The 144,179-nt window shown below is 49.8% G+C and overlaps 1 protein-coding gene across 1 annotated transcript; it reads right to left on the bottom strand.

Annotated features, from left to right (window-relative positions):
* Positions 1–29,779: 29,779 nt before the first annotated feature.
* Positions 29,780–91,644, bottom strand: LOC147114369 (arylsulfatase I-like). Its single transcript, XM_085996025.1, has 2 exons — positions 90,937–91,644; positions 29,780–33,320 (listed from the first exon to the last, which is right to left on the bottom strand). Exons 1-2 carry the CDS (start codon positions 91,242–91,244, stop codon positions 31,925–31,927), a joined length of 1,704 nt encoding a protein of 567 aa, XP_085852151.1. The 5' UTR covers positions 91,245–91,644; the 3' UTR covers positions 29,780–31,924.
* Between the last annotated feature and the right edge of the window lie 52,535 nt (positions 91,645–144,179).

Below are 144,179 nucleotides of genomic sequence, written 5' to 3'. Positions count from 1 at the left end.
TGGCTGTTCACCCTCCCCCTCCAGAATGCCCTGCAGCCGCTCAGTGACATCCTTGACCCTGGCACCAGGGAGGCAACAAACCATTCTGGATTCACGTCTACGGCCACAGAAACGCCTATCTGTTCCCCTTACTATAGAATCCCCTACCACTATTGCTCTCCCACTCTTTTTCCCCCCTTCCTGGGCAGCAGGAGCACCCCCAGTGCCAGGAAGTTGGCTGCTGCTGCCTTCCCCTGGTGAGTCATCCCCCTCAACAGTATCCAAAGCGGTATACTTGTTTGAAAGGGGGATGTCCGCAGGGGTTCCCTGCACTACCTGCCTGCCTTTGTTGCTCCGCCTGATGGTCACCCCCTGTGCTGCCCTACCCTGAGGCGTGAACAACTCGCTAAACGTGCTATCCACGAGCATCTCAGCATCGCGCATGCTCCAGTTATCCCTGGTGTCCTAGCCAATATTTATCCCTCAATCAATATAACAAAAAAAGGCCAGACCTTCTGGTCATTATCACATTGCTGTCTGTGGGAGCTTGCCGTGTGCAAATTGGCTGCCGCATTTCCTACATCACAACAGTGACTACACTTCAAGAAGTACTTCATTGGCTGAAAAGCGCGTTGAGACGTCCTGAGGTCGTGAAAGGCGCTATAGAAATACAAGTCTATCTTTTATCTCTTAACGGCAGAGCCTCATTTGCATCTTGTAGGGCCGCATCCCGCCTGGCGGCTGGCCAATCGGGAAGGCTAGGGGGGTGGAGGCCTGAGATCGGGAAGGCTGGTGGGTGGGGGGGGGGGGGGGGGGTGAGATTGGGGTGGGGGAGGGAAGGCTGTGGGAGGTCGAAGGGGTTAATATCGATGCCACAGAATGAGCAGTATAACTCTGATTTCGAGTCGTAAAACTGAGTGGAATCTGTGTCTTATCCAGTTGGGTGAGGTGGTACACCTGCAGAGCCATGTGCTAAAAAGATATTCCGCTGGCGCATCAATGGTATTGCGTAGAACCATTTAGGCACAGGCGCTCCACATTCTCAGAATATGGAGCAGGGTGGAGCCAGCAGTATCTTGTATTGCTTTGCAGCAGGTGCTGCTGTTAGATTCGGTGCAGTATAAAAGCACCGTTGGAGGTGCACACTGAGAATGCATACAGCCATTCAACAGATTACCCATACAAAGTCCTTGGTAACCAATCTGTCCCACACTGTGTTATGTAAACCTCCTCCCCAAATGCAAATCTGGAACATCCTCACGTGGAATGGGAGGTGTCACGCATCTTTACATGTATTGTACCCAAACGGCCGTTTGAAATTCACTCTCTCTCTCTCTCTCTCTGACTCAGCCGACATCATGACTAAAATGAATAGATATTTCGTCCGGAGGAGTGACTTTACCTGTACTGTATTTCTCAAACCCAAAGTGCTCTCTTTTGTAAACCGCGAACAAAAGGATGATTTGGTTGTGCTCGGAGACAGAACGAGGGATTAAAATTGATTTTTTGGTTTTTTTGTACTTTTCCGCAGCCTGTTACGTTGTTCTCAGCACCCCCCCCCCCCCCGTATCCTGAAAGATGCGATTGTGGGATATGAGAGTCCAACCATGACATTTTTCTCGGAATGTGGGTGACATTGGCAAGGCTGGCGCACTGAGGCAGGCGGTGGTGGGCCTTCTTCGTGAGTCACTGCAGTCCTTGAAAGTGGGACAGCAAAAAGAGCGAGAGAGAGAGAGAGAGAGAAAGGAAGGAAGGAGGGAGGGAAAGAAGGAAGTTATGTTTGTGTCGTTCTCTTCACACCCTCAGAACAGCCGAAAGTGCTTCACAGACAATGGCTTTCTTTGGCAAGAAGGAAGAAACATGAATTTCTCCAGCGCCTTTCACGACCTCAGGGCGTCCCAAAGCGCTTTACACCCAATGAAGTACTTTTTCAGGTGTAGTCACGGTTGTAAATGTGGGAAACGTGGCAGCCAATTTGCGCAGAGCAAGGTCCCACAAACAGCAATGAGATAATGACCAGATAATCTGTTTTTAGTGGAGGGAGTGAATGTTTAAGGTGGTTGGTTGGGGGGCCGATCAAGTGTCATAGAAACATAGAAGATAGGAGCAGGAGTAGGCCATTCGGCCCCTCGAGCCTGCTCCGCCATTCAATGCGATCATGGCTGATCATCCAAATTCAGTACCCTGTCCCTGCTTTCTCCCCATATCCCTTGATCCCTTTAGCCTTAAGAAATATATCCAACTCCTTCTTGAATATACTTAATGAATTGGCCTCTACTGCCTTCTGTGGTAGAGAATTCCACAGGTTCACCACTCTCTGGGTGAAGAAATTCCTCCTCATTTCTGTCCTAAATGGCCTACCCCTTATCCTTAGACTGTGACCCCTGGTTCTGGACTCCCCGACCACCGGGAACATCCTTCCTGCATCTAGTCTGTCCAGTCCTGTCAGAATTTTATAAGTTTCAATGAGATCCCCTCTCATTCTTCTAAACTCCAGCGAGTACAAGCCCAATCGATCCAATCTCTCCTCATACGTCATTCCTGCCATCCCAGGTATCAGTCTGGTGAATCTTCGCTGCACTCCTTCCATGGCAAGAACATCCTTCCTCAGATAAGGCGACCAAAACTGCACATAATACCCAAGATGTGGTCTCACCATGGCCCTGTACAACTGCAGCAAGACATCCTTGTTCCTGTACTCAAACCCTCTCGCTACGAAGGCCAACATACCATTTGCCTTCTTAACCGCCTGCTGCACCTGCATGCTTACCTTCAGCGACTGGTGCACAAGGACACCCAGGTCTCGTTGCACTTCCCCTTCTCCCAATCTATTGCCATTCAGATAATAATCTGTCTTCCTGTTTTTGCCACCAAAGTGGATAACCTCACATTTATCCATGTTATATTGCATCTGCCATGCTTCTGCCCAATCACCCAACCTGTCCAAATCATCCTGTAGTTTCTCGGCATCCTCCTCACAGCACACACACCCACCCAGCTTTGTGTAGTCTGCAAACTTGGAGATATTACATCTAGTTCCCTTGTCTAGTTCATTGATATATATTGTGAATAGCTGGGGCCCAAGGACCGATCCCTGCGGTTCCCCACTAGTCACTGCCTGCCACTCAGAAAAAGACCCATTTATTCCAACTCTTTGCTTTCTGTCTGCCAACCAGTGTCAAGCTTCTTGCGTGTTGTTGGAGCTGCACTCATCCAGGCAAGTGGAGAGTGTTCCATCACACTCCTGACTGGTGCCTTGTAGATGGCGGAAAGGCTTTGGGGAGTCGGGAGGTGAGTCACTATGGAAAGTAAATTCAGCAAGCATGGTACACACAGCAAGATCCGAAACGCCAATATTACCAATGACTGATGTTGACTGAGGGAGCAATGTTGGGCAGAGAAGCAGCATAATCCTGGTTCAAATAGCACAATTAAACAATATTAAGCACCTGAAATACCAGCTCCCGCTGTAGGGATTGACTGTGCAGTATTAATGTAGAGTGAATCCTACCAAAAGGGACTGAGTTCACTGTTCATATTATTAAATAGTTTATGGCCTACACCTGCTTCATACCAATCCTTCCGAATCAGCTATTGTTTAACCCTTCGCACGCTGCAGTGGAATCTCGTTGTCTGGGGCAGCGCTGTTCTGTGGGTCATCAATGAGTATAGCCATTCATAAGAATTCTTCCACCGACAGTTTAGCAAGCCGATCCAATGAATCACACACCATTCCCGGCTTGGAAATATATCGGCCGTTCCTCCCTCGGCGCTGAGTCAAAATCCTGGAACTCCCTCCCCAACCGCACTGTGGGAGTACCTTCACCACACGGACTGCAGTGGTTCAAGAAGGCGGCTCACCACCACCTTCTCAAGGGCAATTAGGGATGGGCAATAAATGCAAAGTGAGTATTGACACCACTGTGTCAGTCAGTGAGTTGGAGGCGGGGCATGGGCAGGACTTACGGTGAGACTCACGTCAAACAGTCTATTTGACGGCCAACAGTCTATTTACTCAGAAAACAGCAAAAAGAGTCTATTTAAGAAGGGTCTGTATAAACTAATCTAATGTAAACTAATGCAAATTTAACCCCGCTATTCAAGAAAGGAGGAAGAGAGCAAATAGGGAACTATAGACCAGTTAGCCTGACATAGGGATAATGCTTGAATCTATTTTTAGGGATGTGGTAATAGGGCATGTAGAAACTCATAATATGACTAGGCAGAGTCGACATGGATTTATGAAAGGTAAAAATCATGTTTGACAAATCTGTTAGCGTTTTTTGAGGGTGTAACTAGCAGGGTAGATAAGGGGGAACCAGTGGATGTAATGTATTTAGATTTTCAGAAAGCATTCGATAAGGTGCCACACCAGAGGTTATTACACAAAATTAGGGCTCATTAGATTGGGGGTAATATATTAGCATGGATTGAGGATTGGTTAACGGACAGAAAACAGAGAGTAGAGATAAAAGGATAATTTTCAGGTTAGAAGTCTATAACTAGTGAGAAGTCTAGAACTAGGGGTCACAGTCTCAGAATAAGGGGTCGGTCAATTAGGACTGAGATTTTTTATTTGTTCCTGGGACGTGGGCATCGCTGGCAAAGCCAGATTTTATTGCCCATCCCTAATTGCCCTCGAGAAGGTGGTGGTGAGCTGCCTTCTTGAACCGCTGCAGTCCGTGTGGTGAAGGTACTCCCACAGTGCTGTTAGGGAGGGAGTTCCAGGATTTTGACCCAGTGACGATGAAGGATCGGCGATATATTTCTAAGTCAGGATGGTGTGTGACTTGGAGGGGAACTTGGAGGTGGTGGTGTTCCCATGCGCCTGCTGCCCTTGTCCTTCCAGGTGGTAGAAGTCACAAGTTTGGGAGGTGCTGCCGAAGAAGCCTTGGTGAGTTGCTGCAGTGCACCTTGTAGATGGTGCACACTGCGGCCACGGTGCACCAGTGGTGGAGGGAGTGAATGTTGAAGGTGGTGGATGGGGTGCCAGTCAAGCAGGCTGCTTTGTCCTGGATGGTGTCGAGCTTCTTGCGTGTTGCTGGAGCTGCACTCATCCAGGCAAGTGGAGAGTATTCCATCACACTCCTGACTTGTGCCTTGTAGATGGTGGAAAGGCTTTGGGGAGTCAGGAGGTGAGGCACTGGCCGCAGAATACCCAGCCTCTGACCTGCTCTTGTAGCCACAGTATTTACAAACTACAGCAAACTGAACTCATGACCGAAACTATAGCAAAGTCTCCCGATAAAAGCAGGATTATTTCACCATCCAACTCCAGTGAGTGGAGGGTAGTTACAGAATACAAAATGGATTATTTCACCACCAAACCGCAGTGCGGTCTCCAGGCACGATTGATGGGGGGAATTACCCAACCTGCTCCCTTCTCGCTGGGTATAGCGGTGTCACCAAATGCAGCCCAATGAATGCCAGCGACGCCCATGTCCCAAGATCAAATGAGAAGAAATAAAAAAATAAACCGGAGAGGCCAACAAGTTTATTCCCTGCCCGGTCTGAAGGAGCTGAGCCTGGCACAGCACAGCTCGCACAGCGCTAGAGGGTATTACAACTAGCCTGGGTGCTCCTGGGCCAGCAGCAAGCTCATTGCCCAGAATTCCTGTTCTTGACTATTGACATCAGGGAGGACAGGATCAGGAATAGATGTGGCTGTGATGTGGTAGGGAATCAGATTGTTACTTAAAAATACAAAGCAAATGTGTATAGACCCAAAGATCGTCAAGTGGAACAGTTACAGTCACATATTCATATATTTACAATGGATATCCTTCTACCTTATTCTTTGAGTGTACAAAATAATAAAAAGATAATGTTTTCTAAATAACTTTTAGACAATAGAATGTTTGTTTTCCGCGAATTTCTTATCACTGTGAGAGTTCAGTTAATCTGTCAGACGTGTCTCGGTGGAGAGCACTCTCACCTCTCAGTCAGAGGGTTGTGGATTTTTTTAAAATTTGTTTATGGGATGTGGGCGTCGCTGGCAAGGCCGGCCTTTATTGCCCATCCCTAGTTGCCCTTGAGAAGGTGGTGGTGAGCCGCTTTCTTGAACCGCTGCAGTCCGTGTGGTGAAGGTGCTCCCACAGTGCTGTCAGGGAGGGAGTTCCAGGATTTTGACCCAGCGACGATGAAGGAACGGCCGATATATTTCCAAGTCAGGATGGTGTGTGACTTGGAGGGGAACTTGGAGGTGGTGGTGTTCCCATGCGCCTGCTTCCCTTGTCCTTCTAGGTGGAAGAGGTCGCGGGTTTGGGAGGTGCTGCCGAAGCAGCCTTGGCGAGTTGCTGCAGTGCATCTTGTAGATGGTACACACTGCAGCCACGGTGCGCCGGTGGTGGAGGGAGTGAATGTTTAAGGTGGTGGATGGGGTGCCAATCAAGCGGGCTGCTTTGTCCTGGATGGTGCCGAGCTTCTTGAGTGTTGTTGGAGCTGCACTCATCCAGGCAAGTGGAGAGTATTCCATCACACTCCTGACTTGTGCCTTGTAGATGGTGGATAGGCCTTGGGGAGTCAGGAGGTGAGACACTCACCGCAGAATACCTAGCCTCTGACCTGTTCTTGTTGCCACAGTATTTATGTGGCTGGACAAATTAAATCAAACACAACTCCAGGGACTTGAGGACATAAATCTAGGCTGACACTCCAGTGCAGTGCTGAAGGAGCGCCTGCACTGTCGGAGGTGCCGCCGTTCAGATGAGACATTGAACTGAGCCTCTGTCTACCCACTCAGGTGGATGTAAAAGATCCTATGGCACCATTTGATAGGAGAGCAGGGGAGTTCTCCGCGGTGTCCTGGCCAATAATTATCCCTCAACCAACATCACAAAAACAGATTATCTGGCCAATATTGCTGTTTGTGGGAGCTTGCTGTGCACAAATTAGCTGCAGCACTTCCTACATTACAACAGTGATCAGACTTCAAAAACAACTTCATTGGCTGAAAAGTGCTTTGGGACGTCCTGAGGTTGTGAAACGTGTTATATCTCCGCCCCTGCCTCATCTTATCTGCTGCTGAATCCCTCATCCAGGCCGTTGTTATCTCCAGTCTCGACTATTCTAATGCTCTCCTGGCCAACCTCCCATCTCCCACCCTCTGCAAACTTGAGACCATCACTGCTGGCCGTGTCCTAACTCGCACCCAGTCCCGTTCACCCCTCACCCCCTGTGCTCACTGCCCCGTGTCCTAAATCACACCCAGTCCCATTCACCCATCACCCCCTGTGCTCACTGCCCCGTGTCCTAACTCACACCCAGTCCCGTTCACCCATCACCCCCTGTGCTCACTGCCCCGTGTCCTAACTCGCACCCAGTCCGTTCACCCATCACCCCCTGTGCTCGTTGCCCCGTGTCCTAACTCGCACCCAGTCCCGTTCACCCATCACCCCCTGTGCTCACTGCCCCGTGTCCTAACTCGCACCGAGTCCCGTTCACCCATCGCCCCCTGTGCTCACTGCCCCGTGTCCTAACTCGCACCCAGTCCCGTTCACCCATCGCCCCCTGTGCTCACTGCCCCTTGTCCTAACTCACACCCAGTCCCGTTCACCCATCACCCCCTGTGCTCACTGCCCCGTGTCCTAACTCGCACCGAGTCCCGTTCACCCATCACCCCCTGTGCTCACTGCCCCGTGTCCTAACTCACACCAAGTCCCGTTCACCCATCACCCCCTGTGCTCACTGCCCCGTGTCCTAACTCGCACCCAGTCCCGTTCACCCATCACCCCCTGTGCTCACTGCCCCGTGTCCTAACTCGCACCGAGTCCCGTTCACCCATCGCCCCCTGTGCTCACTGCCCCGTGTCCTAACTCGCACCGAGTCCCGTTCACCCATCACCCCCTGTGCTCACTGCCCCGTGTCCTAACTCACACCCAGTCCCGTTCACCCATCACCCCCTGTGCTCGCTGCCACGTGTCCTAACTCACACCCAGTCCCGTTCACCCATCACCCCCTGTGCTCACTGCCCCGTGTCCTAACTCACACCCAGTCCCGTTCACCCATCACCCCCTGTGCTCACTGCCCCGTGTCCTAACTCGCACCCAGTCCCGTTCACCCATCACCCCCTGTGCTCACTGCCCCGTGTCCTAACTCGCACCCAGTCCCGTTCACCCATCACCCCCTGTGCTCACTGCCCCGTGTCCTAACTCACACCCAGTCCCGTTCACCCATCACCCACTGTGCTCACTGCCACGTGTCCTAACTCACACCCAGTCCTGTTCACCCATCACCCCCTGTGCTCACTGCCCCGTGTCCTAACTCACACCAAGTCCCGTTCACCCATCACCCCCTGTGCTCACTGCCCCGTGTCCTAACTCGCACCCAGTCCCGTTCACCCATCACCCCCTGTGCTCACTGCCCCGTGTCCAACTCACACCCAGTCCCGTTCACCCATCACCCCCTGTGCTCGCTGCCCCGTGTCCTAACTCACACCCAGTCCCGTTCACCCATCACCCCCTGTGCTCACTGCCCCGTGTCCTAACTCACACCCTGTCCCGTTCACCCATCACCCCCTGTGCTCACTGCCCCGTGTCCTAACTCGCACCCAGACACGTTCACCCATCACCCCCTGTGCTCACTGCCCCGTGTCCTAACTCACACCCAGTCCCGTTCACCCATCACCCCCTGTGCTCACTGCCCCGTGTCCTAACTCACACCCAGTCCCGTTCACCCATCACCCCCTGTGCTCACTGCCCCGTGTCCTAACTCACACCCAGTCCTGTTCACCCATCACCCCCTGTGCTCACTGCCCCGTGTCCTAACTCGCACCCAGTCCCGTTCACCCATCACCCCCTGTGCTCACTGCCCCGTGTCCAACTCACACCCAGTCCCGTTCACCCATCACCCCCTGTGCTCGCTGCCCCGTGTCCTAACTCACACCCAGTCCCGTTCACCCATCACCCCCTGTGCTCACTGCCCCGTGTCCTAACTCGCACCGAGTCCCGTTCACCCATTACCTCTGTGCTCGCTGACCTACATTGGTCCCGGTCCAGCAATGCCTCAATTTTAAAATTCTCATCCTCGTTTTCAAATCCTGCAATGGGCTCCTCATCCCCTCCCTATCTCTGTAATCTCCTCCAGCCCGACAACCCTCCGAGATCTCTGCGCTCCTCCAATTCTGGCCTCTTGAGCATCCCCCGATTATCATCGCTCCACCATTGGCGGCCGTGCCTTCAGCTGCCCGGGGCCCTAAAGCTCTGGAATTCCCTCCCCAAACCTCTCTGCCTCTCTACCACTCTCCCCTCCTTTAAGATGCTCCTGAAAACATAGCGCTTCGACCATGCTTTTGGCCATCTGCCCTAATTTCTCCGTAGGTTGCTCGATAGAAACATAGAAAATAGTAGCAGGAGTAGGCCATTCGGCCCCTCGAGCCTGTTCCATCATTCAATGAGATCATGGCTGATCATCCAAATTCAGTACCCTGTCACTGCTTTCTCCCCATATCCCTTGATCCCCTTAGCCTTAAGAAATATATCCAACTCCTTCTTGAATATATTTAATGAATTGGCCTCTACTGCCTTCTGTGGTAGAGAATTCCACAGGTTCACCACTCTCTGGGTGAAGAAATTCCTCCTCATCTCTGTCCTAAATGGCTTACCCCTTATCCTTAGACTGTGACCCCTGGTTCTGGACTCCCCGACCATCGGGAACAGCCTTCCAGCATCTAGTCTGTCTAGTCCTGTTAGAATTTTATAAGTTTCAATGAGATCCCCTCTCATTCTTCTAAATTCCAGCGAGTATAAGCCCAATCGACCCAATCTCTCCTCATACGTCATTCTTGCCATCCCAGGCATCGCCTGGTGAACCTTCGCTGAACTCCTTCCATGTCAAATTTTGTTTGATAATCACTCCTGTGAAGCGCCTTGGGACGTTTTACTATGTTCACGGTGATATATAAAGTCAAGTTGTTGTTATAATGAAGGAATGTGTATCTGTTTGAATTGCGGACCTGTTTGAAGAGACATTTAAAAAAATAAAAGCGGAACAGTTTCAAATGCCTGAAAGAAAGAAAGAAATCATTTTGTATTAGCGAGAACCAGCATAGAATGTGACCGTGCGTCTGGGCGGTAACCTCCAGTCTGGTGTGAGAAACTAATTGAGCTTCGCAATGGTGAATGAGTATCATTCCAAGTCACTTTAAACCAAATGTTGTCAGAGGGACGGAAAAGCAAACAAGCCTTGTCAGACAGACCCGCAGTTCCTTGTCCGCCTTGAATTCACTGCGATCTCATGGCAAGTTAAAGACAAAAATATGCCATTCAGGTCCGTGCCGGCGGAGATAGAGAACAATAAGGGAGACGGACAAAGCACAGCGCTTTCCCGGGAGCGGCACTGTGTAAAAGGTTGGGTATGATTTACTGTTGGGTTACGGGAGTTCAGCGGACAGTCAGGATGTGGAATTGTGCTCTGTTTTTAATGGTTACAATTACTGTTCGTAAAACTAGCGACACAAGCTGGAGCCTGATGTGAATGCGGGAGTGACGTCTGGGATTTCAGTGGATAAGTAGAAACAAAGAACATACTTGCATTTCTATAGCGCCTTTCACAACCTCAGGACATCCCAAAGCGCCTCACAGCCAATGAAGTACTTTTTGACGTGTAGTCACTGTTGCAATGTAAGGAAAAGCGGCAGCCAATTTGCGCACAGCAAGCTCCCACAAACAGCAACGTGATAAATGACCAGGTAATCTGTATTTCAGTGATTTAAGTTGAGGGATAAATATTGGCCCCAGGACACCTGGGGGAACTCCCCTGTTCTTCTTCGAAATAGTGGCCATGTGATCATTTATGTCCAACTGAGAGGGCAGACGGGGCCTCGGCTTAACGTCTCATCCGAAAGACGGCCCCTCTGACAGTGCGGCACTCCCTCAGTACTGCCCCTCCGACAGTGCGGCGCTCCCTCACTACTGCCCCTCTGACAATGCAGCGCTCCCTCAGTACTGCCACTCCGACAGTGCGGCGCTCCCTCACTACTGCCCCTCTGACAATGCAGCGCTCCCTCAGCACTGCCCCTCCGACGGTGCCGCACTCCCTCAGTACTGCCCCTCCGACAGTGCAGCGCTCCCTCAGTACTGCCCCTCCGACAGTGCAGCGCTCCCTCAGTACTGCCCCTCCGACAGTGCAGCGCTCCCTCAGTACTGCCCCTCCAACAGTGCAGCGCTCCCTCAGCACTGCCCCTCCGACAGTGCAGCGCTCCCTCAGTACTGCCTCTCCGACAGTGCAGCACTCCCTCAGTACTGCCCCTCCGACAGTGCAGCGCTCCCTCAGTACTGCCCCTCCGACAGTGCAGCGCTCCCTCAGTACTGCCCCTCCGACAGTGCGGTGCTCCCTCAGCCCTGCCCCTCCCACAGTGCAGCACTCCCTCAGTACTGCCCCTCTGACAGTGCGGCGCTCCCTCAGTACTGCCCCTCCAACAGTGCGGCGTTCCCTTAGCACTGCCCCTCCCACAGTGCAGCGCTCCCTCAGTACTGCCCCTCCGACAGTGCGGCATTCCCTCAGTACTGACCCTCTCACAGTGCGACGCTCCCTCAGTACTGCCCCTCCGACAGTGCGGCGCTCCCTCACTACTGCCCCTCTGACAATGCAGCGCTCCCTCAGCACTGCCCCTCCGACAGTGCGGCACTCCCTCAGTACTGCCCCTCCGACAGTGCAGCGCTCCCTCAGTACTGCCCCTCCGACAGTGCAGCGCTCCCTCAGTACTGCCCCTCCGACAGTGCAGCGCTCCCTCAGTACTGCCCCTCCGACAGTGCGGCACTCCCTCAGTACTGCCCCTCTGACAATGCAGCGCTCCCTCAGTACTGCCACTCCGACAGTGCGGCGCTCCCTCACTACTGCCCCTCTGACAATGCAGCGCTCCCTCAGCACTGCCCCTCCGACGGTGCCGCACTCCCTCAGTACTGCCCCTCCGACAGTGCAGCGCTCCCTCAGTACTGCCCCTCCGACAGTGCAGTGCTCCCTCAGTACTGCCCCTCCAACAGTGCAGCGCTCCCTCAGTACTGCCCCTCCGACAGTGCAGCGCTCCCTCAGTACTGCCCCTCCGACAGTGCAGCGCTCCCTCAGTACTGCCCCTCCAACAGTGCGGTGCTTCCTCAGCCCTGCCCCTCCCACAGTGCAGCACTCCCTCAGTACTGCCCCTCTGACAGTGCGGCGCTCCCTCAGTACTGCCCCTCCAACAGTGCGGCGTTCCCTTAGCACTGCCCCTCCCACAGTGCAGCGCTCCCTCAGTACTGCCCCTCCGACAGTGCGGCATTCCCTCAGTACTGACCCTCTCACAGTGCGACGCTCCCTCAGTACTGCCCCTCCGACAGTGCGGCGCTCCCTCACTACTGCCCCTCTGACAATGCAGCGCTCCCTCAGCACTGCCCCTCCGACAGTGCGGCACTCCCTCAGTACTGCCCCTCCGACAGTGCAGCGCTCCCTCAGTACTGCCCCTCCGACAGTGCAGCGCTCCCTCAGTACTGCCCCTCCGGCAGTGCAGCGCTCCCTCAGTACTGCCCCTCCGACAGTGCGGCACTCCCTCAGTACTGACCCTCTCACAGTGCGGCGCTCCCTCAGTACTGCCCCTCCGACAGTGCGGCGTTCCCTCAGCACTGCCCCTCCCACAGTGCAGCACTCCCTCAGTACTGCCCCTCCGACAGTGTGGCGCTCCCTCAGTACTGCCCCTCCGACAGTGCGGCGCTCCCTCAGTACTGCCCCTCCGACAGTGCAGCGCTCCCTCAGTACTGCCCCTCCGACAGTGCAGCGCTCCCTCAGCACTGCCCCTCCGACAGTGCGGCGCTCCCTCAGTACTGCCCCTCCGACAGTGTGGCGCTCCCTCAGTACTGCCCCTCCGACAGTGTGGCGCTCCCTCAGCACTGCCCCTCCCACAGTGCAGCGCTCCCTCAGTACTGCCCTGGAGTATCAGTCTGGACTTTATGCTCAAGTCTCTGGAGTGGGGCTCGAACCCACAACTTTCTGACCCAGAAGCAAAAGCAGGTTCCTGATCCTAAAGGAACAAGACATCTTGGTTATACAGCAATGCGAAAGAAGAATAATTTGTTCACATAAAGATGTGTTTATGCAGCTGGAGTCGGCAATGAAAGCACAAATTATTTTTATGGGGCTATTTTATCCAGATTGAATTTATTTTCCCTCAGTAGAAATGTTGAAAAATGTCTTTCCACAGGCTATAACAATATTTACTACTTGATTTCTCGAACTGATTTGAAAACGGATGGAAGAATTTTTGAAACAGTTTCACTATTCAGAGAGCAGCGAGAATGTGGAACTCGCTGCCACAGGGAGTGGTTGAGGCGAATAACACAGATACATTTAAGGGGAAGCTGGATAAACACATGAGGGAGAAAGGAATAGAAGGATATGGTGATAAGGTTCGATGAAGAGGGGTGGGAGGAGGCTCGAATGCAGCATAAACACCGATATTTGTGCTGTAAATTCGATGTAATTCTGTGTAATTATCAAGTGCTTGTTTTTTTAACTCGGAGTGAGAGAAAAACAGAAGGGAATGCAGCACCTGTGCTTTACATTGTTCATACTTAAAATTCAAAATGGAGAATTGTTCACATAAGCATTTATTTATGCTGCTGTATATGGATAATAAAGAAAGCACGAACAGTTTCTCAGGAACCAATCAAAAAAAAAGTTGTTTCACTGTCGCTGGGCAGAAATCTGAGAAACTCTAACTAAATTGGATGTGTCTCCCTCACCTCATGCCACATCACTGTAGCTCCCTGTCCTAAAGAAACCTCGAACGAGTGAGTTCGTTTATATAAACCGTGGCTCTGTGGGTAGTACACTCTCTCTCACCTCTGTGTCAGAAGGTTGTGGGTTCGAGTCCCGCTCCAGAGACTAGAAGCACAAAAATCTAGGCTGACTCTCCCAGTGCAGTACTGAGGGAGCGCCGCACTGTCGGAGGGGCAGTACTGAGGGAGCGCCGCACTGTCGGAGGGGCAGTACTGAGGGAGCGCCGCACTGTTGGAGGGGCAGTACTGAGGGAGCGCTGCACTGTCGGAGGGGCAGTACTGAGGGAGAGCCGCACCGTTGGAGGGGCAGTGCTGAGGGAGTGCTGCACTGTCGGAGGGGCAGTACTGAGGGAGCGCCGCACTGTCGGAGGGGCAGTACTGAGGGAGAGCCGCACTGTCGGAGGGGCAGTACTGAGGGAGAGCTGCACCGTCGGAGGGGCAGGACTGAGGGAGCGCCGCACTGTCGGAGGGGCAGTACTGAGGGAATGCCGCACTGTCGGAGGGGCAGTACTGAGGGAGCGCCGCACTGTCGGAGGGGCAGTATTGAGGGAACGCCGCACTGTCGGAGGGGCAGTACTGAGGGAACGCCGCACTGTCGGAGGGGCAGTACTGAGGGAGCGCTGCACTGTCGGAGGGGCAGTACTGAGGGAGCGCCGCACTGTCGGAGGGGCAGTACTGAGGGAACGCTGCACTGTCGGAGGGGCAGTACCGAGGGAGCGCCGCACTGTCGGAGGGGCGGTACTGAGGGAGAGCCGCACTGTCGGAGCGGCAGTACTGAGGGAGTGCTGCACTGTCGGAGGGGCGGTACTGAGGGAGCGCCGCACTGTCGGAGGGGCAGTACTGAGGGAGCGCCGCACTGTCGGAGGGGCAGTACTGAGGGAGCGCCGCACTGTCGGAGGGGCAGTACTGAGGGAGCGACGCACTGTCGGAGGGGCAGTACTGAGGGAGCGCCGCACTGTCGGAGGTGTCATCTTTCAGATGAGACTTTAAACTGATGGACCTGTCTGTTTTCTCAGGTTGACCTATAAATGATCCTATAGCCACTATTTCGAAGAAGAGCAGGGGAGTTATCCCTGGTGTCCTGGCCAATATTTATCCCTCAACCAACATCACTAAAAGGGATGATCTGCTCACTATCACAGTGCTGTCTGTGGGAGCTTGCTGTGCACAAATGGGCTGCCGCAGTTCCTACATTACAACAGTGACTACACTTTAAAAATACTTAATTGCCTGTAAAGCGCTTTAGGAAGTCCTGAAAGGTCTTTCTTTTCAAATGATTTAAGGTGATTGGCAAAAATCCAAGAGGGGAGATGAGGAGAATGTTTTTACACAGCAAGTTGTTGTGATCTGGAATGCACTGCCTGAAAGGGCAGTGGAAGCAGATTCAATAGTAACTTTCAAAAGGGAATTGCGTAAATACTTGAAAATGAAATATTTGCAGGAGTATGGGGAAACAGCAGGGGGGAGTGAAACTAATTGGAGAGCTCGTTCAAAGAGCTGGCACAGGCACGATGGGCCGAATGGCCTCTTTCTGTGCTGTAAGAGTCTATGATTCCATGAATTTGAAATGGTGGGGGGTAATTTTCACTGGCTGGCACGTAACCTGGGGAAGTGGATTGGCCACACTTTGTAGAACCCATGCAATGTTTGTCACATCGAAATCAATAGGACAGAAACCGGGCAGGTTCTGCAACAGACAGGCGATCCACACCGATCTCTTCCACGCCCCCCCCCCCCCGATTTCCATCGCTCCACCATTGGCGGCCGTGCCGTCTGTTGCCTGGGCCCTGAGCTCTGGAATTCCCTCCCTAAACCTCTCCGCCTCGCTACCTCTCTTTCCTCCTTTAAGACGCTCCTTAAAACCCACCTCCATGACCAAGCTTTGACCTGCCCTAATATCTCGTGGCTCGGTGTCAAATTTTGTCTGATAATCGCTCCTGTGAAGCACCTTGGGGCGTTTTACTACATTAAAGGCGCTCTATAAATGCAAGTTGTTGTTGTTGTCAAGTTACGCCCAGGTGGCGATGTGGAAATTGATCTCCCCCTCCCCACACCGTGACCAACGTCACAGAGGTGTGACAAAAAATCTGAGTCTGTCGTTAAAGGTTAATTTTTCCTTCCTATTAAACGGAAAATGCCGGCAACACTCAGCAGGTCGGGCAGCACCTGTGGAGAGAGAGGCAGAGTTAACGCTTCAGGTCGACGACCCTTCGTCAGAAAGATTTCACAGTGCAGGGGCAGGGAAAGCGGGGAGGGGAGGAAAGAACCAAAGGGAAAGTCTGCGGCCGGGCGGACGGCAACCTTCCCAATGAGCCTCCTGAGCCCCCGGCTTTTCAACGGCAGATTTTGCTGCACAAAACTTTGAACGAGCCGCGCAACCTGTTAACGGGACCGCGCGCCCCCCCCAACAAATGAGGAGGAACATTGGTGGGAGGCAGGAGCCATTAAAGATGTTCCCGATGGCGGGGGAGTCCAGAACCAGGGCTCACAGTCTAAGGATAAGGGGTAAGCCATTTAGGACAGAGATGAGGAATTTCTTCACCCAGAGAGTGGTGAACCTGTGGAATTCTCTACCACAGAAGGCAGTCGAGGCCAATTCATTAAATATATTCAAGAAGGAGTTAGATATATTTCTTAAGGCTAAAGGGATCAAGGGGTATGGGGAGAAGGCAGGGACAGGGTACTGAATTTGGATGATCAGCCATGATCGCATTAAATGGCGGAGCAGGCTCGAGGGGCCGAATGGCCTACTCCTGCTCCTATCTTCTATGTTTCTAAATGACAAGGGGATGATGGTGCGAGGCAAGAGGGGGTGGTAATGGGACAAGTGAACGAAAGATGGGTCCAGAGGAGGTGTAACTGGCAACAACAGAATCATTACCAACAGTTTACCATTTATCTAGACCCATCTTTTGTTTCTTAACTTGTCCCATTGCCATCTCATCCCTTCTCTCTCTTAATCTCTCCTGCCCTCCATCCTATCACAGACCTTCCCTTTTGTTCTTTCCTCCCCTCCCCCCTCTCCCTGCCCCCACACTTGCTTAAAAACCTGTTCCATCTCCAACTTTTTCCAGTTCTGACGAAGGGTCATCGACCTGAAACGTTAACTCTGTTTGTCTCTCTCCACGGACACTGCCTGACCCGCTGAGTGTTTCCAGCATTGTCTGTTTTTATTTCAGATTTCCAGCATCCGCAGTATTTGGCTTTTGCCTGACCAACAACTGCTGCCCAAGACAATGGGAGCGGTGGGTCTGATCTCAAGTTGTTGAACTCAGTGTTCGTACCGCAAGGCTTTCAATTCCCTGATCTAAAGATGATGTCCGGAGGTCAACCCTTCCTATCTCATTGAAACTTATAAAATTCTGACAGGACTGGACAGACTTGATGCAGGAAGGATGTTCCCGATGGCCGGGGAGTCCAGAGCCAGGGGTCACAGTCTAAGGATAAGGGGTAAGCCATTTAGGACTGAGATGAGGAGGAATTTCTTCACCCAGAGAGTGGTGAACCTGTGGAATTCTCTACCACAGAAGGCAGTTGAGGCCAATTCATTAAATATATTCAAGAAGGAGTTGGATATATTTCTTGAGGCTAAAGGCATCAAGGGATATGGGGAGAAGGCAGGGACAGGGTACTGAATTTAGATGATCAGCCATGATCTCATTGAATGGCGGAGCAGGCTCGAGGGGCTGAATGGCCTATTCCCGCTCCTATCTTCTATGTTTCTATGTTTCTTTTCTGTGCGAGATTGCTGAGGTTAAAGTGAGTTCTCTGAAGAAAGAATACGAGAGAGAGAATCCGGGAGAGGTGCAATCATTGAGGCGGTAAGTGCCTCTCACGCCTCCGAACGACCTCCATCAGCTCCGCTGTGACAAAGTGTTCTCGATATGCTAACTTTTCACTTACAAAAAATTTGCCAAGGTGAGTAGTTCACCAGAACCTTTTGTTAACGATTAGCACAGTTATTGAACGCTAAAGCTGCTTAGTCTGACACCCTGTTTTGGTTAGTTTGTATTAACTGCATGCCCTGTGCCATCTCATTATCGGAAGGTTTGGAGGCAAGGTTCTGCGAGACCCATTAAGCCTCTTAACCTTGCTGTGATTGATAGGGCTATTTCATCGTGAAAGACACCATTTGAAGTCTTTTTTTCCCCTCTGGAGGGAGGGGTTTGATTGACAGCCCGATGCGCCCTCGGAGGAATGTATAATTGGTAGGTTTTTTTTGACAGTCCAACAGATCTTCCTGTCGAGATATGTGTGCACTGAGGTTCCATGAGGGATCTGACCTCACGTAACACAGCTTCCAATCCAAGTTCAGCTTTATTAGGAGAGTTAGCGAAGTGTCGAGTCTCTTCTTAATTTAGTAACATAGTCACGTTAGGAACAGGAGGGGGCTATTCAGCCCCCTCGAGCCTGTTCCGCCATTCAACTGGTTGATCTGCTCTGCAACCCTATTTTTTCCGCCTTTGCTCCATATCCATTGATACCCTTTACCCCAACAAAAATATCAATCTTCAAAGCTCCAATTGACCCGCAGGGTCTAAAGCCTTTGGGGGGAGAGAGGAGGCGGGGTGGGGGGGAAGATAGTCCCAGGTTTTTACTACCCAAGGAGGTATACATTTAAAATGTTGTAATCTAGTGGAATCTGCTACTACTTAGGTTTTAATCTGTCCATCAGATTTAGTAAAACTTAATACAAAAAGAAAATACTGCAGATGCTGGAAATCTGAAATAAAAACAGAAAATGCTGGAGGTACTCAGCAGGTCAGGCAGCATCTGTGGAGAGAGAAACAGAGTTAACATTTCAGGTCGATGACCTTTCGTCAGAACTGGAAAAAAGCAGGAAATGGAACAGATTTTTAAGCAAGTGTAGGGGCTGGGAAAGGGGGGAGGGGAGGAAAGAACAAAAGGGGAGGTCTGTGATAGGATGGAAGGCAGGAGAGATTAAGAGACATTGAGAGATATTCAAGGCGAGAGGGGATGGTAATGGGACAGGTTAAGAAACAAAGGATGGCTCGAGATGAAGTGTGAATTGCGCTGGCAGAGTGAAAGACAGCTGCCCTGTGGGGGAGAAGAAAAAAAGACATTTTAATAAAACTTAAGGTAGCCAGTCCAATCGAGTGTTTATTTCTCCGTTATATGAAGACATACGAGGATACGAGGGGGATTCTGGCATTTCCAATCAGTAAACAATGGGGCACCCAGAATAAGGGGTCGCCCATTTAAATCGGAAATGAGGAGGAGTTTCTTCTCTCAGAGGGTCGTGAATCTTTGGAATTCTCTTCCCCGGAGAGCTGTGGAGGCGGAGTCATTGAATATATTTAAGGTGGAGATAGACAGATTTTTGAACGATAAGGGAGTCGAGGGTTATGGGGAGCGGGCAGGGAAGTGGAGTTGAGGCCAAGATCAGATCAGCCATGATCTTATTGAATGGCGGCGCAGGCTCGAGGGGCCGAATGGCCGACTCCTGCTCCTACATCTTATGTTCTTATGCACCGAGGGTGGTTTATTTGACCCCGAGCATTGCTCCATTACCAGAAGTCAAGGTTCGAAGGGCACACTTCAGTACATTGGAACTGAGAGAGATCCTTGACATGGAGCACAAAAGTAGTACCTGCAGCAACCCAAAAATGTATAATATTCTTTAAAAATTAATTCTCGGGTTGTGGGCATCGCTGGCAAGGCTGGCATTTACTGTTGATCCCCTAGTTGCCCAGGGAAGGTGGTGGTGGCTTTCTTCTTGAACTACAAGTGGTTTGGTGCCACTCGGTATCAGGCTTGCTCGGCCACTCTAGAGTCAACCATGTTGCTGTGGACCTTCTTGAACCATGGGTTGATGGAGCTCCCATGATGGTATTAGGCAACTACCTCCAGGATTCTGACCCAGCGATGATGAGGGAATGGCCGAGATATGTCCAAGTCGGGATGGTGTGTGTAACCTTGAGGGGAACTTGGAGGTGATGGTGTTCTCATGCGTCTGCTGCCCTTGTCTTTTCACTGGTAGAACATAGGAAGGAGGCCATTTAGCCCCTCGAGCCTGTTCTGCCATTCAGTGAGATCTTGGCTGATCTGTGACCTAACTCTATATACTCACCTTTGCCCATATCCCTTAATACCTTTGGTTAACAAAAAGCTATCAATCTCAGATTTAAAATTAACAATTGATCTAGCATCAGTTGTCATTTGCGGAAGAGAGTTCCAGACTTCTACCATCCTTTGTGTGTAGAAGTGTTTCCTACTTTCACTCCTGAAAGGTCTGGCTCTAATTTTTAGACTATGCCTCCTAGTCCTAGAATCCCCAACCAGCGGAAATAGTTTCTCTCTATCTACCCTATCTGTTCCCCTTAATATCCTGAAAACTTCAATCAAATCACCCCTTAAACTTTCTAAATTCCAGGGAATACAACCCTAGTTTGTGTAATCTCTCCTTGTAATTTGTAATTCCTAGCACAAAGGAAGATGGTTGTGGTGGTTGAAGGTCAATCATCACAGCCCCAGGACATCGCTGCAGGAGTTCCTCAAGGCAGTGTCCTAGGCCCAACCATCTTCAATTACTTCATCAATGACCTTCCCTCCAACATAAGGTCAGAAATGGGGATGTTCGCTGATGACGGCAGTGTTCAGCGCCATTCACAACTCCTCAGATAATGAAGCAGCCCATGCCCGCATGCAACAAGACCTGGACGACGTTCAGGCTTGGGCTGATAAGTGGCAGGTAACATTTGCGCCACAGAAGGGCCAGGCAATGACTATCTCCAACAAGCGAGAGTCTAACCACTGCCCCTTGACATTCAATGGCATTACCATCGCCGATTCCCCACCATTGACCAGAAACTTAACTGGACCAGCCACATAAATACTGTGGCAACAAGAGCAGGTCTGAGGCTAGGTATTCTGCGATGAGTGTCCCACCTCCTGACTCCCCAAAGCCTTTCTACCATCTACAAGGCACAAGTAAGGAGTGTGATGGAATACTCTCCACTTGCCTGGATGAGTGCAGCTCCAACAACACTCAAGAAGCTCAACACCATACAGGACAAAGCAGCCCGCTTGATTGGCACCCCATCTACCATCTTAAATATTCACTCCCTCCACCACCGGTGCACCGTGGCTGCAATGTGTACCATCTACAAGATGCACTGCAGCAACTCGCAAAGGCTTCTTCGGCAGCACCTCCCAAACCTGCAAACTCTTCCACCTAGAAGGACAAGGGCAGCAGACGCATGGGAACACCACCACCTCCAAGTTCCCCTCCAAGTCACACATTATCCTGACTTAGAAGTATATCGCTGATCCTTCATCGTTGCTGGGTCAAAATCCTGGAACTCCCTCCCTAACAGCTCTATGGGAGTACCTTCACCACACGGACTGCAGCGGTTCAAGAAGGTGGCTCACCACCACCTTCTCAAGGGCAATTAGGGATGGGCACTAAATGCTGGCCTTGCCAGCGACACCCACATTCCATAAACGAATTAAAAATAACCCTTGGAGTCTGGGTATCATTCTGGTAAACCTACGCTGCACTCCCTCCAAGGCCAATATACCCTTCCTAAGGTGTGGTGCCCAGAACTGCTCCTAGTGCTCCAGGTGTGGTCTAACCAGGGTTTTGTACAGCTGCAGCATAACTTCTACCCCCTTGTATTCTAGTCCTCGAGATATAAAGGCCAGCATTCCATTAGCCTTTTAGATTATTTTCTGTACCTGTCCACGACATTTTAATGATCTGTGTACCTGGACCCCTAAGTCTTTTTGTATCTCCACAGTTTCTAGCTTTTCACCATTTAGAGAGTACCCTGTTCCATCTGTTTTAGGTCCAAAGTGGATAACCTCACATTTGCCTACATTGAAATTCATTTGCACGGTTTTGCCCATTCGCTTAATCTGTTACTATCTCTTTGTAATTTTATGCTTTCATCTACACTGCTTACATTGGTAAACTTGGATATGAGGCTCTTTATCACATCATCTAAGTCGTTAACAATTATGGTGAATAGTTGAGGCCCCGACACAGATCCCTGTGGGACACCACTAGTCACGAGGTTGAGAGGTGCTATCGAAGAAGCCTTGGCAAGTTGTTGCCGTGCATCCTGTCGATAGTGCACACTGCAACCATGGTGCGCCGGTCGGTGGAGGGAGGGAGCGGAGGTCGAGTCGAGTAGCGGGAGCGCTGATCAAGCGGGCTGCTCTGTCCTGGATGGCGTCGAGCTTCTTGAGTGTTGTTGTAGCTGCAACTCCTTCAGGAGGGGCAGGCGGAAAGTATGGCGATAAACCAACTTGGCAGAAAGGATTAGGATCACGCATCCCAGTCTTCTTACTGGTTCAGTTTATTTTACAGTCAAACCAAGTGGATGAGAACAGGCAACAAACATAAAAAAAATACGATAGCAAAATACTGCGGATGCTGGAAATCCAAAATAACAACAGAAGACACTGGAAAAACTCAGCAGGACAGGCAACATCCGTGGAGAGAGAAACAGAGTTAACGTTAACTTTATTTCTCTCTCCACGGATGTTGCCTGGCCTGCTGAGTTTTTCCAGCGTCTTCTGTTGTTATATTAAAAAAAACTTGTCTTAAAAAATAACTGGCTAACTCTTCATTGATTTCCCAGAAATTACTTAGCATCAAAAAAAAAATACAACTGTAACACGCTGATGAACTTTGGGATTTACTTTGATGCCTCAACCTTTGCAATAATTAAACTGAATGTGGGAGCACTGACCCGTTGAACCCAATCACTTTGGCCGTGTTGTCTCCTATAAAAGGTACATATCTGGATGAATGGCTTTTTCACTGCTCACCACTTCCCAGATTAAGACAAGTCTCTCGGTGTTTTTTTATTCTATTTGTTCTCAGGTTGTGGGCGTCGCTGGCAAGGCCGGAATTTATTGCCCATTCGGGAAGGTGGTGGCTGCAGTTTGAGACAACAGAGTGGCTCTCGAGGCCACTTTAAAAAAAAGATTCATTCATGGGATGGGCTGCGGACGTGGATTTATTGCCCATCCACTAATTGCCCTCGTGGCTTGCTCGGCCATTTCAGAGGGCAGTTAAGAGTCAACCTGTGGGTCTGGAGTCACATATAGTCCAGACCAGGTAAGGACGGCAAATTTCCTTCCACTAAAAGGACATTTGGGAACCAGATGAGTTTTTATGACAATTCAGTAACTTCATAGTCACCATTACTGATACTAACTTTTTATCCCTCATTTATTTAACTGAATTTGAATTCCCCCAGCTACTAGTCATGGGATTTAAATTCACATCTATCCAGATCTCAGGATTACAAGTCCAGTAACATAACCACTCTGCTACCGTACCTGGCACTTCAGAGGGCAGTTCAGAGTCAACCATGTTGGTGTGGGACTAGAGTCACATATAAGGCCAGACCGGGTAAGGACAGTAGATTTCCTTCCCTGAAGGGACATGAGTGAACCAGTTGGGTTTTGGTCACTTTTACTGATGCTGACTTTTTATTTCTAGATAGGGAAATAAAGGGACCACTGGCGGTCGGTCAAAACACAAAGATGATTTTAACTTTTATTTTTTATTGGGTCAAGGAGGAACAGAACCCCCTTCCTCCCGCACACCCCCTTTCATGGGATATCGCCTCCCCCACTCGCCAACTGCCCATTGGGCACCTGAAATTAAAATTGGCCCCAATGAGTTGCTGCATGGAGTACAGGACACGTTGGCGCGTGATTTGCTGTCAGCGGCCAACCAACGGCGCTGACCGCGGAGATCTCGCGATCTCTTTTAGAAGATAGGAGCAGGAGTAGGCCATTCGGCCCCTCGAGCCTGCTCCGCCATTCAATGAGATCATGGCTGATCATCCAAATTCAGTACCCTGTCCCTGCCTTCTCCCCATATCCCTTGATCCCTTTAGCCTCAAGAAATATATCCAACTCCTTCTTGAATATATTTAATGAATTGGCCTCTACTGCCCTGTGTGGTAGAGAATTCCACAGGTTCACCACTCTCTGGGTGAAGAAATTCCTCCTCATTTCTGTCCTAAAAGGCTTACCCCTTATCCTTAGACTGTGACCCCTGGTTCTGGACTCCCCCGCCATCGGGAACATCCTTCCTGCATCTAGTCTGTCTAGTCCTATCAGAATTTTATAAGTTTCAATGAGATCCCCTCTCATTCTTCTAAACTCCAGCGAGTACAAGCCCAATCGACCCAATCTCTCCTCATACGTCATTCCTGCCATCCCAGGTATCTGCCTGGTGAATCTTCGCTGAACTCCCTCCATGGCAAGAACATCCTTCCTCAGATAAGGTGACCAAAACTGCACACAATACTCAAGATGTGGTCTCACCATGGCCCTGTATAATTGCAGCAAGACATCCTTGTTCCTGTACTCACACCCTCTCACGACGAAGGCCAACATACCATTTGCCATCTTAACCGCCTGCTGCACCTGCATGCTTACCTTCAGCGACTGGTGCACAAGGACACCCAAGTCTCGTTGCACTTCCCCTTCTCCCAATCTATTGCCATTCAGATAATAATCTACCTTCCTGTTTTTGCCACCAAAGTGGATAACCTCACATTTATCCATGTTATATTGCATCTGCCATGCTTCTGCCCAATCACCCAGCCTGTCCAAATCATCCTGGAGTTTCTTGGCATCCTCCTCACAGCACACACGCCCACCGAGCTTTGTGTCATCTGCAAATTTGGAGATATTACATCTAGTTCCCTTGTCTAGATCATTAATATATATTGTGAATTATATATTTTAATGAGAAGTTTGCCTTTCTCGATGCGCAATTGATTGCAGCGCTCGGTAATGGTAAACCCCACCCCCATCCCAGCGAAGTGCTGCAGTGACGTCAACAAGCCGAATAAGCGGCCGATCACATTGAAGAATTCTCACAGTCAGCAAACCAGGAAGTTAAAAGCAGCTTTCATCCGGAATTTTTAAAAAATGACAGAGAGCGAAATAATGATTGGGGCCTAGAAATTGGATATAGCCACGAAATGGGCAGCGTTACGGCCAAACGATGTTAAGCTGCACCACCTGAAAATGGTCTCAGTAGCACGCAAAATTCATCCTCACTCTTCCTTAACTTGATTATAGTCATGATTTCATTGCTAAAACTGATGCTCATTGGCTTAACGCTCAACAGATGGACCAATATCGGGGTCAGTCTAATTCACGGTCCTGCGTGACACGGGTTTTTTCCATCTACTTAAAGGGGAGGTGCATTGATGCTACAGCACCTCATCGTCAGGGCACAATAGCAAAACACTGCGGATGCTGGAATCTGAAACAAAAACAGAAAATGCTGGAAACACTCAGCAGGTCAGGCAGCATCCGTGGAGAGAGAAACAGAGTCAATGGGCTCGAATTTCATTGGGCCGTTGAGGCGGGATTGGAGGCGTGTGGGGGTGGGGTTAAAATCGCGAAATCGGGGGGCACGAACCCATCCCGCCCCAACCCGCCTCCATGCCCGTTTCCCAGGAGGCGGGTACCCGACCTGCGCTGGGAGCCGCCTCCCCAAGGCAGGAAGGGGATTAGTGCCAATTAACTGCCTGTTAACAGGTAGTTAACAGGCAGTTTTTAGCCTAATCCCTATTTTCATTGTTGAAATGTGGGCTTCCCGACGGCTCCAAACCACGCCAAGTTAGCGAGGCGGGCCGTCGGGATGAAGGGCTTGGAGGGGTCGAGATGTCCGGTGTTCAGGTGAGTGATGGGTGCATAAGTGCAGAGGTAAGTGTGTTTGGTGTGTGTAAAGTGTTTAAAGAAGTTTTACTTACATGTACTTACCTTTACAGGCTTCCTTCCTTCAGGTCTCAGGAGTCCCTCATCTCACCGGCACAGAAAGCGGAATGGCCGTGAGCTGTCAAAATCTGCAGCATTCTGCTTTCTGTTCTGGAGAGATCTCTAAAGCAGCCTGAGAGGAAGGAATGAACTTAGAGTGCAGATTGTCAGTGTTTGACAGCTTCAAAGAGCTGTCAAACGCTGATATTTCATCTGTCAAAAGCTCTTGACAGATGAAATGTCAATCTGTGACGTCACCTGTTGCCGGGTGGCCCTTAATTGGCCTGCTGAGCCCACTGGGCGGGCTCAACAAGGTCAATCAAGTGAAAATCGAGTGGGTTGGCCAGAAATTGATGGAGGCGAGACTACAACCCCAAAAGTTGTAGTCCCGCCTCCTACACGCCTCCATTGATAAAATGCAGCCCTATGTTTCAGGTCGAAGACCCTTCGTCAGAACTGGAAAAAGTTAGAGGTGTAACAGATTTTAACCAGGGGCAGGGAAAGGTGGGGGGAGGGGGGAAAGAACAAAAAGGGACAGTTTGTGATAGGGTGGAAGGCAGGAGAGATTAAATGTTGTAAATGGGGATGGCAGAATCATCAACAACTGCCGCCTGAAAAAATGTGGTAGCCAGCACTGTGATGCCACATGGTCCAGTGCAGGAAGATGTTTAATGAGCTCACACGGGTGGTCAAGGTGAGTGAAGGCTTCAGCAAATGCCATACCCCACCATCTGCACCACAAGCCTCACACACTGCTCAAAGCACCACATCCCCATCACTCACTTACCAACAACCTCCACCTTTCACCACTCACACCTCACAATCATAGCTTCACGTTCACCCTCACAACCTTACCACCGCTGCAACACTCACACCTTGCACACACTGACAGCTATTCAGCTATGGCAGGCGCATCACCTAAACACATTGCAACACACTCACTCGCACACGTCTCTTTCTCTTGCAGGCCAAGCTGACACATCACCGCCAGAAGGAGCAGCAGCAGACAGGCAGAGGCCAGGCAGACACGCAGGGCTTCAGCCAGCTGGAGGAGCGAGTACTCCAGATAATTGGGCGGCACCTGGTAGAGGCCGTGGCAACCAGCGAGGTACAACCCCTTGGGGACAACAACGGTATTCCATTCCTAATCCTTCTTCTCACATTCCACTTTGCCATAGAGGGAGTGCAGCGAAGGTTCACCAGACCGATTCCTGGGATGGCAGGACTGTCGTACGAGGAGAGATTGGGTCGGCTAGGCCTGTATTCACTAGAGTTTAGAAGAATGAGAGGGGATCTCACTGAAACGTATAAAATTCTGACAGGGCTAGACAGACTGGATGCAGGGAGGATGTTTCCCCTGGCTGGGGGGGTCTAGAACGAGGGGTCACAGTATCAGGATACGGGGTAGGACATTTAGGACTGAGATGAGGAGAAATTTCTTCACTCAGAGGGTGGTGAACCTGTGGAATTCTCTACCACAGAAAGCTGTGGAGGCCAAGTCACTGAATATATTTAAGAAGGAGATAGGTAGATTTCTAGACACAAAAGGCATCAAGGGGCATGGGGAGAGAGCGGGAATATGGTATTGAGATAGAGGATCAGCCATGATCATATTGAATGACGGAGCAGGCTCGAAGGGCCGAATGGCCGACTCCTGCTCCTATTTTTCTATGTTTCTATGTTTCCCCCTCAACCCACAATCTTTTTCCCACTTTCATGCTAATCGTGCTGTATGCATGCATTTCTGGCTAGTAGAGGCTAGTGTAGAAGTGGGATCTGCACAGGGTGAGGCACCGGGCATGAGTGGGCTGCAAGCAAGGCCAGGGGGAGAGGGTAGCTCGGGGGCAATGTCAAGGAGCATGGACGAGTCCGCCTCCAACATTGCACAGGGCTCTGCGTAGGGCATGGAGCCCAGGATTTCCAGCCTGGAAATGATGGTAGGCTCCCAGAGAGACCGTGGCAGCCCAGACATGATGAGCGATGTTGCAGCTTCCATTGCAGCACAGGCGGAAGCGACGCAATGTCTTAGTGCTGCAGCGGAAGCTCAGACTGCTCTCATGCAGTCTCAGCTTGAAGCCATCCAAGCTCTGACCGCTGCCAGCGTGACTGGGGCTACCAGTGTCGACTGGGGCTTTCACGGTGTCACAGCAGGCCAGCAATCTGTGCTCCAACAGATTGCTAGGGATGCTGAGGTGCTGCCCCGGGGGAGTGGCAGTGGGTCAGTTGAGCAGGAACCTGCTGTCCTCTCTCAGGATGACAGCATTCCTGCTCCCACCACTGACAATCCGCCATTGCCCTTGTCGCTGCCCGTCAGCTAGCCAGCCCAGTCTGCTGCCGCCCAGCCTGAGGTGGTGCAGTCTATAACCGGGCTTTCTAGGGCTACAGCTGCTCGAGGGTGTCCTGCAAGGCCATCCGAAGTCTCCCACACGGACACACAGCAGCCTTCCACCAGCCCTGCTTCAGCCACTGGGGGAGCACTGCGTAGGAGCACTAAAGTAGGCAAAGCCATATGAAAGACAGCACCAAGGGATTGTACAAGGGGGATTGGTTAATATTTTTCATGTAAATATGTGTGAATTGATTTATGATAAATTTATTAATTTTGTTTGGAATCTTTTGTGGTGTCTCTCATTTCAGCATTGTGCCCAGGATGACGCTGTGATATTCTGTGAGAGCGGGATGATATGATGGGGATGTGGTGAGCAATGGGGATCTGGGGTTTCACCCATTGGACTTGGAGTCTGATGAGCCGTTCACAGAGAGCATGTCAGTTGGCTGCCTGCCTCCTCCCTCCCTCCCTCCCTCCTGCTCCTCATCCTCCTCCTGAGGTGGTGTCACCATCCCTGCTGGCAAGGGCTGGGCCCTCATGATGGCCAACGTTGTGGAGCAAAAATCAGACACCCGCTCCGCTGAGTTCTGGAGGGCTCCTCCCGGGCGGTCAAGGCAGTGGAACCGTTGCTTCAGTAGCCCGACGGTCTACTCGACGATGTTCCTGGTGGAAGCATGGCTCTCATGATATGAATGCTGGGCAGGAGTGTTGGGGTTGCGGAGAGGAGTCATGAGCCAGGTGGAGAGTGGATAGCGTTCCTCCAATTCTGGCCTCTTGTTCATGCCCCACTCCCTTCACCCCGTGGTCGACAACCGTACCATCAGCCATCTTGAACTAAGCTCTGGAATTCCCTCCCTAAACCTCTCCTCCTCTCTGTCTTCCTTTGAGACGCTTCTTAAAACCGACCTCTTTGACAAAGACTTTGCTCAGCTGTACTAATGTCTCCTTCGTTTGCTCGGTGTCAATTTTATTGTCTGAATACCCTCCTGTGAAGCACCTTGGGACATTTTACTACATTAAAGTTGCTCTATAAAGGCATGTGGTTGTTGTTGTTGTTACAGTGCTACGTCAAGCTGGTGTACATTAAACCCAATCCCTTAATGAATCTGGTTGTTTATTGAACTAATGCCTTTCTAGCAGTTTTACATTTTCACCACAGTTAAAATTCAAGGGTTTTTGAAGTTCACCAGATTTTGACGCAAAATGACCAACAAACACAGCTCTGGGAGGCTCGTGCTACCACTGAGGAGAACGGGAGAAACCTCATTCACACAGAGCAGGGATCTGACCAAGCCAAACCAAGCCAAGCCAAACCCAACCAAGCCAAGCCAAACCCAACCAAACTAAACCAAGCCAAGCCAAACCCAAACCAAGCCAAGCCAAACCCAACCAAACAAAGCCAAGCCAAGTCCAATCAAACTAAGCCAAGCTAAGCCAAACCAAGCCCAGGCAAACCAAACCAAGCCAAACTAAGCCAAGCCAAACCAAACCCAGCCAAACTAAACCAAGCCAAACCCAAACCAAACCCAGCCAAGCCAAGGCAAATAAAGCCAAGCCAAACCAAACCCAGGCAAACCAAACCAAGCCAAACCCACCCAAACCAAGCCAAGCTCAGCCGAACCCAGGCAAGCCAAACCAAGTCAAACTAGACCTACAGAATCTCGTCATGTCTCTACACTGTTGCAGATCCAAATTATATAGAATTTCATAGAATGTACAGCACAGAAACAGGCCATTCGGCCCAACTGGTCCGTGCCGGTGTTTCTGCTCCACACCAGCCTCCTCCCACCCCTCTTCATCTCACCCCATCAGCAGATCCTTCTATTCCTTTCTCCCTCATGTGTTTATCTAGTGTTCCCTTAGACTAATTAAGGGGAATATATTTTAATAAAATGTAATTTTGTGAAAAATGTGCTATTCAGAAAATCGGATGAGGTTAGATTGCTGTTTTGATGTCAAGTATTGATAATATTGATAAAAGTATTTTATTTACCCTGTATGCCACAGGAGTCTTTTAACATTCTTTTGTGTTCATCAAGGTGAAAAATGTTAGAGCTGTGTCAACGTCAAATATTCCCAAACGGTAAAGTGTAGATACAGAGTAAAGCTCCCTCTACACTGTCCCATCAAACATTCCCAGGGCAGGTACAGCACAGGTTAGATACAGAGTAAAGCTCCCTCTACACTGTCCCATCAAACACTCCCAGGGCAGGTACAGCACGGGTTAGATACAGAGTAAAGCTCCCTCTATACTGTCCCATCAAACACTCCCAGGGCAGGTACAGCACGGGCTAGGTACAGAGTAAAGCTCCCTCTACACTGTCCCATCAAACACTCCCAGAGCAGGTACAGCACAAGTTAGATACAGAGTAAAGCTCCCTTTACACTGTCCCATCAAACACTCCCAGGGCAGGTACAGGGTTTGATACAGAGTAAAGCTCCCTCTACACTGTCCCAGCAAACACTCCCAGGGCAGACCACAGCACGGATTAGAAATAGTAAATCTCCCTGTACACTGTCCCATCAAGCACTCCCAGGGCAGGTACAGCACGGGTTAGATACAGAGTAAAGCTCCCTCTGCACTGTCCCATGAAACACTCCCAGGGCAGATACAGGGTTAGATAGAGAGTATTCTCAAGCATGATACAGCCTCTCTAAGTTAGATTACCAAGTAGAGGGCTGTGATAGGCTGTGGGACATTCCACCAGGAACTGACTGAGACAGCACTGACCCATGTCACATGTCTGAGATTACTGGGTTTCCAGAGTGAAGATGCTACATCCTGCTCGTCATGGAGGTATCTTGGCATGGAATATTCTGGATAGACTAGAGGGGAAAGGTCACTGTCTAACCCAGTGCACCACCTGGTTTCTCCTGATTGACCCAGGGGAGATGGGGAGCTAGAGAAAGAGTAAGAGGATATTCCCTGACAGAGGGGAACGTAGGAAGAGGAGGAGGCCATTCAGCCCCTCGAGCCTGTTCCGCCATTCAATTAGATTGTAGCTGATCTGTATCTTAACCCACTTTGGTTCTATATCCTTTAATAGCCTTGCCCAACAGAATTCTATCAGTCTCAGTTTTGAAATTGGCCCCCAGCCTCAGAAGCTTTTTGGGGGGAGAGAGTTCCAGATTTCCACGCCCCTTTGTGTGAAGAAGTGCTTCCTGACATCACCCCTGAACGGCCTGGCTCTAATTTTAACGTTACGCCCCCTTGTTCTGGACTCCCCCCACCAGAGGAAATATTTGCTCTCTCTATATACCCTATCAACTCCTTTAATCATCTTAAACACCTCAATTTGATCACCCCAGGCTGATACCTGGGATGGCAGGAATGACGTATGAGGAGAGGTTGGGTCGATTGGGCTTATACTCGCTAGAGTTTAGAAGAATGAGAGGGGATCTCATTGAAACTTATAAAATTCTAACAGGACTAGAGAGACTAGATGCAGGAAGGATGTTCCCGATGGTCGGGGAGTCCAGAACCAGGGGTCACAGTCTAAGGATAAGGGGTAAGCCATTTAGGACTGAGATGAGGAGGAATTTCTTCACCCAGAGAGTGGTGAACCTGTGGAATTCTCTACCACAGAAGGCAGTAGAGGCTAATTCATTAAATATATTCAAGAAGGAGTTAGATATATTTCTTAAGGCTAAAGGGATCAAGGGATATGGGGAGAAGGCAGGGACAGGGTACTGAATTTGGATGATCAGCCATGATCTCATTGAATGGCGGAGCAGGCTCGAGGGGCCGAATGGCCTACTCCTGCTCCTATCTTCTATGTATCTATGTACTCCCTTAACCTTATAAACTCAAGGGAATACAAGCCTAGTCTATGGAACCTGTCCTCATAATTTAACCCTTTTAGCCCTGGTATTAGTGCCTGGGAAAGGGGAGTAGCAGCATACAGCATAGCATGAACAGGAGTAGGGATGTACATACCCCAGAGAGTCACATCAGCAACACCAGTGAATCACATAAAACCAACCCTCTACTTACAGCCCCCAAAAACAGAGTTAAATGTCTATCTTACACACCATTATACACAGTAGGTAACTCATGCAGTTGAGTCAATGAATAACCCGTTTGCTGTTGTTTCTCCACAGTCCTCATTCACTAGATCCTATTGGACATTATCCTTGTGTTTAGTTTCTTAAAGAACGATTTCAGCTTGCAGATCTTGCAAGACTTTTTCTTGCTCTTATTTTTCACCACCCCCCTCACCCCCTGGTCCTCGTCGTCCTCACTCGCCCAGGGCCCCCAGGCCCCTCCGTTGAGTTCCGGGTTAGCCCGGGGGTCCTCGGCTGGGTACCGCACCGGGATGGAGGTGCCGTCGTAGTAGGCCAACCTGGCCAGCAGCCTCTTGACTACGCCGGGGTGCTTGTCGGAGATCTCGTGACGCTCGTAAGGGTCCGCCGTGATGTTGAACAGCCACACCGACTTCTGGTGGCCCGCCCGCTGCCTCTCCAGGTTCCACCAGCTGCCCGGGAAGTTGGGCAGCTTCTGCGGCGGGATCCAGTCGCTGTACCCCGGGTCGCCGGTCAACAGTTTCCAATGCCCCACCCGGATGGCAGCTTGGATGGCGGTGTTCCAGAGGCGGTGCCCTTCCTCCCAGGACCCGAACTTGGCGTGGTTGTACAAGGGGTCAATGTTGTGCAGGATCTCGGTCCGCGGGGACTTCCTGCCCTCGCTGATGGTCGACCACAGGTTGTACCCATCAAGCGGGGGGGTCTCCGTGACGTTGCCTCGCGCCAGTGACACCAGAGTGGGGTACCAATCGGTGATGTGCACCAGTGATTTGCTCACCCTCCTCTTCTTCTTAATCAAGGGGCTGTGGACAAACCCAATGCCCCTGATGCCACCTTCCCAATATGTGCCCTTGCGGCCTCGAAGGGGCCAGTTGCTCCCGCCCGAGAAAGGTTGGCCCCCGTTGTCGGTGGAGAAGATTAGGATGCTGTTGTTGTAATAGCCATATTTCTTGAGGGCGAGCGTGATGTTCTTGATGGCTTCATCCATGCAGGTCACCATGGCTGCGTACTTCCTCCGAGCCACGTTCCCGAAGGACCGGTACTGATAAATGTATTCCTTCGGGGATTGCAGCGGCGTGTGCACAGCCTGGAAGGCTACGTAGATGAAGATGGGATCCTTGGGGCTGTGGGAGGCCAAGACCTTGGTCACCTTCTGGGCGTAGAGCGAGGTGGAATATTTCCCGCTGTACTCCCAGGCCACATTCTCCCCGTCGTGGAGGTCAAAGCCACAGACCCCCGGACCGTCGCAGTTGTCATAGGTGTAGTAGTCCGTGCTGCCCGTCAGCGAGCCAAAGAACGTGTCGAAGCCTCGCCTGGTGGGCAGGCACTCCTTCTTGTAGAAGCCCAAGTGCCATTTTCCAATCATGTGCGTGGAGTACCCGGCTTCCTGCAACTTCTGGGGCAGGGTCACTTGATCGAGCGGCAAGCAGTTGGGCTGCCTCGGCCGAATGATGGAATGCTGGAGGCCCGTGTGTATCTGGTACCTGGCGGAAAGTCAAAAAACAATCCATTAATGAACTGAGGGACAGTGAAGAAGAAAGGACTGGTTTCGTACAGTACAGAATCACAGAAATCACAGAAACCCCACAGTGCAGATAGAGGCCATTTCGGCCCATCGAGCCTGCACCGACACATATCCCACCCGATCACCGTAACCCCTACACCAACACATATCCCACCCTATCCCCGTAACCCCACGTATTTAATCCCCCTAACACTAAGGGTCAATTTATCATAGCCAATCAACCTAACCCGCACATCTTTGGACTGTGGGAGGAAACCGGAGCACCCGGAGGAAACCCACGCAAACCCTTGTCACAACATAGAACATGCAACAAATCGCTTGGAAATCATAGAATGATACAGTGCAGAAGGGGGCCACTTGGCCCATCATAACTATGCCGGCTCTTTGGTAGAGCTCTCCAATTCGTCCCGCTCCCCCGTTCTTTCCCCATAGCCCTGCAAAATTGTCCCCTTCAATTATTTATCCAATTCTCTTTTGAAAGTTATAAGAACATAAGAAATAGGAGCAGAAGTTGGTCATTCGGCCCTTCGAGCCTGCTCCACCATTCAATAAGATCATGGTTGATCTTCTACCTCATCTCCACTTTCTCGCCCGATCCCCAAATCCTTTGGTTCCCTTAGTATCCAAAAATCTATCGATCTCAGCCTTGAATATACTCGACGACTGAGCCTCCACAGCCCTCTGGGACAGAGAATTCCAAAGATTCACCACCCTCTGAGTGAAGAAATTCCTCCTCATCTCAGTCCTAAATGGCCGACCCCTTAATACTATTGAATCTGCTTCCACCGCCCTTTCAGGCAGCGCATTCCAGATCACAACAGCTCGCTGCGTAAAACAAAGTTTTTCCTCAGGTCCCCTCTGGTCCTTTTGCCAATCCCCTTAAATCTGGGCCCTCTGGTTACCGACCTTTCTGCCACTGGAAACAGTTTCTCTAGCAACAGTTGTTATGGAGGCATTTTGGACAACTCGACACCATCCAGGACAAAGCAGTTTGCCCGATTGGCACCCCATCCACCAACTTAAATATCCGCTCCCTTCACCACCGGCGTACCGTGGCTGGACATTATTCTTTCATTCGTTCACAGGATGTGGGCATCGCTATCTAGGATTTATTGCTCATTCCTAATTGCCTTTGAGTGTCTTGCCATTTCAGAGGGCAGTTAAGAGTCAACCATGGGTCTGGAGTCATGTACAGGGCAAGGATGGCAGATTTCCTTCCTTAAAAATACATCAGTGAACCAGATGGTTTTTTAGGAAAATCCGGTAGTTTAATGGTCTCCATTATTGTTATTGCTCACTTTTTATTCCAGTTTTATTTAATTAACTGAATTTAAATTCCCCAGCGGCTGTGGTGGGATTTGAACTCACGTCTCATGGATCATTAGTCCAGGCCTACTGGATGACTAGCCCAGATAATATTACCACTATGCTACCGTTCCCGTACATACTCATCTTTATTTTCAAACCCTCCAAAGCCTCATTCCACCCTACCTCTTCCATCTCCTCCAGACTTCATAGAAACTCACAGCACAGAAGGAGGCCATTCGGCCCGTCGGGCCTGGGCCTGCTCTTTGAAAGAGCCGCCATGCTCAGTCCCCCATCCCCCGCGTTGTGTCCGTAACCCCATGAGTTCCTCATCCTCAAAGACCCGTCCGACTCCCTTTTAAAATCATTGATGGAATCAGCTCCCGCCACCTTTCCAGGTCGAGCGTTCCAGATTCCCACAACTCTCGGAGTGAAATCATCTCTCCTCATCTCCCCTCTCGGTCTCCTGCCAATGATCTTGAATCGTTGGCCTCTGTTTATTGACCCACTCGCCCGAGGCAATAGTTTTTCTCGACCAACTCTGTCAAAACCTCCTATCATCTTGAAAACCTCAATTCTCCCTCCTGCACCCTTCCGACTTTAACCTCCTGAACATCTTGTCCTTCAACCACCCAACCTTTGGTGGCTGCGCTTTTAGCCACCTGAATCCTTATGAAGACCCTTGTCTTATGAAGAAAGGTTGAGCAGGTTGGGCCAATACTCATTGGAGTTTAGAAGAATGAGAGGGGATCTTATTGAAACATATAAGATTCTGAGGGGGATTGACAGGGTGGATGCTGAGAGGATGTTTCCCCTCGTGGGGGAATCTAGAACTAGGGGGCATAGTTTCAGAATAAGGGGGCACCCATTTAAGACGGAGATGAGGAGGAATTTCTTCTCAGAGGATCGTGAATCTTTGGAATTCTCTACCCCAGAGAGCCGTGGAGGCGGAGTCAGTGAATATATTCAAGGCGGAGATTGACAGATATTTGAGCTACAGGGGAGTCGAGGGTTCTGGGGAGCGGGCAGGGAAGTGGAGTTGAGGCCAAGATCAGATCAGCCATGATCTTATTGAATGGCGGAGCAGGCTCGAGGGGCCGAATGGCCAACTCCTGCTCCTGTTTCTTATGTTCTGACGACCCTGCTCGGTGGAATTCTCACCTTTTTCCCCATTCTTAGGATGTGGGCGTTGCTGGCAAGGCCGGTATTTATTGCACATCCTTAACTGCCCTGCAAAGATGGAGGGCTTTCTTGAACCGCTGGGAGCGGGTTTGATACAAACTGAGTGTCTCGCTCGGCCAGTTCAGAGGGCAGTTCAGAGTCAACCACGATGGTGTGGGACTGGAGTCACCTATAGGCCCAGACCGTGTAAGGACGGCAGGTTTCCTTCCCTAAAGGAACATCAGTGAACCCGTTGGGTTTTTATGACAATCTGACAGATTCATGGTCACTTTTACTGAGACCAGATTTTATAAAAATACTGTAATCAAATTATCAAACTGCCGCGGTGATATTTGAACTCACGCTCTCTGGATTACTAGCCCAGTAACATAGACCGTTACACTACTGTACCCTTGCATGCTAAAGCTGGGCTGTAAAGAGGTGCTTTCCACTCCCGCTGCATCCATCTGTAATACAATGGCCCAGAAACTCGGGTCTCCACGGGTGAGTCCGCACGGGGTACTCACCCGTAAGCCCAATGGAAGTGCTTGTTTCGTGCATGCACTGCGCATGTGCGGGAAACCGGCACTTCCGTTCCCCTGAAAGAAGGGGTTCAGAGGTGGAACGCGTGCGCCGGAGAGGCAGCGCGTACGCATCGAAACCAGGTTTCTCCGGGAGGGTAAGTCTCCAGCAGTTACACATATAAAAAGCAGGCGCAAGGCCTGTTTTTAACAAGGTAAGTGGTGAATTAATTAAAATTAAAACATTTTTTCCACAGGTTTATTATTTTTAAATACTTTAAAGAAAGGTAAGTTTATTTTTAGCCCCGTTAGAAAATGTAATTAATTTTTTCAAAAATTTAAATTATTGTTTAAAATAATTATTTTATATAATTTATAGTTATTTTAAAAATGTGATGATTTTTTAAAAATGTATTTGAAGATTTAGTGATGTTTTGGGGCTTATAGTATTTATAGGTTTGACAGCTCTTCCTGTCAAATTTATGAATGAAGCATTCCCTGCTACCATTGGCTCTCCATGGCCCACGTGATCCCAGGGGACGCTTCGAACTAACTGCGCCCCTGGGATACGCAAGCACTGCGCGCCGGCAGTTGGAGCAGGCCCAGGATCGGAATCCCACGCGGGCCCACAGCTCAACGGCCGGCGCGCTAGGTAAGTGCAGGTCGGGGACTTGCACCCGCGGGAAGCCCCCGACCCGAATTTCTGGGCCATTATCTTGAGATCGAAGCAAGGGTACAGCCCTTTAGTCACAGGACGGGCGATTGTTAAGAGGATATCACAGCTAGTGACTAATCAGCAGGAAGGACATCACCTGCGGGAAATACGACGGATTCCAGCTAAGTCAGAGAGCGGAGATTAAAAGCTCCTCTGTTCCGTGGCTAATTACTGAGGTCCCTCAGGTCAGTTCCCAGCAGACGCGAGTCAGGAACAGAGTGGTTTAATCAACATTCACAACCCATACATCCATGCACCAAAAATTGTCAGTGATTAAGTTGGTAAAGCACAGGATTATTTTTCAGTAAAATTTCCCACTGCTCTTATATGCTTGAAAAGGAAAAATTTGCAGGGCTGTGGGGAAAGAGCAGGGGGGAGTGGGACTAATTGGAGAGCTCTTTCAAAGAGCTGGCACAGGCACGATGGGCCGAATGGCCTCCTTCTGTGCTGTCAGATTATTATGGGAGAATCACACACGGTTTTCCAATAAAGCCTGGGTTTTGCAACACTCCCTCGAGCAGAGTTTTGGGCCATCCCGAGGTTGTGGAAGGCGCTCTATAAATGCAAGTCTTTCCTTTTACTTTTTTGTCAGCCGTGCCTCGGTGGGCAGCACTCTCGCCTCGGAGTCAGAGGGTCGTGGGCTCATAGTCCCACTCCAGGGACTTGAGCACAAAAATCCAGGCTAACACTCCCAGTGCGGTGCTGAGGCAGCGCTGCACTGTCGGAGGGGCAGTACGGAGGGTGCGCTGCACTGTCGGAGGGGCAGTACGGAGGGTGCGCTGCACTGTCGGAGGGGCAGTACTGAGGGAGCGTTGCACTGTCGGAGGGGCAGTATTGAGGGAGCGCCGCACTGTCGGAGGGTCAGTACTAAGGGCGCGCCGCACTGTCGGAGGGTCAGTACTGAGGGAGCGCTGCACTGTCGGAGGGGCAGTACTGAGGGAGCGCTGCACTGTCGGAGGGGCAGTACTGAGGGAGTGCTGCACTGTCGGAGGGGCGGTACTGAGGGAGTGCCGCACTGTCGGAGGGTCGGTACTGAGGGAGCGCCGCACTGTCAGAGGGGCAGTACTGAGGGAGCGCCGCACGGTCAAAGGGACAGTACTGAGGGAGCGCCGCACTGTCGGAGGAGCAGTACTGAGGGAGCGTTGCACTGTCGGAGGGGCAGTACTGAGGGAGCGCCGCACTGTCGGAGGGCCAGTACTGAGGGAGCGCCGCACTGTCGAAGGGGCAGTACTGAGGGAGCGCCGCACTGTCGGAGGGGCAGTACTGAGGGAGCGCCGCACTGTCGGAGGGGCAGTACTGAGGGAGCGCCGCACTGTCGGAGGGGCAGTACTGAGGGAGCGCCGCACTGTCGGAGGGGCAGTACTGAGGGAGCGCCGCACTGTCGGAGGGGCAGTACTGAGGGAGCGCCGCACTGTCGGAGGGGCAGTACTGAGGGAGCGCCGCACTGTCGGAGGGGCAGTACTGAGGGAGCGCCGCACTGTCGGAGGGGCAGTACTGAGGGAGCGCCGCACTGTCGGAGGAGGAGTACTGAGGGAGCGCAGCACTGTCGGAGGAGCAGTACTGAGGGAGCGCAGCACTGTTGGAGGGGCAGTACTGAGGGATGCTGCACTGTCGGAGGGGCAGTACTGACGGAGTGCCGCACTGTCGGAGGGGCAGTACTGACGGAGCGCCGCACTGTCGGAGGGGCATTACTGAGGGAGTGCCGCACTGTCGGGGGGGCAGTACTGAGGGAGTGCTGCACTGTCAGAGGGGCAATACTGAGGGAGCGCCGCACTGTCGGAGGGGCAGTACTGAGGAAGAGCTGCACTGTCGGAGGGACAGTACCGAGGCACTGTCGGAGTGGCAGTACTGAGGGAGTCCTGCACTGTCGGAGGTGCCGACTTTCGGAAGGGACGTTAAACCAAGGCCCCTTCTACCCTCTCAGGTGGACGTATAAAATCCTACGGGACTATTTCGAAGAAGAGCAGGGGGAGTTCTCCCCGGTGTCCTGGGGCCAATATTTATCCCTCAACCAACATCACTGAAACAGATTATCTGGTCATTATCACATTGCTGTTTGTGGGAGCTTGCTGTGCACAAATTAGCTGCCGCTTTTTCTATATTACAACGTTGAAGGCGCTGTGTAAATACAAGTTATTGTTGCTGTTATAGCTCTTTTTTTGGCCAGCACAGGCACGCTGGGCCAAATGGCCTCCTTTTGTGTCATAGATTTCTATGATTTCTTGGCTGTAAAGTGCTTTGGGGCGTCCTGAGGTGGTGAAAGGCGCTACAGAAATGCAAGTCCTTTCTTTTCTTTCAGAGTCTCGCTCAATGGGAGCTGGGGTCGGAGTCAGGACGACAGTTTTATAGCTCGGCCTCAAGCTCGCCCTCCCACGTAGAGAGACTCCCCGACAGCAGCAGAAAGACATCGCGATCAGCTCAAACTGCCATTTTCAAGATTGTAAGTCAATAAGCTGAAGGAATGCTAGCTTTTATCACAAGGGGGAATAGAATATAAAGAGGTTGGAGCCTATTTAAAATCTTAACCAGACCTCGGCTGGAGTGCTGTGTGCAGAATTGGGCGCCACACTATACGAAGGACATTGAGGCTTCAGAGAGGGTACAACATGTCCACAGGTCCCTGAAGGTAGCAGGCCAGGTAGATAAGGTGGTTAAGAAGGCATACGGAATGCTTGCCTTTATTAGCCGTGGCATAGAATACAAGAGCAGGGGGGGTTATGCTTCAACTGTATAAAACACTAGTTAGGCCTCAGCTAGAGTACTGCGTGCCGTTCTGGTCATCACATTACAGGAAAGATGTGATTGCACTAGAGAGGGTACAGAGGAGATTTACAAGGATGTTGCTGGGAGTAGAGAATCTTAGCTATGAGGAAAGACTGGATAGGCTGGGTCTGTTTTCCTTGGAACAGAGGAGGCTGAGGGGAGACCTTATTGAGGTGTATAAAATTATGAGGGGCCTAGAAAAAGTGGATAGAAAGGGCCTATTTCCCTTAGCAGAGGGTTCAAAAACCAAGGGGCACCGATTTAAAGTAATTGGTGAAAGGTTTAGAGGGGATTTGAGGGGAAATGTCTTCACCCAGAGGGTTGTGGGGGTCTGGAACTCACTGCCTGAAAGGGTGGTAGAGGCAGGAACCCTAACCACATTTAAAAAGTACTTGGATGTGCACTTGGGATGTGGTAACCTGCAGGGCTACGGACCAAGAGCTGGGAAGTGGGATTAGGCTGGATAGCTCTTTGTTGGCCGGCGTGGACACGATGGGCCGAATGGCCTCCTTCCGTGCTGCAACTTTCTATGATTCTATGGTACAGTGCAGATTCACAAGTCCGGGTCCTCAGTTCCACTTCATCCTTCGACTCATCCGACATCGAGGAACAGCACCTCATCTTCCGATTAGGCAGTCTGCAGCCTTCCGGTCTCAATATCGAGTTCAACAATTTCAGATCATAACCTCGGCCCCTATTTCATTTTTACTTATATTTTTCCACTCCTTTCCTCCCCCCCCCTTTCCTTTTGTTTCTCTCTCACACCTGGCAGCTATCTTTTGCCCTGCCAGTACACTTTACACCTAATCCCAGCCTATTACCATCTCGTCTAGCTTCTAATCTCTTTTACTTCTTTTGGTTCTTTTATTCTTTTGTCCGATCGCAGCCCTGCCTTCGATCTAGTTCCTTTTCTCTCCAGTTTTGAAGAAGGGTCAAACCCGAAACGTCAACTCAAATTTCTCTCCACGGATGTTGCCTGACCTGCTGAGTTTTTCCAGCATTTTCTGTTGTTATTTCACAAGGATACTGCCTGGGTTTACAAAAAATTGTATCGCATCTACAGCGCAGAAACAGGCCATTCAGCCCAACTGGTCCGTGTCGGTGTTTATGCTCCACACGAGCCTCCTCCCACCCCTCTTCATCTCACCCATCAACATATCCTTCTATTCCTTTCTCCCTCATGTGTTTATCCAGCTTCCCTTAAACTCATCTGTGCTCTTCGCCTCAACCACTGCCTGTGGTAGCGAGTTCCACATTCTCACCACTCTCTAAAGATGTTTCTCCTGAATTCCCTATTGGGTTTATTAGTGACTATCTCATATTTATGGCCCCTAGTTCTGGTCTCCCTCACAAGTGGAAACATCTTCTCTACGTCTACCCTATCGAACCCCTTCGTAATTTTAAAGACCTCTATCAGGTCACTGTAATGATATCAGCAAATAGAGATGGTATTTGCCTGTTCGATTATGATGCCTTACCAGCATGTTTGCAGGTATTGATTGCTTGTGCCTGACCAGCAGAGGGCATGTGACAGAGACAAGCAAGGCAGTTTAGTTTAGTTTCAGTTTCGTTCTAGATGCATCACTAGCATGATGTCTCCTGTAAATGCTGTTAAAAGAGTTGAACAAGCTTTAGATTAAAAGACATTCTCTTTCATAAATGTCTCGTCATTGAACCCACAAAGAAATCAATACAGTCACCCCCTCAGCCTTCTCTTGTCTAGAGAAAAGAGCCCCAGCCTGTTCAGCCTTTCCTGATAGTTCTAACCCCTCAGTTCTGGAATCATCCTCGTAAAATCTTTTCTTTTTGCACCCTTTTCCAGTGCCTCGATATCCTTTCCCACTGGAAACATAGAAGATAGGAGCAGGAGTAGGCCATTCGGCCCTTCGAGCCTGCTCCGCCATTCAATGAGATCATGGCTGATCATCCAAATTCAGTACCCGGTCCCTCAGTCACTCAAAGACTGATTTAGATGTTAAAAAGAGAGTGCTTTGCACCTGGTTTTCAACTCGACTTCAGGTGCAGCCAGTGAGCGACCCGGTCAGATTCCTTTCTCAAACGGACTGCAGGACTTCAAGGGGTTTCTGCACATAGTTAGCATTGTGATGGGAAACGAGGTTAACAAAGTCTCTTTGATTTTTAGCTCACCGACTGGGGTTGAAACATAAACAGTTCCTGAAGATTGAAATCTGAAGTATTTAATAGGAGATAGTCCGAATGCTTTGCTCCGATCAGGAACTCGCTTCGCTTTGCAGATTGTGTCACTTGTTCTCCCTCTACCAGTTTGTTTTGACAGCGCCGAATGTTGGGAGATATTCAAGTCCTGAGGCGTACGAAAATGTTGTTGAGTCTAATTTTAATGAAGGGGTGACATTGAAAAAGTCGGTGAGTTGAAAAAAGTAGGAACGCTCATGGATGTTATTCTACAAAATGGCACTTCCCCTTACTTAGATAAGCATCTGAATGGGAACGGAAAACTTTGGACTACAGACGTAGGGGCCGATAGGATATAAAAATTAGAGCCAGACCTTTCAGGAGTGAGGTTAGGAAACACTTTTACATGCAAAGGGTGGTAGAAGTTTGGAACTCTCTTCTGCAAATGGCAATTGATGCTGGGTCAATTGTTAATTTGTAATCGGGGATTGATAGATTTTTGTTAACCAAAGGTATTAAGGGATGGGGGCCAAAGGTGGGTAGATGGAGTTAGGTCGCAGATCAGCCATGATCTCATTGAATGGTGTAACCTCCTCCAGCAGCCTCCTCCCTCCCCCCCCCGAGATCTCAGCATTTCTCTAACGCTGGCCTCTTGAGCATCCCCCCACCCCCCGCACCGATTATAATCGCTCCACCATTGGTGGCCGTGCCTTCAGCTGCCTGGGCCCCGAGCTCTGGAATTCCCTCCCTAAACCTCTCCGTCTCTCTCTCCTCCTTTAAGACGCTCCTTAAAACCGACCTCTTTGACCAAGCTTTTGGTCACCTGCCCTAATATCTCCTTATGTGGCTCGGTGTCAAAGTTTGTCTGATAATCGCTCCTGTGAAGCGCCTTGGGATGTTTTACTACATTAAAGGCGCTATATAAAGGCAAGTTGTTGTTGAGGAAAGTTCCCAGTGGATTTTCGCTTGTTTCCTGTTCCTCACGAGCACACTACACTTACCACGTTATGTCTCAAATTACTCATACTGTATTATTTCCTTCAGAAGCTATCTAAATTTACGTTTGAGTGAATCAATGCTAACTGCTTCCACCCTCTCCCGAGGGAACCTGTTCCACAGATTGATGACTCGCTCACTGAAATATTTCCGCAGATAACATTTGAATTTACCCCCCACCCCCGCCCGCCGCCCCCTTCAGGCGTAGACCGTGTTGTCTGGTTCCACTGATCTGGACATGATAGTACTTCTGGTCCTGGGCAATGCTCCCTGTAATATTTTAAGGGGCTGTGCGGGACCAGCAGAGAGCTGCGTGGCCGGGCTGACATAGAAGATAGGAGCAGGAGTAGGCCATTCGGCCCCTCGAGCCTGCTCCACCATTCAATGCGATCATGGCTGATCATCCAAATTCAGTACCCTGTCCCTGCTTTCTCCCCATATCCCTTGATCCCTTTAGCCTTAAGAAATATATCTAACTCCTTCTTAAATATATTTAATGAATTGGCCTCTACTGCCTTCTGTGGTAGAGAATTGCACAGGTTCACCACTCTCTGGGTGAAGAAATTCCTCCTCATCTCAGTCCTAAATGGCTTATCCCTTATCTTTAGACTGTGACCCCTGGTTCTGGACTCCCCCGCCATCGGGAACAGCCTTCCTGCATCTAGTCTGTCTAGTCCTGTCAGAATTTTATAAGTTTCAATGAGATCCCCTCTCATTCTTCTAAACTCCAGCGAGTATAAGCCTAATCGACACAATCTCTCCTCATACGTCATTCCTGCCATCCCAGGTATCAGTCTGGTGAATCTTCGCTGAACTCTCTCCATGGCAAAACATCCTTCCTCAGATAAGGCGACCAAAACTGCACACAATACTCAAGATATGGTCTCACCAAGGCCCTGTACAACTGCAGCAAGACATCCTTGTTCCTGTACTCGAATCCTCTCGCTACGAAGGCCAACATACCATTTGCCTTCTTAACCGCCTGCTGCACCTGCATGCTTACCTTCAGCGACTGGTGCACAAGGACACCCAGGTCTCGTTGCACTTCCCCTTCTCCCAATCTATTGCCGTTCAGACACACAGCTTACAGGGAACATTGGTCCTGGGATGGGGAAGGGGGGACATTGAGCAAGGGAGAGGGAGGCTGAAGCAAAAACAGAAAATGAAGAAAATACATTGCAGGTCAGTGGGGACTTGAACCCATGACCTTCTGGCTCGGAGGCGAGAGAGAGAGTGCTGCCCACTGAGCCACGGTTGACATACAATGGTGCTCCTGGGCTAGAGAGTGGAACAATTTCTAACTTGGATTGACCCTTACTGGAAAGCCAGTGGCCAACTTGGCTCACGTTCCAGTGGAACCTGTACCTCGGCGAGGAGCCAATACCTTCAGGGCAGGAAGAGGAAAGGAATCGTAAGGAGATTAAGTTGAAATTGACAGAACAAACTAACATCTGACCACAGTGATCATTATAAATCAAAGACCCTTCACCACTGACTCCCCAACTTCTCTCCTGGGAACAGAGAAGGCTAAGAGGAGATTTAATCGAGGTGTTTGAAATCATGAAGGGTTTAGATCGAGTAAATAAAGAGAAACTGTTTCCAATGGCTGAAGGGTCGCTAACCAGAGGGCACAGATTTAAGGAGATTGGCAAAAGAACCCGAGGCGACAGGAGGAACAACCTTTTTACGCAGCGAGTGGTTGGGATTTGGAATGCGCTGCCTGATAGGGCGGTGGAGGCAGATTCAATAGTAGCCTTCAAAAGGGAATTGGATAAATACTTGAAGGAGAACAAATTGCAGGGATATGGGGAAAGAGCGGGGGAGTGGGACTAACTGGATTGCTCCTCGAAAGAGCCGGCGCAGACTCGATGGGCCGAATGGCCTCCTTCTGTGCTATACTATTCTATGATTCTGTGATTCAGCATCTGTAAAGGCGAGTTAAATCATCATGTAGATGCAGGGAGGATGTTTCCCCTGGCAGGAGAATCTAGAACCAGGGGCCGCAGTCTCAGGATACAGGGTCGGCCATTTAGGACTGAGATGAGGAGAAATTTCTTCACTCAGAGGGCGGTGAATCTTTGGAATTCTCTACCCCAGAGGGCTGTGGAGGCTCAGTCATTGAGTATATTCAAGACAGAGAGTGATAGATTTTTGAATATTAAGGGAATCAAGGGATATGGGGATAGTGCAGGAAAGTGGAGAGGAGGTAGATCATCAGCCATGATCTTAATTGAATGAAGCAGGCTCGAAGGGCCAAATGGCCTACTCCTGCTCCTATTTCTTATTTTTTTATAACCCTACTACAAAAATGAAAGATGAAGAGGCATTTCAGTAGAACTGGCACAAAGCGGAAAGAGAAAACAAACCAGATACGCTAATTGCAGGCAGGGAGCAAATAGGTTCAATGATTGGTGACCTGTATATGGACTATAGAAAGATGGTAATTGGGTGGGTAGAGTCCATGGGCTGTGGGAGGAGATTAAATGGGTGGGTAGAGTCCGTGATAGGGGAGAGTGTACATGGGGTGTGGGAGGAGATTAAATGGGTGGGTAGAGTCCATGATAGGGGAGAGTGTACATGGGCTGTGGGAGGAGATTCAATGGGTGGGTAGAGTCCATGATAGGGGAGAGTGTACATGGGCTGTGGGAGGAGATTAAATGGGTGGGTAGAGTCCATGATAGGGGAGAGTGTACATGGGCTGTGGGAGGAGATTAAATGGTTGGGTATAGTCCATGGTAGGGGAGAGTGTACATGGGCTGTGGGAGGAGATTAAATGGGTGGGTAGAGTCCGTGATAGGGGAGAGTGTACATGGGCTGTGGGAGGAGATTAAATGGGTGGGTAGAGTCCATGATGGGGGAGAGTGTACATGGGCTGTGGGAGGAGATTAAATGGGTGGGTAGAGTCCATGATGGGGGAGAGTGTACATGGGGTGTGGGATCAGATTAAATGGGTGGGTAGAGTCCATGATAGGGGAGAGTGTACATGGGCTGTGGGGGGAGATTAAATGGGTGGGGAGAGTCCATGATAGGGGAGAGTGTCCATGGGCTGTGGGAGGAGATTAAATGGGTGGGTAGAGTCCATGATAGGGGAGAGTGTACATGGGCTGTGGGAGGAGATTAAATGGGTGGGTAGAGTCCGTGATAGGGGAGAGTGTACATGGGCTGTGGGAGGAGATTAAATGGGTGGGTAGAGTCCATGATAGGGGAGAGTGTACATGGGCTGTGGGAGGAGATTAAATGGGTGGGTAGAGTCCATGATAGGGGAGAGTGTACATGGGCCTCATTGTTTTAGAAACCTTTTCTCAGTAGTTGCTTTCTCAAGATATAAGAGTTTGTCATTACCATCCGAGTCTTGTAAGTGCATGTATTTCGGTGTGAACTGTCACAATAAACACGGCCCACTGGCCTGTGAGCAAGAGCAGGAGGTCTGGCTGCTTTATTCCCCCTTTTTGCCCAGAAACATCGAGCCCCCACTGCGGCCACAGCTGGGATTGCATAACAACAACAACTTTCATTTATATAGTGCCTTTAACGTAGTAAAACGTCCCAAGGCGCTTCACAGGAGTATATTAAGACAAAACTTTGACACCGAGCCACATAATAGGACAGGTGACCCAAAGCTCGGTCAAAGAGGTAGGTTTTAAGGAGCATCTTAAAGGATGACGAGAAAGACAGACTTGCATTTCTATAGCGCCTTTCACAACCTCAGGACATCCCAAAGCGCTTTACAGCCAATGAAGTACTTTTTGAAGTGTAGTCACTGTTGTAATGTGGGAAATGTGGCAGCCAAATTGCGCACAGCAAGCTCCCACATACAGCAGTGTGATAATGACCAGATAATCTGTTTCAGTGATGTTGATTGAGGGATAAATATTGGCCCAGGACACCGGGGAGAACTCCCCTGCTCTTCTTCAAAATAGTGTCATGGGATCTTTTACGTCCACCTGAGAGAGCAGACGGGGCCTCGGTTTAACGTCTCATCCCAAAGACGACACCTCCAACAATGCGGCGCTCCCTTAGTATACTGCACTGGGAGTGTTAGCCTAGATGAGAGTTGGAGAGGTTTAGGGAGGGAATTCCAGAGCTCAGGACCCAGGCAGCTGAAGGCACGGCCGCCAAGGGTGGAGCGATGGAAATCGAGGATGTGCAAGACTAGAATTGTAGGAACGCAGAGATCTCTGAGGGTTGTAGGGCTGGAGGAGGTTGAAGAGATGGAAAAGGGGGCGAGGAGGCCATGGAGGGATTGGAACACGAGGACGAGAATGTTATAAATCGAGGCATTGCTGGACTGGGAGCCAATGTAGGCCAGCGAGCACAGGGGGTGATGGGTGAACGGGACTCGGTGCGAGTTAGGACACGGACGCAGCGGCTTTGTCTCTCCCGAGACTAAGCGTTTTCACCCTCCTTCTGAGTCTCTTCTGGACTCTGCTGATACGGAATTGAGGTCAGACCTACCGTACAGCCGGCAGACGCTCCTAGACATCGGGGCCGACTGCGTGCGGCTCACACTCGGCGACATCGATCTGCCTCCCGACATCGCCCGACCCCCGGGACCAGCGTGGTGTCCTTCCCCAGCCGGAAGTCGGCGCAGACCGCGCAGGGAACGCAAGCAGAAGCGGGGTAAGAGGGCCGGTATCCAAAACAGGCTGAAGAGGGCCCCACACAAACCCTCCCTCCCAAGTATTTTCCTGGCCAACGTCAGGTCACTAGAAAACAAAATGGATGAGATCAAACTGGATCTCTCCACACAGAAAAGGACAAAGGAATGCTGCACCATGATCTTCACAGAGACCTGGCTGAACAACGGCATCCCTGACACCACCATCCAACTAGAAGGACGCACGGTCTTCCACGCCGACAGAACTGCAGACTCCGGTAAGAGCAAGGGAGGCGGTTTGTGCATTTACACTAACAATGCCTGGTGCACTAACACGGACATAATCGATAGATCCTGCTCGGCTGATTTGGAATTCCTCATGGTAAGGTGCAGACCCTTCTACCTGCCTCGGGAATTCACGGCTGTTATCATCACTGCGGTCTACATCCCACCACACGCCAATGCCAAACTAGCACTGAAGGACCTCTACAGGGCCATCAGCGAACAACAAACTGCGCACCCAGACGGAGTTTTTATCGTCGCGGGGGACTTCAATCACATAAACCTAAAATCTGTACTACCGAAATTCCACCAGAATGTTTCCTGTCCCACAAGAGGGGAGAACACTCTGGATCAAGTCTACACGAGCATTGTAGACGCTTATAAGGCCATTCCCTGCCCCCACCTTGGGAAGTCTGACCACCTCTCCCTGTTTCTAGCCCCGGCATACAAACCGCTCATCAAAAGAGGGAGAACATCAGTGAGAGCAGTGAAAGTATGGCCAGAGGGGGCAGTATCGGAGCTTCAGGATTGCTTCGAACGCACTGATTGGGGCATGTTTGCCCATAATGACATCGAGGAATACGCATCCACAGTGCTATTCTACATTAACAGCTGCGTCGAGGTCATCACGACCCATAAAAATATCAGGACATACCCCAACCAGAAACCCTGGATGAACGCTCACTGTTGAAAGCACGCGACGTAGCATTTAAATCTGGCGACGCGGCGGCTTACAGTGCAGCTAGGACCAACCTAAAAAAGGGGATCAGGACTGCCAAAAGGAAACAGACACTGCGGATAGAGGATCATTTCCACAACAACTCGGACCCCCGGCGCGTGTGGCAAGGCATCCAGTCCATCACTGACTACAAGGGCAAAAACACCAGCCCCCCGGTTAGCGATGCCTCCCTTCCGGAGGAGCCTAACAACTTCTACGCTCGCTTCGACAGGGACAACAGGGAGCCGGCTACCAAAGCCTTGCCACCCCCGGAAGACCAGGTGCTCACTCTGTCGACCTCCGACGTAAGGGGTGTTCTACGCGGAGTGAACACATGAAAGGCTGCTGGACCGGATAGCATCCCTGGACGGGTACTCAAGGAATGTGCTGATCAGCTGGCTGATGTCTTCACCGCCATCTTCAATCTGTCATTGGCCCAGGCAGTAGTCCCTACATGCTTCAAGACCGCTACCATTATTCCTGTGCCAAAACAAACGGCTGTGACGTGCCTGAACGACTATCGACCTGTCGCGCTCACACCCATCATAATGAAGTGTTTCAAGAGACTGGTCCTGGCTCACATCAAAGCCAGTGTTCCCGCCTCTCTTGACCAACACCAGTTTGCCTATCGTGCAAACAGATCAACGGAGGATGCAATCACAACTGCTCTACACTCTGCACTGAATCACTTAGACGGTAAGGAGACCTACATCAGAATGCTGTTCATAGACTACAGCTCAGCATTCAACACTATCGTCCCCAGCAAGCTGGCCACCAAACTCCAAACTCTTGGCCTGAACACTTCCCTCTGCAACTGGACCCTGGACTTCCTAACAGACCCCAGTCTGTCAAATTAGGTAACCACACCTCCCCCCCCGACCCTGAACACGGGGGCCCCACAAGGATGTGTGCTGAGCCCCCTCCTCTACTCCCTCTTCACCCACGACTGTGTGGCTGTTCATGGTTCCAACACCATCATCAAGTTTGCGGATGACACTACGGTAGTAGGCCAGATCACCAACAACGATGAGTCAGCCTACAGGGAGGAGGTCCAGCATCTCGTGAAGTGGTGCGCCGATAACAACCTGGCCCTTAACATCAAGAAAACCAAAGAAATCATTGTGGACTTCAGGAAGTCTAAAGGCGGAAGTCACACCCCCATCCACATCAATGGGGCTGTGGTGGAAAGGGTGGACAGCTTTAAGTTCCACGGAGTCCACATCACGGAAGACCTCTCCTGGTCCCTCAATACCTCCTCTCTGGTGAAGAAGGCCCAGCAGCGCCTATATTTCCTAAGGAGGCTGAAGGGATGTAACCTGTCACCCCTGATCCTCTCTAACTTTTACCGCTGCACAATAGAGAGCATCCTGATGAACTGTATCACAGTATGGTATGGCAGCTGTAGCTACTATGACCGGAAAGCCCTGCAGCGGGTAGTCAAAACTGCCCAACGCATTACTGGCACCCGGCTACCGACCATAGAGCACATATACCAGAAACGCTGTCTACGAAGGTCACGGTCCATCATCAAAGACCCTACCCACCCCAGCCACAGTCTGTTCGCCCTCCTGCCATCTGGGAGACGCTACAGATGCATTCGCACCCGTACAACCAGATTTAGGAACAGCTTCTTTCCCAGGGCTGTCATCCTACTGAACTCCACAAATAAACTCTAAAGCCTGCACATCTGCCAATGCACTTTATTATGGTTATGTTTATGTTAATATACTACAAGCCAAATGTATGTTGAATGTTTAAATGTCTTAATCTAAATGTACACTCTCGGGAGCCGCAAGCCTACATTTCGTTGTACTGCACTTGTGCACTAACAATGACAATAAAAGTTGATTTGATTTGATTTGATTTGACACGGGGCAGCAGAGTTTTGGGATGAGCTGAAGTTTATGGAAGGTGGGAGATGGGAGGCCGGCCTGGTGAACATTGGAATAGTTGGAACCTAGCACAGTTTGAGATCTGAACCTTGGAGTTTTCCTGGCCTGTGCAGACATTGCAATTACCCACTGACCCAATTCGGGACATCCCACTCGGGTTTTTGCCCAGTTTACACATTTTAAAAGATCTGCTTACACACTGCAAGGAGAACAAAATCCATCGTTTAAAAACTCGATTGGACAGTTACACTCAACGGCTAATGAAATGAGGGCAGGCATTGTATTTTTGAAAGACCTTAACAGAAAATGTAGAAACATAGAAGATAGGAGCAGGAGTAGGCCATTCGGCCCCTCGAGCCTGCTCCGCCATTCAATGCGATCATGGCTGGTCATCCAAATTCAGTACCCTGTCCCTGCCTTCTCCCCATATCCCTTGATCCCTTTAGCCTTAAGAAATATATCCAACTCCTTCTTGAATATATTTAATGAATTGGCCTCCACTGCCTTCTGTGGTAGAGAATTCCACAGGTTCACCACTCTCTGGGTGAAGAAATTCCTCCTCATCTCTGTCCTAAATGGCTTACCCCTTATCCTTAGACTGTGACCCCTGGTTCTGGACTCCCCGACCATCGGGAACATCCTTCCTGCATCTAGTCTGTCTAGTCCTGTTAGAATTTTATACGTGTCAATGAGATCTCCTCTCATTCTTCTAAACTCTAGCGAATATAACCCTAATCGACCCAATCTCTCCTCATACGTCATTCCTGCCATCCCAGTTATCAGTCTGATATCCCGATTGAACAGTTACGCTCAATGGCTAATGAAATGGGGGCAGGCTTCGCGTTGTATTTTCGAAAGACCTCGCTCATCTCAGTGAATATTTGATTCCCGAACTCGTCAAAATAAAACCTCCAGCTGCAATGACCTGTCTGCCCCATTGGCAGATTTCGTCCCTCTGAGCAGTGTTCCTACCTGCCACCCATAACTCTCAGATTTCAAAGATAGTTTGGACTAATGAAGCTTTCTAGCAAAGCTGAGACTATTCCGCACCACCCACCCCCCGTCACTCAGGGACTGACAACAGCAGAGAGGCAGAGACAGAGAAGGAGCTTCAGTCCCGGAGCAGATAAGCAATAAATGGCTGCAGTGCTCTTATATCTGGAAAGGATTTGTGAAGTTATATAGTAATCACTTCATTTTAGTTTTTGATTTTCCCCTCCCCCAGTTATCATCCCTCCTGAAGGTACTGACTGTGGCTGAAGTTGGGGAACATTTCCAGGTGTCGGGGGAACAGGCCCGGGTGGCGGGGGGAGCAGGCCCGGGTGGCGGGGGGCAGCAGGCCCGGGTGCTGGGGGAACAGGCCCGGGTGGCGGGGGAACAGGCCCGGGTGCTGGGGGAACAGGCCCGGGTGGCGGGGGGAGCAGGCCCGGGTGCTGGGGGAGCAGGCCCGGGTGGCGGGGGAACAGGCCCGGGTGCTGGGGGAACAGGCCCGGGTGCTGGGGGAACAGGCCCGGGTGGCGGGGGAACAGGCCCGGGTGGCGGGGGAACAGGCCCGGGTGCTGGGGGAACAGGCCCGGGTGGCGGGGGGAGCAGGCCCGGGTGCTGGGGGAGCAGGCCCGGGTGCTGGGGGAACAGGCCCGGGTGGCGGGGGAACAGGTCCGGGTGCCGGGGGAGCAGGCACGGGTGGCGGGGGAACAGGCCCGGGTGCTGGGGGAACAGGCCCGGGTGGCGGGGGAACAGGCCCGGGTGGCGGGGGGAGCAGGCCCGGGTGCTGGGGGAGCAGGCCCAGGTGGCGGGGGAACAGGCCCGGGTGCTGGGGGAACAGGCCCGGGTGGCGGGGGAACAGGCCCGGGTGGCGGGGGAACAGGCCCGGGTGGCGGGGGGAGCAGGCCCGGGTGCCGGGGGAACAGGCCCGGGTGGCGGGGGAACAGGCCCGGGTGGCGGGGGAACAGGCCCGGGTGCTGGGGGAACAGGCCCGGGTGGCGGGGGAACAGGCCCGGGTGGCGGGGGAACAGGCCCGGGTGCTGGGGGAACAGGCCCGGGTGGCGGGGGGAGCAGGCCCGGGTGCTGGGGGAGCAGGCCCGGGTGCTGGGGGAACAGGCCCGGGTGGCGGGGGAACAGGTCCGGGTGGCGGGGGGACCAGGCCCGGGTGGCGGGGGAACAGGCCCGGGTGCTGGGGGAACAGGCCCGGGTGGCGGGGGAACAGGCCCGGGTGGCGGGGGGAGCAGGCCCGGGTGCTGGGGGAGCAGGCCCGGGTGGCGGGGGAACAGGCCCGGGTGCTGGGGGAACAGGCCCGGGTGGCGGGGGAACAGGCCCGGGTGGCGGGGGAACAGGCCCGGGTGGCGGGGGGAGCAGGCCCGGGTGCCGGGGGAACAGGCCCGGGTGGCGGGGGGAGCAGGCCCGGGTGGCGGGGGAACAGGCCCGGGTGGCGGGGGGAGCAGGCCCGGGTGGCGGGGGGACCAGGCCCGGGTGGCGGGGGGAGCAGGCCCGGGTGGCGGGGGGAGCAGGTCCGGGTGGCGGGGGAGCAGGTCCGGGTGTCGGGGGAAGCAGGTCCGGGTGGCGGGGGAACAGGCCCGGGTGCCGGGGGAACAGGCCCGGGTGGCGGGGGGAGCAGGCCCGGGTGCTGGGGGAAGCAGGTCCGGGTGTCGGGGGAACAGGCCCGGGTGGCGGGGGAGCAGGCCCGGGTGCTGGGGGCAGCAGGTCCGGGTGCCGGGGGCAGCAGGTCCGGGTGTCGGGGGAACAGGCCCGGGTAGCGGGGGAACAGGCCCGGGTGGCGGGGGAACAGGCCCGGGTGGCGGGGGAACAGGCCCGGGTGTCGGGGGAGCAGGCCCGGGTGGCGGGGGAACAGGCCTGGGTGGCGGGGGAACAGGCCCGGGTGGCGGGGGAACAGGCCTGGGTGGCGGGGGAGCAGGCCCGGGTGCTGGGGGAACAGGCCCGGGTGGCGGGGGGAGCAGGCCCGGGTGTCGGGGGAAGCAGGCCCGGGTGGCGGGGGAGCAGGCCCGGGTGTCGGGGGAAGCAGGCCCGGGTGTCGGGGGAACAGGCCCGGGTGGCGGGGGAACAGGCCCGGGTGGCGGGGGAACAGGCCCGGGTGGCGGGGGGAGCAGGCCCGGGTGCTGGGGGAACAGGCCCGGGTGGCGGGGGGAGCAGGCCCGGGTGGCGGGGGGACCAGGCCCGGGTGGCGGGGGGACCAGGCCCGGGTGGCGGGGGAACAGGCCCGGGTGGCGGGGGAACAGGCCCGGGTGTCGGGGGAGCAGGCCCGGGTGGCGGGGGAACAGGCCCGGGTGGCGGGGGAACAGGCCCGGGTGGCGGGGGGAGCAGGCCCGGGTGTCGGGGGAACAGGCCCGGGTGTCGGGGGAACAGGCCCGGGTGTCGGGGGAACAGGCCCGGGTGGCGGGGGAACAGGCCCGGGTGGCGGGGGGAGCAGGCCCGGGTGGCGGGGGAGCAGGCCCGGGTGCCGGGGGAAGCAGGCCCGGGTGGCGGGGGAAGCAGGTCCGGGTGCTGGGGGAGCAGGCCCGGGTGGCGGGGGAGCAGGCCCGGGTGCCGGGGGAGCAGGCCCGGGTGCCGGGGGAGCAGGTCCGGGTGGCGGGGGAACAGGCCCGGGTGGCGGGGGAGCAGGCCCGGGTGTCGGGGGAACAGGCCCGGGTGGCGGGGGGAGCAGGCCCGGGTGGCGGGGGAGCAGGCCCGGGTGGCGGGGGAGCAGGCCCAGGTGCTGGGGGAGCAGGCCCGGGTGGCGGGGGAACAGGCCCGGGTGCTGGGGGAGCAGGCCCGGGTGGCGGGGGAACAGGTCCGGGTGGCGGGGGAACAGGCCCGGGTGGCGGGGGAACAGGTCCGGGTGGCGGGGGAACAGGCCCGGGTGGCGGGGGAACAGGCCTGGGTGGCGGGGGAACAGGTCCGGGTGCTGGGGGAACAGGCCCGGGTGGCGGGGGAACAGGCCTGGGTGGCGGGGGAACAGGTCCGGGTGGCGGGGGAACAGGCCCGGGTGGCGGGGGGAGCAGGCCCGGGTGGCGGGGGGAGCAGGCCCGGGTGGCGGGGGAACAGGTCCGGGTGCTGGGGGAACAGGCCCGGGTGGCGGGGGAACAGGCCTGGGTGGCGGGGGAACAGGCCCGGGTGGCGGGGGGAGCAGGCCCGGGTGGCGGGTGGAGCAGGCCCGGGTGGCGGGGGAACAGGCCCGGGTGGCGGGGGAACAGACCCGGGTGGCGGGGGAACAGGCCCGGGTGGCGGGGGAACAGGCCCGGGTGGCGGGGGAACAGGCCTGGGTGTCGGGGGAGCAGGCCCGGGTGGCGGGGGGAGCAGGCCCGGGTGGCGGGGGAACAGGCCCGGGTGGCGGAGGGACCAGGCCCGGGTGGCGGGGGGAGCAGGCCCGGGTGGCGGGGGAGCAGGCCCGGGTGGCGGGGGAGCAGACCCGGGTGGCGGGGGAACAGGCCCGGGTGGCCGGGGGAGCAGGCCTGGGTGTCGGGGGAACAGGCCCGGGTGCTGGGGGAGCAGGCCCGGGTGGCGGGGGGAGCAGGCCTGGGTGTCGGGGGAACAGGCCCGGGTGCTGGGGGAGCAGGCCCGGGTGCTGGGGGCAGCAGGCCCGGGTGCTGGGGGCAGCAGGCCCAGGTGCTGGGGGCAGCAGGCCCGGGTGCTGGGTGGGGACCAGGCCCGGGTGATGGGAGAGCAGGCCCGGGTGCTGGGGGCAGCAGGCCCGGGTGCTGGGGGGGCACCAGGCCCGGGTGCTGGGGGAGCAGGCCCGGGTGCTGGGGGGAGCAGGCCCGGGTGCTGGGGGAGCAGGCCCGGGTGCTGGGGGAGCAGGCCCGGGTGGCGGGGCAGCAGGCCCGGGTGCTGGGGGGCAGCAGGCCCTGGTGACGGGGCAGCAGGCCCGGGTGCTGGGGGGCAGCAGGCCCTGGTAACGGGGCAGCAGGCCTGGGTGCTGGGGAGAGCAGGCCCGGGTGCTGGGGGGGGAACAGGCCCGGGTGCTGGGGGGAACAGGCCCGGGTGCTGGGGGGAACAGGCCCACAGGTACTGGAAGCCCTCTAGTGCTTTACTCACTGGTCATTCTGCACTTGTAAGTGTGGCCTGTGTGAGAGAGAGAGCTGGTTGAAATTCCCCACAATATCGATCCTGTCTGCCAGTGTCTACACTCACAGACTTGTCTGACGATTATTCCTCTACCCTAATCCTGGCTCCTGAGGTTAATATCAGAATGATAGTATAGTGGTAATGTTACTGGACTAGTAATCCAGAGACCTGGACTAATGATCCCGAGGCACAAGTTCAAATCCCCCCATAACAGTTGTGAGAATTTAAATTCAGTTAATTAAATAAAACTGGAATAAAAAGCTAGTATCAGTAATGTCATACCCATTGTTGTAAAAACCTATCTGGTTCACTAATGCCCTTTAGGGAAAGAAATCTGCCGTCCTTACCCAGTCTGGTCTATATGTGACTCCAGACCCACAGCAATGTGGTTGACGCTTAACTGGCCCAGCGAGACACTCAGTTGTACCAAACTGCTACGACAAAGAAGTATCACCACACGGACTGCAGCGGTTCAAGAAGGCGGCTCACCACCACCTTTTCAAGGGCAATTAGGGATGGGCAATAAACGCTGTCAGATCGAGCCATCAAAGGAGCTTCAATCCTTTACATTAAAATTACTCTTTCCATCCTTATTACCAAATGAAGACCTGGGCCTCAAGATTCACAACATTTTAAAACGCCAATAAATGACATGGAACGTGGCTGAAGAAATAACTCAGTCCCACACCTGATTTGCCAGAGCAGGAGCCAATGTAGGTTGGCGAGCACAGGGACATTTTAACCGTCCTAATTTTAACCTTGGCGGGTTCAGGTGCGTTGCCGAGAGCCAGGGTGGCCAGGTGTTTCGGATCACTCGCGAACACAGCTGGTTTTATTCATCACTGCGATTGTTAAGGGTCTACGTGGCAAGTAGCGTCACCGGTTAAGAATGCCGCACCGGGATCAGACAGAGCAGGATGAAGCAGGTCGAATTACATGGCTCCCGATTAATTCCCTTTCATCAAAAAAAAAAATGCTGCATCAATTGGGAATTGGGCAAGGAGCAGAGAAAAACAAAAAATCAGATCAGCCAAGATTGCTGCTCCCGAACACGATTCACTCCTGCTGGGAACTGGATGTCGAGACAGGCCAGTATCGATCTCAATAAAAAAATACTGCAGATGCTGGAAATCTGAAATAAAAACAGAAAATGCTGGAAATACTCAGCAGGTTAGGCAGCATCTGTGGGGAGAGAAACAGAGTTAACGTTTCAGGTCGATGACCTTTCTGTTTCTCATTGAAACTTATAAAATTCTAACAGGACTAGACAGACTAGATGCAGGAAGGATGTTCCCGATGGTCAGGGAGTCCAGAACCAGGGGTCACAGTCTAAGGATAAGGGATAGGCCATTTAGGACAGATGAGGAGGAATTTCTTCACCCAGAGAGTGGTGAACCTGTGGAATTCTCTACCACAGAAGGCAGTGGAGGCCAATTCATTAAATATATTCAAGAAGGAGTTGGATATATTTCTTAAGGCTAAAGGGATCAAGGGATATGGGGAGAAGGCAGGGACAGGGTACTGAATTTGGATGATCAGCCATGATCTCATTGAATGGCGGAACAGGCTCGAGGGGCCGAATGGCCTACTCCTGCTCCTATCTTCTATGTTTCTATGTTTCTCTCTTCACAGATGCTGCCCGACCTGCTGAGTATCTCCAGCACTTTCTGTTTTTATTTCAGTATTGATCTTGCTGTGTACAGCCCAGTAGCCCACTGGTGCTCAGTGTCTCGGCCTGCACATGACAAACGACCAGGACTCAAAGGGTTAAATTAGGAGGACAGGCTGCGTAAACCTGTCTTGTATTCCCTTGCGTTTAGAAGGTTGAGGGGTGATCTGATCGCAGTGCATAAAACGATTAAAGGGATCCCACAGGGCAGAGAAAACTGTTTCTCTCCAGAACAAATGGGCACAATGTTAAAATCGGAGCCCGACCCCGTTCAGGAATGAATGATGGGTAAGGGTTACCAAGGGAAGTGAAGCAAAGGCGAGTAAATGTAGCTAAGGTACAGATCAGCCATGATCTAGAATCATAGAATGGCACAGAAAGAGGCCATTCGGCCCATCGTGCCTGTGCTGGCTCTTTGAAGGAGCTCTTCAATTCGTCCCACTCCCCCGCTCTTTCGCTAGACTTCAAGGGTTAAGTTACAAGGAGAGATTACACAAATTAGGGTTGTATTCCCTAGAATTTAGACGGTTAAGGGGTGATCTGATCGAAGTTTTCAAGATATTGAGGTGAACAGATAGGGTAGCGAGAGAGAAACTATTTCCCCTGGTTGGGGAGTCTAGGACTCTGGGGCAGAGTCTAAAAATTAGAGCCAGACCTTTCAGGAGTGAAATTAGGAAACACTTCTACACACAAAGGGTGGTAGAAGTCTGGAACTCTCTTGATCTCATTGAATGGCAGAACAGACTCGAGGGGCTGAATGGCCTCCTCCTGTTCCTATGTTCCATAGCCCTGCAAATGTTTCTTGTTCAAATGTTTCTCCAATTCCCTTTTGAAAGTTACTATTGAATCTGCTTCCACCGCCCTTTCAGGCAGCGCGTTCCAGATCACAACAACTCGCTGAATAATACTTTTTTGCCTTATCTTGCCTGTGGTTCTTTTGCCAACTTGCTAATTGAATGGCGGAACGGGCTCGAGGGGCTGAATGGCCTCCTCCTATTTCTATGTTCCTAGAGACGTGAGCACATAGTTTAGACTGACGCTCCACTGCGGTACTTTCGGATGAGACGTTAAACCGAGGTTCCCGTCTGTTCTCTCAGGTTGGACGCAGAGATCTCATGGCATTATTTCAAAGAAAAAAAGAGATTATCTGGTCATTATCACATTGCTGACAGGGCTAGACAGACTGGATGCAGGGAGGATGTTTCCCCTGGCTGGGGGGTCTAGAACCAGGGGTCACAGTCTCAGGATACGGGGTAGGACATTTAGGACTGAGATGAGGAGAAATTTCTTCACTCAGAGGGTGGTGAACCTGTGGAATTCTCTACCACAGAAGGCTGTGGAGGCCAAGTCACTGAATATATTTAAGAAGGAGATAGGTAGATTTCTAGACACAAAAGGCATCAAGGGGTATGGGGAGAGAGCGGATGGGGAGAGAGCGGGAATATGGTATTAAGATAGAGGATCAGCCATGATCATATTGAATGCCGGAGCAGGCTCGAAGGGCCGAATGGCCTACTCCAGCTCCTATTTTTCTATGTTGCATGTTTCTATGCCGTTTGTGGGAGCTTGCTGTGCGCAAATTGACTGCCGCGTTTCCTACATTACAACAGTGACCACACTTCAAAAGTACTTCACTGCCTGTACAGAACTTTGAGACGTTCGGAGGACGTGAAAGGGGCTGTATTAAAGTCTGCTGTTTTTGGACCTCCATTATAGAAAGGGCACTAAAGCAAAAGTATAGATTCACCAGGATGATGCCGTGTTGGGAAACAATAATCATTAAGAACATAAGAATTAGGAGCAGGAGTAGGCGACACGGCCCCTTGAGCCTGCTCCACCATTCAATAATGGTGCGTAAATAAGTTTTTCCTCATGTCGCCTCTGGTTCTTTGGCCAATCACCTTAAATCTGTGCCCTCTGGTTGTCGACCCTTCAGCCATTGGAAACAGTTTCTCTTTATTTACATGATCTAAACCCTTCATGATTTCAAACACCTCGATTAAATCTCCTCTTAGCCTTCTCTGCTCCCAGGAGAGAAGTTGGGGAGTCAGTGGTGAAGAGTCTTCGATTTATAATGATCACTGTGGTCAGATGTTAGTTTGTTCTGTCAATTCCAACTTAATCTCCTTACGATTCTTTTCCTCTTCCTGCCCTGAAGGTATTGGCTCCTCGCCAAGGTACAGGTTCCACTGGAACATGAGACAAGTTGGCCACTGACTTTCCAGTAAGGGTCAATCCAAGTTAGAAATTGTTCTGCTCTCTAGCCCAGGAGCACCATTGTATGTCAGCCGTGGCTCAGTGGGCAGCACTCTCTCTCTCGCCTCCGAGCCAGAAGGTCGTGGGTTCAAGTCCCCACTCCAGAGACTTGAGCACATAAAGCTAGGCTGACACTCCAGTGCAGTGCTGAGGGAATGCTGCACTGTTGGAGGTGCCGTCTTTCAGACGAGACGTTAAACTGAGGCCCTGTCTGCCCGCTCAGGTGGACGTGAAAGATCCCACGGCCACTATTTCGAAGAAGAGCAGGGGAGTTCTCCCCGGTGTCCTGGGCCAATAAAAAAAATGATGTGGTCATTATCACATTAATGTTTGTGGGAGCTTGCTGTGCACAAATTGGCTGCTACGTTTCTTACATTTTACATTACACTTCAAAAAATACTTCATTGACTGTAATTGGCTCATCCATGCCTTTGTTACCTCCAGACTTGACTAATCCAATGCCAGCCTCCCACCTTCCCCAAACTTCAGCTCATCCAAAACTCTGCTGCCCCGTGTCCTAACTCGCAACGAGTCCAGTTCACCCATCACCCCCCGTGCTCGCTCCTGGTTGAGCAACGCCTCATTTTTAAAATTCTCATCCTTGTTTTCAAATCTCTCCATGGCCTCGCCCCTCCCTATCTCTGTAACCTCCTCCAGCCCTGCAACCCTCCAAGATCTCTGCGCTCCCCCAATTTTGGCCTCTTGTGCATCCCCGATTTTAATCGGGCACAAGTCAGGAGTGTGATGGAATACTCTCCACTTGCCTGGATGAGTGCAGCTCCAACAACACTCAAGAAGCTCGACTCCATCCAGGACAAAGCAGCCAGCTTGACTGGCACTCCCTCCACCTCCGGCGTACCGTGGCTGCAGTGTGTACCATCTACAAGATGCACTGCAGCAACTTGCCAAGGCTTCTTCGGCAGCACCTCCCAAACCCGCGACCTCTTCCAGCTAGAAGGACAAGGGCAGCAGGCGCATGGGAACACCACCACCTCCAAGTTCCCCTCCAAGTCACACACCATCCTGACTTAGAAGCATATCGCCGATCCTTCATCGTCGCTGGGTCAAAATCCTGGAACTCCCTCCCTAACAGCACTGTGGGAGCACCTTCACCACACGGACTGCAGCGGTTCAGGAAGGCGGCTCACCACCACCTTCTCGAGGGCAATTAGGGATGGGCAATAAATGGTGGCCTTGCCAGCGACGCCCACATCCCATAAACAAATTAAAAATTGTTTTTTGTTTTTATTTTTTATTAAATCGCTCCACCATTGGTGGCCGTGCCTTCAGCTGCCAGGTCCCTAACTCTGGAATTCCCTCCCTAAACCTCTCCGCCTCTCTCTCCTCCTTTAAGATGCTCCTTAAAACCTACCCCATTGATCAACAATAACAACTACTTGTATTTATATAGCGCCTTTAACGTAGTAAAATGTCCCAAGGCGCTTCACAGGAGTGTTATAAAGGCAAAAAAATTGACACCGAGTCACATAAGGAGAAATTAGGGCAGGTGACCAAAAGCTTGGTCAATGAGGTAGGTTTTAAGGAGCGTCTTAAAAGGAGGAAAGAGAGGTAGCGAGGCGGAGAGGTTTAGGGAGGGAATTCCAGAGCTTAGGGCCCAGGCAACAGAAGGCACGGCCACCAATGGTGGAGCGATTATAATCCAGGTTGTTCATTGGACAGAGTTAGAGGAGCGCAGAGATCTCGGGGAGGTTGTGGGGCTGAAGGAGATTACAGAGACAGGGAGGGGCGAGGCCATGGAGGGATTTGAAAACAAGGATTAGAATTTTGAAATCGAGGCGTTGCTTAACCGGGCGCCAATGTAGGTCAGCGACCAAGCTTTAGATCATCTGCCCTAATTTCTCCTTATGTGGCTCGGTGTCAAATTTTATTTGATAATCGCTCCCGTGAAGCGCCTTGGCGAGGTTTTACTGCGTTAAAGGCGCTATATAAATGCAAGTTGTGGTTGTTATTGTAAAGCGCTTTGGGACGTCTTGTTGAAGTGAAAGGCGCTATATAAATGCAAATTTGTTCTTTCTAAGGTGCCCTACCCATAACCCAGCTAAATCAGCAGACCTGGGGGGGGCGAGCGCTTGGCACTCTCGGTCGGTATGTGCCTCAGTACCGCGCAGAGTAACACCATTACCTGCCGCACCTTCAGGGAGAAGAACCTTTATTTTTACTTTCATTTCACTTTACTTTTCGGTATTTTTTTCCGTTTTATTTTTCTTTCAGCTTTCTGTGATTCTGACCTGACTTCGGTATGTGTCAGGTTGGTGTAAATATTTATTTGCTTTCTACCGTGGGAAAGTGGTGGAAATAGAATATTTACCCTTAGATTCAAGGAAGTTTCAGCCTCACGGAACCAACAGTTACTTTTTTGCTTATTTTCAGTTTACGCGGTACGCCATTGAAAAAAACACTAACGTTACAGTAATAAATATATTCAATGATCGGGAATACTTTTTTAAAATAAAAATTTAAATGCAAAAACATCAACATCTTGTTGGCCTGACCTTCCTTCTTTTCCGACTTTACTCCCTTCTTAATTTCCTCTGTGTTGTATTTTTCTTTAACTTTGTCAACTTTAAGCAGGGCATGGACACTTTAAGCAGTGCGCGCGGACAATTTAAGCAGGGCGTGCGGACACTTTAAGCAGGGCGCGTGTGGGCACTTTAAGCAGCGCACGTGGACACTTTAAGTGCAGCTGGCAGACCAGTGAGTGGGGAAGGGACAGCACCAGAGCCCTGGCAACAGACAAGCAGGATATCCTGGTTAAACTTCTTCAAATAAATACCTAATGTAGCCAAGTGGGAAAATGCAGTGAATATTTAAGTCCACTAGATGGCGCGGTTCATTTTCCCCTTTAGAATTTGAAAAAAGGAGAAAAGGGTTATGGGTAAGGCCATGTGATGCCAAAGGAACCTCCCCTTTCTTCACAGCCTCCATTTTCTAGATCCAGCGTGGGGGGTGTGCTCTGAGGAGAGTTGGGGTGAATATCACTTTTGAAATGAACTTAGTCTGCGTAAAGTACAACTAAAACAGCATTTAGTGCAGCCAGACATAGTTTTAAAGTGATATTGTTTCCCAAATCACTCGATATCACGGGGATGCTTGTAGATTGTCCCACCATGTGCTGGTGTTAACCTTTGTTAAAATTGTTGTTGAGTCCTTGGGGCTACGTTTCGAACGAGTTTAATACTTTCTGTTTGCTTGTAAGAGGTGACAAGTGATAACGGGACATACGAATGTATGGTATGATATGTTTTGTTTTGTATAATGATTGTTAGTTAATTAACTGCCTTCACCTGTGGTTTGCCTCATGTTCTGTTTTGCAGCAAGCCACTGCCGTATTTTGTCGACTGTGTTTTATGTATTTACAATTTCATCCTAAACCTAGACCCAAGTTATTAATACAGAATAAAAAACCCCAAAAACGAAAGTTCGTGTCCTGTGCTGCTCCATTTCGCCAGGCTACACATTTTGGTACCAGGAGTGGGGTGCTTTTAGCTTGGAGTTTCTCAGGTTTGGGAAAGTTACATAAAATACGGCAGTGGGGGAAGAGCGGTGTGGTGCCAAGTGGACCTGGAGACGGACGGAGAGTGCTGCCTGGGGTTGCTAAGGAGGACCAGACCAGACAGACGGGATCCAGAGGGCGCCAGGACCAATCTGGGAGAGGACCCATCAAGGCACCGAGGAGGGACACCATTGGAGAAGAATCGTCACAGCGGCCATCCCATTCAGTGACTGTCAGGGACTTGTGAACTGAGTCAAAATGTTAGACCCTCCTGAGGAGGCGGGTGGAGCTCACAATTCGGATGGTGAGGACAATACCTCGAGTGTGGGTGAGGGCAACCAGATAGATCAACTCAAGGCACAGATTTCAGAGTTGAAAAAAAACCATGACCAAGCAATGGCAATTATTGCCACTCTAGGTAATGGGGCAACCAAGTCATATGTGTATGTACCCAGAGAGCGTCAGATCCAACCATTCAGTGGTGAGGTATCCAAAGATAGTCGTTCAGTTGATGAGTTCATTGAAGAGGTTGAAAGTGTACTACGAGCTAGAGATCAGACTCCTGCAGAGCAGGTAGATTTCATTCGATCTTTGTTGAGGGGGGCAGCCCTACAGGAAATTAGGTTACGGTTGGGTGGAGAGTCTAAGCAGCCCAGTGACCTGTTCAGTTACCTAAGGGGGGCTTTCACCGAAAAACGCAGTGAGTCCCAGCTGTTAGAAACTTTCTATGGACGCAAGCAAGAAGAGGGTGAAGGTTTCCAAGAATACTCACATGCACTCTCTCAGATTATTAGAACTTTGGTAAAGCAATCACCTGATGCTGTGCCGGACACAAAACGGGTTGTCAGAAACAGATTTGTTGATGGTGTTAGAGATCCCTCACTCCGGAGAGAGTTGCGCAAGTTTGTACGAGACAACCCCCAGTCTACCCTGTTCGATGTACGTGAGGAAGCTGTCTTATGGTCCTTAGAAGACCAGCCCTGTAGCACTAAAGTTGCAAAGAGCAAGAATGTAGTGTGTGACAGTACGGGGAGGGATCTTCAGTGTTCTGCCATTGGGGTACCAGGCAGCCAGGCTGTCACTTTACAGGATGTTCTTAAAGTGGTGGCGGAACAGGGTAAAGCTATCGGGGAACTAACAGAGGCAGTACGGGGTCTTGCTCTACAGAAGGAAAACACGGGTAATGACAAGGTTGGGAAACCTAGAGCCAAGCCAAAGTTCACTGATGAAGGTCAGCCTATTTGCTTTAAGTGTAACGGGGCGGGGCACATTGCCAAACAGTGTCCTCAGAAGCACGAGGTAGCAAACACATCCACCACTGTTGGCTGGGGTGCAGGAAAACTAACTCCCTCGATTGCCATGAGCCGGGCAATGCGAGGAAAACCTGCAGGCTCTCAGAACAGTACTGGTATTCGTGACAGATTTCTTGACCGTGCAGTAGGTAAATGTCCAGTAGTAGATCTCAAGATTGGGGGGGTTACTGCTAACTGTTTACTGGATACCGGGAGCCAAGTCAGCACTATTACTGAAGTTTTTTTCAGAGAGCACTTACTTGGGAGGGATGAGGATATGCTGCCTACAACCGGGTGGCTTAAGATCACTGCCGCCAACGGGTTGGACATTCCCTACTTGGGCTACCTTGAGTTAGACGTTGAAACTATGGGCATAACCTTACCCGAATGTGGTTTCCTGGTAGTCAAAGAGCATCAGCAGTCACAGCCTGCAGCACCAGGTCTTATTGGTATGAACATCATCAGCCGATGCAGACAACTAGTTCATGCTGAGTTTGACACTACTCTAGGGGGAAAGTTGGATTCAGATTGGAGGGAAGCATTTCAGCAAGTACAACAGTGTAACATCACTCCAAAGTCATCTTCTGTCCGTGTAGCTGGTAGGGGTGCTGTACATGTGCCTGCGTCTTCCATAGCTACAGTCTACGTAAAGGGACTTAAAACTCAGTCAGGTGGCAGCACTAAAATGCTGTTGGAGCCAGGTAACACACCATTGCCAGGTGGCCTGGTAGTTGTCCCCACTCTAGTTGAATCAAAGGGACATTTATTTCCAGTGCAGGTGGTAAATTTCTCTGAGGAGGATGTGTGGTTAAACCCCAGGACCAGGCTTGGTATTCCGACTCAGGCAGAGTGTGTAGACAAGGACTCCTGTGAGGTGCGATTTCAACGCATCTCCGCTGACACAGAGGAAGTAACTGTTGGCAGACAAGAAGGACAGATGACAGACAAAGACATTCAGTTGCTTTTGGACAAACTACACATAGGTGGCACACAGGGCCAACAAGCAGAGTTAGGTGCACTTTTAGCCAGGTATTCGGAAGTATTTGCTTTTAAGGATGAGGACCTAGGCTACACTGATAAAGTTGAGCATGAGATTAACTTGGTAGATGACGCACCAGTTACAGAGCCATACCGTCGTATCCCACCTACACTGTACAAAGAGGTGAGGGACCACATCACTAAGCTTTTAAGAAAGCGTGTCATCCAGGAGAGCAATAGTTCATACGCTTCACCCATAGTGGTAGTTCGTAAGACTGATGGAGACATACGACTATGTGTTGACTTTAGGAAACTAAACTCAAAAACCAGACATGACGCATTTCCTTTGCCCCGCATTGACGAGAGTTTTGATGCCCTTCATGGTGCAAAGTTCTTCTCGACCATTGACCTTGCAAGTGGGTACCACCAGGTTGCTGTTCGTGAAAGTGACAGGCCTAAGACTGCTTTTACAACTCCTTTTGGCCTTTTTGAGTACCTCAGAATGCCTTTTGGTGTCTGTAATGGACCTGCGACTTTTCAACGACTTATGCAAGCGACTATGAGCGACTTAGTGTTCCACATCCTATTAGTGTATTTAGATGACATCCTTGTGTTCTCTCAGACCTTCCCGGACCATTTAGAGAGGCTTGAGACAGCTCTAAGACGACTGAAAGAGACAGGGTTGAAAGTAAAGCTTGAAAAGTGTCACTTCCTGCAGCAGGAAGTCAGGTTCCTTGGGCATCAAATTTCAGGGGAGGGTATAGGGACAGATCCAGAGAAAATTGCCGCCGTAAAGAAGTGGCCGGTCCCCAGTACAGTCAAAGATCTGAGGTCATTTCTTGGTTTCTGTAGTTATTACAGGAGGTTCATTGAGGATTTTTCTAAACGAGCTGGCCCTCTCCATGACGTAGTCAATGCATGCCTTAGGGAAGACAGCCCAGCAAAAGCAAAACGGTTGTTTGAAGGTTCATGGACAGCGGCGTGCCAAGCTGCTTTCGAACAGCTGAAAGAAAAGCTGATCAGTGCTCCAGTGTTAGGTTACGCAGATTTCACTCAGCCTTTTATTGTAGAGACGGATGCCAGTAACCTAGGATTAGGTGCCATCCTCCACCAGCAGCAGGGAGATAGGAAGAGAGTGATAGCATATGCCAGTAGGAGGCTCCGTAATGCTGAAAGAAATGACAGAAACTACAGCAGTATGAAACTAGAGCTCCTCGCCCTCAAATGGGCTGTTTCAGAGAAATTTCGAGGTTACCTTCTAGGTTCCAAGTTCACTGTCATAACAGATAACAACCCCCTGTGTCACCTTTCTACAGCTAAGTTAGGTGCTGTTGAGCAAAGATGGGTGGCTCAGTTAGCTGTTTTTGACTTTGACGTCAAGTACCGCCCAGGCCGCTGTAATGCAGCAGCAGATGCCCTCTCTAGGCAGCCGTTAGCAGGGGAGCCCGAGTCAGACAGTGGGGATGCGGACTATGATGGTTGTGTGGCCATATGTAATGTCACTCACAAGGGAACAGCTCTAGGACCAGACTTAGGGACAGCAGGAGTCAAGTGCTGTAAAGTCAGACAGATCCATGTTTCGGACGCAGAAGAAAGTACTGAGCGTAGTGAGTTGCAGGGTAACACACCAACACTTCCCGGTTACTCTAAAGAGGAACTACGTAAGTTTCAGGACACAGACCCCACCCTCAGCGTGTTTAGGAAGTTTTGGGGTGAGCAGCGAAGGCCAACTTACAAGGAGAGGTCGCAGTTATCCAAGCTAGTATTATCCACGTTAAAGCAGTGGCCCCGTATTTGTGAGCAAGATGGTTTGTTGTACCGTGTAATCGAGGATGTCCATGTTGGTGAGTGTCACCAGCTACTACTGCCCTCTTGTTTGAAAGAAGTCGTGCTTGAAGGTGTGCATGATCGTATGGGCCATCAGGGAATAGAGCGCACACAGAACCTTTTGAGACAGAGATGTTTTTGGGTTGGGATGTATGGGGATGTGGAACAGTGGGTCAAGAAATGCGAGAGGTGTGTTTTGACAAAAATGCCCCACCCCAAGATACATGCCCCTATGAAATCATTTCTAGCCTCCCGGCCCCTTGAAGTAGTTGCTGTAGATTTCACCATGCTGGAACCGGCCTCCGATGGTCGTGAGAATGTGTTAGTGGTGACCGATGTTTTCACTAAATTCACACAAGCCTTCCCTACTCGGGACCAAAAGGCTGATACCACGGCAAAAGTCCTTCTCAAAGAGTGGTTCATGAAGTATGGGGTCCCAGAAAGATTGCATTCAGACAGAGGTCGAAATTTTGAGAGTGAAATCATTGCCGAGCTGTGTAAGCTTTATGGTGTAAAGAAAACCCGCACTACCCCACACCACCCAGAAGGAAATGCTCAATGTGAGAGATTCAACAGATCTTTACATGATCTTCTGCGTACACTGCCTCCAGAAAAGAAGCGCCGCTGGCCTGAGCACTTATCTGAGTTGGTGTATGCCTACAATGTAACACCCCATGCTACGACTGGCTACTCACCGTACTATCTGCTTTTCGGGGTTCATCCACACCTTCCTGTAGATGCTTTATTAGGTCAGGAGCAAGTGTTAGACAAGAAACTTGAGTGGTTGGTTGTCCACCAAGAGCGTTTGAAGGAGGCACATGCAAGGGCAAGAGAGTACACTGAAAAGAAATCAGCTCAAAGAATTGAACTTAACAAAGACAAAGTGTACTGTCCAACCATTGAGGTGGGTCAGTTGGTATACTTACGACACAGGCCTTTGGGTAGGAACAAAATTCAGGATGCTTGGGGTCCTACTGTGTACAGAGTGGTGGAGGTACAGGGTACTACACATGCAGTTGAGCCTGTAGAGGGCGGTCCTTTAAAAAGGGTCCATAGAGTTAATCTTAGGCCATGTGTTACCCCTGTCCCTGAGCCTAGGCGGACGAGAACCAAGTCCCCTGTCACCGTACCCCCTGTCACTCTTTTGACAGAATCGTTGCCAGAGCCCTCTGATACTGAGTTTGTTGTGGTAGAGGAAGTCACCTATCCAGAGTTAACTCAGGAGGAAAAAGTAAACAATGATCCTGTTGGTAACGCCCAAGATGTACAGGAATCAGAGGCTGTTTCTGAGCCAGAGCATTCAGATCCTTCTGAGTGTGGGACTGAGGTTGAGGTACCCATTCCGGCTCCTCGCAGAACTAAAAGAGCCAATGCTGGGGTAAACCCTAACCCATACCATTTGCCTCAGTCAGCCTGTAATGCAGTCTCACTCAGTCCTGAGGTGTTCTCTCATGTTTTATCGAGTCTGGGTACTGCATTTTTTCGAGAAGCTGTAAAAGAAGTGAAAAACGGGTGCTAAGTCACCGAGGACGTTGACTTTAAAGCAGGGGAGAATGTAGCCAAGTGGGAAAATGCAGTGAATATTTAAGTCCACTAGATGGCGCGGTTCATTTTTCCCTTTAGAATTTGAAAAAAGGAGAAAAGGGTTATGGGTAAGGCCATGTGATGCCAAAGGAACCTCCCCTTTCTTCACAGCCTCCATTTTCTAGATCCAGCGTGGGGGGTGTGCTCTGAGGAGAGTTGGGGTGAATATGACTTTTGAAATGAACTTAGTCTGCGTAAAGTACAACTAAAACAGCATTTAGTGCAGCCAGACATAGTTTTAAAGTGATATTGTTTCCCAAATCACTCGATATCACGGGGATGCTTGTAGATTGTCCCACCATGTGCTGGTGTTAACCTTTGTTAAAATTGTTGTTGAGTCCTTGGGGCTACGTTTCGAACGAGTTTAATACTTTCTGTTTGCTTGTAAGAGGTGACAAGTGATAACGGGACATACGAATGTATGGTATGATATGTTTTGTTTTGTATAATGATTGTTAGTTAATTAACTGCCTTCACCTGTGGTTTGCCTCATGTTCTGTTTTGCAGCAAGCCACTGCCGTATTTTGTCGACTGTGTTTTATGTATTTACAATTTCATCCTAAACCTAGACCCAAGTTATTAATACAGAATAAAAAACCCCAAAAACGAAAGTTCGTGTCCTGTGCTGCTCCATTTCGCCAGGCTACACTAATATAGAACTTTCTGTCACTAGAACTAAAACTGTTTCTTCATACAACACGCAAGCAGACAGAGTTCATTCCGGCACATGGCCCCATCATTTGGAAATGATTTGCCAAAGAACATTTAAGAGTTACAAAGAGGGAACTTGCGTCTTTACAGAATTTTAATCGCTTGTCTCAGAAACATCTCAAACTGCTTCACTTGTCTTGCTCTGTGAAGTACAGTCACTGTTACTGTGCACAAGCACAGCAGCCAAAATTGCGCACAGCAAGATCCCACAAACAGCAATGTGATAAATGATCAGATTCTCTGTTTTTTAGTGATGTTGGTTGAGGGATAAATACTGGCCCAGGAAACCGTGGAGTACTCGCCTGCTCCGGGTTGTCAGCCATGGCTCAGTTAACTTGCATCGGAGTCAGAAGGTTGTGGGTTCAAATCCCACTCCAGACACAGGAACGGTAGTATAGTGGTTATGTCACTGGGCTAATCATCCAGGGGCCGAGACTAATGATTCTGTGATGACTCAAGTTCAAATCCCCCCACGGCAGCTGGGGAATTTAAATTCAGTTAATTAAATAAAGCTGGTATCGATATGATAGAGCAGAAGTACGAGTAGGATCATAGCTGATCATCCAAATTCAGTACCCTGTCCCTGCTTTCTCCCCATATTCCTTAGCCTTAAGAAGTATATCTAACTCTTTCTTGAATATATTTAATGAATTGGCCTCAACTGTCTTCTGTGGTAGAGAATTCCACAGGTTCACCACTCTCTGGGTGAAGAAATTCCTCCTCATCTCTGTCCTAAATGGCTTACCCCTTATCCTTAGACTGTGACCCCTGATTCTAGACTCCCCGCCATCGGGAACAGCCTTCCTGTTACAATTTTATAAGTTTCAATGAGATCCCCTCTCATTCTTCTAAACACTAGCGAATACAAGTCTAATCGACCCAATCTCTCTTCATACGTCATTCCTGCCATCCCAGGTATCGGTCTGGTGAATCTTCGCTGCACTCCCTCCATGGCAAGAACATCCTTCCTCAGATAAGGTGACCAAAACTGCACACAGTACTCAAGGTGTGGTCTCACCAAGGTCCTGTACAACTGCAGCAAGACATCCTTGTTCCTGTACTCGAACCCTCTCGCTACAAAGGCCAACATACCATTTGCCTTCTTAACTGCCTGCTGCACCTGCATGCTTACCTTCAGCGACTGGTGCACAAGGACACCCAGGTCTCGCTGCACATCCCCATTTCCCAATCTATTGCCGTTCAGATAATAATCTGCCTTCCTGTTTTTGCCACCAAAGTAGATAACCTCGCATTTATCCACATTATACTGCATCTGCCATGCATCTGCCCAATCGCCCAACCTGTCCAAATCGTACTGGAGTTTCATGACATCCTCCTCACAGCACACACGCCCACCCAACTTTGTGTCGCCTGCAAACTTGGAGATATTACATCTAGTTCCCGCGTCTAGATCATTAATATATATTCTGAATAACTGGGGTCCTAGCACCGATCCCTGTGGTACCCCACTAGTCACTGCTTTCCACTCGGAAAAAGACCCGTTTATTCCAACTCTTTGCTTCCTGTCTGCCAACCAGTTTTCTATCCAAGTCAGTACCTTACCCCCAATCCCATGTTCTTTAACTTTGCATGCTAGTCTCTTATGCGGGACTTTATCGAAAGCCTTCTGAAAGTCCAAATACACCACATCCACTGGTTCTCCCTTATCTATTCTACAAGTTACATCCTCAAAAAATTCCAGTAGATTAGTCAAACATGATTTACCTTTTGTAAATCCATGTTGACTTTGTCCGATCCTGTCACTGTTTTCCAAGTGCTCTGCTATTACATCTTTTATAATGGACTCTAGCATTTTCCCCACTACCGATGTCCCCACTTCCCCGTTTTTTCTCTACCACCTTTTTGAAATAAATAGTGGGGTAACATTAGCTACCCTCCAATCCATGGGAACTGTTCCAGAGTCTATAGAATTTTGGAAGATGACCAGCAATGCATCTGCTATTTCAAGGGCCAGTTACTTAAGTACCCTAGGATGTAGATTAGCAGACCCTGGGGATTTATCGGCCTTCAATCCCGTCAATTTCCCGAACACCATTTCCCTACCAATACTGATTTCATTCAGTTCCTCCCTCTCATTAGACCCTATGTTCCCCAGCATCTCTGGGAGGTTATTTGTGTCCTCCTTTGTGAAGACAGAACCAAAGTATGTATTTAATTGGTCTGCCATGTCTTTGTTCCCCATTATAAATTCCCCTGATTCTGACTGCAAGGGACCTACGCTTGACTTCACCAATCTTTTTCTCTTCACATATCTATAGAAGCTTTAACAGTCAGTTTTTATGTTCCGTGCAAGCTTACTCTCATACTCTATTTCCCCCCTCTGAAATAATCCCTTTGTCCTCCTTTGTTGAATCTTAAACTGCTCCCAATCCTCAGGTTTGCTGCTTTTTCTGGCCAATTTACATGTCCTCTCCTTGGATCTTATGCTATCCCTAATTTCCCTTGTTAGCCCATGTTGAGTCACCTTTTTTGTTTTATTTTTATGCCAAACACGGATGAACAAATTCTGTAGTTCATCCGTGATCATTAAATGTTTGCCATTGCCTATTCACCGTCAACCCTTGAAGTAACATTCCCCAATCCACCCTAGCCAACTTGCGCCTCATACCATTGTAGTTTCCGTTATTTAAATTCAGGACCCTAGTCTCTGAGGCAACTCCTTCACTTTCCATCTTAATGAAGAATTCTATCATATTATGATCGCTCCTCCCCAAGGCGCCTCACACAAGATTGCTAATTAATCCTTTCTCATTACATAATACCCAGTCTAAGATGCCCTGATCTCTAGTTGGTTCCTCGACATATTGATCCAGGAAACCATCCCGTATACACTCTAAGAATTCCTCTTCCACAGTGTTGTTACTAATTTGGTTAGACCAATCTATATGTAGATTAAAGTCACCCATGATAACTGCTGTGCCCTTATTGCACGCATCTCTAATTTCCCATTTAATGCCACCCCCAACCTCCGCATTACTGTTTGGGGGTCTGTATACAACTCCCACTAACTTTTTCTGCCCCTTGGTATTTCTCAGCTCTACCCATACAGATTCCACATCATCAGAGCGAATATCCTTCCTTACTATTGTGTTAATCCCTTCTTTAACCAGCAATGCTACCCCACCGCCTTTTCCTTTTTGCCTGTCTTTCCTGAATATTGAATACCCCTGGATGTTGAATTCCCAGCCTTGGTCACCCTGGAGCCATGTCTCCATAATCCCAATTATATCATATCCGTTTAAATCTATTTGCGCAGCTAATTCAGCCACCTTATTACGAATGTTCCTCGCACTAAGACACAAAGCCTTCAGGCTTGCCTTTTTAACACTCTTAGACCTTTTAGAATTATTGTTTACTGTGGCCATGTTTGATTTACACCCTTGATTTCTCGGACTTCCACTTTTGCTTTTCTCCTTCCTGTCTTTTGCTTCCATCCTTGCTTCCCTTTCCTCTGTCACCCTGCACAGGTTCCCAAACCCCTGCCAATTTAGTTTAAACCATCCCCAACAGCACTAGCAAACACTCCCCCTAGGACATCGGTCCCGGTCCTGCCCAGGTGCAAACCGTCCAGGTTTTACTGGTCCCACCTTCCCCAGAACCGGTTCCAATGTCCCAGGAATTTGAATCCCTTCCCCTTGCACCATTCCTCTAGCCAAGTATTCATCTGAAATATCCTTCTATTTCTACTCTGACTAGCACATTGCACTGAGGTCCTATTTTTTAAATTTACCTTCTAACTCCCTATATTCAGCTTTTAGGACCTCATCCCATTTTTTACCTATATTGTTGGTACCTATATGCACCACGACAACTGGCTGTTCACCCTCCCCCTCCAGAATGCCCTGCAGCTGCTCCGAGTCATCCTTGACCCTTGCACCAGGGAGGCAACATACCATCCTGGAATCTCATTTGCGGCCGCAGAAACGCCTACCTAGTCCCCTTACAATAGAATCCCCTATCACTATAGCTCTCCCACTCTTTTTCCTCCTGTCCCATGCAGCAGAACCACCCATTGTGCCAGGAAGTTGGTTGCTGCTGCCATCCTCCCCAACAATATCCAAAGCGGTATATCTGTTTGAGAGAGGGATGGCCACAGGGGACCCCTGCACTACCTGCATGCGCCTATTACTCTGCCTGGCGGTCACCCATTCCCTTCCTGCCTGTGCAGCCTTTATCTGCGGTGTGACCAAATGATTAAAGCCTCCTTGGAAAAAGTGCTACATCCCCACCGACACCTGGGCATCCCTGGCCCAAGACCGCACAAAGTGGAGGAGTAACATGCGGGAAGGCGCCGAACACCTTGAGTCTCTTTGCCGGGAGCAAGCGGAAGCCTTGCGCAAATCAACCCAAGCACCCACCTCTTCAAACACCGTCTGCCCCACCTGTGACAGGGACTGTAGGTCCCGCATTGGACACATCAGTCTCCTGAGAACTCATTTTTAATGTGGAAGCAAGTCATCCTCGGTTCCGAAGAAGAAGGTATCAGTAATGGTGACCATGAAACTATCGGATTGTCGCAAAAACCCATCTGGTTCACTAATGTCCTTTAGGGAAGGAAATCTGCCGCCCTTACCCGGTCTGGCCTATATGTGACTCCAGACCCACAGCAATGTGGTTGACTCTTAACTGCCCTCAGATGATGGCCCAGCAAGACACTCAGTTGTAACAAACCGCTACGAGAAACAATAAGAAGAATAAAACCAGAAGGACCACTCTGCACCGGTAACAGTCCAGTCGACCCTGCAAAGTCCTCCTCGCCAACATCTGGGGACTTGTGCCAAAATTGGGAGAGCTGTCCCACAGACTAGTCAAGCAACAGCCTGACATCGTCATACTCACAGAATCATACCTTTCAGCCAATGTCCCAGACTCCTCCATCACCATCCCTGGGTATGTCCTGTCCCACCGGCAGGACAGATCCACCAGGGGTGGCGGCACAGTGGTATACAGTCAGGAAGGAGTGGCCCTGGGAGTCCTCAACATTGACTCCGGACCCCATGAAGTCTCATGGCTTCAGGTCAAACATGGGCAAGGAAACCTCCTGCTGATTACCACCTACTGCCCTCCCTCAGCTGATGCATCAGTGCTCCTCCATGTTGAACACCACTTGGAAGAAGCACTGAGAGTAGCCAGGGCACAGAATGTACTCTGGGTGGGGGACTTCAATGTCCATCACCAAGAGTGGCTCAGTAGCAGCACTGGTGGCCAAGCTGGCCGAGTCCTGAAGTACATAACTGCCAGACTAGGCCTGCGACAGGTGGTGAGTGAACCAACATGAGGGAAAAACCTATTTGACCTCGTCCTTACCTGTCGCAGATGCATCTGTCCATGACAGCATTGGCAGCAGTGACCATCGCACAGTCATTGTGGAGACGAAGTCCCGTCTTCACACCGAGGACAACCTCCATCGTGTTGTGTGGCACTAGCAACGTGCTAAATGGGATAGATTCAGAACAGATCTAGCAGCTCAAAACTGAGCATCCATGAGGCGCAGTGGGCCATTAGCAGCAGCAGAACTGTATTCCACCACAATCTGTAACCTCATGGCCCAGCATATCCCTCACTCTACCATTACCACCAAGCCAGGGGACCAACCCTGGTTCAATGAGGAGTTTAGAAGAGCATGCCAGGAGCAGCACCAGGCGTACCTACAAATGAGGTGCCAACCTGGGGAAGCTGCAACACGGGACTACATGCATGCTAAACATTGGAAGCAGCATGCTATAGGCAGGGCTAAGCGACGCCACAATCAATGGATCAGATCAAAGCTCTGCAGTCCTGACACATCCAGTCGTGAATGGTGGTGGACCATTAAACAGGAGGAGGCTCCATGAATATCCCCATCCTCAATGATGGTGGAGCCCAGCATGTGAGTGCAAAAGGCAAGGCTGAAGCGTTTGCAACCATCTTCAGCCAGAAGTGTCAAGTGGATGATCCATATCGGCCGACTCTCGAGGTCCCCACCATCACAGAAGCAAGTCTTCAATCAATTCGATTCACGCCCCGTGATATCAAGAAACGGCTGAGCGCACTGGATACAGCAAAGGCGATGGGCCCCGACAACATCCCGGCTGTCGTGCTGAAGACTTGTGCTCCAGAACTAGCCGCGCCTCTAGCCAAGCTGTTCCAGTACAGCTACAGCACTGGCATCTATCCAACAATGTGGAAAACTGCCCAAGTGTGTCCTGTCCAAAAAAAGCAAGTCAAATCCAATCGGGCCAATTACCGCCCCATCAGTCTACTCTCAATCATCAGCAAAGTGATGGAAGATGTCGTCAACAGTGCTATCAAGCGGCACTTACTCACCAATAACCTGCTCACTGATGCCCAGTTTAGGTTCCGCCAGGACCACTCGGCTCCAGACCTCATTACAGCATTACATGGACAATAGAGCTGAATTCTAGAGGAGAGGTGAGAGTGACAGCCCTTGACATCAAGGCAGCATTTGGCCGAGTGTGTCATCAAGGAACAAGCAGCCCTCGTAAAATTGAAGTCAATGGGAATCGGGGGGGAAGCTCTCCAGTGGTTGGAGTCATACCTAGCACAAAGGAAGGTGGTTGTGGTTGTTGGAGGTCAATCATCTCAACCCCAGGACATCGCTGCAGGAGTTCCTCAGGGCAGTGTCCTTGGCCCAACCATCTTCAGCTGCTTCATCAATGACCTTCCCTCCACCACTGGTGTACCGTGGCTGCAGTGTGTACCATCTACAAGATGCAGTGCAGCAACTCGCCAAGGCTTCTTCGGCAGCACTTCCCAAACCTGCGACCTCTTCCACCTAGAAGGACAAGGGCAGCAGGAACATGGGAACACCACCACCTCCAAGTCACACACCATCCTGACTTAGAAGTATATCACCATTCCATCATCATCGTTGGGTCAAAATCCTGGAACTCCCTCCCTAACAGCACTGTGGGAGCACCTTCACCACACAGACTGCAGCGGTTCAAGAAGGCGGCTCACCACCACCTTCTCGAGGGCACTTAGGGTTGAGCATAAATGTTGGCCTTTCCAGCGATGTCCACATCCCATAAACGAATAAAAAAAGACTTGAGCACAAAAATCTAGGCTGACATTCCAGTGCGGTGCTGAGGGAGTGCCGCACTGTCAGAGGTGCCGTCTTTTGGGCAAGACATTAAACTGAGGCCCCGACTGCCATCTCAGGTGGACGTAAAAGATCCCATGGCCACAATTTTGAAGAAGAGCAGGGGAGTTCTCCCCGGTGTCCTGGCCAATACTTATCCCTTAACCAACATCACTAAAAGACAGATTATCTGGTCGTTATCACATTGAGGTTTGTGGGAGCTTGCAAATTAGTAACAATACTGTGGAGGAGGAATTCCTGGAGTGTTTAAGGGATGGTTTCCTGGACCAATATGTCGAGGAACCAACCAGAGATCAGGCCATCTTAGACTGGGTATTATGTAACAAGAAAGGACTAATTAGCAATCTTGTTGTACGAGGCCCCTTGGGTCGGAGCAATCATAATATGATCGAATTCTTCATTAAGATGGAGAATGAAGTAGTCGACTCAGAGACTAGGGTCCCAAATTTAAATAAAGGAAACTACGATGGTCTGAGGCGCGAGTTGGGTAGGATTGATTGGGGAATGTCACTCAAAGGGTTGACAGTAGATAGGCAATGGCAAACATTCAAAGATATCATGGATGAACTACAGAATTTGTTCATCCCAGTTTGGCATAAAAACAAAAAAAAGTGACTCAACCGTGGCTAACAAGGGAAATTAGGGATAGCATAAGATCCAAGGAGAGGACATATAAATTGGCCAGAAAAAGCAGCAAACTTGAGGATTGGGAACAGTTTAGGATTCAACAAAGGAGGACAAAGGGATTAATTAAGAAAGGGAAAATAGAATGAGAGTAAGCTTACAGGGAACATAAAAACTGACTGTAAAAGCTTTTATAGATATGTGAAGAGAAAAAGATTGGTGAAGTCAAGCATAGGTCCCTTGCAGTCAGAATCAGGGGAATTTATAATGGGGAACAAAGAAATGGCTGACCAATTAAATACATATTTTGGTTCTGTCTTCACAAAGGAGGACACAAATAACCTCCCAGAAATGTCGGGGAACATAGGGTCTGATGAAAGGGAGGAACTGAAAGAAATCAGTATTTGTAGGGAAATGGTGTTAGGGAAATTGATGGGATTGAAGGCCGAAAGATCCCCAGGGCCTGATAATCTACATCCTAGGGTACTTAAGGAAGTGGCCCTAGAAATAGTAGATGCACTGCTGATCATCTTCCAACATTCGATGGAATCTGGAACAGTACCCATGGATTGGAGGGTAGCTAATGTTACCCCACTATTCAAAAAAGGTGGTAGAGAGAAAACGGGGAATTACAGACCAGTAAGCCTGACATCGGTAGTGGGGAAAATGCTAGAGTCCATTATAAAAGATATAATGGCAGAGCACTTGGAAAACAGTGACAGGATCGGACAAAGTCAACATGGATTTACAAAAGCTAAATCATGCTTGAAAAATCTACTGGAATTTTTTGAGGATGTAACTTGTAAAATAGATAAGGGAGAACCAGTGGATGTGGTGTATTTGGACTTTCAGAAGGCTTTCGATAAGGTCCCACATAAGAGATTAACGTGTAAAGTTAAGGCACATGGGATTAGCGGCAAGGTATTGACTTGGATAGAGAACTGGTTGGCAGATAGAAAGCAAAGACTTGGAATAAACGGGTCTTTTTCCGAGTGGCAGGCAGTGACTAGTGGGGTACCGCAGTGATCGGTCCTTGGACCCTGGCTATTCACAATATATGTTAATGATCTAGACAAGGGAACTAGATGTAATATCTCCAAATTTGCAGACGACACAAAGCTGCGTGGGTGTGTGCTGTGAGGAGGATGCCGAGAAACTACAGGATGATTTGGACAGGTTGGGTGATTGGGCAGAAGCATGGCAGATGCAATATAACGTGGATAAATGTGAGGTTATCCACTTTGGTGGCAAAAACAGGAAGGCAGATTATTATCTGAATGGCAATAGATTGGGAGAAGGGGAAGTGCAACGAGACCTGGGTGTCCTTGTGCACCAGTCCCTGAAGGTAAGCATGCAGGTGCAGCAGGCGGTTAAGAAGGCAAATGGTATGTTGGCCTTCATAGTGAGAGGGTTTGAGTACAGGAACAAGGATGTCTTGCTGCAGTTGTACAGGGCCTTGGTGAGACCACACCTTGAGTATTGTGTGCAGTTTTGGTCGCCTTATCTGAGGAAGGATATTCTTGCCATGGAAGGAGTTCAGCGAAGGCTGATACCTGGGATGGCAGGAATGACGTATGAGGAGAGATTGGGTCGATTGGGCTTGTACTCGCTGGAGATTAGAAGAATGAGAGGGGATCTCATTGAAACTTATAAAATTCTGGCAGGACTGGACAGACTAGATGCAGGGAGGATGTTCCCGATGGTCGGGAATCCAGAACCAGTGGTCACAGTCTAAGGATAAGGGTTAGGCTTTTTAGGACAGAAATGAGGAGGAATTTCTTCACCCAGAGAGTGGTGAACCTGTGGAATTCTCTACCACAGAAGGCAGTAGAGGCCAATTCATTAGATATATTCAAGAAGGAGTTGGATATATTTCTTAAGGCTAAAGGGATCAAGGGGCACGGGGAGAAAGCAGGGACAGGGTACTGAACTTGGATGATCAGCCATGATCGCATTTAATGGCGGAGCTGGCTCGAGGGGCCGAATGGCCTGCTTCTATCTTGTATGTTTCTATGCATTAAGAAGTGCTTTTTCATTCCTGCCTACAATTTAGGCTGCAGGCATTGTGAAGTGAACTGTCTGTTTGCCGACTCACTCGTCGCCCAGCAATGAATCACTCAGTATCTTCAGATATTACGCATTTCCGACCCTTTCTTAGTTCCAACCGACTAGAGACCTTTTTCTTCAAACCCACTCGAATTTCCCCTGCCCCGCCCCTTTCACGGACAACTGCCGTCTCTCCCAAATGGCAGCTCCGCGTAGGTGAGCCTGATCTGCGAAGGAGAAACGGGGCTATTCGCCCAAGAGATGCGTCGCGGCACGACCCGTCCTCGACCTCGCCCGAGGTCCACTCACAGGCGTTTCCAGCTGGAGCCATCGGGCGGCGATACGGAGCGGAGTGGGTGGGTGCCACTCACTAGCCGCTGGGCTGCAACCCCCCTTAAATATGCTGCAACCAGTAGCTGAATTTCCGCGGGGGGGGGGCGTGGGGGGGGAGGGTTCTCCAGCTCGTCCTCCACCAGTTTATCAGACGAGCCACGGGGAAAAACGCCCACCCCCTCCTTCTCACATTAGTTTCAACCGATGTAGCTTGCGCCAGACAGATGGGGATTTAACAAAACAGAGAGCTAAAAACCACAACCGTTAACACTAATACAAACCGTGATTAAAAGTTGGATTCAGAAGGGCACAGCCCTGCGAAACCTACTTACACAACTTCCGTACGGATGAGTGAACAAAAGGAATGGACGAATGGAATCCACATGGAAGAAGTTGTTTTGTGGCGGATATTTTGCCGTCACTGTGAAGTGAAAGGGACAGTGTAGAACGAACTTACATTTCTATGGCACGTTTCACGGCCTCAGGACGTCCCAAAAGCGATTTACAGCCAATTACTCTTTTGCTGTAATGTCGGAAACGTGGCAGCCAATTGGTGCACAGCAAGATCCCACAAACAGCTGTGTGATAATGACCCAGATCATCTGTTTTTCACAGATCTTACAAGTCTGTTGTTTTCCATTTATATTCCAAGTATTCTCCAAGGCGGCCTTCGAGACACACGACAACGCAAAATCGTCGAGCAGAAACTGTTAGCCAAGTTCCGCACCCATGAGGACGGCCTGAACCGGGATCTTGGGTTCATGTCACGCTACATGTAACCCCACCTGACGTAGGGTCATCCAGACTCGAGTCGTCGTTGGCTTGTTCTCTCTACACAGATGCAGCCGGACCTGCTGTGATTTCCAGCAAAAAAAATGTTTTTTGTCTGTTTTTTTGTTTTTCCACACAGACCCCAGCATCTGCAACATTTGACCCCTTGTGACCCCACCTCATTGTTCTTTGATGTAATGTTTTCCTGACTGACCTGTTGGGACACCATTCACACCTTTGATTGCTGTGATTATCTCTCTGCCAAGCTGTGATAAATGGCAGTTAGAAAGATTACCTGTAAACATCTGACATTATTCTCTGACTATATAAGCTGTGTCTTTATGCATCTCTCCACTTCACCTGATGAAGGAGCAGCGCTCCGAAAGCTTGTGACTTCAAATAAAGCTGTTGGACTATAACCTGGTGTTGTGTGACTTCTTACATTTGTCCATTTATATAAACATTGGTTGAGGGATAAATATTGGCCAGGAAACCGGGGAGAACTCCCCTGCTCTTCTTCCAATAGTGGCTGTGGGATCTTTTACGTCCACCTGAGAGAGCAGACGGGAGGCCTCGATTTAACGTCTCATCCAAAAGACAGCACCTCCGACAGTGCAGCGCTCCCTCAGTGCAGCGCTCCCTCAGTACGGCCTCAGTATGGCCCCTCCGACAGTGCAGCATTCCCTCAGTACTGCCCCTCCGACAGTGCAGTGCTCCCTCAGTACTGCCCCTCCGACAGTGCGGCGCTCCCTCAGTACTGCTCCTCCGACAGTGCAGCGCTCCCTCGTACTGCCCCTAACAGAGTAGCGCTCCCTCAGTACTGCATTGGAGTGTCAGCTTAGATTTTCGTGCCTGGAGTGGGATTATGAACCCACAACCTTCTGACTCAGAGGCGAGAGTGCTGCCCACGGAGCCACAGCGACAACTGCGTACAAACTGCAGAACCCATGATCTGACTCAGGAATGCAGTTGTGAGACACCCCTTAGATTGCTGAGCATTTGAGTGTGAAACCATAATAAAATAACATAAAATTCCATGCTAAACCAGGTTTAAAAATCCGTGATGGAGGATTAGACACCCTGCATCATCCTGATCCCCTTTACAGATGCTGAGTTACCGGCTGAGTTACTTCCAGTGAGTGACCGGCTGAGATTTTGACAGCATTTGCAGCCCCAGGCACTTCAGAAACATTTTTTCCCCCCCCATGTTTATCACAGAATCCTAGAATGATACAGCACAGAAGGAGGCCATTCGGCCCATCTTGCCTGTGCCGGTTTTTGAACGAGCTCTCCAATTAGTCCCCACTCCCCCTTGCTCTTTCCCCATAGCCTTGCGAAATTTTCTTCAAGTATTTATCTAATCCCATTATCATTGAATCTGCTTCCACTGCCCTGTCAGGCAGTGCGTTCCAGATCACAACAACTCGCAGCGTTAAAAATAAAAATTCCTCATCTCCCCTCTGGTTCGTTTGCCAATCAGCTTAAATCTGTGTCCTCTGGAAAGAGTTAACTCCTTACTTACTCTATCAAAAGCATTTTGAACACCTCCATCAAATCTCCTCTTAACCTTCTCTGCTCTAAAGGAGAGTCTCGGTGCCCAGACAGTTCAGATTTGCCGAGTGGGAGCGGGAGGCTGCAAACCCTTTCAGCACCCTCCGCAGTCCTTGCCCACACACAACCCGAGGAGTTCAATTCAGAGCCAAGCAGACTGTAGGTCAGCTGAAGAAACCAGTCGGCTCACCTCTCCAGGAATGCCCTACAGTTCCCCCATTGACCGTCGAACTGGTTCCTTAAAGGATTCCAAGGCTTTATGCAGCCGCGGCCGCACTTTGATTAAAGATTCATACAATCGTTAGAAATTTACGGCACAGAAGGAGGCGGCCATTCGGCCCATCGTGTCCGCGCCGGCCGACAAAGAGCTATCCAGCCTAATCCCACTTTCCAGCTCTCGGTCCGTAGCCCTGTAGGTTACGGCACTTCAAGCGCATATCCAAGTACTTTTTAAATGTGATGAGGGTTTCTGCCTCTACCACCCTTTCAGGCAGTGAGTTCCAGACCCCCACCACCCTCTGGATGAAGAAAGTTCTCCTCAACGCCCCTCTAATCCTTCTACCAATTACGTTAAATCTATGCCCCCTGGTTATTGACCTCTCTGCTAAGGGAAATAGGTCCTTCCTATTCACTCTATCGAGGCCCCTCATAATTTTATACACCTCAATTAAATCTCCCCTCAGCCTCCTCTGTTCCAAAGAAAACAACCCCAGCCTCTCCAATCTTTCCTCATAGCTAAAATTCTCTTTTGGAGAATTTAAGAGAGAACTCTTAAAATCGGGCACTAAAGTTGCTTTTGAGCCTATGCCCTTTATTGGCCCTCAGTTTAGTTTGAAGCAGGACTCTAGGTTTACTCTTCCATACCGTTTACTAACTGAGAACTGGCCTGACAGAGGTGGACCAATCAGCTCCCAAGTTGGAAGAGCTTGAGTTTCTACCAGGCTGGAATCGATTACGTAGATCTCGTATGTTTTAAGGCAGTAGCTACATATTCCTAGTTTATATCTCAAGGAGGCAAGTTAGCTGGCAGGTGATAATTAGACCACGTGCTTTGACCACGCTCGATCAGCTCCGATGGACGGGTCACATTGTCCGCATGCCCGATACGAGACTCCAAAACAAGCGCTCTACTCGGAGCTCCGGCACGGCAAGAGAGCCCCAGGTGGGCAGAGGAAACGCTTCAAGGACACCCTCAAAGCCTCCTTGAAAAAGTGTAACATTCCCACCGATACCTGGGAATCCCTGGCCCAAGACCGCACAAAGTGGAGGAGAAGCATCGGGGAAGGCGCCAAACACCTCGAGTCTCTTCGCTGGGAGCAAGCGGAAGCCAAGCGCAGGCAGCGCACGTTAACCCAAGCACCCCACCCACCCGCCCCTTCAACCACCGTCTGCCCCACCTGTGACAGAGTCTGTAGGTCCTGCATTGGACTCATCAGTCACCTGAGAACTCATTTTTAATGTGGAAGCAAGTCATCCTCGGTTCCGAGGGACTGCCTAAGAAGGAGAAGATAATTGGATCAGTGAGCACAGATACAGTTACGTCCCTATTTTAAGGTCATACCTTATTTTTATGTTGCCATTATGAATTCCTCTGCCTACATTTATAATGGGAGTTGTCTGTAATTTTTTCATGCTGTAATTACACCCAAGTGCCACTGGTGGCACTGCAGCACCTCCGGTGGAGAGAGGGTGTAATAGAAACATAGAAGATAGCAGCAGGAGCAGGCCATTCGGCCCATCGAGCCTGTTCTGCCATTTAATGAGATCATGGCTGATCATCCAAATTCAGTACCCTGTCCCTGCTTTCTCCCCATGTCCCTTTAGCCTCAAGAAATATATCTAACTCCTTCTTGAATATATTTAATGAATTGGCCTCAACTGCCTTCTATGGTAGAGAATTCCACAGGTTCCCCACTCTCTGGGTGAAGAAATTCCTCATCTCAGTCCTAATGGCTTACCCTTTATCCTTAGACTGTGACCCCTGGTTCTGGACTCCCCCGCCATTGGGAACATCCTTCCTGCATCTAGTCTGTCTAGTCCTGTTAGAATTTTATAAGTTTCAATGAGATCCCCTCTCATTCTTCTAAACTCTAGCGAATATAAGCCCAATCGACCCAATCTCTCTTCATACGTCATTCCTGCCATCCCAGGTATCAGTCTGGTGAATCTTCGCTGCACTCCCTCCATGGCAAGAACATCCTTCCTTAGATAAGGCGACCAAAACTGCACACAATACTCAAGGTGTGGTCTCACCGAGACCCTGTACAACTACAGCAAGACATCCTCTCGCTTTGAAGACCAACATACCATTTGCATTCTTAACCGCCTGCTGCACCTGCATGCTTACCTTCAGCGACTGGTGCACAAGGACACCCAGGTCTCGTTGCACTTCCCCTTTTCCCAATCTATTGCTGTTCAGATAATAATCTGCCTTCCTGTTTTTGCCAACAAAGTGGATAACCTCGCATTTATCCACATTATACTGCATCTGCCATGCATCTGCCCAATCACCCAACCTGTCCAAATCATACTGGAGTTTCTCTGCATCCTCCTCACAGCACACACGCCCAACCAGCTTTGTGTCGTCTGCAAACTTGGATATTTTACATCTAGTTCCCTTGTCTAGATCATTAATATATATTGTGAACAGCTGGGGTCCTAGGACCGATCCCTGCGGTACCCCACTAGTCACTGCCTGCCACTCGAAAAAAGACCTGTTCATTCCAACTCTTTGCTTCCTGTCTGCCAACCAGTTCTCTATCCAAGCCAGTACCTTACCCCCAATCCCATGTGCTTTAACTTTGCACGCTAATCTTTTCTGCGGGACCTTATCGAAAGCCTCTGAAAGTCCAAATACACCACATCCACTGACTCTCCCTTATCTATTCTACCAGTTACATCCACAAAAAATTCCAGTAGATTAGTCAAGCATGATTTACCTTTTGTAAATCCATGTTGACTTTGTCCGATCCTGTCACTGTTTTCCAAGTGCTCTGCCATTATATCTTTTATAATGGACTCTAGCATTTTCCCCACTACCGATGCCAGGCTTACAGGTCTATAATTCCCCGTTTTCTCTCTACCACCTTTTTTGAACAGTGGGGTTACATTAGCTACCCTCCAATCCATGGGAACTGTTCCAGAGTCTATCGAGTTCTGGAAGATGACCAGCAATGCATCTACTATTTCTAGGGCCACTTCCTTAAGTACCCTAGGATGTAGATTATCAGGCCCTGGGGATTTATCGGCCTTCAATCCCGTCAATTTCCCAAACACCATTTCCCTACAAATACTGATTTCATTCAGTCCCTCCATATTCCTAGTTTATATCTCAAGGAGGCAAGTTAGCTGGCAGGTGATAATTGGACCAGCGAGCGCAGATATATTTATGCCCCCATTTTAAGGTCATACCTTATTTTTATATTGCCATTATGAATTCCTCTGCCCACATTTATAATGGGAGTTGTCAATGTACATTTTTCAGGCTGTAATTACGCCCAAGTGCCACTGGTGGCACTGCAGCACCTCCGGTGGAGGGAGGGTGTAATTACACCTGACAACAAGAGTCTAGAACCAGGGGTCATAGTCTCAGGATAAGGGGTCGGCCATTTAAGACTGAGATGAGGAGGAATTTCTTCACTCAGAGGGTGGTGAATCTTTGGAATTCTCTACCCCAGAGGGCTGTCGAGGCTCAGTCGTTGAGTATATTCAAGACAGAGACCGATAGATTTTTGGACTCTAGTGGAATCAAGGGATACTGGGATCGTACGAGAAAGTGGAGTTGAGGTCGAAGATCAGCCATGATCTTATTGAATGGTGGAGCAGGCTCGAGGGGCCGTATGGTCGACTCTTGCTCCTAATTCTTATGCTCTGTTATAAAAGGTAGACAATAAAAGGTAGCTTTAATGGAAAAAAGATGGGAAATAGATGTTATTTTTAATACATTTCTAGTTGATCTCCTGTGACTCTGGGGCATAACTGGATTGGGATGTCCAGCCTCATTTTAAAATCATGCACTCTGCCCTTATTTTCAAACTAACTGCCTATGCCCATGTTTATAATGGAGACTGTCTATAGAACCTTGTCACACTGAGATTACATCCCCTACTGGTGGAGTTGCTGCAGCGTCCCCAGCGGTGGGAGAGTGCAACCCCAGCATGAGAAATTTACACAGACCGGTTCCATTATAACAAAAAAAAACTTGCATTTATATAGCGCCTTTCCCGACCTCAGGACATCCCAAAATGCTTTACAACCAATGAAGTACTTTTTGAAGTGCAGTAACTGTTGTAATGTAGGAAACGCAGTAACCAATCTGCGCACAGCAAGCTCCCACAAACAGCAATGTGATAATGACCAGATAATCTGTTTTTAGTGATGTTAGTTGAGGGATAAATATTGGCCCTAGGATGCTGAGGATAACTCCCCCATGCTCTGCTTCAAAATAGTGGCCGTGGGATCTTTTACCGTCCACCTGGGAGAGCAGACGGGGCCTCAGTTTAATGTCTCATCCGAAAGACGGCGCCTCTAACAGTGCAGCACTCCCTCACTACATCACTAGACTGTCAGCCTAGATTTTTGTGTTCAAGTCTCTGGAGTGGGACTTGAACACACAACCTTGTGACTTGGAGGCAGGAGAGAGACACAGAGCGAGAGAGACAGAGAGAGAGAGAGACAGAGAGAGAGAGAGAGACAGAGAGAGAGAGAGAGACAGAGAGAGACAGAGAGAGACAGAGACAGAGAGAGACAGAGAGAGAGAGAGAGAGAGAGAGACAGAGAGAGAGAGACAGAGAGAGAGAGAGAGAGAGAGAGAGAGAGAGAGACAGAGAGAGAGAGACAGAGAGAGAGAGAGACAGAGGAGAGAGAGACAGAGAGAGAGAGACAGAGACAGAGAGAGACAGAGAGAGAGAGAGACAGAGAGAGAGAGAGACAGACAGACAGAGAGAGAGACAGACAGAGAGAGAGAGAGAGACAGAGAGAGAGACAGAGAGACAGACAGACAGACAGAGAGACAGAACTGGCCACAAAAACAAAATCTCTCCACCTAAAGAAAGCCTGTGGTCCAGACAACATCAAAAATGAAATGCTCAAGTTCAGCACTATGGAGATGCAGGGTGCTGTACTCAAGTTATTCAACATCATATTACGTTCGGGCTGTTTTCCAGATATCTGGTGCCAAGGGCTCATCTCTCCCATATATAAAAGTGGAAACAAATCAGACCCAAACAACTACCGTGGCATCTGTGTCAACAGTTGTCCAGGAAGTTATTCTGCAGTATTCTAAATAGCAGATTACTGGATTTTCTTAATAAACATAATATCCTTAGAAAAAATCAAATAGGCTTTCTTCCAAAACACCGCACCACCGACCATATCTATACCCTTCACACTCTCATTGAAAAACATATACACCAAACAAAAAATGGGAAAATATTCGCTTGTTTCATTGACTTCAAGAAAGCTTTTGACTCTATTTGGCACGAAGGGCTCTATTACAAACTTCTTCAGTGTGGAATAGGGGGCAAAGTCTATGACCTTATTAAATCGATGTATCTGAAAAATAAATGTGGTGTCAAAATTGGAGAAAAAAGCAACGGTTTCTTCACCCAGAGAAGAGGCGTCCGGCAGGGTTGCAATTTGAGTCCGACCCTGTTCAACATATACATAAATGAGTTAGCAGACAAGCTGGAGCAAAGCGAGTCACCGGGTCTCTGTCTCCTGGATGGGGAAGTGAAATCCCTGTTCTATGCGGACGACCTGGTTCTGCTGTCTCCCACAGAACAGGGATTACAGCAACATTTAGACCTACTCGACAAATACTGCCAAAACTGGGCCCTGACAGTAAATCTAAAGAAAACCAACATCATGATTTTTCAAAAAAGGCCCAGATGTCAGGAAAACAAATACCAGTTTACTCTCAGTGATACCATCATAGGACACACTATGAGCTACACTTACCTTGGTCTAACCATTACAGCATCAGGGAGCTTCAACATAGCAGTGAATGCACTAAAAGAAAAAGCCCGATTATGCAATAAAAAGAAAATTCTACAACATCCAAATTCCAATCAAAATCTGGCTCAAAATATTTGATAGTATAATCCTGCCCATTGCGCTGTATGGTAGTGAAGTATGGGGCCCACTCAATCACCATAGCTACACTAAATGGGAAAAACACACAATAGAAGCCCTACATGCAGAATTTTGCCGAAGCATTCTTCGCACCCAAAGGAAAACACCAACAAATGCATGTAGAGCTGAACTAGGCAGATACCCACTGATAATAAACATCCAAAAACGAGCACTAAACTTTCTAAATCACCTCAAATCTAGTTCCCCAGACACCCTTCATTTTAAAGCCCTCCAGACCCAAGAGCTGAACCCAGAAACGAGTCCCAAATCAGACGTTACTGAAACTAAGTTCTCCTACCCAGCCGGACCCTGACCAGTCCCAGACCAACACTGCTCCCCAAACACCAATCCGAGTGAACCAAATCATTAAACAATGCAAAGAAACCTACCTGGAACATTGGAACAAAATAACCAAAAGCCAAAGCAGATTAGAATGTTACCGGGCCCTAAAAAGAGAATATAAACTGGCAGACTATCTCTCGACCATCAGAGACACAAAACAGAGACAGACCCTCACCAGGTACAGACTAAGCGACCACCAACTGGCAATTGAAAAAGGAAGATACAAGAAATCCTGGCAGCCTAGAGAGAATAGAATATGTGATCAATGTCTGGCCGGCGAGGTTGAGACAGAGATGCATTTCCTCCTAAAATGTGAAAAATTCAACAAAACAAGAAACATATTATTTGACAAGCTCAGCCAAACAACCCCAGATTTCAAAGAATTGGATGACCTGTCAAAATTAAGATTAGTCCTGGGAGAAGGAGACAGACCATACCTTGGTGCCAAATATGTAACAACATGTCACAACCTGAGGACTGTTTAAAATTAATACTGAATGTACCCAACGATGTTCAACGACTGTTTAAATTAATATTGTTTAAATTAATATTGTATGTACCCAACGAAGGTCAAAATTGTTTGACACCTACAGAATGTTGGAAAACTGTACTTTTTGCTATGTAAGCTTTGGCAATATGGTTCTCTGTAAACTTTCATGCCAATAAAGCATTTGAATTGGAATTGGAATTGGAGAGACAGAGGAGAGAGAGAGAGAGAGAGACAGAGGAGAGAGAGAGACAGAGGAGAGAGAGAGAGAGACAGAGGAGAGAGAGAGAGACAGAGGAGAGAGAGAGAGAGACAGAGGAGAGAGAGAGACAGAGGAGAGAGAGAGAGAGAGAGGAGAGAGAGAGACAGAGGAGAGAGAGAGAGACAGAGGAGAGAGAGAGAGACAGAGGAGAGAGAGAGAGACAGAGGAGAGAGAGAGAGACAGAGGAGAGAGAGAGACAGAGGAGAGAGAGAGACAGAGGAGAGAGAGAGACAGAGGAGAGAGAGAGAGACAGAGGAGAGAGAGAGACAGAGGAGAGAGAGAGAGACAGAGGAGAGAGAGAGAGACAGAGGAGAGAGAGAGAGACAGAGGAGAGAGAGAGACAGAGGAGAGAGAGAGACAGAGGAGAGAGAGAGACAGAGGAGAGAGAGAGAGACAGAGGAGAGAGAGAGAGACAGAGGAGAGAGAGAGACAGAGGAGAGAGAGAGACAGAGGAGAGAGAGACAGAGGAGAGAGAGACAGAGGAGAGAGAGACAGAGGAGAGAGAGACAGAGGAGAGAGAGAGAGACAGAGGAGAGAGAGAGAGACAGAGGAGAGAGAGAGACAGAGGAGAGAGAGAGACAGAGGAGAGAGAGAGACAGAGGAGAGAGAGAGAGACAGAGGAGAGAGAGAGAGACAGAGGAGAGAGAGAGACAGAGGAGAGAGAGAGACAGAGGAGAGAGAGACAGAGGAGAGAGAGACAGAGGAGAGAGAGACAGAGGAGAGAGAGACAGAGGAGAGAGAGACAGAGGAGAGAGAGACAGGAGAGAGAAAGACAGGAGAGAGAGACAGGAGAGAGAGACAGAGGAGAGAGAGACAGAGGAGAGAGAGACAGAGGAGAGAGAGACAGAGAGAGAGACAGAGAGAGAGACAGAGAGAGAGCGCTACCCACTGCGCCACAGCTGACACCACATGATGTGATCATATGAATTTGAAAATATTGACAGGTAATGCCTGCAAATGAGATTTTTTAAAATATTAATTATATAAATGTAAAGATTAGCAAATAAGTCTTTTACAAATTAATTTTATAATCAAAATATTTTTCCCTTTTCAACCAGTGTCCGCTGTGGCTCAGTGGGCAGCACTCTCTCGCCTCGGAGTCAGAAGGTCGTGGGTCTCAAGTCCCACTCCAGAGACTCGAGCATAGAAATCCACATTGACACTCCAGCACAGTGCTGAGGGAGCGCTGCACTGTCGGAGGTGCCCTCTCTCAGGTGATACATTAAACCGAGGCCCCGCCTGCGCTCTCAGGTGGATGTAAAAGATCCCGTGGAACTGTTTTGAAGAAGAGCAGGGGGGAGTTCTCCCCGGTGTCCTGGATGATATTTATCCCTCAACCAACATCACTAAATTATCTGGAAAAACTCAATGTCTCTTAATCTCTCCCGCTTTCTACCCCATCACTGACCTTCCCTTTTGTTCTTCCATCCCCTCCCCCTTTTCCCAGCCCCTAAACTTGCTTTAAAATCTATTCCATTTCCTGATTTTTTCCAGTTCTGACGAAGGGTTTCGACCTGAAACGTTGACTCTGTTTCTCTCTCCACAGATGCTGCCTGACCTGCTGAGTATTTCCAGCGTTTTCTGTTGTTATTTCGGATTGCCAGCATCCGCAGTATTTTGCTATCACTAAATTATCTGGTCAGTTGTCTAATTGCTGTTTGTGGGAGCTTGCTGTTTGTGGGAGCTTGCTGTGCGCAAATTGGCTACATTACAACAGTGACTACACTTGGAAAAAGTAATTTAATTGGCTGTAAAGCAATTTGGGGCGTCGTGAAAGGCAGTATATAGAAATACAAGTTCTTTCTCTCTTAAATAAAAATGTCATTTACGTTTTGCAGAGAGGGAGGAAGGGGCGAGAGTTTGCGTTGTTTCTCCCACCTTCTTCCCCTCGCTGCCCAGCGCTGAGCTCACCTCCCTGTGATGAGCTGACTCCTGGACGGGGTACAGATGGGTTGGATGTAATAATTCTCCAGTTTAACCCCTTCAGCCGCCAGTCTGTCCATGGTGGGGGTGTAGATGTCCGAATTGTGGTACCCGATATCGTGGAAGCCTTGGTCGTCCGCCAGGATGAAGATGATGTGGGGTTTCTCCACGCCGCCCTCCCCTGCCACCGTTGGCACCTTCTTGCCGCTTAACCCGGGTTTCATCCAGTCCCAGGACAAGTAGCCGAAAGACAGCAAGCTCACCAGGGAAAAGCCGGTCAGAGTGTAAACAGCCATGGCTTCGCCCGCCCGCCCTCACAATCCAAACATTTCTGCAGGAAACTGTTCAAAAAGTTATCAGAAAGTTTTCAAAAGTTTTCAAAAAGTTATCAGAAAGTTTTCAAAAAGTTATCAGAAAGTTTTCAAAAAGTTATCAGAAAGTTTTCAAAAGTTATCAGAAAGTTTTCAAAAAGTTATCAGAAAGTTTTCAAAAAGTTATCAGAAAGTTTTCAAAAAGTTATCAGAAAGCTTTCAAAAGTTATCAGAAAGTTTTCAAAACTTTTCAGTAAGTTTTTCCAACAGCTTCTTTCAAATGTTCTCGGCGGCAAAAGACTTTTCAAAGGTTTAATTCAACCCAGTGCTGCCTCCGGGTCCCGATATTTCGATCCTCTTGCCACAGCTAAAGTGCGCCGCATAATGACTGTCAGCTCTGTGCTTTACTGGGCTGGGGAATCCCGCCTTGTACCAGCGGAGCGCCCGGGCCCCGCCCTCCTCCTCTCTGATTGGCCCCGCCGTGTGGGGCGTGCCGTCTCCCCCCGTTTGCCATTGGGTGGCTGAGCTGCCGGTCACCGCGCCGGCCATTCATTCATTCATTCATTCAATTCATTCACTCCGCCGGGGGTTGTAAGGTTAGACTTGAATGTCAGCTGAACAAACACTGTGAGTGCCCTGTTCTTCCAAACTCACATCTGCCTGGAATGTGTTGCTGGCGTTCAACGCCCTCAACCCCCTTCCACAAGGAAATCATTCTCTATCTTGCGACCAGGGAGAGGGAACTCAGGAAAACTGAAAACATTTTTAAAATAGAGTGATTAAATGAAAAGTGCCATTAAAGTAAAGTTTATCGTCTGTGTCAACCGTGGTTAAGTGGGCAGCACCCTCGCCTCTGAGCCAGGAGGTTGTGGGTTCAAGTCCGACTCCAGAGATTTGAGCATAAAAATTCTAAACTGACACTCCCAGTGCAGTACTGAGGGAGTGCGGCACTGTCGGAGGGGCAGTACTGAGGGAGCGCCGCACTGTCGGAGGGTCAGTACTGAGGGAGCGCCGCACTGTCGGAGGGGCAGTACTGAGGGAGCGCTGCACTGTCGGAGAGGCAGTACTGAGGGAGCGCTGCACTGTCGGAGGGGCAGGACTGAGGGAGCGCCGCACTGTCGGAGGGGCAGTACTGAGGGAGCGCCGCACTGTCGGAGGGGCAGTACTGAGGGAGAGCCGCACTGTCGGAGGGTCAGCACTGAGGGAGCGCCGCACTGTCGGTGGGTCAGTGCTGAGGGAACGCCGCACTGTCGGAGGGTCAGTACTGAGGGAGAGCCGCACTGTCGGAGGGTCAGTACTGAGGGAGCGCCGCACTGTCGGAGGGTCAGTACTGAGGGAGCGCTGCACTGTCGGAGGGGCAGTACTGAGGGAGCGCCGCACTGTCGGTGGGGCAGTACTGAGGGAGCGCTGCACTGTCGGAGGGGCAGTACTGAGGGAGCGCCGCACTGTCGGAGGGGCAGTACTGAGGGAGCGCCGCACTGTCGGAGGGGCAGTACTGAGGGGGCGCCGCACTGTCGGAGGGTCAGTACTGAGGGAGAGCCGCACTGTCGGAGGGTCAGCACTGAGGGAGCGCCGCACTGTCGGTGGGTCAGTGCTGAGGGAACGCCGCACTGTCGGAGGGTCAGTACTGAGGGAGAGCCGCACTGTCGGAGGGTCAGTACTGAGGGAGCGCCGCGCTGTCGGAGGGTCAGTACTGAGGGAGCGCCGCACTGTCGGAGGGGCAGTACTGAGGGAGCGCTGCACTGTCGGAGGGTCAGTACTGAGGGAGCGCTGCACTGTCAGAGGGGCAGTACGAGGGCGCGCCGCACTGTCGGAGGGGCAGTAGTGAGGGAGCACTGCACTGTCAGAGGGGCAGTACTGAGGGCGTGTCGGAGGGGCAGTAGTGAGGGAGCGCTGCACTGTCAGAGGGGCAGTACTGAGGGAGCGCCAAACTGTCGGAGGGGCAGTGCTGAGGGCACGCCGCACTGTCGGAGGGGCAGTACTGAGGGAGCGCTGCACTGTCGGAGGGGCAGTACTGAGGGCGCGCCGCACTGTCGGAGGGGCAGTGCTGAGGGCGCGCCGCACTGTCCACCTGAGAGAGCAGACGGGACCTTATTTTAATGTCTTATCCGAAAGACAGCACCTCCGACAGTACTGCCCCTCTGACAGTGCAGCACGCCCTCAGTACTGCCCCTCTGACAGTGCGGCACTCCCTCAATACTGCACCTCCGACAGTGCAGCACTCCCTCAGTACTGCCCCTCTGACAGTGCAGCACTCCCTCAGTACTGCCCCTCCGACAGTGCAGCACTCCCTCAGTACTGCCCCTCCGACAGTCTAGCACTCCTTCAGTACTGCCCCTCCGACAGTGTAGCACTCCCTCAGTATTGCCCCTCTGACAGTGCGGCGCTCCCTCAGTACTGCCTCTCCGACAGTGCAGCGCTCCCTCAGTACTGCCCCTCCGACAGTGCGGCGCTCCCTCAGTACTGCCCCTCCGACAGTGCGGCGCTCCCTCAGTACTGCCTCTCCGACAGTGCAGCGCTCCCTCAGTACTGCCTCTCCGACAGTGCGGCGCTCCCTCAGTGCTGCCTCTCCGACAGTGCAGCGCTCCCTCAGTACTGCCCCTCCGACAGTGCGGTGCTCCCTCAGTACTGCCCCTCCGACAGTGCAGCACACCCTCAGTACTGCACTGGAGTGTCAGCCTAGATTTTGTGCTGCTCTCCTTTACCCAATATAGCAGTCGGTGGACTTCCTGCCCGCCTTTTTGGGGCCTTAGTAGGCCGAGTGGTGCCCGAAAAACGAGCTCCAATTTCTAGGCCAGGATACTTAATCTGAGAAAGGTTATACTTGCCTTAGAGGCACTGTAACAAAGGTTGACTACACCGGTTCCTGGGGTGAGAGGGCTGTCCTATTGAATAGATTGGGCCGATACTCTCTGGAGTTTAGAAGAATGGGAGGTGATCTCATTGAAACATACAAGATACTGAGAGGGATTGACAGGGTAGATGCTGAGAGGTTGTTTCCCCCTGGCTGGGGAGCCTAGAACCAGGGGTCACAGTCTCAGAATAAGGGGGCGGCCATTTAGGACTGAGATGAGGAGGAATTTCTTCACTCCGAGGGTGGTGAATCTTTGGAATTCTCTGCCCCAGAGGGCTGTGGAGGCTCAGTCATTGAGTATATTCAAGGCTGAGATCGATAGATTTTTGGATTCTAGGGGAATCGAGGGATATGGAGATCGGGCGGGAAAGTGGAGTTGAGGTCGATGGTCAGCCATGATCTTATTGAATGGCGGAGCAGGCTCGAGGGGCCGAATGGCCGACTCCTGCTCCTAATTCTTATGTTTCTTATCTGTGCGGCTGAGAACTGCACTCACAGGCACCCTTTGGCTATTGTTTCTCCCATTTCCTGTCACTCCTAATCCCTGTTGCTTCTTGCATCTCCTCTCACTGATTGCCTCGTCATCTCCATCGGAGTCAGCCTCCAGTCCCATTAACAAGAAACTTTTCAACAATAAACCTATATAGATCGGCAAGTTCCTCCCTCCCTTTTCTACTTTCTTGCTTTTATTTATTTTCTTTCTTTTTTCTTTCTTTTCATCGTTCTTTCTCTCTCTCTTTCTTCAATTGCTCTCCTTCTCACTCTCTTTTGTTACTTCTCTCTCCAATTAAACGTCTGCTGTTGGAAAGCGAGAAGTTAATTTGAAAAAGGTTGCATTTGGCAAGCGACGGGTAACTGAAGCGTAGAAATTGCTGGGCTGGCGGAGTCTCATTACAAACGTGATGTAGATTCGTTCTGTTTTTTAGTCTTTTCGTTTTTTTTTCCAGTGCTGTATCTAGTTCGCTGCCGATACATCAGACAGATGGCAGGAGATTAAACTTCCTTCCCATCCCGGGAGAGCGTTCTCAGTCTGGTAACCTTACTTCAGCCAAGAAGCTGCGTCAGGAATGAACTTAAACTAACACGCGTGTCTTTAGTGTATCTAGGGCAGGGGCAGCTGGCAAAAACAGATTCCTGCTCTGACAACCCCCGCCAAAAAATGCTGGAAACACTCAGCAGGGCAGGAGAGAGAGTTAACGTTTCAGGATGATGACCTTTCATCACAACTGGAGGAAGTTGAGCGATGGAACAGATTTTGAGCAAGTGCAGAGTCAGGGGAAGTCTGTGATAGGGTGACGGGAGGGCAGGAGTGATTTAAATGAACTGGAGATTTGGCCAACTTGACAGGGCGGTGGGACCGAGCTGGGGGCTGGGGGAATGATGGTTCAGCCTAGTCCTTCTGGTGAGCCGGGAATCGTACAGGCCCCGCGGACCGACCGATGGAGGTTCCTGGGAGCGGAATGGAGGAGGTCCCACAAAGCCGCATGGGCCGACCTCAAAATGATTAGGGGCGGGGTGAGCTGTGGCTCAATGGCTAGCACTCTCTCTGAGTCAGAAGGTTGTGGGTTCAATAACCACTCCAGAGATTTAGCACATTATCCCAGGCTCACACTCCCAGTGCAGTACTGAGGGAGCGCCGCACTGTCGGAGGGGCAGTACTGAGGGAGCGCCGCACTGTCGGAGGGGCAGTGCTGAGGGAGCGCCGCACTGTCAGAGGGGCAGTACTGAGGGAGCGCCGCACTGTCGGAGGGGCAGTACTGAGGGAGCGCCGCACTGTCAGAGGGGCAGTACTGAGGGAGCGCCGCACTGTCAGAGGGGCAGTACTGAGGGAGCGCCGCACTGTCGGAGGGTCAGTACTGAGGGAGCGCCGCACTGTCGGAGGGGCAGTACTGAGGGAGCGCCGCACTGTCGGAGGGGCAGTACTGAGGGAGCGCCGCACTGTCAGAGGGGCAGTACTGAGGGAGCGCCGCACCGTCGGAGGATCAGTACTGAGGGAGCGCCGCACTGTCGGAGGGGCAGTACTGAGGGAGCGCCGCACTGTCGGAGGGGCAGTACTGAGGGAGCGCCGCACTGTCGGAGGGGCAGTACTGAGGGAGCGCCGCACTGTCAGAGGGGCAGTACTGAGGGAGCGCCGCACTGTCGGAGGGGCAGTACTGAGGGAGGGCCGCACTGTCGGAGGGGCGGTACTGAGGGAGCGCCGCACTGTCGGAGTCGCGGTACTGAGGGAGCGCTGCACTGTCGGAGGGGCGGTACTGAGGGAGCGCCGCACTGTCAGAGGGGCAGTACTGAGGGAGCGCCGCACTGTCGGAGGGGCAGTACTGAGGGAGCGCCGCCCTGTCAGAGGGGCAGTACTGAGGGAGCGCCGCACTGTCAGAGGGTCGGTACTGAGGGAGCGCCGCACTGTCGGAGGGGCGGTACTGAGGGAGCGCCGCACTGTCAGAGGGGCGGTACTGAGGGAGCGCCGCACTGTCGGAGGGGCAGTACTGAGGGAGCGCCGCACTGTCGGAGAGGCAGTACTGAGGGAGCGCCGCACTGTCGGAGGGGCGGTACTGAGGGAGCGCCGCACTGTCAGAGGGGCGGTACTGAGGGAGCGCCGCACTGTCGGAGAGGCAGTACTGAGGGAGCGCCGCACTGTCGGAGGGGCAGCACCGAGGGAGCGCTGCACTGTCGGAGGGGCAGTACTGAGGGAGCGCCGCACTGTCAGAGGGGCAGTACTGAGGGAGCGCTGCACTGTCGGAGGGGCAGTACCGAGGGAGCGCTGCACTGTCAGAGGGGCAATACTGAGGGAGCGCTGCACTGTCGGAGGGGCAGTACCGAGGGAGCGCTGCACTGTCGGAGGGGCAGTACTGAGCAAGTGCTGCACTTTCAGAGGTGCCCTCTTTTGGATGAGACGTTAAACCGAGGCCCCGTTTGCTCTCTCGGGTGGATGTAAAACATCCCTTGGCACTATTTCAAAGAAGAGCAGGGGGAGTTCTCCCTGGTGTCCTGGGGCCAATATTTATCCCTCAATCAACACCTAAAACAGATGATCTGGTCATTATCACATTACTGTTTGTGGGAGCTTGCTGTGCACAAATTGACTCATTTCCTACATTACAACAGTGACTACACTTCAAAAAAATACTTAATTGGTTGTAAAGCGCTTTGGAATGTCCTGAGGTCGTGAAAGGCGCTAGAGAAATGCAAGTTCTTTATTTCTTTCCCCTGCAGAAGGAGGGAACTGGTGGGGGAATGAGGAGCGGGGGCGGTGGTAGCATTAACTCCCCAGATTTGTTTTTTTGGTTCTGAATAACACCGCGTGCAGTTAGCAAAATGGAGAGGAATTATTTGTGGCAGGCCTTAGGACCTGGGAGGAATCTTCAGGACTGAGCGAACACCAGCAGCTCAGAGCAGATCCCCAGCGACTAGGTGTAGATCACTTCTGGCTGCAGGACTCCGGGCTTTTAAACAAAACCCGTTGATATGAAAAGAGAATCTGTAATTGGATGGAGGGCAAATTTGAGAGAATTGCGTTGGCTCCTGCTCCTGCTCCTCCGCCAGTTGGCCACTGATACGGCTGTGGGAGGGACCCCAGAATGTTGAGAGATTGGGAAGAGAGAGAGAGAGAGAGTGGGACAGAGAGTGCTCCTGGACAACTGCTGAGACTCAGGATAGAACGAAAGAAAAGAACAGACTTGCATTTCTCCAGCACCTTTTGAACCACCAGGCGTCCCAAAGCGCTTTGCAGCCAATTCAAGGGATGGGCAATAAATGCTGGCCTTGCCAGCGATGTCCATATCCCATAAACAAATACATTTTTAAAAAAAAGTAAACATAGAAACATAGAAGATAGGAGCAGGAGTCGGCCATTCGGCCCCTCGAGCCTGCTCCGCCATTCAATGGGATCATGGCTGATCATCCAAATTCAGTACCCGGTCCCTGCTTTCTCCCCATATCCCTTGATCCCTTTAGCCTTAAGAAATATATCCAACTCCTTCTTGAATATATTTAATGAATTGGCCTCTACTGCCTTCTGTGGTAGAGAATTCCACAGGTTCACCACTCTCTGGGTGAAGAAATTCCTCCTCATCTCAGTCCTAAATGGCTTACCCCTTATCCTTAGACTGTGACCCCTGGTTCTGGACTTCCCGACCATCAGGAACATCCTTCCTGCATCTAGTCTGTCTAGTCCTGTTAGAATTTTATAAGTTTCGATGAGATCCCCTCTCATTCTTCTAAACTCCAGTGAGTACAAGCCCAATCGACCCAATCTCTCCTCATACGTCGTTCCTGCCATCCCAGGTATCAGCCTGGTGAATCTTCGCTGCACTCCTTCCATGACAAGAACATCCTTCCTCAGATAAGGCGACCAGTACTTTTTGAAGTGTAGTCACTGCTGTAATGTAGGAAGCGCAGCAGCCAATTTGCGCACAGCAAGCTCCCACAAACAGCGACGTGATGAATGACCCGACAATCTGTTTCAGTGATGTTGTTTGAGGGATTAATATTGGCCGCTGCACCGGGAGCATCGGGCCTGGATTATGTGCTGAAGTCTCACAGAGCGGGCCTTGAAACCACAACCTTCTAACTCGGAGGCGAGGGTGCTACACTCTGAACCGTGGCTGACCCTAAAAGATGGAGGCCTGAGTGACCCATGATCTGCTTGCATTTAATAACGTAAGAACAGAAGGAGGCCATTCAGCCCCTCGAGCCTGTTCCACCATTCAATTAGATCACGGCTGATCTGTATCTTAACTCCATCGACCCGCCCTGGATCCGTAACCCTGACTACCCTTGCCCAACAAACATCTATCAATAATAACTACAGAAAATGCTGGAAAAACTCAGCAGGTCAGGCAACATCCATGGAGAGAAATTTGAGTTGACGTTTCGGGTCGAAACCCTTCTTCAAAACTGGAAAGAAAAGAAAATAGATCGAAGGCAGGGCTGCGATCGGACAAAAAAAGCGAAAGAGACAAAAGCAGTAGAAGAGACAATAAAAGGTGTTCGAAGCCAGACGAGATGGTAATAGGCTGAGATTAGGTGTGAAGTGTATTGGCAGGGCAAGAGATAGCAGCCCTTCCCCTTCGCCTGGCACCTTCCTGTGCAAGCGGAGGAGATGTAACACCTGCCCCTACACCTCCCCCCTTCCCACTGTCCAGGGCCCCAAACACCCCTTCCAGGTGAAACAGCGATTTACTTGTACTTCTTGCAATCTAGTATACTGTATTCGCTGCTCACGATGTGGTCTCCTCTACATTGGGGAGACCAAACGCAGATTGGGTGACCGCTTTGCGGAACACCTCCGTTCAGTCAGTAAGGGGGACCCTGAGCTTCCGGTCGCCTGTCATTTTAATTCTCCGCTCCATTCCCACTCTGACCTCACTGTACTCGTGCTCTTGCATTGTTCCACGGAATCTCAACGTAAGCTCGAGGAACAGCACCTCATCTTCCGATTAGGCACTTTACAGCCTTCCGGACTCAATATCGAGTTCAACAATTTCAGATCATAACCTCGGCCCCCATTAATTTTTTACCTGTAATTTTTCCACTCCTTCCCCCCCCCCCTTTCCTTTTGTTTCTCTCTCACACCTGGCAGCTATCTCTTGCCCTGCCAGTACACTTCACACCTAATCTCAGCCTATTACCATCTCGTCTGGCTTCGAACACCTTTTATTGTCTCTTCTACCTCTTTTGTCTCTTTCACTTCTTTTGTCCGATCGCAGCCCTGCCTTTGATCTATTTTCTTTTCTTTCCAGTTTTGAAGAAGGGTTCGACCCGAAACGTCAACTCAAATTTCTCTCCACGGATGTTGCCTGACCTGCTGAGTTTTTCCAGCATTTTCTGTTGTTATTTCGGATTTCCAACGTCTGCAGTATTTTGCTATCGAACATCTATCAATCTCAGTTTTGAAATTTTCTATTGACCCCCCAGCCTCAACAGCTTTTTGGGGGAGAGAGTTCCAGATTTCCACCACCCTTTGTGTGAAGAAGTGCTTCCTGACATCACCCCTGAACGGCCCGGCTCTAATTTTAAGGTTCTGCCCCCTTGTTCTGGACTCCCCCCACAAGAGGAAATAGTTTCTCTCTCTCGACCCGATCGAATCCTTTGCTCAACCTAAACATCTTTCTTTCTTTCTCTCTTTCTCTCTCTCTCCTTCTCTCTTTCTTTCCTCTCTGTTGCTGTTTGTAAATGTTTCATATTAAACATAACGAGTGCTTGTGTTACCAATGGAGGTCTTTGCCATCTATATGATTTATCTTATTAACTGGCACTGGATTTGCCGCACAGTATAAACGGCTGCATTATCTCCATCTGTGCAAAGTCTGATCCTCTAAAAACGTACTCGCCAACTGGTTGCAATTTACATGGACACTCTGTGTTTGGGAACCTCTCGCTCACACCGCCACTCACCTCCACCCCCTTCAAAACCCACCCACAGTTAAAATCGCAGCCACTGACTTCGTGGGGAACTTGGTATTGGGAACCCCATCACCTCCAAGTTCCCCTCCAAGTCACGCACAACATCCCGACTTGGAAATATATCGGCTGTTCCTTCAGCGTCGCTGAATCAAATTCCTGGAACTCCCTCCCTACCAGCACTGTGGGAGCATCTTCACCACACATAGAAACATAGAAGATAGGAGCAGGAGTAGGCCATTCGACCCCTCGAGCCTGCTCCGCCATTTAATGAGATCATGGCTGATCATCCAATTTCAGTACCCTGTTCCTGCCTTCTCCCCATATCCCTTGATCCCTTTAGCCTCAAGAAATATATCCAACTCTTTCTTGAATATATTTAATGAACTGTCCTCCACCGCCCTCTGTGGTAGAGAATTCCACAGGTTCACCACTCTCTGGGTGAAGAAATTCCTCCTCATTTCAGTCCTAAATGGCTTACCCCTTATCCTTAGACTGTGACCCCTGGTTCTGGACTCCCCGACCATCAGGAACATCCTTCCTGCATCTAGTCTGGCCAGACCTGATAGAATTTTATAGGTTTCAATGAGATCCCCTCTCAATCTTCTAAATTCCAGTGAGTATTGTTGTGTATGTACCTTTAAGAGAAGAACTGATTTTATACTGCAGTACCGGCAGTGACCACACCTGTATAAAAAGCCCTAGCAGGCTTCTGTACTTCAGGCTGACGTTTACCCTCTGTTCAGTAAATACCTGTTTTATTGTTCTCCTGCAGTCCGTGTGTTATTGATACGCGGACACGACACTGGTGACGAGCAGGTTCGAACTCACCTGCAGTACTGCATCACCTCACGGGGATCTTTCCCTGAGAAGAAGCTTCTTGGAGGTCGAAGTCAGAGCAACGGGCGTCGACTGCTGGCAACCGCCCAAGGAGCCATCGGAGTTCGGAGAATTGTGGGAGAGGCTGTGGAGAGCTGGGCTTGGCTCCCCAGTCAAGGTGTTCCAGCAAATCGTGCTGGTAGCAGGTAGTGCGCTGACCCTTCCGGACTGCGGCGGGCTCGAGCTCGATCGAGCGGCTCTGCAAAGGGGCCGCGCAGCATCGCCGGGAGGAAAGAGAGAGAGAGAGGGTGGAGCGCACAGGGCGTGGTCGGTGCTCAAGAACCGGGCAGCGGAGAGAAAATAAACAAGGGGAAGGAAAAGTGAGACGCGCCGAAGCCACGGGTCACCGCCATTACCCTGTAGAATGCTAGGAGCAGCGTGGCAGCAAGGGGAAGAAGGAAAAGCGCGGGAGGCGCCATTTTATTCCATTGGGGAAGAAAGAAAAGCGCGGGAGGCGCCATTTTATTCCATTGGGGAAGAAGAAAAAGCGCGGGAGGCGCCATTTTAAATCACCCAAGATGCTGAAGAGTGGCAGTATCACTGCTTTCGACAACGAGGTAGAAGACTGGACCACGTATGTGGAAAGAATTGAAGTGTACTGCAATGCCAATGAGGTGGCCAATGGAAAGAAGGCGTTGGTATTATCAAATTTAATGGGCATGAGAATGTACGGCCTATTGCGGAATTTAATTACCCCAGCTAAACCAATGGAGAAAAGTTTTGAAGAGATTGTTAATATCTTACAGGAACACCTAAACCCTACACCGCTGCTGACAGCAGAAAGATTCAAGTTCCATAAAAGAAACCAGCACAGAGATGAGAACAATGCTGACTATCTTACGGAACTACGCAAGTTATCGAAGCACTGCCAGTTCGGAGCAGGACTGGCAGACACCTTACGGGATAAGTTTGTCTGCGGGCTCCAGAGTGAAGGAACCCAGAAACGACTACTTTCGGAAAAGGACCTGACGCTGGAACAGGCTTTCAGCGTGGCAGTATCCTACGAAGCAGCAGCACGGGGAGCTGCGGAAATACAACAGAACCCACAAGAATACAGCGCTAACAAAATGGCGCATGGAGCAGAAAAGTGCGATTGCTGCGGCAGAACAACCCATGATCAGAAGGACTGCTAGTTTAAGGACAAAGTATGCAAGCAATGCGGGAAAATGGGACATATAGCAAGAGTCTGCAGGTCGGGAAAGAAAACCAACACGACAAGAACTACTAAGGAAAAGTACAAGAAAGTAAAAAAAATGACAGACAGTAGTTCGGAAGATCAGAAGAGTGATAAGGATTCCGGGAGCAGGAGACTAAGTTGTCTAAAGTTACACAACGTGATCGCAAAGGAGGATCACCGAACCATTTGGGTCACCCTCATGATAGCAGGGTCCCAAGTAAAGATGGAATTGGATACAGGATCAGCCCTAACTGTCATGAATCGATGAGACTATGAGCGGCTATTCTCACACATACCCTTAAAGGACACATCCATTGTATTGAAGACATACACGGGGCAAAAAAGTCTACCCCAGAGGAAAAATAAGGGTGCCAGTTAAATACAACGGCAAGGAAACACAGAAACTGTATCTATATATACTACAAGATGGAGGACCACCATTATTGGGACCAGCTCAAACTACTTTGAAAGTTAGTATCTCTTTTAAAAATAACATAAGATTTACCAAAAATGTTTTATAAGTACTTTCACTTTCATCTTTCAAGGTATTAAAAGGTAGAAATGTTGCCCGGCAGCAGATTCACACAGGGAGAGAGAGACAGGGCCTGAAAGCCCTTTGATCATCCAGATTTGAAAAAGTTAGTTTCTCTTTTAAAAATAACATAAGATTTACCAAAAACCTTTTATAAGTACTTTCACTTTCATCTTTCAATGTATTAAAAGGTTGAAATGTTGCCCGGCAGCAGATTCACACAGGGAGAGAGAGACAGGGCCTGAAAGCCTGGTTCTCGATTTGAAATGTTGCCCGGCAGCAGATTCACAGAGGGACACAGAGACAGGGCCCCAAAGCCTCGCACTCGATTTAAACCGCCCGGCCCAAAACAGCCCTGGCAAAGCCGGGCTCCCCCCAGCTAGTCTATATATACTACAAGATGGAGGATCACCATTATTGGGACGTGAATGGATCCGAAAAATACAATTGGATTGGCATTCCATTCAGGCGCTAACTGTGACTGACAAAAAGGATGATGACGTCACACCTGGACGACTGTCACAAATTCTAACTGACGCGAAAGAGGTGTTCCAACAAGGACTTGGGACTCTAAAAGGAGTAAAGGCAACGATAAAAATCAAAGATAACGCAAACCCAAAATTTTTTAAGGCCAGACCGGTGCCGTACGCGATCCGCCCAGCCGTTGAAGCAGAACTGGAGAGTCTGAAGCATTCGGGTTTGCTGTCCAAGGTGGACTGGAGTGAGTGGGCCACACCCATCGTTCCTGTAATGAAGAAATCATTGAGCAGCGCGCCTGGGGAGCCGAAGAAGGTTCGCATCTGCGGGGACTTCAAGGTAACTGTGAACCCAGTCCTGCACACAGTACAATATCCACTTCCACGGATAGAAGATATTTTCACCTCACTATCTGGAGGGAAACGCTTTACGAAGATTGATCTGGCCCAAGCGTATCTACAAATGGAGGTGGAAGAAGCATCTAGGAAATACCTCACGATAAACACTCACAAAGGCCTTTACCAGTACAATCGACTGGTATTCGGGGTAGCATCAGCCCCGGCTATTTGGCAGAGGGCGATGGAACAAGTCCTGCAAGGGATCCCGGGGACCCAGTGTTATTTGGACGATATCCTGGTTACGGGCGAAAATGACAGTGAACACCTTGCCAACCTGGAGCAGGTGCTCACTAGATTGCAGGAATATGGGCTACGAGCCAACCGCCCCAAATGCGAGTTCTTCAGGAGACAAATCTCGTATTGTGGCCACATGATTGATGAGGAAGGGTTGCATAAGTCGCCAGACAAGATTGAGGCTGTAGTCAAGGCTCCAGCACCGGAAAATGTGTCGCAACTGAGGTCGTTTCTCGGGCTGGTGAACTACTACCATAAGTTCTTGCCGAATTTATCTACAATTCTGCACCCACTGAATGCCCTGCTGCAAACTGGAGTAACATGGAAATGGAGTGATGAGTGTTAGCGTGCCTTTCAGAAATGTAAATGCCTAATCACTTCAAAAGAAGTATTGGCCCACTACAACCCAGCACTACCGATTCGGTTGGCATGTAATGTGTCTCCCTACGGCATTGGAGCGGTGCTGTCACACAAATTCCTTGACGGTTCAGAGAGGCCAATAGCCTTTGCGTCGCGCTCGTTAACCTCAGCCGAGCGTAACTACGCCCAGATTGACAGGGAGGCCCTCAGCCTGGTGTGGGGGGTGAAGAAGTTCAATCACTATCTGCACGGGCAGAAATTCACCCTGCTGACTGATCATCAGCCCCTGGTCTCCATTTTTAACCCAAAGAAGGGCGTTCCGGTGATGATGGCGCAACGGCTGCAAAGATGGTCACTTTTTCTAGGGCACATCAGTACGACATAGAGTACAAGGGTACGAAGCAGCATGGAAACGCTGATGGGCTGTCACGTCTACCGTTGCCTACGGTAGAGGAAGCACCTGCAGTGGACCCTGTAGAGATATTCCATGCGACCATACTCGAATGTCTGCCTGTTACAAACTCAAGTATAGAGAAGGAAACCCGAAATGACCCGACACTCTCTCGGGTCTATGATTTGACGGTGAAGGGATGGCCAGCACATGAAGACTCACTGTTGCCAGCATTCTCGCCAAGGAGAGAACAGCTGTCAGTGTGCCGGGGACCTTGATGTGTGGATCCCGAGTGGTAATTCCACCCAAGTTGAGAGACAGAGTGCTCAATGAGCTTCATGAGGGTCATCTGGGAGGGGTAAAAATGAAAAGCCTAGCCAGGACTTATGTGTGGTGGCCGGGAATCGATAAACAAATCAAGGACCTGACCAAGAGCTGCTCAGGATGCCAGAAAGTCCAAAATGCACCACCACAGGCCCCTCTACACCCATGGGAATGGCCCTCATCTCCATGGCAACGGGTACACATTGATTTTGCTGGTCCATTTATGGACTCAATGTTCCTAATCGCCGTGGATGCCCATTCGAAATGGCCAGAAATCATCAAAATGTCCTCCACCACCACGGAGAAAACTATTGCAGTCCTATGGACCATCTTCGCCAGGAATGGCTTGCCAGAACAGATTTGCTCCGACAATGGGCCACAGTTTGCGTCCAAGGATTTCCGGAGGTTTCTGAGGAATAATGGCGTGAAACATTACACATCTGCCCCATATCATCCAGCCACAAATGGATTGGCTGAGAGGTTTGTTCAGACCTTTAAAAAGGCAATAAAGGCGATGTATAACGACGACATACCACTACAACACAAGGTAGATAATTTCTTGTTTGCTTACCGGAATGCGACACATGCAGTCACCAACCAAGCTCCAGCCATAATGTTCTTCAACCGAAGGCTAAGATGTCGCCTGGATTTGCTCAAACCAAACATAAGACAAGATGTTGAGGATAAGCAATTCCAGCACGTCAACGAGAAGCCAACCAGGAGCTTCAAGATAGGACAACCAGTCTTGGCCCGCGACTACCGAACAGAAAAATGGCAGCCAGGAACGATATGCGCACAGCAGGGACCACTAATGTACACAGTGGACGTTGGAGAGAGCATCGTGAGACGCCATGCTGACCAGATTCTAGAGTCACAGGAACAAGCCAAACCAATACCATGAGCATGTGCACCTGGTAATGAACCCGAAGTACAGATTGCGTCTACCTCAGAAGCAGTGGTATTGGAAGCTGACGAGCCAACCAATGACAATGAGCCAGAATCGACTCCACCGCAAGAACAGGATACTCAAGAAAGGCGCTATCCAGTCAGGATCAGGAAGCCTCCTCAAAGACTGAACTTATAAATAATTATTTCAGTTGATGTATATAGTATGGAGAAAATTGTAATTGTAATTAGTTATTATTTAGTTGTTAAATGAATGTTATGTACTGTTTATCTAAAAGGGGAGGAATTGTTGTGTATGTACCTTTAAGAGAAGAACTGATTTTATACTGCAGTACCGGCAGTGACCACACCTGTATAAAAAGCCCTAGCAGGCTTCTGTACTTCAGTCTGACGTTTACCCTCTGTTCAGTAAATACCTGTTTTATTTTTCTCCCGCAGTCCGTGTATTATTAAGGCGCGGACTCTACAAGTATAAGCCCAATCAACACAATCTCTCCTCATACGTCATTCCTGCCATCCCAGGTATCAGCCTGGTGAATCTTCGCTGCACTCCCTCCATGGCAAGAACGTCCTTCCTCAGGTAAGGTGACCAAAACTGCACACAATACTCAAGGTGCGGTCTCACCAAGGCCCTGTACAACTGTAGCAAGACATCCTTGTTCCTGTACTCGAATCCTCTTGCTACGAAGGCCAACATACCATTTGCCTTCTTAACCACCTGCTGCACCTGCTTGCTTACCTTCAGCGACTGGTGCACAATAACACCCAGGTCTCTTTGCACTTCCCCTTCTCTCAATCTATTGCCATTCAAATAATAATCTGCCTTCCTGTTTTTGCCACCAAAGTGGATAACCTCACATTTATCCACATTATAGTGCATTTGCCATGTTTCTGCCCAATCACCCAACCTGTCCAAATCATACTGGAATTTTACGACTTCCTCCTCACAGCTTACCCTCCCACCCAGCTTTGTGTCGTCTGCAAATTTGGAGATATTACATCCAATTCCCTCGTCCAGATCATTAATATATATTGTGAACAGCTGGGGTCCTAGGACCGATCCTTGCGGTACCCCACTAGTCACTGCCTGCCACTCGGAAAACGACCCGTTTATTCCAACTCTTTGCTTTCTGTCCGCTAACCAGTTCTCTATCCAAGTCAATACCTTGCCCCCAATCCCATGTGCCTTAATTTTGCACGCTAATCTCTTATGTGGGACCTTATCGAAAGCCTTCTGAAAGTCCAAATACACCACACCCACTGGTTCTCCCTTATCTATTTTCGGACTGCAGCGGTTCAAGAAGGCGGCTCACCACCGCCTTCTTGAGGGCAATTAGGGATGGGCAATAAATGCTGGCCTTGCCAGCGATGGCCACATCCCGTGAACAAGTAAAAAAAAGGTTAAGAAGTTTAACAAACAGGTTAAAAGAAGGAAATCTGCACCGCAACTCCATTGACCCGCCTTTGCTCCGTATCCCTTCACGCCCTGACCCAGCAACAATCTATCCACCTCAGCCTTGAAAGCTCCAAATACCCTCCCACTATCCACGGCATTTCAGAATCATGGAGTAGAATCACACAGCACAGTAAAGGGGACCATCCGGGCTCATCGTGCCTGTGCTAGCTCTTTGAAAGAGTGTGGCTCATTTCCCCCTTGCCCCCCTTGCTCTTTCCCCACAGCCCTGCAATGGGGAAAGAATTCGGTGGGGAAGAGAATTCCAGCTTTCTACCGTCCTTTTGTGTGGAAAACGGGATTATTGATTCTCTTCCAAATTTCCAGCGTTTTCTGTTTTTATTTCAAATGTCCAGAGTAATGTTTCCCTTTATCTCTGTTTTATATGCAAGGTCTGACAGGACAAAGGCATTAACCCTCCTCAGCTTCTCCTGGGATGTGCTGACGAAAAGCATTTGGCAGCTCCACGAATCGGAGCTTCCTGCAATGTTCCGTTTGTAAATATTTTCTGACAATATTCAACCTTTTTATCTTCTGGAATATCGCTATGAATATTTATCTGCTGATGCTTTGTGCCTCATTAGTATGCAAATGATATTCACAAACCTCTGCCGAGCCAAATCATTGATAAATTATAACAATTAAAATAACAAAAGATTCCGGTCCCTGTTATGCGGAGACGACGCACAGAGCTGACGGGAGTCACACAGCTGGCCAAATGTCCCAGGTGGCAAAAAATTGCATTTATATAGTGCCTTCGACATAGAAAAAATCACCCCCAAGGTGTCATCCGTGGCTCAGTTGGTAGTACTGTCTCTCGCCCCTGAGTTAGAATGTGATGGATTCAAGTTCCACTCCAGAGACTTGAGAACACAATCCAGGCTGACACTCCCCAGTGCCAGTACTGAAGGAGTGCTGCACTGTCGGAGGGGCAGTACTGAGGGAGTGCTGCACTGTTGGAGGGGCAGTACTGAGGGAGTGCTGCACTGTCGGAGGGGCAATACTGAGGGAGTACTGCTCTGTCAGAGGGGCAGTACTGAGGGACCGCCGCACTGTTGGAGGAGTAGTACTGAGGGAGTGCTGCACTGTCGGAGGGGCAGTACTGAGGGAGCACTGCACTGTCGGAGGGGCAGTATTGAGGGAGCACTGCACTGTCGGAGGGGCAGTGCTGCTGGAGTGCTGCACTGTCGGAGGTGCCGTCTTTTCGGATGAGACGTTAAATCGCGGCCCCCATCTTCCCTCCCCTCCTCTCAGTCCTAAATGGCCGACCCCTTATTCTGAGGCTGTGACCCCTGGTTCTAGACTCCCCAGCCAGGGGAAACAACCTCCCTGCATCTACCCTGTCGAGCCCTGTAAGAATTTTGTATGTTTCAATGAGATCATCTCTCATTCTTCTGAACTCTAGAGAATACAGGCCTAGTCTACTCAATCTCTCCTCATTGGACAATCCCCCCATCCCAGGAACCAGTCTGGTGAACCTTCGTTGCACTCCCTCTGTGGCAAGTATATCCTTCTGTAAGGGTTGGGGGGCTTCTTTAAACTGGTTTAAAGTAATTTTCCTGGTCTTGCAGCCTTTGCCTGCACTCAAACCAATTCCAATAAAACCAATTTTAAAACAGCGGTTTCGAATCGCTACCCCTCCTTCAGTTCCGAGTGGAGGAACTTATAATTAATGATATTAAAACGGAACATGTGGTTTGGATGAGAGAAAAATCAAGTTTTATTACCTAAATAAACTACAATCAAAAGAATAAACTATATCACACGAACACAGTAATTACAGTAAAACTATATAACAGGGGGTTGCAGACGGCAAAAACGAGGGATAAAATGGCTCCAATGTTACTTATACAATCTTAGCAATTACCCTCAAATCACCACCCCTAACCCCTGCTAGGTTGCCTTGCCGAGGAGTCAGAACACCCTGCTCACCTGTGGTCCAGCGAAGTAAAAGAGAGAGATAGCTTCTCAGCAGCTATCTTTATACCTGGTCAGGTCCTGCCGTTCTACCCTGCAAGGGCTGTGTGCAAAATTCCCCGCCCAAAGGGTCCAATACACAAGAGAAAGCTGTGATTGGCTAACTCAAAGTGGTTAGACTGGGTTAATGTGTCTTCCGGAGCTCCCTGGGCTGAAACAAAAGAGAATGCAACAGCCCTATTGTCCAGTGCTGGGTGATTTAAAAACCCATTCAATTCTTAAATGTTTCCCATTCAACACATGCAGCATGGTGGCATAGTGGTTAGCACTGTTGCCTCACAGCGCCAGGGACCCGGGTTCAAATCCGGCCTCGGGTGACTGTCTGTGTGGAGTTTGCACATTCTCCCCGTGTTTGCGTAGGTTTCCTCTGGGTGCTCCGGTTTCCTCCCACAGTCCAAAGATGTGCGGGTTAGGTTGATTGGCCATGATAAAAATTGGCCCTTAATGTTAGGGGGGATTAAATATGTGGGGTTACGGGGATAGGGCTTGGGTGGGATGGCTGTCGGTGTAGGGACCGGGTGCTAGGGTTTGGATGATCAGCCATGATCTCGTTGAATGGCGGAGCAGGCTCGAATGGCCTACTCTAGTTTCTATGTTTCTATGTTAAGATACAAAAGTCCCTTCTGCAGTTTAGATGTATCCACTCGATATACAAACAAATGCTAATAGCATTCAATTGCTTTGTAAACAAAGCATTGTCCTTTGTCTTCGGCCGTGTGGTGACAGCCATTTTTATCCCTGGAAATTTAAAAGCACAACGCCCAGGGATTCTTTAATCAAAAAAATTAATCTTCAGAACTGTAAATTATTGCGAATTCTTACACTTCCATAGGTAAGGATTCTGTGCCCTAAGTGACTCATCAATTTGTATCTCAGCTCCCCTAATCCTCTCTCCTCTGCATTCACTGCCCCCGCTAAAACATTCCTGCCACATATATCCTCCAACCCATATTCACAGCCACCCTCTTGACCTTGCCATCTCACGTGGCCTCTCTATATTCCCAATCGCCATCACCAACAAGACCATCTCTGAACTGGTTCACTAATGTCTCTTTGGGGAAGGTAACCTGCCGTCCTTACCTGGTTCTGGGCCTATATGTGACTCCAGTCCCACACCAACATGGTTGACTCTTAACTACCCTTGGAGATGACCGAGCGAGACACTCAGTTGTATAACCAGCTTCACAGGCAACTGGGGACAGGCAATAAATGCTGGCCTTGCCAGAGGCGGCCATTTTTAAAAAATTCATTTTTATGGGATGTGGGCATCGCTGGCAAGGCCGGCATTTATTGCCCATCCCTAGTTGCCCTTGAGAAGGTGGTGGTGAGCCGCCTTCTTGAACCGCTACAGCCCCGTGTGGTGAAGGTGCTCCCACAGTTGCCACAGTATTTATGTGGCTGGTCCAGTTAAGTTTCTGGTCAATGTTAACCCCCAGGATGTTGATGGTTGGGGGATTCGGTGATGGTAATGCCATTGAAAATCCTGAGAATTATTTTTTTTTAATGAATGAGAAATAAGACTGCTTATTACATTACACTAATTGTGTTTGGAAATGTTTTTCAAAGTTTAAGCAATGTTGTGTTAAGCTTTGAATTACTTAATGTTGAACTTTCCAGCTAACTCCTTGTGTAGCTCATAGGCCTCAATCTTTTTGACCTTTTCCAATATATGTTGCACATTTTGAAGACAAACAGCAATGGCCAGTATAATACTGAGCTTTTCCAATACTATTTCCCGGCAAGTTCTATATGACCATAATAGTTATTTCACAAATGGCCATGAATTGTCAGTTTTTCCTTCATAATCCAGAGCTGATTTCTCCTGATAAGACTTTGAAACACGGTACACTGCTTCCCCTGACGGGTCTGGGTTCTATGACTGTCCAGTGTGATGCTGAACCGTGCTGGTGGAAAGGCCTCTGGTCCACAACCTTCATCTGTGCTGAATTACTTGATTCCAGCACTGTGGGCACTGCGATTACAACATCTGTTACAGATTAAAACGAGGTTAGTGGGTCACAAGATTCAATTGTTTTGACAATCCCTATATCAACAACAATGGGCTGGATTTTCATTCAGAAGTCGGGAAGGAGGCGGGACTACAACTTTCGGGTTGTAGTCCCGCCTCCATCGAGATGCGGCCAATCCACGCGATCTTCACTTGATCGACCTTGATGAGCCCGCCCAGCGGGCTCAGCAGGCCAATTAAGGGCCACCCGGCAACAGGTGACGTCACAGACTGAAATTTCATCTGTCAAGAGTTTTTGACAGATGAAATATCAGTGTTTCACAGCTGTTTGAAGCTGTCAAACACTGACAGTCTGACTTCTAACCTGAGTCCTTCTACACAGACTCAGTTAGAACTCACACCGGCAATGAAAGCTGCAGGCTGTCACTTTTGACAGATCGCAGCCGTTCTGCTTTCTGTGCTGGCTGAATGATGGACTCCCGAAGCCTAGAGGGTTGAAACTTACATGGAGGCGGGTTTTGGGCGGATGGTGTCAGGACCCCCGAATTCGAGATTTTAGCCCCCCGCACACCTAAAAGCCTGCCTCACGGCACACTGAAAATCGACCCCAATATCTTACATTTATATAACACCTCTAACGTAGTAAAATGTCCCAAGGCGCTTCACAGGAGCGATTATCAAACAAAACTTGACACCGAGCCACATAATAGGGCAGGTGACCAAAGGTTTGGTCAAAGAGGTAGGTTTCAAGGAGCATCTTAAAGGAGGAGAGAGAGGCGGAGAGGTTTAGGGAGGGAATTCCAGAGCTTAGGGCCCAGGCAGCTGAAGGCACGGCCGCCAATGGTGGAGCGATTAAAATCGTGAATGCGCAAGGGGCCAGAATTGTCGGAGCGCAGAGATCTCGGGGTGTTGTGGGGCTGCAGGAGATTACAGAGATAGGGAGAGGGCGAGGCCATGGAGGGATTTGAAAACAAGGATGAGAATTTTAAAATGAAGACACTGCCAGACCAGGAGTGAGTTAGGCCACGAGGCAGCAGAGTATTGGAGGAGCTCCAGTTTATGGAAGATGGGAGCCGGCCAGGAGTGCGTTGGAATAGTCGAGTCAGGAGGTGACAAAGGCAGGGATGAGGGTTTCAGCAGCAAGTGAGCTGAGGCAAGGGCGGAGATGGGCGATAATACGGAGGTGGAGAAGACGGTCTTGGTGATGGAGCGGGTATGTGGTCGGAAGCTCAAATTGGGGACAAATACGACACCAAGGTTGTGAACAGTCTGGTTTGTCTTTGAATGAAACCATTGTAAAACTGACGACACAGGCCCACAAGTTTTTGATGTGAATTTTGCAGGTCAATATCTAACCCTAGTTATTCCTTCTTCAGCCCAATCTTCAACTCTTTTACCTGCCCTGGTAGTGAAGGGACTGCATAGAGGGAGCTTTACTCTGTATCTAACCCGTGCTGTACCTGCCCTGGGAGTGTTTGATGGGACAGTGTAGAGGGAGCTTTACTCTGTATCTAACCCGTGCTGTACCTGCCCTGGGAGTATTTGATGGGACAGTGTAGAGGGAGCTTTACTCTGTACCTAACCCGTGCTGTACCTGCCCTGGGAGTGTTTGATGGGACAGTGTAGAGGGAGCTTTACTCTGTACCTAACCCGTGCTGTACCTGCCCTGGGAGTGTTTGATGGGACAGTGTAGAGGGAGCTTTACTCTGTACCTAACCCGTGCTGTACCTGCCCTGGGAGTGTTTGATGGGACAGTGTAGAGGGAGCTTTACTCTGTACCTAACCTGTGCTGTACCTGCCCTGGGAGTGTTTGATGGGACAGTGTAGAGGGAGCTTTACTCTGTATCTAACCTGTGCTGTACCTGCCCTGGGAGTGTTTGATGGGACAGTGTAGAGGGAAATTTACTCTGTATCTAACCCGTGCTGTACCTGCCTTGGGAGTGTTTGATGGGGACAGTGTAGAGGGAGCTTTACTCTGTATCTAACCTGTGCTGTACCTGCCTTGGGAGTGTTTGATGGGGACAGTGTAGAGGGAGCTTTACTCTGTATCTAACCCGTGCTGTACCTGCCCTGGGAGTGTTTGATGGGGCAGTGTAGAGGGAGCTTTACTCTGTATCTAACCCGTGCTGTACCTGTCCTGGGAGTGTTTGATGGGACAGTGTAGAGGGAGCTTTACTTTGTATCTAACACCGTGCTGTACCTGCCCTGGGAGTGTGTTATTGGCCAGTGTAGAGGGAGCTTTACACTGTATCTAACCTGTGACTGTGTGCAGAAGAGAGAGATAATTGACCAAAAGCCCCTGTAGAGTATAATAGTGCAATGATTTGGGAGTCAGTGACAGGTATTTAAATCACAGTAGCTGTTAGCAACTCAACCGAAACCAATTGTTCGAACAGACGCTACATGTGAGCCATAAAATGAATCGTTTGTGGCTCCCTCCAGCTCGCAACCATAAACACAAACTGCCTCATGTTAGTGCAGAACAGTAATAACACATTCAGACTGATAATCCTCAGGTCCTTTTCTATAACTCCTCATTACACGGTGCACACCCGCGAAGGAAACCCTTGTAAATGGCAACGCTCCTTTATAGAGACAATTAAATGGATCAGAAAAATGAGGAAGATGATAACATGGTTCAAATATTAAAGGAATATTTTTCTAGAAATATCTACCAGGGCGGAAAACACATCAGCACATTTTGTAACAAGACCAATTTTCCAGAGGCTTTTGAAGCAAATTAAAGGAACGTAAGACTAAATCATGCCATCGAGCTTTGGGCGTTGAAGGCTGTTGGGGTGGAGAGTCGAACGGTCCTGGAAGGTATCACTGCACACCGTTGTGTTGGTCCTGTGTGGCACCCATATGTCTAAAACCATTACAGAGTTTGTTCTAACTAGAGACCTTTTAACGTACCATCAATAGTGATTGAGGTGATTGAAATAAATCTAATGGGTAGGCTGGCGGAGAAGCTGTATATTAAAATAACTTAATGAGAAAGGAAGAAGTAACTTACATAAGAATATAAGAATTAGGAGCAGGAGTCGGCCACATGGCCCTTCGAGCCTGCTCCACCATTCAATGACCCTATGGCTGATCTTCTGCCTCAACTCCATTCACCGGCCCTATCGCCATATCCCTTGATGCCTTTACTAGTCAGAAATCTATCGACTTCTGTTTCGAATACACCCAATGACTGAGCCTCCACAGCCCTCTGGGGTAGAGAATTCCAAAGATTCACCACCCTGTGTGTGAAGAAATTTCTGCTCATCTCAGTCCTGAATGGCCTACCCTTTATCCTGAGGCTGTGGCCCCTGGTTCTAGATTCCCCAGCCAAGGGAAACATTCTCCCAGCAACCACCCTATCAAGCCCTGTAATAATTTTGTACGCTTCAATGAGATCCCCTCTCATTCTTCTGAATTCAAGAGAATACAGGCCTAGTTTACTCAATCTCTTCTCATATGACAGTCCAGCTGATCATCCACCTCAACCCACTTTCCCGCTCAATCTCCATATCCCTTGATTCCCCTAGAGTCCAAAAATCTATCGACCTCTGTCTTGAATATACTCAACGACTGAGCCTCCACAGCCCTCTGGGGTAGAGAATTCCAAAGATTCACCACCTTCTGAGTGAAGAAATTTCTGCTCATCTCAGTCCTAAATGGCCGACAAAAGGTAAATCATGCTTGACTAATCTACTGGAATTTTTTGAGGATGTAACTGGTAGAATAGATAAGGGAGAACCAGCGGATGTGGTGTATTTGGACTTTCAGAAGGCTTTCGATAAGGTCCCGCATAAGAGATTAGCGTGCAAAGTTAAAGCACATGGGATTGGGGGTAAGGTAATTGTTATGTTCATAAATAAATAGACATTCTTATTATGAACAGCTAGCTTGAGCTAGTCACTTTATTCAGCCATGTGGACTTGTACAGCATCCATCTTGACTACTGCCTTCTGGGTAGCCTAGTGCATCATGGGTAGCCCACTCTTATATACATACAGCTATACAGCTCCACCTAGTGTACCATTCTAGAATGACATGTTACTGATCATTACATCCCCCTTTCTTTGAGGTTAAATAAAATCAATATCAATCAACTTTCAAGAAAAACGATAAAGATGATATCAGTAACATTTTGTACTCAAAGATTAAGTCTATCAGGCTTTTTTACTTCACGTGTGGATCTTCTCAGCACGGGTAAGTCTGATGTGTTTTCATGAGAGCCTATATGTGTGTTTGTGTTAGATTGTTCTGGTGGTGAGTGACAAGATTCAGTTGCGGCATTGTCATCGATTTGCTCTGGGATAGTTTCTTGTGTTTTCAGGAGGGAACGGCGGTTCCTCCTGAGAATCTGTCCTTCCTCAGTTCTAACAGTGTATGACCTTGGTCCTACTTCCTCAAGAACTGTAGCTTTCCTGTTCCATGCATCTGGATCCTCAATTCTGACATCATCCCTTGTCAATGGTTTCAGAGTTTTGGATGACTTGTCATAGTATGATTTCTGTTTCAGCTTTAACAGTTGAAGTAGCTGTCTCAGTTCCTTACTCTGCTTTTCTTTTGTACAGCAGGGTAGCGTGGTACACAACTTGCGACTCATTAGGAGTTCAGCAGGTGAAGAACCAGAGTCTAAAGGTGAGGCTCGGTAGCTCAGCAGGCGAGATAAGGATCAGACTTGCTTTCTGTTGCTTTCTTCAGTAGCTGTTTGAGAACTTGAACGCCTTTTTCTGCCTTACCACTTGACTGAGCATACAAAGGACTGGATGTGATGTGCTGAAAGTCATACTGTGCTGCAAACTGTTGCCACTCCTTACAGTTGAAGCATGGACCATTGTCGCTAATGGCAATCCTGGGAATTCCATGTCTGGCGAAGACGGATGTCACATGCATTATGACACTGCTTGCTGTGGTGCTTGAGAGCAGCGCCATCTCAGGATAGTTAGAATAGTAGTCAATCACTATTAGATAGTCTTTACCATTCAAATAAAAAAGGTCCATACAAACCTTTTGCCATGGTGCTGTTGGTAAGTCGGCTACTATCATTGGTTCCTTTGCTTGTTTGTTTTGGTGTTTCTGACATGTCTCACATTTGCCTATCATGTTCTCAATGTCCTTACTTATGCCAAGCCAATAAACAGTGTCTCTTGTTCTCCTTTTGCATTTTTCAATTCCGAGGTGTCCCCCATGAATCCTTTTGAGCATGTCTCGATGTAGAGCCTGTGGAATGACTATTCTGTTCTGTTTTAGTAATAGTCCACTTGCGACACTCAACTCTGACCTGATGTGATAGTACTTTGGACAGGAACCTTTTGGCCAACCATTGTGAATGTTCTCTATTACTGTTTGTAACACTGTATCTTTTACTGTTTCTTCTGCTATTTGCTTTGATTTTGTGTCTGACACGGGCAGCGCAGCAGTGTCCATACTCACATGAACATCCACGTCTTCTTCAGTAGAGCTCACATGACTCATTGTGGGTGCTCGGAATAGTGCATCTGCTAACACTATGGCCTAGATTTTCAGTATAGACAGTTTTGGGGCGCTAACCTTAGCGCCCGCCCGAAGTTAGCGCCCGCCCCAAAGTAGCGCCCCGTTGCCGGAAATTCAGTGGCTTCGCCCTAAGAGAGTGGTGGAGCGCTAAAAGAGGCGTTGCACTCCTACCTTTAGGCGCTAAGCCGGCGGTCCAGAGGGATAGCGCCCAGGCGGGGCGCAGCACGGGTGCGGTCATTTTTGCACTGACAGCAGACCCCGTGGTGCCGACCAGCTCTTAAAGGGGGAAGGGACGAATTGGTCTGCTGCCACGCCCTGCACACTGCAGCCTTGCAAAGAGGCCTCAACACTACTGCTCAGCCCCAGGGAGTCATGGCAACGCCAGAGAAGGCCCGTCAGCGTGCCCTGCGCTTCTCAGAGGGTGATCTGGACATAATGGTCACAGCTCTGGAGGTGAGGCGCAAGATCTTGTTTCCAGAGAGTGGGAGGAATCCAACCCACCACGACTACACCAAAGCCTGGAAGCAGATCGCCCAGAGGGTGACGTTCACCGGCGAGGCCCCCAGGACCCACAAACAATGCCGTAAGAAATACAACGATCTGACCAGGATTGTGAGGGTGAGTAGCCTTTCCAGTCTCCTCCTCATTCTTGCATGTACACCTGACATGATGGGCAAAGGGACCTGAAAGTCCTATTGGCCAGCCCTCAGCCAGCAGCATTGGGACAGTCATGAGCATCAAATGGCCATTCGGCACTCTACACTTTGGCCAAGCTATTCCACCATGGGAGGCAGTGCACACTACATCAGGGCTTCACTGCGCACTTACAGCCCGTCCTTTCTCTTGCAGGCTAAAGTAGCGTTTAATCGCCAGGCCCGTGCCAGGGGTGGCCGCGCCAAGCTGCAGAAGCTCACTCGGCTGGAGGAGCGCGTGTGTGTGCTCATGGGAGCCCGTGTGATTGTCCCCACAGCGTGCGGTGTATCCGACCCTCCACTGCCCGGCAATGGTAAGGACCTCGCCTTTTGGCCCTCTCGCGTCGCACTGGCCCATCCGAGCTACCTCCTTTGCCACTGTCCCACCAATGCGCTGAATCCCACCAGTCCTAACTCCCTCGCTGACGCCGTCTCCTCACTCTGAAGCTACTCTTGTGCATTCCTGCTTTCAGCTGGTGACGACCAGGACCCTGAGGCTGCCAGTGACAGCACCTCCGACCAGGAGGAGGAGGAGGAGCAAGCCGGACCTTCGGGGGAACAGTCACGTCCCGCAGGAGAGGAGGAAATGCTTGACACCTCCTCACTGGACGAGTGCCTGGAGGAACTGTCGCAGGGCAATGCAGCTTCTGGGACCAGTGGCGTCCAGCCACCCAGCAGCCGTGCGCGTGGCCCGCGGCCTTCCCCCCAAAGGGGGGAAGGATCAGAGGGGAGTGCTGCTGCTCGGCACACTCGCCGTCACCAACGCGGCAAGGGTCCCCTAGTTCGGCCCCCTCCTCCCCAGCGGGAGAGTCGCGACTCCAGTCCGGACACCTTCACTTCGGAGGAGGTGCGGAAGCTGGATAAGATGGCCGACGACTCGGACCGGCGCCACACGGAGCTCATGAGCGTGGTGGGGCGCATGCCTGAGGCCATCGAGTCGCTGGCGACCAGTGTGCGCGAGTTCGGGGCAGCAACTGCCGCGACTGGCCGCATGCTGACTGATGCCGTCAAGACCCTGGCGGATGTGATGCGCGCGCACACCAGGACCACAGGGCCACTCACTGCTGCCACACGCGCTGTCTCAGGCAGGCATCGCCAGGGCAGGCGCCGCGCTGGACCATCCCAGCAAGCCGCCCGTCGGCTGATTGCTGCGGATCCTGCAGTGCGGGCCCGGCCGAGTGCCACCACGCCACAGCACCAGCCAGCGCATCCCAGACGCCAGCTGGCCCACATTGCGCCATCCGTCGCCGCCATTCCCCCTCTGGGGCGTCAACGGCAAGCGGCTGCAGCTGATGGTGGCCAGGCTCAGGTGCGCCACTCAGCAGACGGCCCCTCGAGGCCCAAACGCCGTGTAGGCCGCCCCCCAGCGGCATCTGGCGGAAGGGCATCTGAGCCTCAGGCGCCTTCCCCCAGCCTCGCAGCAGCCACTGGGCAGAGCTTGCGAAGGAGCAGCAGGCAGGGCAGGGGAGGCAAAATGCTGGCCAAGGTCTCGCCCTCGCGGGCCACTCAGTAGAGAGTGTGGCCAGCTTTCCTTTAATATGGCGGTGGCCATCTTTATTTTGCCCATGGTTGTGCTTTTGGAGGGCTTATTTTTTGCGTTAGGCCGACGTTGAGGCCCGGTTTCAATAAAGGTGGAGTGGCTCCTCCCCAGTTTGTGGGAGTGAGTCGTTTGTTGGGCTTTTTGTGGGGCCCGTTTATTGTTTTTGGGGATTCATGTGGGAAGGGCTTTTCATTTTTGTGCAATAAAAAATTATCTTTATTCATGCAGCCTCCATGGTTGTTCTTCTTAGTGTTTGTTGGCTTCGCCGGCTGAGGGCTTGCGGAGCGGCTGCATTCATCTTCCCTCATGGCCCCTGGCCATTCCCTGACAGGGGGCTTAGAAGTACCGTGTAATAAGGTGGCGTCGTGCGGCCCTTGGCCCTGGTCGCTCCCTCCTGGGAACGTACTCCTGCTCCTCCTCCTCCTCCTCATGCTCCTCCTGCTCCTCCTCCTGAGGTGCTGGTCCAACGTCAGGTGGCAGTGCCTGAGTCCTGCGGATAGCCAGGTTGTGTAGCATGCAGCAAACCACCACAAATTGGGAGACCCGGTCCGGCGAATACTGGAGAGCTCCTCCGGAGCGATCAAGGCAGCGGAACCGCTGCTTGAGGACCCCAATAGTTAGCTCGATGATGTTGCGGGTGGTTTGATGGCTCTCGTTGTAGGCCACTTCAGCAGCGGTCCTGGGCGCGCGAAGCGGGGTCATGAGCCAGGTGCACAAAGGATAGCCTTTGTCCCCGATGAGCCATCCTCTTGGGGAAGGCTGTGCCTGGAACATGTCATGCACAGTACTCTGCCGCAGGATAAAGGCATCGTGGCTGCTGCCTGGGAAGCTGGCATTGACTGCCATGATGCGCTGCTTGTGGTCACAGACCAGCTGCACATTCAGAGAATGGTAGCCCTTCCTGTTGCGATACTGCTCGCCATGCTCCAGAGGGGCCCGCAAAGCCACATGCGTACAGTCAATGGCGCCCTGCACCAAGGGGAATTCCCCGAGTCTGGCAAATCCCAATGCGCGCTGATGCTGGCTCTCGAGGGCCATGGGGAAGGAGATGAATTGGCTTCTCCTTCTGAACAGTGCTTCGGTCACGTGGCGGATGCAGCGATGCGCGCCATACTGGGAGATGTTTGCTATGTCCCCAGCAGCGTATTGGAAGGAGCCGGTGGCATAGAAGTTCAATGCCACCGTCACCTTCACTTCCACCGACAGAGACGTCCTGCACCTGAGCTTTGGCCGCAGATCTCGGCGAAGCAGGTGGCAGATCTCTGCAATCACCTCCTTTCGGAATCGGAGCCTTCTAACACATCGCGCGGCACTCATGTTTAGGTAGGAGCGCTGCTGGCGGTATAGCCTGACTGGGTAAGGCCTACGTGGCCGACGCCTGTAGCCCCCTCTGCCTCTAGCCAGGGCTGCCCCTCTCACAATGCGTCTGCGAGCCCTACGGATATGGCGCTGCAGCTGCGCGTTGGCACCCCATGCAGCCCCCATCAAATCCTGGCAAACAGTCTAATTTCCAAATGGCCACTTGCAGCGCTATTGCCTGAGTCCAAAAATACCTGCCTCTTGCTGCTTGAAACCAGTTAGCTATCCTCCTTGTTGTGTCTCCAGAAATGCGTTGCACAAGACTGTTTTCTGAAAAAAGGATGGCCTTTATACTGGAGAGGACGTTCCCTTTAATTAGCGCCCCCCGGGGCCCGCGCTGGTTGTGTTGCGTTCCTTTTTCCAAACGCTCCGGCCGCCCGCCGCACAATGGGGCGGTCCGACTGAAGTTTGCAATCGGGGCGGCCAAAGGGCGTTGCACGAGGATGTGACGTCATTTTCTGCGCGCGCATCCGGGCGGGCGCTAAACTTTGCGCCGGCGCTAACGGGCAACTTAATTTGGGGCGGAGCGCAAACTGCGCTGCGCCCGGGCGCTACACGCATAGCGCCCGGAAATCACTTCTCTTAAGGCGCTAACTGCTGGCGCAAGCTACTGAAAATCTAGCCCTATGTGTTTGCCTGGTGTGTAGATCAGTTCAAAGTCATATCTTTGCAGCTTCATCATGAGTCGTTGAATCCTTGGAGACATCTCATTCAGGTTTTTTTTTATGATGGCAACCAGTGGGCAGTGGTCTGTCTCAATTGTGAAGGTGGGAAGTTCATATATGTAGCCATGGAACTTTTCTAGTCCAACTACCAAACCTAGACATTCCTTTTCAATCTGGGCGTATCGACACTCAGAATCAGTCATAGACCTGGAGGCATAGGCAACATACTTCCAATCTTCACCCTCTGCTTGTAGCAAGACCGCGCCTAGGCCATCTTTTGATGCATCCGTTGACACTTTGATTCTCTTTGTTGGGTCAAAGAAGGTGAGTACAGGTGTGGTTGTCAGCACTGTTTTGAGATTCATCCACTCTTGTTCATGTCTTTCTGTCCATGCGAACTATTTGTTTTATGTAGCAGGCCTCGCAGACAGACTGTCTTGGCTGACAAGTTAGGAATGAACTTTCCAATGAAGTTTATCAGCCCCATGATACGTAGCACTCCTTTTTTGTCAGTGGGTCGGGACATGTTGAGTATGGCGTTTACTTTTTCCACATCTGGCTTTATTCCTTTACCAGACAGATTACCTCCTAGGAAAGTGACTTCCTGGACGCCAAACTGACACTTGGCTTTGTTGAGCTTCAGTCCATTCCGGCGTATGCTCTGTAGCACTTTAGTCAGTCTCTCATTGTGTTCTTTCAGTGTGGAGCCCCAGATGATGATGTCATCAACATAGACCCGAACTCCTTCCAAACCTTCAATTATGTGTTCCATCGCTCTATGAAAGATTTCAAATGCAGATATTATCCCAAAAGGCATTCTGAGGAAACAATACCTGCCAAATGGTGTGTTGAAGGTACAGTATTTGGTGCTCTCTTCATCCAGTTTTAGTTGCCAAAATCCTTGTGAGGCATCGAGCTTTGTGAAGTATCTGGCACCTGACATTTCACTGGTGATTTCTTCTCGCTTGGGAATCTGGTAGTGTTCACGTTTTATGTTTGCATTTAAGTCCTTTGGATCCATGCATATTCTTAGATCATTGTTCTTTTTCTTTACACATACCATGAAGTTAACCCAGTCTGTTGGCTCTTCGACTTTCCTGATGACTCCTAGTGTGGTCATTCTGTCCAGTTCTTTCTTGAGCCGGTCACGCAAGGGTGCTGGAACTCTCCGTGGAGCATGTACCACTGGCTGAGCATCCTCCTTTAGCTGGATCTTGTAAGTGAATGGTAGAACTCCAAATCCTTTGAACACATCCTGGAAATTACTCACTACAGAATCCACTGAGTCATCTGGTCTGCTTATGGCACAGTTTATACAGTATACTCTCTTGACCAGTTCTAAGTCCTCACAAGCTTTGTCACCTAGTAGTGAATCAAGTCCTTCAGCCACAACAGAAAACATGAGATGATGCTCTTTGCCTTTGACTGTCACTTTAAGTCTGCATACACCTAAGCTATCTATTTTCTGTCCATTATAGTTCTTCAGTAGTACTGACTTTTTCTGTATTTTGGGCTTTTCTTTCATATTTTTAATGTCACTCATACTGATTAAGTTTGCTTTTGCCCCAGTGTCTAGTTTCAATGTAACTAATGCTCCATTTACCTGCAGTGGGATCATCCATTTGTCCTCTTTTACTGCATTAACTTTATGTTCAGCATTGTCCATTCCTGAGGGCTGCACATTTTCTGTATCCTTTTTGATATTGTCACATGACACCATTCATACAGAAAATGTCTCACTTAAATCAGTGTCCTCAATTATATTGACTTGTACTTGTTGCCCTTTTGTTTTTACTTTTGAAAAGCATTGTTTGGCAAAGTGATTCTTTCCATGACATTTTGTGCACATTTTTCCAAACGCTGGGCATTGTCGTGACTGGTGTTTGTAACCACACCGTTTACAATTTTAAAATCCATCCTCCGATTGCTTTGCATTCTTGTTCTGCGCACGTTTCTTCCTCTTGTAGGACACAGCACCGACGGCAGCACAGTCACTCATTACAGTTGCATCATTATTCATTTCACTGAAAGTCTTCGCGTGCTTTTGAGCTAGCTCACTGGCTTGGCATATTTTCACAGCATTTTCCAATGTTAGTTCGATTTCTCTCAACAGACGTTCCCTGACCTTTTTATCATGAATACCAAACACAATCTGGTCACAAATCATGGATGATTTCAGTTCAGAGAAATTACATGTCTGTGCTTTCAGTTTCAGATCGGTCACAAAGCTATCAAAAGTCTCATTTTGCTGCTGTGTCCGTGAACGGAACACGTACCTCTCATTGGTTTCGTTCTTTTTGGGAGAACAATGTGTATCAAATTTCTTTAGCACATCTTCCAATTTTTCTCTGTTCTCCTCTTGACCAAATACAAATGTATTAAATACCTCTATCACCTGTGGGCCTGCAACCATGAGCAGCAACGCTATTTTCCTTGCATCTGGCTTTGCACCGAACCCGATGGCAGCAATGTAGAGTTCGAATTGTTGTTTGAAAGTCTGCCAATTGCAGTCGACATTCCCCATGAGTTTCAAACCCTCCGGTGGCTTCAAATTCTCCATGTCGCATTTCACAATATTCAGCAGATTTTACCAATCCTGGTACCATGTTATGTTCATAAATAAATAGACATTCTTATTATGAACATCTAGCTTAAGCTAGTCACTTTATTCAGCCATGTGGATTTGTACAGCATCCTTCTTGACTACTGCCTTCTGGGTAGCCTAGTGCATTGTGGGTAGCCCACTCTTATATACATACAGCTATACAGCTCCACCTAGTGTACCATTCTAGAATGACATGTTACTGATCATTACAGTACTGACTTGGATAGAGAACTGATTGGCAGACAGGAAGCAAAGAGTTGGAATAAACGGGTCTTTTTCCGAGTGGCAGGCAATGATTAGTGGGTACCACAGAGATCGGTGCTAGGACCCCAGTTATTCACAATATACATTAATGATCTAGATGAGGGAACTTGATGTAATATCTCCAAGATCGCAGATGACACAAAGCTGGGTGGGTGTGTGTGCTGTGCGGAGGATGCCGAGAAACTCCAGTATGATTTGGACAGGTTGGATGATTGGGCAGATGCATGGCAGATGCAGTATAATGTGGATAAATGCAAGGTTATCCACTTTGGTGGCAAAAACAGGAAGGCGGATTATTATATGAATGGCAATAGATTGGGAAAAGCGGAAGTGCAACGAGACCTGGGTGTCGTTGTGCACCAGTCACTGAAGGTAAGCATGCAGGTGCAGCAGGCGGTTAAGAAGGCAAATGGTATGGTGGCCTTCATAGCGAGAGGATTCGAGTACAGGAGCAAGGATATCTTGCTGCAGTTGTACAGGGCCTTGGTGAGACCACACCTTGAGTATTGTGTGCAGTTTTGGTCACCTTATCTGAGGAAGGATGTTCTTGCCATGGAGGGAGTGCAGCGAAGATTCACCAGACTGACACCTGGAATGGCAGGAATGACGTATGAAGAGAGATTTCGTCGATTGGGCTTGTATTCGCTAGAGTTTAGAAGAATGAGAGGGGATCTCATTGAAACTTATAAAATTCTAACAGGACTAGACAGACTAGATGCAGGAAGGATGTTCACGATGGCGGGGGAGTCCAGAACCAGGGGTCACAGTCTAAGGATAAGGGGTAAGCCAGTTAGGACTGAGATGAGGAGGAATTTCCTCACCCAGAGAGTGGTGAACCTGTGGAATTCTCTACCACAGAAAGCAGTTGAGGCCAATTCATTAAATATATTCAAGAAGGAGTTGGATATATTTCTTAAGGCTAAAGGGATCAAGGGATATGGGGAGAAAGCAGGGACAGGGTACTGAATTTGGATGATCAGCCATGATCTCATTGAATGGCGGAGCAGGCTCGAGGGGCCGAATGGCCTACTCCTGCTCCTATCTTCTCTGTTTCTATGTTTCTATGACCCCTTATCCTGAGACTGTGACCCCATGTTCTAGACAGGGGGAAACAGCCTCTCAGCATCTACTCTGTCAAGACCCTTAATCATTTTATATGTTTCAAAATGAGATCACCTCTCATTCTTCTAAACTCTAGCTAATATAGGCCTAGTCTACTCAATCTCTCCTGAGCTAACATCTTCTGCTGTTTTTGGGAAGGAGTTCGACACTTCTAACACACTTTGCGTGAAGATATGTTTCCTAACTTCTCTCCAGAATGGCCTGGCTCGGATTTGAAGGTTAGGTCCCCTGGTCCTACCAGCTGGATAAACCTTCTCCCCATCTACCCGATTCATTCCTTTAAAAACCCTAAAATCTTCAATCAAATCACCCCTGAGCCTTCTATACCCTTTAAAGAAGGACCCTGCTTCCTTCCTGTAGGTATCCCATGATCCGGGATCAGAGCGGGATGGGGGGGGCGGAGGGTGACTCGCCTTATTTTAGTTGCCCCCACCGGTCCCCCCAGCCCACTCTCTGCCAGGAAGGGGGAGTTAAAACCGAGGCTTTAAATTAAGTCATAGTGATGAGGATGGGTTCAGGGCAAAAAGACAGACTTTCTATTGCGCCTTTCACAACCTCAGGACATCCCAAATCGCTTTACAGGAAATGAAGGACTTTTTGAAGTGTAGTCACTGTTGTAATGTGAGAAACGTGGCAGACAATTCGGGCACAGCAAGCTCCCACAAACAGCAATGTGATAATGGCCAGATAATCTGTTGTAGTGATGTTGGTTGAGGGATAAATATTGGCCCCAGGACACCGGGAAGAACTCCCCCTGCTCTTCTTTGAAATAGTGCCGTGGGATCTTTTACGTCCACCTGAGAGAGCAGACGATGCCTCGGTTTAATGTCTTATCTGAAAGATGGCACATCCGGCAGTCCAGAACTCCCTCAGTACGGCCCCTCTGACAGTGTGGCGCTCCCTCAGTAATGCCCCTCCGACAGTGTGGCGCTCCCTCAGTACTGCCCCTCCGACAGTACGGTGCTCCCTCAGTACTGCCCCTCCGACAGTGCAGCACTCCCTCAGTACTGCCCCTCCAACAGCGTGGCACTCCCTCAGCACTGCCCCTCCAACAGCGCAGCACTCCCTCAGTACTGCCCCTCCTACAGCGCAGCACTCCCTCAGTACTGCCCCTCCGACAGTGCAGCGCTCCCTCAGTACTGTCCCTCTGACAGTGCAGCACTCCCTCAGTACTGCCCCTCTGACAGTGCGGCGCTCCCTCAGTACTGCCCCTCTGACAGTGCAGCAATTCCTCAGTACTGCCCCTCCGACAGTGCAGCACTCCCTCAGTACTGACCCTCCAACAGTGCAGCACTCCCTCAGTACTGCCCCTCTGACAGTGCGGCGCTCCCTCAGTACTGCCCCTCTGACAGTGCAGCAATTCCTCAGTACTGCCCCTCCGACAGTGCAGCACTCCCTCAGTACTGACCCTCCAACAGTGCAGTGCTCCCTCAGTACTGCCCCTCTGACAGTGCAGCGCTCCCTCATTACTGCCCCTCCGACAGTGCAGCTCTCCCTCAGTGCTGCTCCTCTGACAGTGCGGCGCTCCCTCAGTACTGCCCCTCCGACAGTGCGGCGTTCCCTCAGTACTTCCCCTCCGACAGTGCAGCTCTCCCTCAGTACTGCTCCTCTGACAGTGCGGCGCTCCCTCAGTACTGCCCCTCCGACAATGCAGCACTCCCTCAGCGCTGCACTGGGAGTGTCGGCCTGGATTTTTGTGCTCAAGTCTCTGGAGTGGGACTGGAAGCCACAGAACCCGCAATCTTCTGACTCAGAGGCGAGGGCCCTGCCCACTGAGCCACGGCTGACACAAAGCTCAAAATGTTGCCTAAGTACATGGCCTGGGGTGAAAGGTCAGTGAAAGTCGTATCTGTTGAGTAGAGGGTGAGGTGTAGCGGGGTTTTTTAATGAGACCTCTTGAGATGGTTGGAAAAAGCGAGGCTTTTGTGTCTTTCGTCTTTTTGCGGCCTCGGGCGGTGGGGGGGGGATGGGGGGCGGAGGTGACCGAGGCCTGGTAACTTTTCTTAAAGAATGTTAAACATAACAGGCACGTACGGCACTGTCAATTGGTGTTGTGCGGAGCATAGGAAGTAATATTATGCAAGAGGACAGTGATCCACGGAGAGACATGATGTAAAACTTCCCTCTTCAAGGTTTAGGCTGGTGGCTGACTCACAGGTCCCCACCGTGCGAGTGTGATAACAAGAGAGAAAAACGAAAGGGCGCTGGGGTTGCGAAGGCAGGGCAGCGGTTAAAGATCTGCTACGCTAGTTACACATACACAGAGACTAAATTAAACTGTGAATAAAATATTTTCATAGAAATATGAGGCAGCAATTTTAATTTCTCCAAACTAGTAGACATTTTTTTTTAATTTGTTCATGGGATGTGGGCATTGCTGGCAAGGCCAGCATTTATTGCCCGTCCCTAGTTGCATCTTGAGAAGGTGGTGGTGAGCCGCCTTCTTGAACCGCTGCAGTCCGTGTGGTGAAGGTGCTCCCACAGTGCTGTTAGGGAGGGAGTTCCAGGATTTTGACCCAGCGACGATGAAGGAACGGCCGATATATTTCCAAATCAGGATGGTGTGTGACTTGGTGGGGAACTTGGAGGTGGTGGTGTTCCCATGCGTCTGCTGCCCTTGTCCTTCTAGGTGGAAGAGGTTGCGGGTTTGGGAGGTGCTGCCGAAGAAGCCTTGGCGAGTTGCTGCAGTGCATCTTGTAGATGGTGCACACTGCAGCCACGGTGTGTTTACGGATCAATCTCTTGTACTCCGGGGAGTCCAAACACTCATTGGGAGACCACTTCTCAGAACATCTCCACACAACAACAACTTGCATTTATATATCTTCTTTAATGTAATAAGAAGCATAATCAGACAAAAAATTTGACACTGAGCCACATAAGGAGATATTAGGACAGGTGGGAGGTAGGTTTTGTCTCCTTGATTCCTCCCTAACCTATCTAACTCAAATAGTCTGTTCACACTGTTTCTCTTGCTAGGTCTCTCTCTCTGATGAGACCTCTCTCTTTTGCACAGTAATTTACCGAGTGGTTCAACCCACTCACCCCTTAGGTTCTGTACACTGGACTTTGAGGCAGGAACTACAATGCAGAGAATACTCTGTAGACCAAGTTTAATGAGACAAAGTGAAATTTTATTGCATAAAGGAAAAATTGAATGTAAGCCAAAATAAGGTACATGGGAGGGAAAAACAAATAGGCATATTATACTTTACAAGGTTCATCATGAAATAGGGAAACACACGAAACATCGAGGGACAACAACTCATTGTTAATTATCCCCTTAAAATGCCCACCCCCTAAACCTAGCTAGATTAGATTATGAGGGGCCAGAAACATGCTCACCAGTCCCAGTTAGAAAATAGAGGTTTTGAAGTCTGCGTTTTGGTCCTCTCAGGCGTCCTGTCTCCACGTGGTCAGCGGAACGCAGCGGGCTGCGACACACTCTTCTCTCCCTCAAGGTGATGGACTCGGACAGGCTGGATGTTAGCAGGCCTGGACGTCGGCGTGGAGCGAGACCAACTGTTTGACCATTTTCATATAGGTTTCTTCTTGGAGGGTCACCGTCTTTTCATCTCTCTAAATGGCCCAGGGTTTGTCAATGATCTCCCGATAGCTACCCCGGGTCTGGGCGCTGACTCGGTCTTCCCTCTCTCTCTCTCTCTCTCTCGAACTTCTCTCGGAACTCGAACCTCGATCCTCGATCGTCGATCCCGATCCTCAACTCGATCGTCTCGACTCGAACCCCCAACTCGATCGTCTTCCGATTCTCTGAACTCCTGATAGCTACCCCGGGTCTCCAATTATACTTCTCATCGAGGCCCTTATTTCCCGCCATATCAAGGTTAGTCTTTGTTTAAATTTTGGCGGGCTTGTAGCACAGAGGGGTAGCCACTGTGTTTAAAGTACTTTCGGGATGGCCGGGAACTGCCATCTCTGGTCTGGAATGACCTTGTATTGTCTTTAATGGGTCTTGATGTTCCCCTTTGAATTTGAGGCTGTTTCCCTTTGTCTGGGTAAACATTTTGATGGCCTTTATCTACAGGCCGATCTGATTGGATCTGCATCCAATCTATATGTATGGGGTTCTGTCTGGTTTCGCATTCTCCGAAATTGCATTCCAGAACTTACTGTGGGCTGAATCCACAAAAGCTGTCTGTGGACTGCAGGAACCATTTTAAAATGTCCCAAAAGGCTGGTCACGGGGTCTGGCGGCCATTTTGTGTGCCCCTTTTTTTCTGGGCTTCTTTTAAAACAGTCTTTAAAAATTAAGGCCTTTTCTGCCAATAGACCCTTATAGGACAATGTTCAATTTTGCGAATCCTACAACATGGACAGAGTCTAGTCCTTTCACTATCTTGAAGACCTTATTCAAATTCCCCCAGAAGTCTATGTTTCTCTAGAATAAAAAGTCTCAGCTCGCTAAGCCTACTGTGGTAACTGAGGGCCTTTAAGCCGAGAATCAATCCAATGGACCTCCTCTGAACCTTCTCCAGGACCTCAATATCGCGCCCCCCACCCCCCCTCACCACCCCCATGCAAAGGGACCAAAACTGGACACTGTATTCTAGCTGAGGCCATCTATGAGGACAAAGGTCATCCACCTGAAACGTTAACTCTGTTTCTCTCTCCACGGATGCTGCCTGACCTGCTGAGTTCCTCCCAGCATTTTCTGTTGTTACTTCTGATTTCCAACTGTAAGGTTCTCAAAATTCCAACATTCCCCGAAGTTATTAATCTAAAGGGACCCTGGATGGACTTGATTTTAAAACCAGGGTCCCCAAAATGGCTGCGGTAAACCTGGTGACCAGGCCCAATGGGATGTTAAAACAAAGGTTCTGCAGAACAAGCAGGTCAAGGAGTTCAAGTTTTAAACTAATCAAAGACTTTGTAAGGACTGATAAAATGAACAGAAGACTGTACATTCCAGTCATTAAGTTGGAATGGGCTCCATCAAGCCATTAGGCTTTCTGCATTTTAAATCGGGAACCGCTCACCAGAGACTTTAAGCCTGAATGGGAGCAATTCACAACTTGTCTTTAACAACGGCCAGGGTTTGGAGGCTACTTTAGACATAACAACTATCTACAGGTCATTTTTATAAACATTTTTAAACATTTAAACGAGCTCACCCAAATCAGACAAAGGACTGAACTGATTTGGCGCGCAGATAAGGGCTCCCGATGGGGGTATAACTCTGGGCCCATCAGGAAGCCACTCTCTCTCTTGCCTCTTCCCTCCTGCCTCCTGCCTCTCAACTCGCTGCCAGATTACAACCAGGACGGGTTGTATGAAGAAGACTGCGTGGGGCTTCGAATAAACGGGCCCTCAGTCCAGCTCATTCAACCCAACAGGATCAACCAAGGAAGAACAACAACTGCAGAAGAGCCCGTCCTGTGAGGTAAAATACCCAGGCAGAGACTTTAATATTGGGGTATTTTACCTGGACGGCACCCTTGCAGCGCGCTGGAACCACGTGACGTTGGTAGGCCATAGAGTGCACAAGGAGTGAACCCAAAACCTTCAACTGTTTTTTTAAACGTAACAAGTTCTTGGATTGGTGAGCATGAAGTTCTGGCCCCTCATAGTCTAACCTAGTTAGGTATAGGGGGTGGGAATTGAGGGGATTGCTAATATAGTTGTTTTCCCTCGATTGTGCCGTGTGTTCCCCATTCCCTTTAAGTATAAGCATTTTATGTCTGTAGTGTGCTGTACCAGTAATTTTCTCGTGTAAGATCGTTATAATTTTTCAGTTCAATAAAATCTTGGTTCTTTTACACCAAACCACTTGTCTACTCGATTTTCTGTATTGCTGCCTGTGTCTAAGTCCGGTGTCCAGAACCCAGGGGGCGAGCGATTCGAACCGCTCAAAGAAGGTAGTCAGAGGCAAAGCTGACTGACCAAACACGCCTGTGCAAACCCCCTACATAGCATCCGCAGTATTTTGCTATTATATTAGGACAGTATTTTGCTTTTTGTTCTGTACTAAATTGTCTGAATGCTCTACTTGCTTCTGCTATGGCCTCGTGGCAATGGTTCTGAACCTTCAGAAATTCATACACTATAACACCCAGGTCTTTCTCCCAGTCAATGCTAGGCTGGAGCCTTGCAAGATGTACACATGTTTGTCGTTCACCCTACCCATGTGCATTACATTACGTTTATCTATATTATTATTAAATAATAGCCCAGAAATTCGGGTCTCCACGGGTGAGTACGCACGGGGTACTCACCCGTAGGCCCAATGGAAGTGCCGGTTTTCTGCATGCACTGCGCATGCGCGGGAAACCGGCACTTCCGATCCTCTGAACGAAGGGGTTCAGAGGTCAAACGCGTGCGCAGGAGAGGCTGCGCGTGCGCTTTGAACTTAGGTTTTTTTTGCAGGTTTTCCCGGGATCGTAAGCCTGCAGTATTTAGAAATGTAAAAACCAGGCGTAAGGCCTGCTTTTTACAAGGTAAGTGGTCAATTAATTAAAATTAAAACATTTTTTCCACAGGTTTATTATTTTTAAATACTTTAAAGCAAGGTAAGTTTATTTTTAGCCCCGTTAGAATATAAAATTATTTTTTTCAAAAATTTAAATTATTGTTTAAAATAGTTATTTAATGTAATTTATAGTTTATTTAAAAAGTGTGATTTAAAAAAAAAATTATTTGAAGGTTTACTGCTATTTTGGGGCCGTAGTATTCATAAGTTTTGACAGGTCTTCCTGTCAATCTTATGAATGGGCTTTTCCCTCCTCCGATTGGCTGCCCATGGCTAACGTGATCCCAGGGGACGCATCGCACTAACTACGCCCCTGGGACACACAAGCACAGCGCGCCGGGAGCTGGGCCAGGCCCCGGAGCGGAATTCCACGGGGCCCTACAGTTCAACTGCCGGCGCGCTCGGTAAGTGCAGGTCGGGGGCTTGCACCCGCGGGAAGCCCCCGACCCGAATTTCTGGGCCATTACCTTATATCTGCCAGCTGTGGGGCCACTTGGCCATCACATCTAGATCTAGTTTTCTCACCTATGGTGGTGTTCCCAGGCGCCTGCTACCCTGGTCCTTCTAGGTGGAAGAGGTCGCGGGTTTGGGACCGAAGAAGCCTTGACGAGTTGATGCAGTGCATCTTGCAGGTGGTGCACACTGCAGCCACGGTGTGTTCACGGATTAATCTCTTGTACTCCGGGGAGTCCAAACACACATTGTGAGACCACTTCTCGGAACAGCCACCCAAACCTTTGTGTCATCTATAAACTTGCAGACAGTTCATAGAATCATAGACTGATACAGCACAGAAGGAGGCCATTCGGCTCTTTGAAAGAGCCCTCCAATTCGTCCCACTCCTCCCGCTCTTTCCCCAATAGCCCTGCAAACTTTTCCCTTTTCAATGTATTTCTCCAATTTTGAAAGTTACTTTTTGAATCTGCTTCCACCGCCCTTTCAGGCAGCACATTCCAGAGCACAACAACTCGCTGCGTAAAAACGTGCGCCTCATCTCCCTCTGGCTATTTTGCCAATTACCTTAAATCTGTGTCCTCTGGTTACCGACACTTCTACCAGTGGGAAAAATGTCTCCTTATTTACTTTATCAAAACTCTTCATGATTTTAAACACCTCTATTAAATATCCCTTAACCTTCTCTGTGCTAAGGAGAGCAACACCAGCTTTTCTAGTCTCTCCATGTAACTGAAGTCCTGCATCCCTGGTATCATCATTCTAATAAATCTCCTCTGTCGTCTCTCTAAGGCATCGCCATCCTTCCTAAAGTGTGGTGCCCAGAATTGGACACAATACTGCAGCTGAGGCCGAACTAGTGATTTATTATGGTTTAGCATAACTTCCTGGTCAATATTCATTCCTCAATCAATTGCACCAAGTAGACTATTGATCGACTCATCACCTTTTGTGCACAAAATGACTGCTGCATCTGCCTACATAACAGCAGTCACTACAGTTGAAGGTGATTGATTGTACATGAGGCACTTTGAGCTTGTTCGGAGAGATGCGATTAGGTGTTAACATAAGAATATAAGAAATAGGGGCATGAATAGGCCACTTGGCCCCTCGAGCCTGCTCCGCCATTCAATAAGATCATGGCTGATCTCGGGCTCAAAGCCACTTCCCCGCCCGCTCTCCATAACCCGTCACTCCCTTATCTTGCAAAAATCTGTCTATCTCCACCTTAAATGTATTTAATGACCCAGCCTCCACGGCTCTCTGGGGCAGAGAGTTCCACAGATTTACGACCCTCTGAGAGAAGAAATTCCTCCTCATCTCAGTTCTAAAAGGGCGACCCCTTTATTCTGAGACTGTGCCCCCGAGTTCTAGATTTCTAGGGGAAACATCCTCTCTGCATTTACCTTGTCGAGCCCCCTCAGTATCTTATATGTTTCAATAAGATCACCTCTCATTCTTCTAAATTCCAATGAGTATAGGCCCAATCTGCTCAACCTTTCCCCATAAGTCAACCCCCTCATCTCTGGAATCAACCGAGTGAATCGTCTCTGAACTGCCTCCAATGCAAGTATATTCTTCCTTAAATAAGGAGACCAAAACTGTACGCAGTACTCAAGGTGTGGTCTCACCAATACCCTGTACAGTTAGAAACATAGAAACATAGAAGATAGGAGCAGGAGTAGGCCATTCGGCCCCTTGAGCCTGCTCCGCCATTCAATGCAATCATGGCTGATCATCCAAATTCAGTACCCTGTCCCTGCCTTCTCCCCATATCCCTTGATCCCTTTAGTCTTAAGAAATATATCCAACTCCTTCTTGAATATATTTAATGAATTGGCCTCCACTGCCTTCTGTGGTATAGAGTTCCACAGGTTCACCACTCTCTGGGTGAAGAAATTCCTCCTCATTTCTGTCCTAAATGGTTTACCCCTTATCCTTAGACTGTGACCCCTGGTTCTGGACTCCCCGACCATCGGGAACATCCTTCCTGCATCTAGTCTGTCCAGTCCTGTCAGAATTTTATAAGTTTCAATGAGATCCCCTCTCAATCTTCTAAACTCCAGCAAGTATAAGCCCAATCGACCTAATCTCTCCTCATAAGTCATTCCTGCCATCCCAGTTATCAGCCTGGTGAATCTTCGCTGAACTCCTTCCATGGCAAGAACATCCTTCCTCAGATAAGGCGACCAAAACTGCACACAATACTCCAGATGTGATCTCACCAAGGCCCTGTACAACTGCAGCAAGACATCCTTGTTCCTGTACTCGAACCCTCTCGCTACGAAGGCCAACATACCATTTGCCTTCTTAACCGCCTGCTGCACCTTCAGCGACTGGTGCACAAGGACACCCAGGTCTCGTTGCACTTCCCCTTCTCCCAATCTATTGCCATTCAGATAATAATCTGCCTTCCTGTTTTTGACACCAAAGTGGATAGTTGTAGCAGGACTTCCCTGCTTTTATACTCCAACCCCCTTGCAATAAAGGCCAACATTCCATTTGCCTTTTTGATTACTTGCTGTACCTGCATGCTAATCTTTTGTGTTTCACTAACTAACCTTACTGCTGTTGACACTTTGGAGAAAAGGAAGTAAAAAGATGAATTTGTTTATCACACCTTCAGAAATTCCAACCCATGAATGACTCTTCGAAGTGACGCTACTGTCGTTTTTGTAGGGAGACGGCGCAGCCAATTTGCACCTGGCAAGATCCCACACACAGCGAACGAGGTGAATGAGCAGATAAGCTGTTTTTATTTTTGGTCGGTGGTGTTGGTTGAGGGAGGAATGTTGGGCAGGAAGATTTGGGCAATGGGTAAAAAACCGAAAGAAAAGCAGCTCAGTTGACCTCAACTACATGACCTCAATTTCACATCGATGTCAAACATCGCAAGCCATTGAATTCCTGGTCTCGGCCCTGATTAACAGATTGTCATCCAAACCCAGCGTTGACTTTAATAACGTTTCCAAGTGTTATTTTTCTTGGACTTGCCCCGTAGAGTGAAGTATCAATGAAACCTTTCTTCAAATTCTCTGAAAATCTGCTTTCGGCATTTCGAACCGAGACAGCAGGTAATTATGGAGGAATTCTGCAAATGAGATTTTTCAGAGCTACACAAATCCCGTTTGAGAGTGAGAATTCTTTTGAACCAGATGTCATTTGATGCGGGTAACATAATAGGGGAACTAAATATAGCAAGTGTAAACAGGAGACCTATTCTCACCGGCTCAGTGGAATGTGATCAGGAAACGGGTCCAGAGCCACCGTGAGTTCAGGGCCGTTTTGAGTGATCCTTGGGCACCTCCTTGACACTGCGGCGTTGCTCAGCCTAACTAGAACAGGAATGATGGGGTGACAATGACACTGATTGAGCCGAATGGGCCTATATTCTCAGGAGTCTAGAAGAATGAGAGGTGATCTCATTGGAATGGTATGTTGGCCTTCGTAGCGAGAGGGTTTCATTGAATCATAGAACAGTACAGCACAGAAGGAGGCCATTCGGCCCATCAAGTCTGTGCCGGCTCTTTCGAAGAGCAATCCAGTTAGTCCCACTCTCTTGCTCTTTCCCCATATCCCTGCAATATTTTCTCCTTCAAGTATTTATCCAATTCCCTTTTGAAGGCTACTATTGAATCTGTATCCACCGCCCTATCAGGCAGCACATTCCAAATCCCAACCACTCGCTGCGTAAATAAGTTTTTCCTTATGTCGCCTCTGGTTCTTTGGCCAATCTCCTTAAATCTGTGCCCTCTGGTTATCGACCCTTCAGCCATTGGAAACAGTTTCTCTTTATTTACTCGATCTAAACCCTTCATGATTTCAAACACCTTGATTAAATCTCCTCTTAGCCTTCTCTGCTCCCAGGAGAGAAGTTGGGGAGTCAGTGGTGAAGAGTCTTCGATTTATAATGATCACTGTGGTCAGATGTTAGTTTGTTCTGTCAATTCCAACTTAATCTCCTTACGATTCTTTTCCTCTTAATGCCCTGAAGGTATTGGCTCCTCGCCGAGGTACAGGTTCCACTGGAACATGAGCCAAGTTGGCCACTGGCTTTCCAGTAAGGGTCTTGAGTACAGGAACAAGGATGTCTTGCTGCAGTTGTACAGGGCCTTGGTGATGTAAGATTTGCAAAATTTCTGCATTTCTCCGAAGGCTGTTATTAATAAACGGGACCCTGCATCGACTTTTTAAATCAAAAAAGGGTACCCAAGATGGCGTCCGTGCCTCGTGGCAGAAAACCTGTGAGATTTTAAAATGGACTGTGCAACGCAGACAGCTTGGAGAAATCGAAACCAAGCTGCAGGCTTCTGTGAAGAGAGACTTTGTATTTTGGAACCCGACAGGACTCTGAATTATGCATTAGACTGAATTGGAGGCAAATCTAAATTCAGTTTAGGCCTATAGTTAACGCCATCAAGCAGTCTACATATATTATCGGAAACAGATTAACAGAGCCATCGAGACCGGACAGGCCCATCAAGGAACTTTCAGGACAATACAAGTCAATTATCGGGCCGGTAGATGCGATTACCGGCCATCTAAAACCAGTTAGTATGGATTGCTACCATTATTTAAATTAGCCCACCAAGATTAAAACAAAGAACTAACCTGATTTGGCGCGCAGATAAGGGTTTTCGATGAAGGTATAATTGAAGGTCCCCTCGGGTAGCAAGGGGCTTCTTAGGTGTGTTCGTGTTCTGTGTTCTCGTTGGTTGGTGTGCTGGTGCTGCTCTTTGGCCCCTCGCCCTCGTGGCTCCCGCTCTTTCCCCGTCCCGCGCTTACCCCCAGGCCTTTGCCCGTGCCCTTTTCCCACTCCATCTGGAACTAGCCCCGGCACCGGGTCGGGCGGACACGGACAATTCAGGCCAGGCGAGGCGGGACGCAACGAGGGGAGGAGGGAAGACCATCGGAGGGAAGACCGGCTGAAGAAGACCAGCTGAGGAGATGAACTGAGGGGAGGCTTCGAATTATTGGGCCTTCAGCCTCAGCCGACCTTCGAATAACTGCACACCAACTCAATCTGGCGGCTGTCGATGAAGAATCATCCCTGCAAGGTAAAGTACCCAAACAGAGACTTTAACTTTGGGGTACTCGAACCTGGACAACGCCCTTGCAGCGCCTGGAGGCCACGTGACGACGACAAGCTCCAGGGAGCACCAAGAGTGAACCCCGAACCCAACTGCTGTTCTTGAGTCTAACAAACCTTTGATTGGTGAGCATGAAGTTCTGACCCCTCATAGCTTAATCTAGTTCGGCATAGGGGGTGGGATAAGGATAAGGGGATTGTTAAGATAGTTGTTTTCCCTCGATGTGCCGTGTGTTCCCCATTCCCTGCATAAGTATAGTTATTATTATTACTCTTTTGTATTTTCGCCTGTAGAAGTGTACACTAGTAATTTTTCCCATAAGATTGTATCAAGTTTTTCCTCTTCAATAAAATCTTGGTTTTTGTTTACATCCAACCACCTGTCTACTTGAGTCTTCTCTGTACCGCCGCCTCGGAGTCCACATCACGGAAGACCTCAATACCTCCTCTTTGGTGAAGAAGGCCCAGCAGCGCCTATATTTCCTAAGGAGACTGAAGGGATGTAACCTGTCACGCCTGATCCTCTCTAACTTTTACCGCTGCACAATAGAGAGCATCCTGACAAACTGCATCACAGTATGGTATGGCAGCTGTAGCTCCTATGACCGGAAAGCCCTGCAGCGGGTAGTCAAAACTGCCCAACGCATTACCGGCACCCGGCTACCGACCATAGAGCACATATACCAGAAACGCTGTTTACGGAGGTCACGGACCATCATCAAAGACCCTACCCACCCCAGCCACAGTCTGTTCACCCTCCTGCCATCTGGGGGACGCTACAGATGCATTCGCACCCGAACGACCAGATTTAGGAACAGCTTCTTTCCCAGGGCTGTCATCCTACTGAACTCCACAAGTAAACTCTAAAGCCTGCACATCTGCCAATGCATTTTATTATGTTTATGTTAATGTATTACAAGCCAAATGTATGCTGAATGTTTAAATGTCTTAATCTAAATGTACACTCTCGGGAGCCACAAGCCGACATTTCGTTGTACTGCACTTGTGCACTAACAATGACAATAAAGTTGATTATTATTATTATTATGATTATGATTGCACCCAAGTCCGGTGTCTAGAACCCAGGGGCGTGGGAGCGATTCAAACTGCTCACAAAACAGTCAGGGGCATAACTGACTGGGCGCACGTACACGCCAAACAACACCACCACACGCCACCCCCTACAGTGAGACCACATCTTGAGTATTGTGTGCAGTTTTGGTCGCCTTATCTGAGGAAGGATGTTCTTGCCATGGAAGGAGTTCAGCGAAGATTCACCAGGCTGATACCTGGGATGGCAGGAATGACGTATGAGGAGAGATTGTGTCGATTGGACTTATACTCGCTGGAGTTTAGAAGAATGAGAGGGGATCTCATTGAAACTTATAAAATTCTGACAGGACTGGACAGACTAGATGCTGGAAGGATGTTCCCGATGGTCGGGGCGTCCAGAACCAGGGGGTCACAGTCTAAGGATAAGGGGTAAGCCAGTTAGGACTGAGATGAGGAGGAATTTCCTCACCCAGAGAATGGTGAACCTGTGGAATTCTCTACCACAGAAAGCAGTTGAGGCCAATTCATTAAATATATTCAAGAAGTAGTTGGATATATTTCTTAAGGCTAAAGGGATCAAGGGATATGGGGAGAAAGCAGGAACAGGGTACTGAATTTGGATGATCAGCCATGATCGCATTAAATGGCGGAGCAGGCTCGAGGGGCCGAATGGCCTACTCCTGCTCCTATCTTCTATGTTTTCTATGGAACATATAAAATTCTTAGTGGGCTTGACAGGGTAGATGGCTGGAGAATCTAGAATTTTTTTTAATTCACGGGCTGTGGGCGTCGCTGGCAAGACCGGCATTTATTGCCCATCCTAATTGCCCTTGAGAAGGTGGTGGTGAGTTTTGTGTATGTACCTTTAAGGGAATAACTGGTCTCAGACTGCAGTACCGGCAGTGACCACCCCTGTATAAAAGGCCCTAGCAGGCTTCTGTAGTTTCAGTTTCCAGGTTGTCTCCATTCAGTAAAGACTTGTTATAATCAACTCCTGCAGTCCGTGTCTCAATTATACACGGACATAATACTGGCGACGAGCAGATACGAACTTACCAACAATCTGCACCACCTCATGGGGATCCATCCCTGAAGCAAGGTTATCAGAGGTCGAGGCCAGAAGGAAGAAAGAAACAGTAGAAATGGGCGTCGACCGTGGGCATCAACCTCTGAGTCAGCGGAGTTGAAGATTTGCAGGAGAGGCTGTCGAGAGCGGGGCTTGGTTATCCTGTCGATGGTGCTTCAGCTAATCGGGCTGGTGGCAGATAGTACACTGATCCTTCCTGGGCTGCGGCGGTCTAGAGTTCGAGCGGCTGGCTTGCAACGGGGCCGAGCAGCGTTGTCGGGAAGAGGAGAGAGAGAGAGGGTGGAGCATACTGGGCGCGGACGGTGCTACGAAGCCGGGCAGCATACAGACCCGAGAAGAGGGAGGCAAGAGTCCCGCAGGGTTGTTCCGACGACGGGGAAATTAAAAAAAAAAAAATTAAACGCGCAGGAAGCCGCGAGGAGCTGCAGTTTGCCACGGAAACCGCGGAGAGCGGCGTTAGCAGCAGCGCGGTGGGAAGTGCGCGAAGACCATAGGGCATCGCCATCAAGGCATAAAATGCCAGCAACAGCGCTAGCAACAGCGGAGAAGACAGACACACGGGAGGCGCCATCTTAATCCAGCGGGGAAGAAGGCAAAGCGCGGGAGGTGCCATTTTGTTAAATCGGGGAAGAAGGCAAAGCGCGGGAGGCACCATCTTAGATTTTCAAGATGCCAAAGACTGGCTATATCACTGCCTTCGATAATTCAATAGAAGACTGGACCACGTATGTGGAAAGAGTCGAGATATATTGCGAGGCAAACGAAATAGCCGATGAGAAAAAGGCATCGGTATTGCTAAATTTAATGGGCGCAAGAACGTACGGCCTATTGCGGGACCTGATTACTCCAGCCAAACCGAAGGCGAAGAGTTTTAACGAAATTGTTGCTATCCTACAGGAACACCTAAATCCTACACCGCTGCTGATAGCAGAAAGATTTAAATTCCACAGGAGAAATCAGCATAAAGATGAGAGCAATGCTGATTACCTTACAGAACTACACAAGCTATCAAAGCACTGCCAGTTCGGAGCAGGACTGGCAGATACCTTATGGGACAAATTTGTCTGTGGACTCCTGAGTGAAGGAACCCAGAAGAGGTTACTCTCAGAGAAAGAGCTGACGCTAGATAAGGCTTTCAGTGTGGCAGTATCGTACGAAGCAGCAGCAAGGGGAGCTGCGGAAATACAACAAAAGCCACAGGAATACGGCACCCACGAAATGACACGGGGATTTGCAAAATGTTATCGCTGCGGCAGAACAAACCATGACCAGAAAGACTGCTGGTCCAAGGACAAAATATGCAGGCAATGCGGAAAGATGGGACACATTGCACGAGTTTGCAGGTCTGGGAAGAAGACCAACGACAACAAAAAGGTTACTAAGGAACCGTACAGGAAAGTACAAAAGATGACGGACAGTAGTTCCAAAGACCAGATGAGCAATAGTGAATCCGGGAACAAGAGATTATGCTGTCTCAAACTTCACAACGTAATCGCAAAAGAGGATCACCAAACCATTTAGGTCACCCTCACGATAGCAGGGTCCCAAGTCAAAATGGAATTGGATACAGGATCAGCTCTAACCGTCATGAATCGACGAGACTACGAGCAGCTATTCTCACACATACCCTTGAGAGAGACATCCATTGTCTTGAGGACGTATACGGGGCAAAAAGTATACCCCAGAGGAAAAATAAGGGTGCCTGTCGAATACAACGGCAAGAAAATACGGAAATTGTATCTCTACATACTGCAAGATGGTGGACCACTGTTATTGGGACGTGAATGGATCAGAAAGATAAGTTTAGACTGGCACTCCATTCAGGCAGTGACGGTGGCTGGTAAAAAGGATGACGACGTCACTCCTGGACGATTGTCAACAATCTTAGCTGACGCCAAAGAGGTATTTCAACAAGAACTGGGCACTCTTAAAGGCGTAACCGCCTCGATAAAAATAGAGGAGAATGCAATTCCCAAGTATTTCAAAGCAAGACCGGTACCATATGCAATTCGCCCAGCCGTCGAGGCAGAGCTGGAGAATCTGGAGAATGCAGGTGTGTTATCTAAGGTAGACTGGAGCGAGTGGGTGACACCCATCGTTCCTGTCATGAAGAAAACGTTAAACAATAAGTCTGAGGAGCCAAGGAAGGTTTGCATCTGTGGGGACTTCAAGGTGACGGTGAACCCAGTCCTTCACACAGTACAATATCCTCTTCCAAGGATAGAAGATATCTTCGCCTCACTATCTGGAGGGAAGCGTTTTACAAAAATTGACCTAGCACAAGCATATTTGCAGATGGAGGTTGAAGAATCCTCTAGGATGTATCTCACGATAAACACTCACAAAGGTCTTTACCAGTATAATTGACTGGTATTCGGAGTAGCATCAGCTCCGGCTTTATGGCAAAGAGCGATGGAACAAGTCCTGCAAGGGATTCCGGGGACTCAGTGTTACCTGGACGACATCCTAGTTACAGGTGAAGATGACAGGGAACACCTTGCCAACCTAGAGCAGGTGCTCACTAGACTACGTGAACATGGGCTATGAGCCAATCGCCCGAAGTGCGAGTTTTTTAAGAAACAGATATCGTATTGTGGCCATGTGATTGATGAAGAGGGGTTGCATAAGTCCCCTGACAAAATTGAAGCGGTAGTTAAGGCTCCAGCGCCTGAAAATGTGTCGCAACTGAGGTCATTCCTCGGATTGGTGAATTACTACCATAAGTTTTTGCCGAATTTGTCCACAATTCTGCACCCACTGAACGCTCTACTACGCACGGGAGTAGCATGGAAATGGAGCGATGAATGTAAGCGGGCCTTTCAGAAGAGTAAGGGCCTAATCACTTCAAGAGAAGTATTGGCTCACTACAACCCATCACTACCGATAAGACTGGCGTGTGATGCGTCTCCCTACAGCATTGGGGCGGTACTGTCACATAAATTCCTTGATGGTTCAGAGAGGCCGATAGCTTTTGCGTCACGCTCGTTAACTTCAGCCGAGCGTAACTACGCCCAGATTGACAGAGAGGCCCTCAGCCTGGTGTGGGGGGTGAAGAGGTTCAATCACTACCTGCACGGTCAGAAATTTACTCTACTAACTGATCATCAACCTCTCGTCTCCATTTTCAACCCTCAGAAGGGCGTACCGATAATGACAGCACAACGGCTACAGAGGTGGTCCCTTTTCCTAGGCGCACACCAATATGACATCGAGTACAAAGGAACTAAACAGCATGGGAATGCTGATGGATTGTCGCACCTACCGTTGTCGACGGTGGAAGAAGAACTTGCAGTGGATCCAGTGGAGATATTCCACTTGACCATAGTCGAATGTCTCCCTGTGACGAATGCAAACATAGAAAAGGAAACACGAAATGACCCGACACTCTCCTGGGTCTATGATTTAACGGTGAAGGGATGGCCAGCACATGGCGAACCACTGCTGCCAGCATTCTCGCCGAGAAGAGAACAGCTGTCAGTGTGCAGAGGAACCTTGATATGTGGATCCAGAGTAGTAATTCCACCCAAATTGAAGGATAGATTGCTCAATGAGCTTCATGAGGGTCATCTGGGAGGGGTAAAAATGAAAAACTTAGCCAGAGCATTTGTGTGGTGGCCGGGAATCGATAGAGAAATCGAAGAGATGACCAAGAGCTGTGCAGGATGCCAGAAGGTCCAAAACGCCCCACCACAAGCCCCTCTACATCCATGGGAGTGGCCCTCATCTCCATGGCAAAGGGTGCACATTGATTTTGCTGGTCCCTTTATGGACTCGATGTTTTTAATTGCGGTGGATGCACATTCAAAGTGGCCAGAGGTAATAAAAATGTCCTCAACCACCACAGAAAAAACTATCACAGTCTTACGAACCATATTCGCCAGGAATGGGCTGCCTGAACAGATTTGCTCTGACAATGGACCACAGTTTGTGTCTGAAGAGTTCCGGAGGTTCTTAAAGAACAATGGTGTTAAGCATTACACATCCGCCCCATATCATCCAGCCACTAATGGATTGGCTGAGAGGTTTGTTCAAACATTCAAGAAGGCTATCAAGGCAATGTGTAATGAAGATATACCCCTACAACACAAGGTGGATAACTTCTTGTTTGCCTACCGGAATGCGACACATGCGGTTACCAACCAAACTCCAGCCATGATGTTCTTCAATCGAAGACTACGATGCCGCTTGGATTTGGTTAAGCCAAACGTCAGAAGAGATGTGGAGAACAGGCAGTTTCAGAATATGAATGAAAGGCCGACCAGGAGTTTTAAGATAGGTCAACCAGTTTTGGCCCGGGACTACTGCACAGAGAAATGGCAGCCAGGAACGATCTGTACATGGCAAGGACCTCTAATGTATACCGTGGACGTTGGAGAGAGCATTGTAAGACGCCATGCTGACCAGATTCTAGAGTCACTGGAAAACCTCAACTCCACACCACGATCTGATACACCTGGCGCTGAAACCGAAGTACCAATTGCATCTACCGCAGAATCGGTGATATTGGAAGCAGACGAACCAAACAACGACATTGATCCCGACTCAACCTTGCCAAAAGAACCTGGTACCCCAAAGAGGCGTTATCCAGACAGAATCAGGAAGCCTCCTCAAAGACTGAACTTATAATTGCTTAACTTCAACCAATGTATCTAGCAACCGTAATTGTAATTGTAATTAGTTATTA

The sequence above is a fragment of the Somniosus microcephalus genome, chromosome 8 (assembly GCF_052327205.1).
Source record: "Somniosus microcephalus isolate GS21.2 chromosome 8, FLI_Smic_1.0, whole genome shotgun sequence".
Classification (NCBI taxonomy): domain Eukaryota; kingdom Metazoa; phylum Chordata; class Chondrichthyes; order Squaliformes; family Somniosidae; genus Somniosus; species Somniosus microcephalus.
Note: the sequence above shows the minus strand (reverse complement) of the source record. Positions and strands in the feature narration are given on the sequence as shown.

Excerpts from the sequence above, each read along its gene's own strand:
- LOC147114369 (XM_085996025.1), bottom strand. The coding sequence starts at position 91,244 with ATGGCTGTTTACACTCTGACCGGCTTTTCCCTGGTGAGCTTGCTGTCT. Across the intron at positions 33,321-90,936 it reads AGTCAGCTCATCACAGGGAG|GTACCAGATACACACGGGCC; the intron begins GTGAGCTCAGCG and ends ACTTTCCGCCAG.